The 144,179-nt window shown below is 35.0% G+C and overlaps 2 protein-coding genes across 3 annotated transcripts; one reads left to right on the top strand and one right to left on the bottom strand.

Moving 5' to 3' along the window:
- Positions 1-17,117: 17,117 nt before the first annotated feature.
- LOC106130232 (cardioacceleratory peptide receptor) lies at positions 17,118-121,075 on the bottom strand. Of its 2 annotated transcripts, none has more exons than XM_013329029.2 (12): positions 120,829-121,075; positions 82,369-82,406; positions 38,407-38,566; positions 33,186-33,321; positions 25,830-25,933; positions 25,007-25,100; positions 24,187-24,282; positions 22,407-22,610; positions 21,663-21,764; positions 20,473-20,653; positions 19,439-19,583; positions 17,118-18,691 (listed from the first exon to the last, which is right to left on the bottom strand). In XM_013329029.2, exons 2-12 carry the CDS (start codon positions 82,392-82,394, stop codon positions 18,602-18,604), a joined length of 1,338 nt encoding a protein of 445 aa, XP_013184483.1. In that variant the 5' UTR covers positions 82,395-82,406; positions 120,829-121,075; the 3' UTR covers positions 17,118-18,601. The 2 variants fall into 2 exon arrangements, with proteins under 2 accessions (XP_013184483.1, XP_013184481.1); XM_013329027.2 differs by having other exon boundaries at positions 120,825-121,075.
- Positions 106,239-107,102, top strand: LOC106140404 (myosin-15-like). The gene has a single exon (XM_060945145.1). It carries the CDS (start codon positions 106,239-106,241, stop codon positions 107,100-107,102), a length of 864 nt encoding a protein of 287 aa, XP_060801128.1.
- Positions 121,076-144,179: the final 23,104 nt, after the last annotated feature.

Consider the following 144,179-nt stretch of genomic DNA (forward strand, 5'->3'; position numbering starts at 1 on the left):
TTGTATTGGTGCCGGGAACCACACGGCACTGCCGGGAACCACACGGCATTATAAAGAAAACTAACATTAGTTGACGAATTTTATTGGTTAATATTGGTTTAATTATAAAATGGATGTTTAAGTATTGAAAGATAATTTTTATCTTTGTACTAGAAGTTTTTGTATACGTCTTCGCTAATTTCCGATCGATATCATAAGAAAATCTGTTAAAATTGTATTTAATCAATTTGGAAAAGGTTTTCTGATGACTGTTGGCTCTGTCTACCCCGCAAGGGAAATAAACGTGATTATGTGTACGTACGTTTATAATTAACACGGCAAATGGGCATTTATCATGTGCTATAATCATATACTATATCTACGAAAGCTGCTAGAAGGAAAATCGAGCTAACCTTGGTCGCCCTTGACAATCAATTCCCGCAGGACAGCCAACAGGTTTTACGGCAGATTTTATTGCTGGTCCCGAAATCCGCGCTTCCGGAACGAAAAACAAGTTTTTTCAATAAATAACGTTCTTACCTCCCTCCACTGATCCCGGATTAAGGACTTTGCTAATAAAATGGGAATTAACATTTTATTCTCAATATTTACGAGTTATTCGCGTTTATTGTTATAGGAAATGTGTTAGTACCTACAAATAATAATAAAATATGTTTTGGCAACTTTGTTTTGGGTAATAAAACATATAATCACGTCTATATCCCTACGGGGTAGACAGAGCCTACAGTCATCAAAAGACTAAAAAGACCGCGCCCAGCTGGCTCAATGATAGAATTGAGATTCCAATAGTGACAGATTGCTAGCTCATCGCCTAAAAGAGGAAAAAAATGTAAAAAAAAAGAAACCCTAGTATAGAAAGCCTATCCCTTTGTCGCTTTTTACGACATCTATGGGGAAGAGATGGTCCTATTCTTTTTCTATTGGTGCCGGGAACCACACGGCACATAAAATCAAAGTTTCAGATAGGACTTTTCAAGATTTCAAATTTCGGACTTCAAATTTGGTAAATTTTGTGTTTAAATACTCTATGGTCAATTTAATTTATTAATTTCCTTAGAAAGGAACTGATTTCACTTAACAAAGAAAATAACCTCCACTCTATGTGGGTAACATCAATGTAACAAGGTTTAACTAGATTAATAATTACATAAGTTTTTAATCACATATCTAAGAAAATTTAGTGAATTAGGTTTGTTTTTTCACTCGTGCAAAACAAACGTCAAAGGCAAACGGTATTACGGTCGACCATCAAAACGATAAAAGCCTTGAAATGGCTCAATTAAGCCCACGAAATACTATTCACTAATACGGTTCTAATACCATTTCGATGTGATAGTAACGCGAGACTTTTCTACCTATATGTCGTAAGAGCGCTAAATAAATAGAATTAATTACTATGGTACATACATACGTCATCGTGGTCACGTCTATATCCCTTGCGGGGCCAACAGCTAACAGTCTTGAAAATACTAAATGGCTACGTTCAGATACTTGGCTTAATGATAGAATTGAGATTCAAATAGTGACAGGTTGCTAGCCCATCGCTTAAAAAAGAATCCCAAGTTTGTAAGCCTATCCATTAGTCGCCTTTTTTGTATTGGTGCCGGGAACCACACGGCACTATTATTACTATGGTGTAATGGTTAAACTTATTATTTAGTTTTACGAAAATCCATATCTGTTCATACTAATTGACCGAGCGAAGAGAGAGCCTCTTTTATTAAGTCGGTTAAAAGTATGTGAATATTGATACAATTTTTAAGTTGAGCAATAAAATCGCTGTAGTCATTTTTGAAATATTGACAAATTTGAAAAATAAATGTTTTCACGAGGTGCAAGTCAAAAAAAGATTGGTTTCATTTTAAAAATTTTATTTTTAAAAATGTTTTAAATTCTTCATAAGCGTTTTATTTTAAACCTTTTAGGTATCTACCTCGAGGTCTTTGTAAAGCTGAATATTTAGCCAAAACTAGTATACGTAAAATGTTCAACAATTTTGCAAAATTAATCAAGACGAAAGCCCGCGGTGTGAAATTCATAAAAATGTGTACAAATTACTCAGAGTGCAGTGAACTTTGACGATTTATTACAACCAACTTTTACGGCCCAATAAAAATTTTCTCTCATTTCCCGACAATTAGGCGATGAACACACGGGTAAACATTCGCACCGATTTTAAGCCGAATAATAAAAATGTTTCGTTTTTTGCATCCGATGTTCGATGTAACAGTCATTTTATTCGGATACTATGTATAATCTTTTTGTCTCATCTTTGCGTGTTGCTTGCACCCTCCTCTACTAGGCATTGGGGCCCGGGGTCCGCTTTCCGACACTGCTGTTTTTATTTTCCGGTCATCGGAATTTTCATTTAAAACAATTGGCTCGCATGTTACGTTTATACATTAACATCTGGGTTTAATTCTTCGGTTTGAATCATTTTTTTAAAGACACAACTTTTTTTACTAAGAAAAATCTGCTTTAAGGCAAAAATCCTTGGTAACTTCTCTAAAAGTGATGTTCTATCAATCTGTCACTATGTTTGAATTTCATTTCCATCATTCATCGGTTTCATGACTACAATATGATTGTACTCGTATTATAAGATATGTATGTTATTTTGCGTGTGGAGGCAGAAAAAGACGCCATATGTTTTTAAAAATTTTAACCAAATCCAATGGTTTAGTGTAGGTGCAGCTTTATGTCGCTCACAAATATGGCGGATTTAATTAATTTCCAGATCACTGTTTACTGCTACTTTCATAGTGTTATCATTTGCAATTAAAGCAAACTAAAATCTAATTTTGTTTGCTGAAATATTGTGCAGAAATAAAAATATATATATATACAACACAAAATTACAAATATTGAGTTAGCCTCGAAGTAAGTTCGAGACTTGTGTTACGAGATAATAACTTAACAATACTATATCTATCTTCTATACTTATAATAAATCTGTAGAGAGGTCAATTCTGTACATGGAATATTTTTTCAAAATAACTATCAGGGGGTGATTAGTGATCGATACTGATGCCAAAAATGCAATCAGTAAAAATTTTGTCTGTCTGTCTGTCTGTCTGTCTGTCTGTCTGTCTGTCTGTATGTTCTTTATAGAAACAAAAACTACTTGACAGATTTTAACGAAACTTGGTACAGTTATACTTCATACTCCTGAGCAGGTTATAGTATACTTTTCATTACGCTACAATCAATAGGAGCAGAGCAGTGAAAGGAAATGTTGGGAAAACGGGAGAAGTTACTTAATTTTTTAAGCTTCCGTTGCGTGTGCAGCCTTAGTGGTTAAAGATACAGCAAAACCATGGACAACGAAAATATTCTACATAAAATTATTAAAAAAATATCCCAAGACAGCATAAGTCTATCTTTTATGGTTGACTCACAATAACACGTGTAATTCCTAATAGCTTAGCAGTTCGGAGATTTCTGATTATATTTCTTTACTCTGATGTTTATAATACCAATAACACTCACACTCATTCGTAATTCTTATAAATTAATATTACTTTTCAATAAAAAAAGAATCATCGAAATCGGTATAGAAACACCAAACTTACACGTGAAATAAAATAAAATCATGATATAAGGATTATTTTTGCGTAACGGTTGCCGCCCTCGACGCGGCTAGCGGCGGCAGGGTATAAAAGGGGCAGGAGGCAAGCGCAAGCTTCATGACCAAGGCAGCCAGGGGGAGACTTCACGCAGTTCTCTCCTCCAGCCTCGCCCTGAGGACGAAGCTCAGGATCTACCAAACGTACGTCAGATCCCGCATTCTGCTCTGAGACCAACAGGAGAAGACTCAGAGCCCAAGAGAGCCAAAGTCTCAGAGCAGTCGTCGCTACGTGAGGAACTCGACAATTCTCAGGGACCTGAAGTGGGAGAACCTAGATATTCGAGAGGGCGGACGCGTCATCACACAGCCACCTGTGTGGCATCGCGCCGCTCCGCGCCCGCCCTCCGGGTCGTCGGGTGAAACCCTCCCCTCGCTGCCTTGCGGCAGACGTCGTCGACCAGTGACGACGCCGCCGCCGATGGGAACTCCCAGTGTATGAAGACGTGAAGACCCAGGCCGTCACGGCCGCCCCATCGACCTGCCTACAGTCGTAGGCAGCGATGATGCCATTAAAGAGGGCCAAAAGCCCTCACCAATCTACTCCGACTCCCTAAGGGAGTAAGGGAAGACCCGACGATGGCAAGATAGTATTGCACAGGCGTTTCAACTTTATTTTCATTTATTTTTCTTTTGTAAGTTGTAGGTACATATTTCTGGTTATAATTCTATTAGAATATTTTTTTTAGTTTAAATAGGCACTTAGATTTATCTATACTAATATTATAAAACTGAAGAGTTTGTTTGAATGATCTAATCTTAAGAACTACTGGTTCGATTTGAAAGATTATTTTTGTGTTGAATAGACCATTTATTATAACGTCTAGCTGCAACTATTAGGAGCGAAGAAATAATGGAAAATGTGAAAAAAATCGGGGAAGGAGCATCCTTGAGGGCTTCAATGATGCCCAAAATAACTATTCCACGCGGACGAAGTCGCAGGCACAGCTAGTTTTATAATAAATACGTATATAGATAAACAAATACATATGTTAGTGTTAAATAAAAAAATAATATGATTTATGTAATGATAATTTAGTTAAACTGCGGTAGTTATTATTGATACTTATTTTGAAAATGAAGTTTTAATTAATTTCTCATATTCTTAGATCATGTGGTTAAATAGTGGCTTAGTTTAATGATATCATTATATTTATGTTGTGACCTTTTTGTATTGCTGCAACTCATACCCTAATTAATTTATATTCCATGAAATAGCTGATGAAATTGTAAATTGTGCGTAGCAGATCAAATGAATTTATATGTATCTATCTATTTCTATAGATGATATAGAAGGCGACTTAATGACAAAGACTGAGGTAGGTTATTGTCAAATTGTTGAAAATCCCTAAACTAGGTATCTATCGAGGAACAGGATCGCTAGATGTAAAATGTAATGAAATAATGTAATCCATGTATCACAGCTTTTGTTCGGCTTTTGACTCAGCAATATACTTAATACCTTTATATGTTTTCAAGTTGTTTACACAAGGAAGAAGAAGATCTAAACTAACCCTCTACAGCATATCTTGAAATAATCTGGTTTTTAACGATTTCTCTAACAAACATTACCTATACGAATCCAGAATTTTCCGCTAGCATCCCACAACCAGGAACAGTTATAAATAACTCCATGAACTCATCCAATGCCAATAACACCAGAACAGCTAAGTCTGAAGAGTTTCCAACTTAGCCGGTTTATTGCGAAACTTGTGTGAGCCATTACTATGAAGTTGATAAGGTTTTCGTACGAAACGAAGAAAAATCAAATATATATTCGTTGTAATGCAAGCTTTTTTGTCATATTTTTATTTACAAAAGTAAATAAAGTGATTTCTTTTAACGATATACGTCAAGAATAGGTCAGTTTAATCGAGAAAGTTGTAGGTACCAAGAGAATAATGATAGTGGATGAAGCAAAAGAAGAATGCAGTGGAAAGGTGTAGTTTCTGCGTACGGCAGACCGTAGAATTATGTCATATAATTATGTAAGTAGAATTATGCCTTCTAATCTTATATTCAATCTGGTCAAGTAGCGAAAAATGCCTTTGCTTCTTCTATAAATTGTAACGGTCAATCAAGGGAATGGCTTAGAACCTGAGACTTTCTTTCAAACGACGAACTTTAAACTAACTATCATATAACTATAGTTAAGTCATTTTGCTTAACGTGGCATTTGAGTCTCGTAACTTTTCTCTCTGTCCGACTGTCAAAGTATTATTACTATTATTTTTATGTAAGTGACAATTTAGATCGTAGCTTCGTACGAAAACACCTTAAAATCTCGTAGTAGGGGTTCAGATATGGCGTGGACATAACGATCCTGGGCCAGTTCGAGTGGCGTATTAGTCTGATTTGTATGGCGATTCGGAATGCGACTCTCGGACAATGGGAGACTGGATTAATTAATATAGCCTTTAATAGGAGCGGAGATGTGGTCAATAAACCAATTTACTGGAACAACTATATTTGTGAACTGAAATTCAGATAGCCTGTTCGTTTCTTATAACACGCTTTTGATCGATCGATTTGAGACGTCTGTTGTTTAATATTGAAAAAATTAAACAATTCATTTCTTTTTATAAAATTATAACATACTATGGATAATTTTTTTTTTTTTTTTGGATTTCAAGTCTTTTCCAGAATCTTTTTTTTTTGTCTACCTAGTAAGTGATAAAGGCATGTAGGTATATACATACCATACGTATGTATATATATACATACGTATGTATATGTATTGATTTTTTCCTTCCAGTTTATAAGTTATTTGTTTTTGTTTCAACAGTTACTATTTAAAAGATTTCTATTGTCAAAACATTTCAGTCTAAGGCAAATTGATTCAATAAAAACGCAGAAGTCAAAAAGTAACTGTAACTAAATCATGTTTGCATGTATTTTCGTCAGCGTTACCCTTATTGCTGACCCAACAACAAAAAACGCTCCGCCAGAACATTTTGTATACAAAAATATGCAAATAATAGATCCTTGGTCCGCGTCTGAGATTTACATAGAAATAGATAAGGATATAGGCAGTGGATGTGTGGATCGATCACACTTGATTTCCATTGGTTTTCATTTGATTTTCATCAATAAAATGTGTGCCAAATGCTTACATATTTTGCCACGTGTAATGTATTTGTTCGTGTTTATTTATTTTTATCTATCTTTATTGGAGAAAAAAAACAGTTACATGGCTGACTATTAATATTACCTTATACTATGGTGCATAAACCAATAAAGTTTCCTCTGTTTACTAATACATAGTATCGAAAAACAAGGAAATTATTATATTAATGTAAGTGTGTTACATATTTTTCCAAAACTTTCTTTAAGACAGAATTTACATACATACATGATAGTCACGTCTGTATGCCTTGCGGAGTAGACAGACCCGACAGTCTTGAAAATACTGGAAGGCCTCGTTCAGCTGGCTTTATGATGGAATTGAGAATCAAATAATGACAGGTTGCTAGCCAATCGCCTACAAGAGGAATCCTAACTTTATAAACCTATCCATTAGCCGTCTTTTACGTCATCCATGAGAAATACATAAAGTGGTTTTATTCTTAAGTACCGGAAACCACAAGGCAATCATAAGGATGATGGTTTAAAAAAAATGGTCTGTTTCAAAAATAGTCTCTGGTTTTTGGGGCGGAACTGTGGTAGGTTTATCATACGGCATTACGTCGTCTGCATAATTAGACTCTTCAATACGAGTAGCATTCATCAGAAAAAAAAACCTTATTTGTGGGAACTTCTGAAGCTTACGACATTTTCATGTTTCATGAAACTTATTTTTTCAGTCTTTTGAAGACTGTTGGCTCTATCTATATGTAGGTATGTTAAATTTTCGAAGAAGTTATTTTACAATTTTTTTTAATTATATAGGGACATAGACATAATTATATATATGCATGTTAAAAGGTAGAAGTTATTTCTGAATAATAAATATTTACTATGTTAGTATATGTGTACATACACACATACATATGGTCACGTCTATATCCCTTGCGGGGTAGGCAGAGCCAACAGTCTTGAAAAGACTGAATGGGCACGTTCAGCTATTTCAGTATATGTGTAAGCCACGTATATGTTTAATCTCTATTCTATCATTAAGCCAAATAGCTGAACGTGGCCATTCAGTCTTTTCAAGACTATGGTTCTGTCTACCCCGCAAGGGATATAGACGTGACCATATGTATGTATGTACGTGTAAGCCACGACAATAACTTTCACGTACCTTTAGAAACTTATTCGGCAACCGATAAATGAAACTATTCGGGTCATGTCATAGATAACATATAATAAACGTTATAAGTTAGCCGCACTTGACCTCATCTGTCCTCCGTCCTTTGGGGTCATTATTTGAGGATGTCGCCAAAAAGTGGGACAAATTATAAGATGTGTGAAGATAAACCGAGTTTGACAATCCAGATTGATTTTATTTAGGCTGTAATATTTTTTGTGTATAACTTTTATTAAGTTTTCTAACTCCTACTAAATAATATAAAGTAATATTATAATAATTTAATAACAAAAATATATAAATTGTGTATAATGGTACAGTTTAATTAGGTTCCCATGAATACTGTGAGAGCCGACTAAGGGAATGAGGACTTTCACTAAGTGAGTAACTATAAAAACCACCAGGAGGTATAACTTTTTGTAATATTCACTAAAGTGGTTGCAAGGTATGTTATTTCTTTAAAAACTAACAGAATAGAATAGAATAGAATAGATTTATTTTCAAAATTGGGTACAAGGTATCACTTAAATCTAATTATAACTACTACCGCTTCCAAAGCGCATGTGTAGATGAAGCGGCGGAACAAACTACACTGCAGCATTTTCATCGGACGTCAATGTACAAATATAATAACATGTAATAACAAAAAATATTACTTTTATTTTGAAACTGCATCGTCCGCAATATGGTTCAGAGATATAAGGTTATGGAGCATTACCGGAATTACCCCTCGCGAGAACGACCCGGGAATGTTCCCGTGTCCACGAACTGTGAGATGAAAGAACAGTTTATAACACTATTTACTTGGAGTCTCTTGTTAGAATAGTTTTAATTTTATTTAAAAAAAAAAGCGAGAGTTACAAGGTTTGCATTTTGTACTAAGACAGCCAGTAGGTAGTGGGTAAGGTGCGCGGTTGCGTTGCGAAAAGATCACAGGTTCAAATCCCACCTTGGCTAATTCATGTACGTTAGTTTGATAACCAACCGATGCTCTTACGGTGAGGGAAAACATCGTGAGGAAACATGCACATTCAGGAAACTGGATGTGTAACTATGTGATCCAAAAAGGGTTAGGTTTACTTGATGGTTATGGAGGTCAGACGGGAATCGGTTCGTGTAAAAACCTGACTCACCCAATCAAGTATTCATGGTCAAAGGCATACCCTGGGCTCCTATCCAGAGTGGTGAGGATGCGACCGGGACTAAAGACAGGAGGAAGAAGTGTAGCCGCCAGTAGCGGGTGGGAAACCTTGTGCCTGAATGTGGTGTTATAAGTGATGAATAAAAGCTGCGAGAAAAAGCTTAACCATGCTTAAATTATAAATGTGAAAGTGAGCTTGTGTGTTTTCTTGTCCGTCATTAACGTCTTAACCTATGATCTGACCCCCATTAAATATTATATAAAAACGAACTGTGTCGGCAAACGTTGTTTTGCCATAAAAATAATATTAGGTAAATGACGATTGATCAGTTATCGACCGGTGATGAAAAATGATTAAATTGACTATTCAAAAATAGGGGTTGGTGATAAATAGGTAAAAATTTAGGGTTGTATGTGTATATGTTTTAATGCGACATAATTAAAAACAAATAAAGAAATTAAAGAAATGTCTAAAAATAAAAAAAGAAAATTAAGGATGGACAACCCTTATCACTAAGAAGTATGAAAAATAAATGTTGGCCAATTCTCAGACCTACTCAATATGCTCACAAAATTTCATGAGAATCGGAGGAGTACGGGTACGAAAATATTCGATGTGATACGAAAATTTTATATGTATAAGATTGTGTTAAGTACAGAAAAGCGCATAGGGCAAGGACTTTACACGCGGGAATCCGCGGCCGGCAGCTTGTAGCTTATAAAAATATCATACGGAATCAGTGCCCAAGAATTTTTTAGTAGGTACATAATCATTAAATAAAGACTGACTTTTTATAAGCCTTATTTATGTTCCTAAAATTCACTGAATAATAAAACTGTGTTGAATTTTTCATCGCCCCTGTTTATAATAGCGATTACGATCTGAAAGCGCTGACCTTTCTCGTAAAACAATATTAAACATTGTATTGTTATTTTCAAATATTTTATTGACTCCACGATGAATTGTGGATCAAAAGATTTAACTGTTTATTGCTATCATAAACTATGAAATAGCCATTTATTGCAGTTTTATAGTTTGGTGACAGATCAAAAGTTATTTTGATAAGGCGATGTTATGAAAAGATCATTCGAATGTTCAGTCTGCTATAGGTAGAAAACAAGCGTTTTCCTGCGGCCGGAAAGTAGGAATTTTAGAAAAAAAAATCAGCAAATTAGAAAAAAAAGAAATATGTCACGTCTATATCCCTTGCGGGGTAGACAGAGCCAACAGTCTTGAAAAGACGGCCATTAAGGCCGCGTTCAGCTATTTGGCTTAATGATAGAATTGAGATTCAAATAGTGACAGGTTACTAACCCATCGCCTAAAAAAGAATCCCAAGTTTGTATTGTTGCCGGGAACCACATTTAATTGCATAAAATATAAGCAGTTGAAAAAATTTACCGCAAAACGAGAAGATAAGTACACCTTAAAATATGGAAATATCTTTCTCTAACCAAGATCGTGAGAATTGTTAACAAATTTAAACAACTAAGTAATTTCAGTTTCTTAGGGGCGAATTTATTTTTACTTCAGCAATGAAAATACAAACAATTTTAAGGGCGAATGTCGAGAGAGATTAACGTTTTTGATAACTTTGAACGAACCCTCGGGAATCGCCGCAGACAAATTGCACGATCCTGTGACATACGGTATGTTAGATTTAGTCCAAATACATACAAACATAAAATAACGAAGTTTTGTACATTAGTTTGAATACTAACCGATGCTCTTACGATGAAGGAAAACATCGTGAGGAAACCAGCATCTGGATGTGTAACCATGATTGATCCAATACGGGTTAGGTTCCCCTGCAAAGGTTGCGGAGGTCAGATGGGACCTAACCAGATTCCATGGTCAAGGGCCTCCTCTCGAGTTTGGTAAGGATGTTACCGGAACTGTAGCCAAGAGGAAGAAGATATAATCAGTCTTTATTCCTAGTGGGGTAGACACAGTCAAAAGTCTTGAAAATACGGAAAGGGCACGTTCATATTGAGATTTAAATAATGATGGGTTGCTTGCTCATGGTCTCATTGTGTGGTACCCAGTACAAAACAGAATAGATCTACTGCATCTCTTTCCCATGGATGTGGTAAATGGCGACTAAGGGATAGGCTTATAAATGTGGGATATTTTTTTAGGCGATGGGCTAGCACCCTGTCGCTATTTGAATCTCAATTATATCATTAAGCCAAATAGCTGAGCGTGGCCTATCAGTCTTTTCAGGGCTGTTGGCTCTGTCTACCCCTCAAGGGATATAGACGTGACCATATGTATGTTTGTATGCTTGCACATTCGCCCATCGCAATTCTCATTCCTAATATTATCAGTTTCATTATTACTTTTCGTGTCTTTATCGCTATCCCTGTAACACAATGGACATAAAGACAATGGTGATCGCTAAAACCATAAATACGGAATTGTAACCGTATTGATTTGATAATGACATTAAATAAAAATATCATAATTGTCAAAAAATGAATTTACTTTAATTAAAGTTATTGTAAAAAGTCACGTGAGTAGAAATTATTTAAATACCTACCTAAATAACGATAGCATTTATGGGAATTTTCCCTGTTGACGTAAAAGTCCACTTTTTATCTTCAAATCATGTCTAATAGACATGAAATGTTCGCAGAACAAAACTCCCTTGTATCACTGACCCGGATCTTGACCTTGTTGTGGACAAGGGCGCAATACAGAGATACCCGCGGTTCTCGTTATGGTATTGCTATCTATTACTTCTATCTATAGAATTCAGTGTTTTGTTCCTAATATTTCATTTGAAGCAAATTTCCTAACCAAACTTTTTGTAGGTATATTATAATATTATGTCATGTCATTATATTAGTACGAGTATGTGTAAAATTTTGTATACTGTAAAATCTTTGGCGAAATATTTATTACGTAAAATGGATTGAAATACAAAAAAGAATAGGACCACTCCATCTTTTTCCCGTGGATGCCGTAAAAGGCGACTAAGGGATAGGCTTACAAACTTCTTTTTTAGGCGCTGGGCTAGCAACCTGTCACTATTTGAATCTCAATTCTATCATTAAGCCAAATAGCTGAATGTGGCCATTCAGTCTTTTCAAGACTGTTGGCTCTGTCTACCCCGCAAGGGATATAGACGTGACCATATGTATTTGTATGTAGGATTGAATTTTTTTATAAATTGGTACTTTGACTACTACAATATTTTTAATGGATTTTTATATTCTTATTTTTTAGCGGGGCTACTATCATGTTGACATGTCAGCCCCATCGGATATTGCACTAGATTTACGTCCGAGTATAAATATGTGAACATCATCATCATAAAATATTTGCGCGACGAAACGCTTAAGTTTCAACAAATTGATTAGACGACACTCAAATCATTGAAATTAAATTTAAATTCCCTCATAAGTTAATTCAAATGCCTTTTAATTTACGAGTATTTAACACAGTCCATTTACCATGCTGAAGGTCTTATAAAACTGCACACACTTCTTGAAAGTAGAAAAAGAGAAATATATTAAATGCTAAACCACAGCATACTCGTAGTAATACCTAAATGTAAAATTTCATTATTTACCATATTTTTTGATGTTTTATTCCTATGGCAACATCGATTTAGTCCGTGAATTGAGCAAAAGGAATTTAACGGGGGCGTACTTACAAAATTATGGTTCCTACCTACTCAATGAAATGGGTTGACTCTATCACTAAAATATTTATTCGTAATACAATCCTTTGATGGCATAATTATCGAAAATTCCTTTTTATTACGAAGAAAATTTCTTTTCCCCTTTCCCCGATAGAAATTGGAGCAATAAAATGCCCCCGTCGTCAACTTATCGGAAATCTTATTACTTCGCCTTACGTTGTGTGAAGCCATCGTGTAGAATGGAATTTGTAAGTTAATTTTAGGGTTCTTAACTTAGCATCGTTTGCGCTGCATTATTTTTTATGGATCAATTTGGTTAATTTATATCATCCAGGTGAAAAATATTTATTTAACAATAGAAAAAAAAGGGCAGGGCGACTGGTAGGGATAATCCACCAGTTGTGTATTTTACGTTCATAAAGTTTAAATAAGTAAATAAACTTAAATGATGACCTTTCATTCATGGCTGTAAGTCAAAGCAAAGCTAGAATATTTTTTTACTAATTAGGGTTTCAGAAGTAGGTATCATTTGTACATTGTGTGCTTAAAATTGACTTAAAACAGAAGCTTCTTGTAAAAGTCTATAAAATATATGATCTCGAATACTTTATCTCAGTAACAGGTAAACTCATAAAATGTCTTTCCTCAAAACAATGCGTCGGTATTAACAAAAATACTCATAAAAATGATTACAAACGCAATTAGCAAATTGCAGACACAAACAAACATATAAAATAGATTCAATTAAGCCACCATAGTCTAGACATAGAGGAGCTAACGTAAGAGTCAAAGTTGTTTGCATCATGCATTAAATATCACCAGTAAAACGTCAGTTAAATATGTGTCATTGTTATGTTTAAATTCATAATGATACAGGATTCTTGTACCTCTTATCTAACTTACATTGTGAAACCGCAAATTAGCCCTTGAATTTAGCATAATTTAACCTTCAACACATTACGAAGCAATAGATTTTTACAAATGACATCTTGTGTTGTGCGGTGTATAAAATTCTACATGTTGGGTAAGTTGAGACATATTTACAAAGTTTGACTAATTATTAGATATAATTTTATATTGTATATATTGACTTTTACACATCTTGACATGGTCCCAGTTGCACCCTGACTTCTGCACCTCTTTCGGAACCACCTTGATCTCTACAACCCATTCTACTCTGTAATTTTGGAGACAGAATACGTTACCCACCTTGTTTTGAAGACATTTTACCACCATTAAATTTTTCAGAGGTTTTTTGTTTTTCCTCCACGCTTTGGGTAATATTATCTCTTTGATATTTATTTTTCTAAGAAATGCTGAAATATTATAATGCTTACAAAATGATCCCAGTTTTTGAGTAAGTATTTGAAAGTTTGCGTCGGACTTAAACATTATTTAGGTACTGAAATTATAATAATTTAAACAAAATTATAACCCTTGCGAAATAAGATTTATGAGTTTCGCCTTTATTGAAATCCTCTTAGATCAAAGACCTGACTGTTTAATTAATTTACATAGACTTTGAAGTTTTACATGTACAAAACATTATTATGAGAATTTGCCGTTATGTTTTAAAACATATAAGGTAAACTGATTTTTATTATCACAGTGCATACATACATATAATTACGTCTTTATCCCTTGAGGGCTAGACAGAGCCAGCAATCTTGAAAGACTGATAGGCCACGTTCAGCAAAAATATTTTTTAATTTCTGTGGCAGCTCTGACGAGGGTTCAGTTAATCCAAATTAAGACAGTTCACTTTTTTAAAGATTCACAAAAAACAAACATGAAGAAATTTTGTTGCAAATCACTGACCGCAATTATTTAATTTGACAGGTAACGATGCCACGGAAAAAATTGAAAACGGATCCAGTAAATGTAAATGTGGACGTTATTTAAAAAATCTTCAAATAAACATGACCATGATCTACCGGGTCATCATGAAAAGTCATGTTTATTTGAAGATTTTTTTAATAACGTCCACATTTACATTGACGGGATCCGTTTTAAATTTTTTCCGTGGCGTGTGGTTCCCGACACAAATAAAAAATAAGAATAGGACCACTCCATCTCGTTCGGATGTCGTAAAAGGCGACTAAGGGATAGGCACTCTTATAAACTTGGGATTCTTCTTTTAGGCGATGGGCTAGCAACATGTCACTTATTGAATCTTAATTCCATCATAAAGCCAAACAGCTGAACGTGGCCTATCAGTCTTTTCAATACTGTTGGCTCTGTCTATCCCGCAAGGGATATAGACGTGATTATATGTATGTATGTACGTTTTTAATATTTAACCGAAGTTACCACCATATCGATGGCACGCCACATCGACAGTGCACAAAAACTGCCTGTACCTTTTTCGATAATTACGTAAACAGATTATTAAATGTAACAATTTTATTTCCAGCTCATTATCTTAAGGCTCATTTGTCGCAACTTTTATCCCTTTCCTTCCTCTTTCAAGGCGGTCATTAATTAGAGCTCAGCTGTCACTCACACAATAGACTGTCGCTTGTTTAATCATTCGCCTTTGATAAATATTCGGTGTCTCATTTGTGTGACACGAACATAGATTGACTGGAAGTGCTTTCATTTTGAATACAGCTATTGCACTGGGCTTTGCTTCCATGGGAATTTACAGTAAAGGCTAATAATATATAATAAAATAATATAATATTATATATTTTTTTGTATATATAAATATAATGACGTCTTTTTGCTTTATTATTATTATAATTTTGTAAGTAAAAAAAAAAAGGATACGTTCATACAAATAGTCATGTCTATACCCCTTGCGGGGTAGACAGAGTCAATAGTCTTGAAAAGACTGAACTGCCACCTACTTTTTTACGATAGTAATCAATATAAAAAAGATATATGACATAAAAATTGTTTGAAATAATCAAAGAATCTTTAAAAATGTCATATCCAGTTATTATAGTTCCATGAAAATTATCGATTTCTAAACATAATTTTATCTTTACGGTTGAACGGATTTCAACAGTTCTATGTAAAATTTTAAGAGTGCGATTTTTCCTTTAGAATTTTCCACGGATCATTGTAACATTGCTAAGTACGCGTTTAATGCGTGTAATATTTTTAAAATAATATAATTAAATACGAGAGTTTTAAATCAATTATCTAAGCAACTTACAATAAAAAAACGGCATATTCACTATTTTAGGAATTCTCAACAGTAGACAATTTCAAAAAATAAAACTCCCACGTTTGTAACCGATACACACATTTATTAATTCTCTGAATATATAATTAACACAATTTATATACATTTTTTTCAGTACAAAAATAATTGTACTTTATGATTACATAACTAAGTGTATTATATCTTTTAATTTAGCCTCATTCAAGTAAGACCTGAACCTTAAATTTTACATTTTTTACATCATAGTTCATTATATTAACAGGTATTATAAGTTCCCGTGTAATAAAATTAGGTATATTTGTTCAATTATAAAAATTAACTTCATTTATTTACATATGAAAAAAAGATTTTAACAAAATAAAGAGAGTACCGCATAAGCACGTATCAAGAGGCAAATAAAAAATAAAGCCATCCATAATTTCTTTGCGTGCTTTAAGAATTTTTTAAGTAACATAATTTTTAATTTTTTTAAGAAAAGTCTATTATTATACAATATCCCATTAAGAACATCCGGTAAAAAAACGCCTAGTCTCGCAACTCAGTTTTTTACCAAGTATTACCAAGTTTGTTAATTTATGTAGTCTCTGCGACCTTGAAGTTATTCATATCAATATTGAAAATCTTTTACGTTTTAAATAAATAGATTGACAATTGCCTGAATTGCATCTAGAAAAGAATAGGTTATCTATACTATCAATCCCGCGGGAACTCCGGCATAAAAAGTAGCCTATATGTTATTCTGGGTCTTCAGCTACCTACATACCAAATTTCATCGTAAACGGTTCAGTAGTTTTTGCGTGAAAGAGTAACAAACATCCATACTCACAAACTTTCGCATTTAAAATATTAATAGGATTACTTTTATTTTACAAACACCAATTCGTTGTTTTTAAAAAGTGAGTCCATTATAGAAAATTATATTAACTACTAAAGTTATGTAATTTAAAATCAAAGTATATTAGGATTAATAATGATAATAAAAATAAAATATATTTTGTAAGACGGTATAGTTTCACTACCCAAAGGTTGGCTGGAAGAGATTGCTTAGCGATAATTCCGCCTTTGCTCAACATATTCATAATGTATGTTTCTACTACACATGTATATTTTGCTTACGGGCAATAAAGATAATTTGTATTGCATTGTTTTTCTTTCCATATGGTAGTAAGTGGTTGAAGATTATTGCCTAAAATTTAATATCTATTTCATAATTTAAACTTCATTTCCGTTTTATACTTTAAAGGTAAGAAAAGATTGCTTTAATATCAGACAGAGAGTGACCACTTGTGTCATTAAATGTATGACGTTTTCTCAGTAATGTGTTTTAAAAATAACATGTACTTATATTTAAAAAAAGAAGACTAACAAATGAACAAGTAAAAATTAATTGAATATAATTCTAATCTTTGGTCATATTAAATGCATTTGAATTAAAGTTGTGATTTATTTATTTGGGTATTCGGTTATTTAGCTAAACCATATACTTTGAAATTATATATGTATTTACAATAAACTTTACCATTTATTTTTTAATTATACGAACAAAGTCTACCCCGTTTAAGAGTAGGCATAATTATAAAAAGTTAGGTATCTCAACATCTGGTACATCATCTTTTTTCTAAAACATCGTCACCTTATTAACAAAAAATAAATATATTCTTATATACTTAATTATTATTCTGTCAATATTTAATTTGTCAGTTAAATAAATTATTTACAATATATATAATATACATGTATATAATTTGTTAGAGTAACACGGGTTTCCGTCTCGTAATAAAAGCCCGTAGAAACTCTAAGTCAATATTGTATGTGATTTTATGACATTTATAATCTACATAATAAATACAATTTTTGTACTAATATTAAGCACGTTTGCGCAGACTTAATAATGAAATTGCGAGATAATTTTTAAAACATAAAAACCAAGAAGTGGAAGTTTCAAATAAATATAAGAAGAAATCTGAGAAAGGTGTCGACGAATAAAATTCTAGTTTAGCAAGACTTTTACTTGATAAATGTTATTTTTTTTTACTTTGTTCGTTCGATGGAGCCTAAATTGCTTGCGTTAAAGATGTTTTTTAACTGATTTTTAATTCATCGCCATCTTTAAAATTGTCATATCCACCTGTAATTATCATATCCACAAGTTTACTAAAGTAATTACTATAAGAACGAACAAATGCTCCGATTCGCTTTAGAATTTCTCTTTAAGTTTGTACTGATACAAGTTCATGGTTCTTTTAGTTCTTTAAATGAAATTCGCATCTTAACGTTATTTGGGCTTCATTCATACGATTTATACCTATTTATGTTCTAATAAAAACTGTACAATAATAAACAATCAGTAATATGTTATCAATTACAGTCAAGTCTAGCGGTCAAGTCCAGCGAAGATCATGATTTCTCTCCGTAGAGACACTCTAGTTTGGTACAGTCAACAACAAATCAAGCGACTTGGTTTCTCTCCCGTGGAGCTGTAAAAGCGGACGAAAGAATACAAATTCACCTGTACAAATTACATAAATCTTTACTTACACATACTAACCGAAATGCTACATTAACAAATACATTGACTAATATTTTGGCATTAACAGTCAAGTCGGGCGAAGAACCTTAATCCTCTTTCCAGACACTGCAGTTTAAATATTTACAGTCAAGCGAAGCACACTAGGTTCCTCTCCGTGGAGCTGCGGTAACAGCGGACGTGCTGCGCGCACGCCGCCCGCCGCTAGAGCATGACGTCGCGCGCGCAGGCCCGCGGCGCGCGCCGTCACTCGCGCACCGACACCAGCACGAGCTGGGTGCGCCTCGCGTCCGCGGGGAGCCGGGACACGCTGCCGCTGCGTGTCCTGTTTAGTATCTGATAAATAAATGAAAAGTTTTTAAGTTGTCGAGAAAATTATTAGTTACTAGAGGCCCGTGACTTCGTCCGCATGGAAACCCTATCAATCCCGCGAGAACTCCGGGATAAAAAGTAGCCTATATGTTATTCTAGGTCTTCAGCTACCTACATACCAAATTTCATCGTAATCGGTTCAGTAGTTTTTGCGTGAAAGAGTAACAAATATTCGAACTGACATCCTGACATACTCACAAACTTTCGCATTTATAATATTAGTAGGATTATACAACATGAGATCAAAGTTAAGAAGTCAAACGCAATTAATATTATAAACACTGTAACAGTGGATGAGGAGTTGAGGTATCTTAAGCTAAGTTAACTTGTGAATTAGAAATAACTCATGTTAATTATACTGCAGCCATGTTTGCCAGCACCCTTATTTAAATGTAATATTTATATATATTGTTACTTGTAGGTATTGGTAATAACTGATTCTCTTACGGAAGGGGTAAACATTATGAAAAAACGTGTGTTTTCGAACAACTGAATGAGTAACTTTGATGTAAGCTATGATAAGATCAATGACATAAATATTTCGTGATTCCCACTTCAGTTTTTTCATTGCCCATCGTTCTTTATAAGTTTGAAAGTAGGATTTAAACACACAACGTCACATGGAACTCATCTTGCTTACCACCTTTTTCAGAATTTTCAGAGACAAGATACCATAAAGAACAGAAAAAAATAACTACAGAATAAAATTACCGTAGCAACAGAATGAGATCTCCTTGCATGTGTGGAACTGAGGAGGTCTGAGTTCGCGGTGGAGTCAGACCTTGACCTAAGAGTTCCCCGACCATGCCTCTTGCGACCTCTTCCCCACCATAGCCACCTGTATGGTGGTACTCTCCTGAAAAAGAGAAAGAAATTGATTTTTTTTAGAATGGTCACGACATAATAAATTTTACTGAGAGAAGTTACCAAAGTAGTACATACATACATACTATCTAGTCTTATATCTTTTGCAGGGTGGACAGAGCCAATAGTTTTCAAAAAACTGAAAGGCCATGTTCAGCAGTTCGAATTAAAATAGTGACAGGTTGCTAGCCCAGTAGAAACATTTTATCAGTACTGCTATTCCTATCAACATTCGAAAGGAATTCGAGGAGGTCATTCATTAACAACAACAATTGTAGGTATGATGGCAGAACAAACTGTAGATTGGGAAACAGCTAAGTTGAAGTGCAAGACTTTTTATAATAGAAAATGTTAAAAGTTTGCTTGATCAAACTATTAAGGTATTTAGTCATAGAAAGTCGATCTAATTATTACTAATTTAGATCCATTTTAGGATAGAACTCACCTCAAACTAGTGTAGATGTGAGAGGAAAACATACAGCAGATGAGCGGGTTGGCGGCAGAGTTCATCGGAGCCAATCTTTGTATGACAGTGTTTATGGCAAAGTCGATCTAATTATTACTAATTTAGATCCATTTTAGGATAGAACTCACCTCAAACTAGTGTAGATGTGAGGGGAAAACATACAGCAGATGAGCGGGTTGGCGGCAGAGTTCATCGGAGCCAAACTTTGTATGACAGTGTTTATGGCAAAGTCGATCTAATTGTTACTGATTTAGATCTAATTTAGGATAGAACTAACCTCAAACTAGTGTAGATGTGAGGGGAAAACATACAGCAGATGAGCGGTTTAGCGGCAGAGTTTAACGGAGTCAAGAGTGGGTATAGAAAAGTTGGTCTTATTGTTACTGATTTAGATCTAATTTAGGATAAAACTCACCTCAAACTTGTGTAGATGTGAGGGGAAAACATGCAGCAGATGAGCGGGTTGGCGGCAGAGTTTAACGGAGCCAAACTTTGTATGAGAGTGGCTATGGCGAAGTTGCTCTGTGTGTGAGGTATGTGGTTGTAGACTTGGAGAAGGTCGAAGACGATATACGGTGACCAGCATAGGACGAATACTGAAAAGGTTAAAAATTAAAAATTAATACATACAAACATATGATCACGTCTATATCCCTAGCGGGGTTGACAGAGCCACCAGTCTTGAAAAGACTGATAGGCCACGCTCAGCTGTGTGGCTTAGTTATAGAATTGAGATTCAAATAGTGACAGGTTGCTAGCCCATCGAATAAAAGAGGGATCTCAAGTTTATAAGCCCATCCCTTAGTCGCCTTTTATGACATCCGTGGGAAAGAGATGGAGTGGTCCTATTCTTTTCTTATGGTGCCGGGAACCACACGGCACATGGACTAATCCAAAAAAATCCAAAAATTAATCCAAAAGAAATGTTTTTCCTATCACCAGAAACGGTTGTCACGATTCCCTTGTAAGTCGAGTGAGTAAAGTTGAGCGAGTTAAATCAGGATCGACCTTTGACATCAATTCAAGAGTTGGCTAAAAAGATCAAAGTAAGCTACTTCGTACTACTACGTCACTTCACTACTTATCCAAGTGATAATAAGAAAATAAGGGGAAATAGCTTAATGGTTATTAATAGGTAATTCACACCTTTATATTGTTTAGTATTGTCTTTGTTTTACAAGAATATGGATGGATATTGAATGACAAGGTCATGAACCTAGTAAATAAATTTATATGATAGGCCAAAATTTTAACAACATTTTTAAGATCTCATCACTATTTTTAAATTTTATTGTTAATTTTTTTATCATTTCAATTCCATTTTATTAATATTCAGACCATTTTTCCTCGAGTTTGAGTTAGTCCTCATTATAGTTTTAAATACGTAGTTCAATTTCAAAATACAAAATTCAAAAGTTTATTCATTATTATAGGATACTTCATATCGCTTAATAATTGTCAAAACGTTTGGTTTCAAAAAAGTGGTTGACGCCAAATAAATTACTTAAAATTAGTTCGAAAGGCCATTTTATTTTTAATTATCCATAGACAAATCTCATTTTCTGTGGCTTTTTTTATTAATACTTAGTATCCAATAAAACTTACCGAAAACAATCACGAAGGTCATTTTAACACTTTTAATTTTCGCCCTCGGTATCAGCCCTCGGGAGCTCGCTCGTCTCGAATCCAGATCACTCTCCACTTGTCCTGGAAATATTGAAAAAAATTCTTTAAAAATTATTTTCTTTTTCATCAAAGATTTGATAGACTGCGAGCCACCCCTTTATACATTACTAGAGGCCGCCCGCGACTTCGTCCGCAAGGAAACCTTATCAATCCCGCGGGAACTCCGGGATAAAACGTAGCCTATATCGCACCCCCGGTGCGACACTGTCACTTATGCAAAAACACAATTTAAAAGAGAAGCATTTAAAACTCCCATAACATTGTCATATTTGAAGATTTTTACAAGATGAGTAGCTTATACTGCGGTAACTATGTGTACTACAAAAGTAACGTTATCGCACCAAGTTAAGGGAAACATAAGGAGAGTTATTACATATGTAACTCATTTTTGCAATTTTTGCATTAGTGACAGTGTCGCACCGGAGGTGCGATATGTTATTCTGGATCTTCAACTACGTACATACCAATAATACTTTTATATTATTAAGTATTAGTATTAACTTAAAATAAAATTACCGCTACTGGCATTTTTCTCTGTCAGCGCACTTTAAAATGTCGCATTAAAATACCATCCAACTTTAAAAATAATTTACTATAAAGAAACAAGTTTTAACGTTACCACACGGCACTAATTACTTTAGCTTACTGAAAGAAATAACTCACCATTTCTCATGGTCTTCGTCCTTCTAGAGTTTATCGGTGGACTCATTACAACAGCCTTGCTTTTAGTCCATATCGTCAGAACGATGACCGCGTAGCAAGCGGCTATGGTCAGAGCCGGCAGTACGAAGATCATAGTGGAAACTAAAGTCATCCAAATCTGCCACCTCTGCGGCGTTCCTAGCTCTATCCAGCATTGGAGTTGACCTGAAATTTATCAATGATCGTGATCAATTTTATAAAACTGTAGCGTTACCTATCTCTCTCTCTCTCTCATCTCTGCGTGTTCTTGGTTGCTCCGTCCATAGAAATGAGTTCAGCCTTCGTACGCTTCTTTGTCCACTTTGGCAACCTCCAAATTCAAATTCAAAATTTTTATTCACTATTATTAGGATACTTCATATAGCTTAATAATTGTCAAAACGTTTGGTTTCACAACATTGGTTGACGTCAAATAAATTACTTAAAACTAAGTTTACTGCCGCTTCCAAGGCGTCAGTGCAGAAGAAGCGGTAACAAACTGCATACTCAATTTTTTTTTTTTACACAGATTGAGTTAGCCTTGAAGTAAGGTTCGAGACTTGTGCTACGAGATACTAACTCAACGATACTATATTTATAATAAATACTTATATAAATGAACATCCAAGACCCAGGACAATCAGAAAAAGTTCTTTTCTCGTGGATTCGAACCCGGGACCTCCGGTGTCACAGACAAGCGTACTACCGCTGCGCCACAGAGGCCGTCATTATCAGCCCATTGGCTCTCATATCATCTTTTGCGACGTTCCGCCAGGATCTCTTCGTCCTACCTCTTCTACCTGGGCCCAGCGGAGGCGGTATGATCAGGCAACTGTTCCCCAAGTAGACTGCAGGTTTCTGCAATACGTGCTAGAGTAGGCGGCTCTTGCTTTTTGTTTAAAGCCTTCAGTATGAACACATACATGAGATAGATAGATAAAACTCTTTATTGCACCGTAAGAGTAAAACATACAAAACAGCACAAAAGAGATAGAGATGGTACAAAGGCGGACATATCGCTAATGCTATCTCTTCCAGTCAACCTTTGGGAGGAAGGAAACCAAACAGGAGATTGCGTTGGCGCAGAAAGAATGGAAGAAACTGAAGGCGGCTTAAGAAAAAGAAGAATAGTTGATCTATCATTGAATGGATATAAATGTCTTTTATAAATTTGGAAGGTATTCTATTGTCGTTATTAGATAAGTGGCAGGCGAAATCTTGGAATTTATGAATAAAAAAATATTTTGTTGACAATTCTCTCAAAGGATTGCCTTAAAAGAAAATGTATTGAACTGATTCGTTACTTCTACGAAAATTCCTTTCTAAATATTTGGGTCGTCAGGACGACTACATTTTATGTAGAAATTCGTCTACACATTACTGTGGGTATCACATACAGTTCACAGTAAAAAAAAATTTCAAAAATATAAAGTAAATATAATATATTCCGCCATACAATGTAAATTTGCCGTGTGGTTCCCGGCACCAATAAAAATAAGAATAAGGCCACTCCATCTTGTTCCCATGGATGTCGTAAAAGACTAAGGGATAGGTTTATAAACTTGCGATTCTTCTTTTAGGCGATGGGCTAGCAACCTGTCACTATTTGAATCTCAATTCTATCATTCAGCCAAACAGCTGAACGTGGCCTATCAGTCTTTTCAAGACAGTTGACTCTGGCAATACGCCGCAAGGGATATAGACGGGATTATATGTATGGCTGTATGTATACAATGTAAATTTAGTAAAAAGACAAACTTACCTTGAACTTCTTTGACTTCATATAGGATGAGTAGTGGAATGGAGAACACTATGCTGATGATCCACGCTGACACTATCAGCCCACGCGCACGATTCCCTGGAAATTGTAAAATAGAAATTGAGGGATATTTACTTTCTAAGTCCTTGTCAAAAAAACTGTAAATTGTTTACAAAAAAAAATATTTAAACAGATGCAAAAGGTTGCAAAATGAATAATTATTGAATAGTTAAATTGTAAAAATACTTAACTATAGACTTTTAGGCATATTTTCGGATATTTTTTTTATTTAAAAAAATATGCAAAACTATGATTATGCTGAAAAATTTGCAGAATCACAATTATGCCATTCAATTTAAAGAACCAAAAATATGTTTGATAAATATAAAAATGTACTCCAGGAAATAGTGAAATATATATTTAAAGAAGTAGCACATAATTTTATAAAATAAATGCTTATTAAAATGATTTTGTCTTTGTTACGGGGAACGTGATCTAAAAACATAAATACCTTATTTATATCTAATTTTGATACATACAGATTCTTAAAATTGAACCATAATGTTTGAATAAAATTTTATGGTAACAGTTAATTTTAATGGCAAAAACCCAATCAAAAACCTTGTTCCCTCGAAATGGACATTCCATTTATTTTTAAATGCTACATATTGATTTTGTTAAAAATGCGTCGTTGTTCAAAACTGTTATAGTACATACGTACAGACTCGTATTTATCTTTTGCGGGGTGGACAAAGTCAACAGTCTTGAAAAGACTAAAAGGCCAGGTGCACTATTTGAGACTCAGAAAGAAATAAATACTCACAGCTTCCCGAGAAGTTCATAGGATTCGTGATTGCATCACATCTGTCTATGCTGAGAGCTACCAGGACATACGTAGAGGCGTACATCACCACTGCCTGGAAATGAAAAAATTAAATAAATAAATATATACGGGACAAATTACACAGATTGAGTTAGCCTCGTAGTAAGTTTGAAACTTGTGTTACAAGATACCAACTCAACGATACTATATTTAATAATAAATACTTATATAGACAAACATTCAAGACCCACGCCAATCAAAGAAAGTTCCGTTTGTCATTATGCCCTGGCCGGGATTCGAACCCGGGATCTCCGATGTCACAGATGAGCGTATTGCCAATGCGCCACTGAGGCCGAAGTAAGTAAGTAAATAATCACTTAAGTATGTTGAAAATGCTTGCGGAAAACATTAGTGACGAAACCAAATTAAATATATATTTTTATTTATTGCTGTTGAGCGGAATCAGCAGAAAATAGGAGCATATACACTAGAAACGGATTTCAATTATTTTACAGTGAAAGTTTGAAAAAAAATTCATTGAATCTTTACACATTTTTCACAGACTGTTGTAAAAGTGCAGGACAGTTTAAACTGAGTCACCTTTTTGAATTATTTGTTTACATTATTTTTAACCTATAAAGTTTATGTCTGCCAGAGATTCCTCCTTTCGCTCTATCTCTGTACAAAATTTCATTTAAATCGGTCAGTGTTTAAGGCATCACAGCGTAACAGATAAACAGACAGAGTTTCTTTCACATAATATAATAATAGTAGCAATAAAAGGTATTTAGTGAGTAAAAAATAAATGAAAATATACCTATACCTGTAAAAACTTAACCATTTTGCACATAAACTCTCCGGCCAGCCAAGCTATTGTGATCTTCTGCAGAATATCCACGAACACGTAAATTAGACCCACAAATAGATCTGGAACAAACGTTGAATATAATGATATATCGCGCGATGCTACAAAGCTTTCTATGAGAGAAACCAAACCCGTTTGAAAATTAATAGCTCTGTTTTGTGATCGGCCATTCGCGAAACGTATAATACGCGATTATTTGAATAGTAAATGCATTTGAAAGACTACTATTTGATGTTACTACAACACAAGCGGTTTCTAATTTGCATTGATATTAAAATGATACATCTTATTCGATTTTACGATATTTGCTTCAGTTTATTCAATATTATTTTGCTTTCCTACTGTGGTAATTTATTGATTACTATTGATATTAATTTGAATGGTGCGATACAGCTGAACGAGGCTATTCATTGTTTTCAAGATTGTTGGCTCTGCCTTACATATTTCTTCACATACCTATTATGTAGATACATAAACATAATCACTCTATATCCCCTGCGGGGTAGACAGATCCAACAGTCTTGAAAAGACTCAAATGCCACGTTCAGCTGTTTGGCTTAACGATAGAATTGAGATTCAAATAGTGGCAGGTTGCTAGCCCATCGCCTAAAATAAGGATCTCAAGTTTATAAGCCTATCCCTTAGTCGCCTTTTACGACATCCAATGATTGTTACCATGGAATGGCTAGGGGTGAACCCCCTCGTGCTCACGAAGGCTTGACTAAGTCACCCACGTTGGAAAATAAACCAACATTGCCATAACAAGGATCTACAATGAGCTATTGTTAAGCATAATTACTCTTACATCTATCGTTACCCAAATACAGCCCACATAATAAACGTTTACCCACTACATAATCTCATAAATCCTTCCTTATTTATTCTCAAACAAAAGCATTTTCTCTCATAAATCAGTATGGGTTAGTTTCTTATTAGATCACGTCTTATAACAAGGGATTTAGGTTGGAAGTCATAGGATACTTGTTAGATATAGTTTTGTATGCGGCGTGTTGTTTGGAAACGTCTGGGCAGTGTTTACACATATACTGTTACTTCATTTTGTCATGGGTTTACTCCTTTTGTTGCCAATGAATGCTCTCTCTTTTTCTTCCTTCTGGCTATAGTCATGGTTGCATCCTCACCACTCTAGAGAGGAGCCCAGGGTAAGATCTTGACCATGGATCCTGGATTCCACAATCTTTGTAAGAGAATCTAACCCGTATTGAATCATGGTTACACATTCAGTTACCTGGCTCAAATATTTCATTATCATACTGTAGGAAGTATAGTTATTAAAGTTAGTTATTCCTACAGAAGATAGAAGGAGGAAAGTGGAGAAAATAATCAGTTTAAAATGTCTATATAATACATCGTAAAAATTAAGAATATTTAACAATAAAAAAATATTTTTGACATATCTCTAACAAACAAAATCATAGCAACCGTTGCTATGGCGTATACCAAGAAGGTTGCCTACAATACATCACCCAGAATACAATCCTAAATATTATGCCTTAAGAACACATCTGTTAGATATAACCTTAATATTTGTGTGGGCTAGTCTAGCCTTCCTGTCATTGTGTAAGACAAACTCACTTATAAGGTAAATACTAAAACAGTGTATATTGCATAAATAGAAGATTAATTAATTTTCGTTATAACTAGGTACAATGAGAATAAACCCTAACAATTTTATAAAAAGTCAGAAATAGATTCAAGAACACGCGGAAACATTTATTTTGTTTGTGTTAGCTGATGGGATAAACTTTTAAATATAACGCCATACTGAAAACGGATCTTGTTTAAGTGATGTTACGCTGAATTTTACAGTCGCGCATTTGTACCGCGTTCCAGACACTCGCGCCTCGTAACGAGTACATTTAATTCATTAATTCATTCACAATTCCATCATAAAGCCATAAAACTAAACGTGGGTTATCAGTCTTTTCAAGGCTCTGTATACCTCGTAAGTCGTAATTATATGTATGGATGTGGTCGACGTCGTTTAATTTAGATTTTTTGTTCAAAACTTGAGGTTCTTCTTTAATGTGATGGGCTAGTAATCTGTCACTATAAATGTGGCCTTTGGATCTGTTGGCCCTGTCTACCCCGTAAACCATAATGACGTGATGTTACAGCGCGTCTCCTAGAAGTTATATTAAGATCTTGTTGTATTAATTGATCTTGAGGAATTGTTGGCTCTGTTTACCCCGCAAGGGATAAAGACGTGACTATATGTATGTATGATAAACATATTCACATAAAACTATACCATAACATATCGACTTAACAAACAATATTCGACACAAAAGAGCTATTAAATTTCGCTGAAAACCTTCACATCGCACGGTTACCTTTTATTAATTTTCTTTGTGAATAGCAACGAAACAATACTGAATAACTATTCAAATTTATTTTGAATGGAAATCGGATTAAATGTATCGTTTTTATAGAGCTTATTTTAATGAATAGGGAACTGAGAAAGGAATGGATGAAGTTTTGACCTATCATTTCATATCTATACATATACAATCACATCAATGTCCCTTGCGGGGTAGACAGAGCCAACAGTCTTGAAATGACTGATAGGCCACTTTCAGCTGTTTGGCTTAACGATAGAATTGAGATTGAAATAATGACAGGTTGCTAGCCCATCTCCTAAAAGAAGAATTCCAAGTTTATAAGCCCATTCCTTAGTCGCCTTTTACGATATCTATGGGCACAAGACGGAGTGGTCCTATTCTTTTTTTATAGGTGCCGGGAACCACACGGCACTCGCACGATTATTTGTAATTAAGTAGATGGTCTAAGAACTCCACAAACTAATTCTGTAACAGAGACGTGATATTTATGGCAGGCTAAATATATCTTTGTCAAATAAAAAGAAGTGGTTTTTAATAATATAGCGAATTCGTACTTCGCTTAGTGCCCAAGAAAAGTAATAAAGGTAAAAGATCATACATATATAATAACACCCTTCCTTAGATAACGTAAGTAATTGAGGCAGTATGTAATTAAAGTCTAAAATGTACAGGGAAGTAAAAAGGAAAAATACTAATTACTTACGAATAGTAATTAGATTGAATATATAAAATGAATGTAATGAATTGTACAAAATATGCTTTAATGAAGCTGAATCACTTCTTAAATAAAATACATACATACATATGGTCCCGTCTATATCCCTTGCGGGGTAGACAGAGCCAAAAGTCTTGTAAAGACTGAATGGCCACGTTCAGCTATTTGGCTTAACGATAGAATTGAGATTCAACTAGTGACAGGTTGCTAGCCCATCGCCTAAAAAAGAATCCCAAGTTTGTAAGCCTATCCCTTAGTCGCCTTTTACGACATCCATGGGAAAGAGATGGAGTGGTCCTATTCTTTTTTGTATTGGTGCCGGGAACCACACGGCACAATTATGTCTAATATTATTTAATAATATAAAAAAGAAACTATTCTAAATTCAAGATTAAAAAAAAATATATTCAAATTTAGACCTCTAGACAGGGGTACCAACACGCAGGCAGTATCTCCGCGCTGTATTGCAATAGCAATACGCTGCGCAAGAGAGCTGCCCGCGCGAGGGTCACATAAGATCTTGTAATTTACAATGAAAAAGAAATTATCAAATTCTTAACAAGTCATGTTTTTGTATATAATAATAATTATAATTACCTACGCTAACTACTTCTCACGCTAAACGAAAGTTTCCTTAGTCAATTTTTACGGCACTGTTAAACGAAAGTTCTTATTTCCTTGGACACTTTATACGTGTTTACTATCCACACATATAACCAATATTTGAACTTTATCATAAAAAAAATAAATTAAGCTACAAATATTTTATTTTCTTGATTGATAAATCAAAACATTATAATTAAAAAATTTGAACGCCTAACGTTTATTGGTTCAATACTTTTCCCCCGAAATTGGTTATCTACAAAGGAATGCAATTAACACCGGCAATAAAAAATGGTATTAATAAATCAGAGATCCGTTTAATCCGGCCCTTGTTTTCGAAGCTCACCCGGAATTAACAAGTTACAGAGGCAGATAATGTAAAATATGGTCTTTATTGTAAGTGACTATTTAGTTTAGAATGAAAAGATACGAGATAGATAGATAAGATATATCCCTCGCGGGGTAGACAGATTCAACAGTCTTAAAAAGACTAAAGGGTCTCGTTTAGCTGTATGGCCTAAAGAGGGATATGATCATTATAGTGACAAGTTGCCAGCCCATCGCCTATATGAAGAATACGAAATTAATTAACTGTTTCCCTTGACTGACTTTTACAATCTGCATGACAAGAGAAGCAGCTGGCATAAACTAGGATATTAAAAGGACATAACTAACCATACATAACAATATGGACTGGACAAAGCAATTATTTTTACGTCATTTCAAAACTTATAACTGTGTTTATTTAAGATTTTTTGACATAGGAAATCATAATTTCCCTCAAGTGAACGATATGCCAAAAACATGCTATTAAATTAATGGTGACCAAAATAGACTCATTTAGAAGCTAACGTCAATCGTTATCATACATACATACATATAATCACGTCTATATCCCTTGCGGTGTAGGCAAAGCCAACAAGTTTGAAAAGACTAATAGGCCCCGTTTAGCTATTTGGCTTAATGATAGAGATGAGATCTAAATAGTGACCGGTTGCTAGCACATCGCCTAAAAGAAGAATCTCAAGTTAACCGTTATCTATCGCAAAAAATTAAAATCTCAAAATTTTTATTAATAATTCGCAACATTTTTTTTTAATAACCAGTCAGTACCAACTGCTGCATAGTAAATCGTTGTTATTTAGTTATAATAATATGGAAATTGTCTCAAACTCGACTAAATCACTGTTTTGGTAATTATCAAAGTTTCTAACCTCTCAACACTACTCGAAGATCGCTTAATTAAGTTTATAGTCAAGATACTAATTCGCTAAGTTGTTGAATGAACTAAAGGTGTGTACCGACCAAGTAAATTAAAATTTAAACTATACATTTAGCATATGATTCGTTAAATGATTCCTTCTTTTTTTTAGAATAAACTTGAATGTACAGACAAAGTTGATCGGAAACTTAAGCAACTGATACTACACACACACAAAAGTTTCGTTTAATATAGTTAAAAGTTAGTGCCGTGTGGTTCCCGGCACGAATAGAAAAAAGAATAGGACCACTCCATCTCTCTCCCTTGGATGTCGTAAAAGGCGACTAAGGGGTACGCTTTTAAACTTGGAAATCTTCTTTTAGGCGACGGGCTAGCAACCGGTCACTATCTGAATCTCAATTCTATCATTAAGCAAAACAGCTGAACGTATCAGTTTCACGACTGTTAGCTCTGTCTACCCCGCAAGGGATATAGGCGTGATCACATGTATGTATGTTCTCAGTTACAGTAACAAATGTTCCGGTGAGTACGTGACTTATAAATGGGATGTATCTTTGGCGCCCTACTTATCTAATGGTGTATTTAGAATTAACCACTTCATAACTGTGAACAAAGAAAGTAATTAAAGCCTCCGAGAGTGCTTTGTATGAAACTTTTCAAAGAAACTTTAGATAAAGATAATTTATGCATGAAATTTATCGTTAAATGTTATGAAATATGTAAACTTTGCAATTTTGGATAATATTTTTTTAATGACTTAAAATAAGATGAAGGTGGAGATTATTTTTAAGATTACATTAGAACCCCATAATAAATAATTTTTAACTAAACCATACCAACCAAATATAAAGAAAAAATTTGATGCCACCCAAATATGAAATTTTTGAGAAGAAGTAATATTTGAATGTCGATTCTATCATTAAGCCAAACAGCTGAACGCGGCCAAATGGTGGTAAAATACACAAACATACAAATTGTCACGTCTATATCCTGTGCGGGGTAGACAGAGCCAACAGTCTTGAAAAGACCGAATGGCCACGTTCAGCTATTTGGCTTAATGATAGAATTGAGATTCAAATAGTGACAGGTTGCTGACTCATCGCCTAAAAAAGAATCCCAAGTTTGTAAGCCTATCCCTTAATCGCCTTTTACGACATCCATGGGAAAGAGATTGATTGGTTCTATACTTGTATATTAGTGCCGGGACCCACACGGCACACCCATTAAAATACACATTTAGCGACAAACTAACATATTTACCAAGATATTACCCTAACCTTCATTCTATTAGGACATCAAGCCTGCCTAACAATCTTAGAGTTACAGTCTAATGGATTTAGTTGGCCATTATCTCGAAATCTAAGGCTTCTAGCTAAAATAAATCTCGAACTAAGAAAAGCGTAAACGAGTTACGATCAAATTATGCCGGATTAGGCTTTAGTTGCAAGAATTAGGTTTTTCTTTTTATGTAAATAAATAATATAAAAAGAAACGTACCGAATCTTACAGTCATTTATGAAAAAAATGTATGAAATTACATTCATTTATAAGAAAAATCCTAATGGCAGCTCTAGTTGTGCATTATGTGCATATCATTTGGTTCACGAGGAAATCGTGACATTGATAGTATTAAGATTGTATTATTTTTAATTTATGATCGCCGCATACAGCCAAATCGAATCATAAATTGGCACATAAAAAGTGACTAATGCAAAAGTTTGAAGGGAATCTATGCCTCGTAATGACGGATGACGATAACCACCGATTATTTTGCAAACCTAATAATCTAACCTAAAACCTAATAATAAAATAATATTACCTAATGTCACACACCAACTGTCAATCATAACGAAGAAAATAACGCGCTCAGCCAATAGCAACGAAGAATCTAAATCGCGCAAACAAAGATTTCACATATTGGAGCATAAATACAATCACCAACTTAACATTATCGGAGCCGCGGTTCCCCAGGCATCACTCCTAGCCTGGCGGAAGATCTTTTCTTTGACGGTCGAGCCCGAAACATCGCTCCCGCTACAAATTCTTAATGAACTTATAGTGCCTGTGCCTACCCAGTCTATAATTACGAGTATGTTAACATTAATTTTCATTGAAAAAATTTAAGTTGGTAGGTAAATGCTACTATATATTGTTCACTAAGGGAGTACCTACAATACAGAGAGTATAACATGAGTACAGTAACAAAAAAATTATCCTAAATTAATGTTAAGGTAATTTACAAAAGGCGACCTTATCGCATTATGTTATCTCTTCCAGACAAGTAAACCAGGCAGTATGACCATTGGCTAGAAAGTTACGAGATACCTTGATAAAAGATCAAGTTATTCCATCTACAATGAATTCAATGATGTAGTAATAATGTATTAATGATAAATCAAAAGATTCCTTACCAGCTATAGCCAGCTGCATGATGAAGAAGTTCATCCGGCTCTTCCTGGCGTTGGTGCACAGTAAAGCTGCTATGACCGAGGAATTTAGTACCACTATGGCCACGAAAAGAATCCACATCACTGTGAATTGTATGGTCTGAAACAACATATATTTCGTAAGGTAAACCATAAATATACATCACATCTTTATTTCTCAAATAAGACCGAGACAAAATATATTTTAAATCATAAATGTACATTATATCTTTATTCCTCACGGGGTAGACAGAGACAATAGTCTCGATTGAACTTTAAGGTCACGGACAACAGCAATTCGTAATTATGGAATTGAGATTCAGACAGTGACAGGTTGCTAGACTATCTCACGAGAACCAAAGTTAATTTTTTATAAAATATATAAAATTATCTTGTAAAATCATATAATACGGGACTAAAAGTTATTTCAGTCTGATCCCCAAAATCTTATACTCTAGTGGACCAGTTTTAGTTTTGGAAGAGGATCCGTTTGGGAGATCAGACCGGAATAACTCAAAAAATATTGTGTTACTCAATGATACCATTAAGACATACCACTAGGACAAAGTTCTTGTTGAAATGACCAGACAGTGAACCCGGGACCTTTGGTTTATAGACAAGTATACTAACATTGCGTCAAACAGATCAAAAATCATGCTCTTTATTTGGCCAAATTTCTTATACGCTTAGGGTACTCTTAACTTGACCATTACATTCTCTATTTCATAAAGGTACATCGTCTTTCTAACTACAACGATTATTTAATTTACTTTTTTATAAAATGTGAAATCTGCATGAAAAACTAACAATAGCTTTTGTCCATAAATTTTCCATTCTGGAAATTTCGCAAAATGTACTTTGCTAAAAAACTGAATTGCCTCATTATTCAGATTTATATTGTCTTCGCTTTTAACCTTTAGCTGTAGTCCATGTTTTAGTCAAATGTTCTCGCAACTAAGAACATTAGCGTGTGAAACTCATTTATTCCCGCAAAAATACTATTTATACTTAAGTTGTTTTTATTTATTTAAAACTTTATTTACCCTTAAAGATACACAACAGGTGACGTCAAGTAGTAATTTACCGAATTGTTTCCCAGTTTAAGGGTGGGTTATACATACATACATAAAATCACGCCTCTTTCCTGGAGAGGTAGGCAGAGACTACCTCTATCTTCTTGCCAAGATCTGGGTGGGTTTTCCAAACTAATATTACAAATGCGAGAGTAAATTTGTTTGTTACCTCTTCAAAAAAAAGAATAGAACCACTCCATCTTTTTCCCATGGATGTCGTAAAAGGCGACTAAGGAAAAGGCTTACAAACTTGGGATTCTTCTTAAGGCGATGGGCTAGCAAACTGTCACTATTTGAATCTCAATTCTATCATTAAGCCAAATAGCTGAACGTGGCTATTCAGTCTTTTCAAGACTGTTGGCTCTGTCTACCCCGCAAGGGATATAGACGTGACCATATGTATGTATGTTACCTCTTCACGTGATACCTTCTGAACCAATCTTCTTGAAATTTCACTAACTTCTTGACATAATACGGTGTCTGGAGAAGGATGTAGGGTACCTTATATCTCCGTAATGACTATAGTTCCCGTGGGATTTTCAAAATACCTGAATTATTGACGGCCTCTGTGGCTCAGCGGTAGTACGCTTGTCTGTGACACCGGAGGTCCCGGGTTCGAATCCCGGTCAGGGCATGATGAGAAAAGAACTTTTTCTGATTGGCCTGGGTCTTGGATGTTTATCTATATAAGTATTTATTATAAAATATAGTATCGTTGAGTTAGTATCTCGTAACACAAGTTTCGAACTTACTTCGAGGCTAACTCAATCAGTGTAATTTGTCCCGTATATATTTATATTTATTTAAAAAAAAAAAAAAAAAAAAAAGAAAAAAAAAAAAAAAAAATTATTTTGCAGGTGACGATGAATTCGCACGTTTAACTAAAAATCCCGCTTATTCTGTTCCCGTGGGAATTTCGGGAAATCCTTTCGGCCTACACTGTAGTAACTATCTTCATACCGAATTTAAGACCTATTGATCAAGTAGTTTGGGTTGAACTTTGATATATTAGTCAGTCAGTCAGTCACCTTTGTGTTTTAATAATATAGGTAATATACATGAATAAGATCTACTAATCACTTCACTAAAATACGGCAATTTGCTAAATAACTAGTTAATTATTCGCAACATGAAACATGACCTTTTGCTGGGCTATCTACTTAGTCAAATTTAATATTTAAACTATGCGTAACAGCATGCATAAATCATTTGGACTAAAATGCGGTTTGGCATAACAATTTTGCACCGAACATTTTAAGAATGTACAGTGGGCTACACAAAAGTATACCCTCGATGTGTTTACGATACGAATGTGGTATCCTTTTATATGTGGCCGACTGTACGTATACGAAATCCGAGCCAAGTGCTAATGTAGTCTGACAATACAAATAAGTTTTGGAAATGTCACGGAAAATATTAAAATCTTGTGAATAAAATACAAAAGGCAGATATTTATTTTTGGTAGAGGTTTCCCGTTCTAGTTGTATTTAGGGACTAGCTGTGCCCGCAACTTCGTCCGCGTGGAATAGTTATTTTGGGGATCATTGAAGCTCTCAAGAATGAATAATTTTCCCCGTTTATTTTCAAATTTTCCATTATTTCTTCGCACCTATTAGTTGCAGTGTGATGTTATATAGCCTATAGCCTGAAGTCTCATAAAGACTGAAAAGCCACGTTCAGCTTTTAGGCTTAAGGATAGAATTGAGATACAAATAGTGATAGGTTATTAGTGGTAGCCTAAAAGAAGAATCCCAAGTTTATTAGCCTATACTTTAGTCGCCTTTTACGACATCCATGGGAAAGAGACCGAGCAGTCCTATTCTTTTTTATATTGGTGCCGGGTACCAAACGGGTACAAAACTAAGTCTATTTAATGTCTAAATTCCGTAAAATCCTTATTTTGCTAGTGTAATCCGTTTGAAACGTAGCCATTATAGAGGCGTGCCTCGTAACATAGGTATCATTGAGTCTAGTAATTACTATGGGCGGAATTCAGAGAATGAACACTAGTTCAAATTCTCATTAAACTGTTTGAGTATATTGTGTACAAATTGAACATGTTCTTTTGTACTTAAATATTCTAGTGCTGTGTGGTTCACGGCACCAATATAAAAAAGAATAGGACCAATCCATCTCGTTCCCATGGATGTCGTAAAAGGCAACTAAGGGATAGGCTTATAAACTTGGGATTCTTCTTTTAGACGATGGGCTAGCAACCTGTCACTATTTGAATCTCAATTCTATCATCGAGCCGAGAAGCTGAACGTGGCCTGTCAGTCTTTTCAAGACTGTTGGCTTTGTCTAGCCCGCAGGGGATATAGATGTGACTATATGTATGTATGTATCTTCTAGTTAAAAGCGTCTAGTCTATACCTACCTATGTAACTATGAAGAAAACGAGCTAACTTAATTTCCCATAATTACAATAATATTATTTATAGTAGTGTGCCGTGTGGTTTCCGACACTTTAAAATAGGAGCACTTCATATCTTCCCAAAGATGTCGTAAAAGGTGACTAAGGCATACGCGTATAAAATTCGGATTCCTGTTGAAACGATGATGGGCTGAGCAGCCTGTCACTTTCTGAATCTGGGCAAGGCCTAGTCTTTTCGAAACTGTTGGCTTTATCAACCCCGCAAGGGATGTGGACGTGACTATATGTATGTATGTATTGAGATATAATAAAACTGAAACTTCAGCACCATACCAGGGAGAAGTCTAATGAAAAAAAATCGATTTAACATATCCGTGCAAACCTCTAATGTCCGTCCGTAACAAATCATTTCCACCCACGATAGTGTCGTGTCACATTGAAAGGTTTTAATCATGTAATGGACGCTCCGCCGGCGGATCATCACGAGTGGCCCTGATTGTGTTATCAGCAGTATAACTGATACGCTTTCAATTTAGCTCTTAAAAGTACAGTTCAGCTTTGACGTAGTGTGATAATATTTGGGGGTTTTTTTTTTAGTTGGCAACAAGTTTTGGTAAATGTAATTTAGTGAAGAAGTTCTGCTTGCGTAGCTTGGAACGCGCGACGCCGTTTTTATCGCGAGAAAAACTATCGCTGTTCCGCTTTTTATTATGACGTGGGACAGCGATAGTTTTTCTCGCTATATAAAGGGCGTCGGGCGTGTCATGCGTGTAAGTTTTAGAGCTTTCTCAAATAATCCTAGTATTAATAAGGTCAAGAGTACCCGAAACCGAGAATTTCCCGAAATTCTCACGAGAACGGATATTTATGGGATTTCTCGCTTAATGCGGGTGAAGCATGCATACATGCATTGCATGAGAAGAGTTATAAATGTGGATGAAGTGAAAGAAGTATGGTGGGATCGTTGTATGAGGAATTTATATATCGGATGCTATATAAATTCCTCATATGCTATAGAAGAGGCGTGATTTTATATATAGCTTAGATATTGGAATAATGTAATAAAGAATGAAAGATGATGTTGTTACAGGAATAGAAAAGGGTTTGTTAAGATGGTTTGGTCATGTAGAGAGGATGAATGAAAGCAGGTTGACTAAGCAGATATACAAGGAGAGTGTGGAGGGAAAGGTCGGAGTGGGAAGACCTAGACGAACGTATCTTGATCAAATTAAGGACGTCCTGGGAAAGGGTCAGGTCAAAACCGCCGAGCTTGCATGAAGAGAGTTATGAATGAAGCGAAGGAAGTATGCAGAGATCGTGGCAAGTGGAAAGAGGCAGTCTCTGCCTACCCCTCCGGGAAAGAGGCGTGATTTTTTGTATGTATATTGTATGTATAATATGTTCAAATTAATAAAGATTTTAGGCGGGCGAAGTTGCGAGAAACAGCTTATAATTATAGATTTGAAAATAACATGAGACTATAGAAGTGGTAAATACTGGTAATGTGTTGTCGCAAATTGCATCCCAATTCGACTTATTCGACAGCTTCAAAAGATAAGCGAAGAAAACTGTGTGCGTTACAAAATGGCGCACATCACGCCTCAAATTAGTCACAGTCTAAATAGATGTATAGTTTTCCGCCCCAGGCTGGACAATACTAGGAGTATATACCATGAGTACTACGAGTACTAATACTATGAGTATATACTCCTAGTATTGTCCAGCCATCACCCACTCACACATCATAATCAATACTCACATCATAAAAATAATAAATATTCAAGTCAGTCTTGGCGGTGGTGTTGGTGAAGTTCCTCAAGAACTTCTCCGGTGAGTCATCGACGATGAATGACGTGGTCATGAAAGAACGAGGCGTGGTCTGACCTTCCATCTCCTCGATCAGATCTGGCTCCATGGTTCTGTAACAAAGATTTTTATTTATCAGACATTTGGATCGGTGAACAGTCGGAAGACGGACTTCGGGCCCCGAAGCACTCCTGTGGAGAACCGGGAAGACGCAGAGATGAGAGAGAGAGAGTTGGATTAGTGACTTGAAGACTAAGGTCTAGACTGTTGAGAAGCGTTCTTGATATATCATCAGACTGTATTGTTTGTGCTCTCCTTGAAGAGGTTAAATACATACATATAATCAACTCTACATCCCTTGCGGGGTAGACATGATGGTGTTTAGAATCAAATAGTGACAGTACCCTGTCCATCGACTTAAGAAAAATCCCAAGTTTATTAACCTTAAAACCCTTTGATCCCTTAATTATTATTAAACTAGAGGCCGCCCGCGACTTCGTCCGCATGGAAACCCTATCAATCCCGCGGGAACTCTGGGATAAAAAGTAGCCTATGTGTTATTCTGGGTCTTCAGCTACCTACATACCAAATTTCATGGTAATCGGTTCAGTAGTTTTTGCGTGAAAGAGTAACAAACATCCATACAAACTTTCGCCTTTATAATAGTAGTAGGATGATAGAGTGAATCCGTACTGACGCAACGGTAACAATTCATTTATTTTTGCCTCAATATTACTTAATAATAAAACAAAAATATTATGCATACTGTATTGATATAAATGGGAAATCAGTTTCGAGAAGAAATTGAACACTCCAACTTCATACACTATGAATGAAAACGATGTAAGAAAGTACGCGTCTCATTACTCAGTATGATACATTACACAGTATTATACACTAGTTGTTACGGCAAAAGTTGTTTTGCCATAAAAATAATTTCTAGTTAAAAAATTTTTTGAGGGTGGACAACCCCTATCACTAAGGGGCATGAAGAATAGATGTTGGCCGATTCTCAGACCTCAATATGCTCACAATATTTCATGAAAATCGGTCAAGCCCTTTCGGAGGAGAAGTATATAACATATATAAAATCACGTATTTTTCCTGGAAGGGATTAGGCACAGAATACATCTTTTCACTTGCCACGATCTCTGCATACTCACTGCGTACTGCGTACTTCAAACGGACATTCTCATAAACAAACATCATGCAAATTCACGAAAAACAGATGCAATTCTCATTGGAATCCCTATAAATAAAAACACGATTCATCAACGAATGAATGGTATCGAACATGACAAGTGAGAAATGGGTGAAATCCGTCGGGTGGACTGAACAATGGGCTGGAATGGGAAGGAATTTGGCCCAAATCCTGAGCGTGTCAATGTTTCCTCATGATCGCACTGTAATAACCGGTCAGAATTCAGGATTACAATGTGCCAGGGCCGTTTCACACTTGCAGTTGTTAGCAAGAAGTGTGTGGAATTGAATGTGTTTATTTTTTTTTATGATGATGATGACATGATCGCGACACTTATAAATTTTCATTGCCTACGTATCTACTAAGGGCATTAAAAAAATGTAATTAAAAAAAATCTAAATGTATTTCTATAAAAAAAAATATTTCTACAAACTTAGTGTGAAAGTGTCATTCAATTACATCGCGTTCACAAAAGTATGGTCAGAGAACTTCCCCTTTTGACATATGCCATTAATCGATTTAAAACTTAAAAAAAAAATTAACAAGATTATCTCAAGCACTACTGGCCTGTAGATGCGAATACGTGCTCTAATCAAGGTTTCGTTGGCCCGCATTTTTGCGAGATTACTCTTAATTAAAGTGCGATTGTGCGGCCGCTGTAAAGATAAATTACGATCGGCTGGCTTTCGAGTAAGGCCGGGTACACATTAAGACTATAAATTACATTTTTTTTTAAATATAAATAAATATATATAATGTTCCCGTGCCGTGTGGTTCCCGGCACCAATACAAAAAAGAATAGGATCACTCCATCTCTTTCCTATGAATGTCGTAAAAGGCGACTAAGAGATAGGCTTATAAACTTGGGATTCTTCTTTTAGGTGACAGGCTAGCATCCTGTCACTATTTGAATCTTAATTCCATCATTAAGCCAAACAGCTGAACGTGGCCTATCAGTGTTTTCAAGACCGTTGGCTTTGTCTCTCTTGCTCTTTAGAGACGTGTTTATATGATTTTCAAAAGTTCAAACGTCGTTGACTCGTTGTGTACGCAACCTAACGTGGACTTATTTGCGGACCATTCCTGATGTGTTAGTCAGTAATTTGATTTTTTTTGAACTGCCAAAAAGAGAGTTATGTATGCTGTTCACGTCTATGGTCAAATATATAACCTGTGCTCCTCTCCAGAGAGGTGAGGATGCAACCGAGACAAAGCCGGGAGGAAGAAGAAGTTTTGCATAAATATATCAATCGATATATTTATGCAAAACTTCTTATATACGGGACAAATTACACAGACTGAGTTAGCCTCGATGTAAGTTCGAGACTTGTGTTACGAGATACTATCAACGATACTATATATTATAACCAATACTTATTAAGATAAACATCCAAGACTCAGGCCAATCAGAAACAGTTCTTTTCTCATCATGCCTTGGCCGGGATTCGAACCCGGGACCACCGGTGTCACAGACAAGCTTACTACTGCTGCACCACAAAGGCCGTCAAAAAATCACGTTATAATACATACATATATGTATATGTGACATATTATTATTATACAAAAATTACCATATATTTTTTTTACTTAATTTTTCATCACGTTTCTATCAATTAATAAAAATCGACTTAAAATACTTATTACTTTATTGTTATTAAAATATTTATTTTGAACAGTAATCAGCAACAAGTAAATATTCTCTGAAAATTTTACCTGTTACTTTGTTTGAGATACAGCTTGGTGAGATATAGACGGACAGACAGACAGGAGGCTTAGTAATAAAGTCCCGGTTTTACCTCTTAGGTACGAAACCCTAACAAAGTTAAATGTTTTCCAAACTTTATCGTTAACAAAGACAACGGAACAAATAAAATCAAAAAACAGGTAAAGAATTTCTTTCACTGAAATTGAAATGTCCAACTTCATCTACTGTTTGAACTTGGAACTTGAGTTAAGGTGCCAATCCATTATCACGCCAAAACGACAGTTGAGTTTGCTATATCATAAAACTTGTCATTTACTTTCGATTCGTGTAGTCCATTCTATGTTCACTTTTGGACTTCCTACATTAGTAATACAAAGCAATTTATTTAATTTCCGAATTTTTCACCATGAAAAATTGTTTACATAACAAACTGATTCACCCTTTTTCTGGCATTTGTTCCTATTAAAACTTCTCTGATGTACAGTAATAGCTAACTTGCATATATATTATCACGTCTAAATCCCTTGTTGGCCAGTTGTAGTTAAGTCAGGTAAAACGACAAATATCCTCTCTGATTTTCATAACCCTCAGGGGAACGACTTTTTCAATACTTAAAAAATGCTATTACCTTGAAAAAATCGGATACTTCATCGTATTTAAATTACGATATCAATCGGTCATCATGAGCCATAGAACTGCCCCTTTATTTTTAACATTAAAGTTCGGAAATTGATTGTTTCTCTCGCATTTGAAGCGATGCTCATTTATTATGATCGACGTTCAATTTCTTGTGATCTTAATGTTCTTTTGTTATTGTTTTTCGTTTGTTTCTATTGAGATATTATTATATATTTGAATTTCGAGAGCATCGTTCGTAGAAGAGTAAAGATGTTCTTACAAAAAATTCGGGGCTGTTCGATTTTTTTAAGCAGTTAGTATTAAATCTTAGGTAACTCAATTAATAATTTAATTGCTAAACGTTGTTCTCATTGTAAGCAAAAACATCATAAGGACACCTGCACATTCAAGCAAATGAATGTGTTACTATGATCCAATAAGGTTTAGGTTTCCCTGCACGGTTTTGAAGATCAGATGGGAGTGGCTTATGTAAAATTCTAAGATACTCCAAGATCGTTGTCACAGGCAAACTCAGACTCCTATCTAGATAAATAGCAGGAGACAGGAGTATGAAATATGTACGAATATGTTGAAGCATAAACGTAATAGCACGTTACAGGGTAGGGCAAGTAAGTTGACCTATAAAATATTGGATATATTCGAAGATTGAACTAGATTAATTGGTCCCATTAAATGTTACCCGCTGGGTGGATTCTTTTTTGGCTGTGTCTGAAGTTCAGGGTTATTATTGTTTAATTGATACATACATGTATATCTCGTCTTATACTGAAAACAGTGCCAAAAATAGGCCGAATACAACAAAGGGATAGGCTTGTAAAAATGAAATTCTTCTTATAGTCGATGGGCTAGCAACCTGTCACTATTTGAATCTCAATTTTATCATTAAGCCTAACAGCTGAACGTGGCCTGTCAGACTTTCAGGACTGCTATCTCTGTCTACCCCGCAATGGATATAAACGTGAATATATGAATGATATAATCTTTTTACAACACAGAACCAGCCAGATTAATTACACAAACGATCCCTGAGGAAGAAAAGGCTGAAGGATATATTTTTTGCTGCCATTATGTGTGAAGCTCGTTGGCCGTGTAAATAGAAAATTGGTGGCATTGAAATAAATTTCAAATGCATGGAGGCGACATCGGACTTTCTATTACCATTTTTCTTCGTATTTATGCGCTTAAATATCTTTAACGAAATTGATACACTAATAAAATTGCTGGTGAAATATAGGTACTATTGAAGTTCTATATCCGCCTCGTACGACGCGATTGTAAATATTGTTATTAAAATATTTACTTAACTTACATACATACATTCATACATAAAATCACGCCTCAACCACTTTACTTGAAGTTAATTAATAGCCTTAGAATATTTCCACAATTAATCTTTTTATATAGTACTAGCGAATGCCCTCGGCTCCGTCCGCTTAAAACGAAAAATCACCATAATTCCCGTTCCCTCGGGAAATTCGAGAAATGGTCTCTTAGTGCATCTCTAAACTACACAAAGAACTTATATGTTAAATTTGAAATCACTAGACCTAGTGGTTTGGGGTTTGCGTTAATATGTCAGTCATTCACGTTTTTCTATTATAATTAAAAATATATTGTCTATTCTTGTAACTGAACTCATTATTCTCGTACTCGTCAAAGAAGGGACTGGGACAAGGGAAGATTAAATAAAACTTTTTACTTACGGACAATTTAAGATGCCTCTTCCCTTCATTGTGATGTGACGATGCTTCCGTTTTTTTAATTTAGTCAGGTTCTTTTTCAGGTACAACCCATTGACTTCAACGGTATATTTGTTAAACTCGTTTTATTTGTACGAGTATTTACATTTTTTATGTAGAAACCTTTTTGTTTCGACCATTAGATTATTGTTTTCCGTAAAGCAATTTCCGACTGTTTTTGGGCATTTATTGTTAAATTATTGTTCATTTACATCGAGGCAGGTAGAGACTAAATAAATAAATAAAAATATATACGAGACAAATTACACAGATTGAGTAAGCCTCGAAGTAAGTTCGAAACATGTGTTACGAGATACTAACTCAACGATACTATATTATGTAATAGCTGACCCGCGCAACTTCGTTTGCGTGTATCCCGCTACTTCGACAAATACAGTCAACGCACCACTTCTCTTTCCCTTAACCGCGTTTAAAATATTAAAATGTTTTTTGGTTTCTGTGACTCTTCTTTGATCGCCCCCCCTATCAGTTTTTGGAAAAAATATTTAAGTAATGTACAGATTTTTTTTGTTTTATATGTATAGATCAAAGTCGTAGTACCTACTTTTTAATATTATTTATTTTTATGTACCGTTTTTTTATATATATTTTTTTTTTATGTACTTACCTACTTTTAGTGCTAATGGGGAGCCGCTGCCGCCGACGCGCTATTTATAGGGACGCTGCCCCCGCCGCCGCGGCCGGCCCGTACCGTGCCGCAATACTAATATCGTGATATCTCCTAAACTATATGTCTAAATAACACACTGTAAACTGCAAAAATAATCTAAATTAAATGCTCGTGATGATGAACTTACTTATTTTGATAAGGATATATGTATTATTGGTTATATCACCAGTTAAACATCACCCAACGAATTAAATGTTTTTTTAATACAGAAAAGTAGTTTTTGTGACTTAAATAAAAAAGCTGGATATATGTCATCGCGGACTTTTTTGTAGAACTAATAAAGACCAATGTTTTTGCTATACATTGTTCTTACTTGTATCCAACGGTATAAGCGGCGCACGCACAAATGCAATCTTCAATTAGATTTTTTTTCTGACTTCTTGGACATAAATCGCTATAACTCAGCTAATATAGTTTCAATGTATTTCAATTGTATATAAAAACCTGTCGGAGAAAATACTCTTTCTATTAGTGAAAACCGCATCAAAATCCGTTGCGTAGTTTTAAAGTTTTATGCATACGAAGGGACTACAGACAAAATGGGCGACTTTGTTTTATACTATGTAGTGATAAATACTTATATAGATAAACATCTAAGACCCGGACGAATTAGAAAAAGTTATTTTCTCATCATGCCCTACCCAGGATTCGAACCCAGGACCTCCGGTGTCACAGACTACTAAGCGTACTACAGAGGCCGTCAAATTTTCATTTGCCACGATACCGGCATATTTCTTTTGCTCCATTTGAATTTTTTCAATCCATCATCTCTTTTTATGCAAGCTCGTTAGTTTCAGATACTATCTTGACCTGACCTTTGGTCAAGACGTCTCATATGTTCGTCTAGCATTCTTTCTTCTCAATATGAAGAAATCTTAAATATCATTTCACTATCGGAGTCCAGTTACTTATAATTTGAATGGTTAATTACATGTCAAAATCATGGCTAAATGCGTATTTGTGAAATCTAAATCCATATTTTCTTTATTAATCTAAAGTTGAACAAGTACAGAGGTGTATTGGAGAACTTCAACGTTATTTGATTTAGTTCACACAAGGCAAGTAAGAATCATATATAATCCTACTAATATTATAAATGCGAAAGTTTGTGAGTATGTCAGTATGGATATTTGGTCTCTCTTTCACGCAAAAACTACTCAACCGATTACGATGAAATTTGGTATGTGGGTAGCTGAAGACCCAGAATAACATAAAGACCGCTTTTTATCCCGGAGATCCCGCGAGATTGATTCCACGCGGACGAGGTCGCGGTCGGCCTCTAGTACATTATAATTGAGGCTGCAGTCAAAAATATAGCTAATGTTAACAGGGTTGTGGTGTTAATTTCAATGTTTTTTTCTTTTGTCACAGCTAAGAATTAATTAAATTAGATGGAGCAGTAGCCCGCTGGTTTTAAGTCGCTCGGTGACCACGGATCATTTTAATATGATTCGAAACTTCCATGATTCTATGAAGGTGACGACGTGTGCGTTTAATACCGGTATTATTTATAAATAGAAATTAAGTGTGGTACAAGAAGAAATTTCTCTAGAAATAAGTAGTAATCTTGTACTAAATGTCGCTTTAGTTTAAGTTCTATTCTTAACATTTTTCTTGTACATAAATAAATTAAATAATTATCAGCATGAAAATGCGCCCATTGTGAGTATAATAGTGAGTCGTAATTTCTTCTGGCATTAGTCCCGGTTACGTCCTGAAAGAAAGGTAGCCCGAGATGGGCCTACGACTGTAATCCTAGATTGGGTTCATCAGTATTTTACAGATTTCCTTACGATTTTCCCTTACCGTAAGAGAATCTTTTAATACTCAAACTAATGTACTCAAGAGAAATCAACTCATACTTGGCGGAGTTAGAATTGAAACATGTGCTTTATTGCGCATTTTAATCGGTGCCTTAATGATTAAACCACTGACGCTATCAATTCATTTGTAATATAATATAAGTCTAGAAGACCTAATATAAGTCTTTCAAAACTTTAAATACGTTCAAAAAGTTATTCTACATCAATCGCCACTTTGCTTTCCATTTAACTAGCACAATGTGATCGACTACTGACATTACAAACATCAAACGGCTTCCTGTTAATTTGTTTTCATTAATGCAAACATCTTCAACACTTTGTTGTTTAAAATTTAATTAGACTTCCCAAAATTTACGAGTGGTTGTAAATCTTACTTTAAATATGGTTGAGCTATCTCACTTCAACCCAGGTTAGTTATATTTACATACATACATATAATCACGTCTATATCCCTTGCGGGGTAGACATAGCCAACAATCTCGAAAAGACTAATTAAATTAAAATTAAAAAATAAAGCTATTTGGCTTTAAGATAGAATTGAGATTCAAATAGTGACAGATTGCTAGCCCATCGCCTAAAAGAAGAATCCCAAATTTGTAAGCCTACCCCTTAGTCGACTTTTACGACATCCATGGGAGAGAGATGGAGTGGTCCTATTCTTTTTCTATTTGTGCCGGGAACCACACGGCGCTAGGCGCTAGTTATATTTCTCTGAAAAATAAACTTTTTATACTTAGGTACTACAGCATTGGGTGGATTTTCGCCCGGCCAAGTATTTTTTTTTGTCTAACTCCCTATTAATGGCTAGAACTATCTAGCTTTTAACGCAGATAACGAGGTAGCCATCTTAGTTTAAGTCAGCTTATAGTTTCCGTACACCGGGGCTGTTAATAACATTCATACATTCATTTATACCTAGCGGGGTAGACAGAGTCAACAGTCTTTAAAAATACTGAGGCGACGTTCAGATGAATGGCTAAAAGATGGAATTGAGTTTAAAATAGAGGTTATAATAAAGGTAACATACAAGTTGTTAGTCCATTGCCTACAAAAAAAACCCAAGTTAACCCTTAGTCGCCTTTTATGACATCAATAGAAAAGATATTAAGTAGACCCGACACTTTAGAGTACTAAAGTGTCGGGAACCACACGGTTCCTATACAATAGCTGTGAAGTTTTATCTAAATCGGATTAGTAGTTTGTGCATGAAAAAATGACATTCACATAATTACAATCTTTTTTAATATTACCCACAATTTTTCGATATAATGTTCGGAATAATTAGTTTTGTTAATATATCATCGATCTTCATATGAAGAAACAAATAAGAACTGAAATTATCTATTAACATTTATTTGATGACATATAATAACAACTTTTGATGAAACTTATCCAAACATATCAACTTCCCGGTCACAATCACTAAGTTTCTTCAACTATTATATTACTATCCAAATCACTATTACAACGTATAACTATACTTATAACCAGTTATAGCCAGTTATAACCGGCTATTACCGGATCTGGGAAACAGGTCAAGTGGAAGGAAAATAAATGTCTTTTCCAAGGGTTGGCGGTAAGAGGGGTTAACTTTTTAAAATCTGAAATCAATTGAAGATAAACCCACAGCTGAATGAGTTTGACTGAGAGATCGCTTTTTTCTATTCTTCTCTATGTAACTTATTAATTTTTAACAAATCAACACAGATATAATATATCTATTCCTACTCATATACGGAAAAGCAGAAGTCTGAAAAAAAAAAGAAATAGAACAAGAAAGATACAAAAACAAAGTTATGAGACAGTAAATTGTGTTATGAAACATGCTTATATAAATATACATACAAACTTCTATTTTAAAGATAGATTCGGTAAGGTTTTTGGTTTTTTATTTCATTTAGTTTTTTTTTTAATCTTAAACCTACTCTTTTGATTTGATGAGCTCAAAGCCCAAGTCTACGAATAGGTAAACTAATGTGCATTTTGGTACTTCACAAATATTTAGGCATAATATAAGTAATAGTAATTAAAAAATATACATAAATAGTTTTGTTTGCAAATAATAAACTCAAAAACTACAGGTCCAATGCTGATGCTATTTAGCACATAGATAGATCAAAACTTCACTTTAAAGAAAAGAAAAGCCTTAAGTTTCTATATATATGTAAATATATATGTTAGACCAAGTCAAGTCAGTGCCCTGTGTTTATTTTTATTATGACGTAAATAGGGACAGCAATAGTTTATCGCGCGATAAAAAAATTACAACAAAGGCCATAGATGAAATTAAAAAAAAATTACCGTTGAAGTCCGTGTCAATAAAGCTTTATTTCTACACCCTCTATATTTCAAACCACAAGGGTCCTTATTTACTTTACAGCAGTCAATAGCGGATATTAAAAGTTGTTTGTGAGCGATTTTCGCATCAGAAAATCCTTATTTTTAGTTAAATTTTACCGATGATTGGTGCTCATGTAAAGTAAGTGTTTCTTTGAACTTTGGAACCAGATTTTCAAGATGCAACTTCGAGTTGGTTCATTATTAAGGAAAATCTTGTTATTTTAATGAAGTCTTGTTATGAGTAAGCTGAAAGTGGTTATGTCCGTGTTTGACCAATTAATATAATCAAATAATTTTTTTACCGATAATTTTCGTTTTCTCTTGGCATCTATGGCACAATTACCTATAATATGGCGTTTTTAAAAGTACATTAGGGGGTATATACATATGGATATAACCAACACGTTTTTCTCTCTTTCTCTAAGCTCTAACAGTGTAGGCAGAGACAACAGTCTCAAAGATCTGTAACATATATAGATTTTTATTATAACGTGAAAGCAATAGTTTTTCGCGCGATCATAATATCTAAACAACAATTGTGAAGTGCAAGAATATCTCTAGTGGCATCATTCTTTCCTGAAAGCTACGAGGTTCCAGGTTCTTCATCTAATGAAAGAAAAAATAAATTAAAAAAAAAAACCTCTAAAGAGAGTGATGAATGTAACTGAAGCGAATGAAGATATGAAATCGAAAAAAAAAATACGCATCTACAAACGCTAAGCCTGACATTACACCGTATTTTCAGCAGTCACGTAAAAAGGGTACCCACGCATTTTGACAAATCACAGTTCTCTATTCAGCGGGCGACGCATTTTTTTAACTGCGAGATCTATTTTAGAGGATTTCCTTAGGAGCAAAGCCGTTAGTATAATATGTGCGTAAAAAGGGATGTGTTTTTAGGGGTCTTACGGTCGTAAGGGAAACGTTTACACAATCACACCATTATGTTACAAACATACGTACTTACATAAAATCACGCCTCTTTCCCGGAGGGATAGGCAGAGTCCACGTATTTTTAACTCACTTACCACGATCTGAGCATACTTCTTTTGCTGCATCCACATTCATACATATATCAAAAAAACAAAAAAAAAACAATATATCCCAGGTATAAGTACCTTAATCATTTTCATAAGGAGTACATCGAAATGTAACTATATATACAGAACACTCGTCATAGAAGTAAAACTCGCACTTTATCGCTTTTTTATGATCATAATACGTATAATGTAATGATATAACGTGCGTGGGCAGATAAGTAATACTCTGATTCTGCGTGATTCGAAAGCCAATCCCAAGGCCGCAATTGAAATGATTTTAAAATATAATGCCGTGTGGTTCCCGACACCAATACAAAAAAGGATAGGACCATTCCATCTCTTTCCCATGGATGTCGTAAAAGGCGACTAAGGGATAGCGTACAAACTTGGGATTCTTTTTTAGGCGATGGGCTAGCAACCTGTCACTATTTGAATCTCAATTCTATCACTAAGCCAAACAGCTGAGCGTGGCCTATCAGTCTTTTCAAGACTGATGGCTCTGTCTACCCCGCAAGGGATATAGACGTGATCATATGTATGTATGAATCTCTTGAATAGGCATGTCACAGCTTCGTCTTCATCGTCTCTTACTATATATAGGTGAATGATAGAAAATGGCTTAGCATGAAGAAAGGATAGAAGTTCCTTGTGGTAAAGAAACATTATTCTCACATAAAGTAGCGAAGGGCTGAATACGATATGAATTCAAAGCTCTATTGACATTATTTTTGTACGATATTGATTTGTACCCAGTGACATTATCAATTCATAAAGGTCGAATGGGATTACATACGAAATTGTATTCAATACATATATTGTGAATGTCTAGTCGATTCTAACTGTAAAAACTGTAAAAACTCACGCGTGCAATAAACAAATGTTTTTTGAAAATTTTATAATTTGACATACATACATATCATCACGTCTATATCCCTTGCGGGGTAGACAGAGCCAAGTCTTCGAAAGACTGAAAGGCCACGTTCAGCTGTTTGGCTTAATGTTAGCCTCGCCATCGCCTAAATGATCCAGGTTTATAAGCATATCCCTTAGTCGCCTTTTGACATCCATGGGATAGAGAAAGAGTGTTCCTTTTCTTGTTTCTATTGGCACCACATGGCACATATAAAAAAAAATAGGACTACACTTATTGAAACAATACTTGTTCACATATTGAAATACATAAATTAAAAGTTATTGAATCAAAAACTATAACATCTGTACTCATATTATAAAGCTGAAGAGTTTGTTTGTTTGTCTGTTTGTTTGTTTGAACGCGCTTATCTCAGAAACTACTGGTTCGAATTGAAATATAATTTTTGTGTTGAATAGACCATTTATCGAGGAAGGCTTTAGGCTATATAATATCACGCTGCAACTATTAGGTGCGAATAATTAATGGAAAATGACAAAAAAAAACGGGGGAAATTATTCATACTTGAGGGCTTCAATGATGCCCAAAATAACTATTTCACGCGGGCGAAGTCTTAAGCGAAGCTAGTTTCTGATACTGTCATTACATAAAACGCAATTAAGAAATAATTATCATTGTTACCTTAACTTGAACCTCCAAAGTACCCACTACCTGTAACTTTTGGTTTGATGCGGTAGACACAGAGCGAGGAAGATCACCGTAGGCGTGTAGTTCAGTGTTCTGTGTGTATAACTATGTTGTTATTACAATTACAGAGTTTGTACAGAGTTTACGCAAATGGAATCATTTAATTGGTGTAATGTCAATACTGAATGTACTAACAGAGATTTTAAGTAACATTGTATGGGTGGAAAAGCTATTATTAAATAAATATAAATTAGACTTATACGGAACAAATAACACAGATTGTGCCGTGTGGTTCCCGGCACCAATAGAAAAAGGATAGGACTACTCCATCTCTTCCCCATGGACGTCGTAAAAGGCGACTAAGGGATTGGTATATAAACTTGGGATTCCTCTTTTAGGCGATTGGCTAGCAACCTGTCACTATTTGAATCTCAATTCTATCATTAAGGCAAATAGCTGAACGTGGCCATTCAGTTTTTCAAGACTTTTGGCTCTGTCTACCCCTCAAATGATATAGACGTGACCATATGTATGTATGTATAAATTATAGGTACTTATGCGGGACAAATAACACAGATTGAGTTAGCCTCGAAGTGTTTTCGAGACTAATGTAACAAGATACTAACTCAACGATTCAATTAAGTTTATTTTTAATTAAGTTTTCTATGTAAGAATAAAATATAAGTTATTCTAAAATTTAAGTATGTACTTAAAGTATCAACTCAACTATACTAAATATTATATTAAATTTTATAATAAATACTTATATAGACACATTCAAGACATCAGACGAATCACAGAAAGTACTGGTTGCTAGCCCATCGCCTAAAATAAGAATCCCAAGTTTTCGTTGAGTTAGTATCTCGTAACACAAGTCTCGAACTTACATCGAGGCTAACTCAATCTGTGAAATCTATTCCGTATATATTTATTTATAAGCCTTACCCTTAGTCGGCTTTTACAGCATCCATGGGATGGAGTGGTCTTTTTTTTATTTGTACACGGCACAAGTATTTATAATACATTCACAAATTACCTAAACATAGTCGTGCACATCAATGACTGTTCTTAACTATTGAACCCAACATTGTCAAGGGAGATCAAACTTGGAATTTCGTAAAGGACGATCCTCGGAATATGACAGTTTTGATCTTAGCTTTGTTATGAAATTGTTGAGGGCTTCGCTTGTCAGATCAAGGACATTTTTATCAATGTCCGCAACGTTTATAATCTTAAGTAATATTATAAACTAGAGGCCGCCCGCGACTTCGTCCGCATGGAAACCCTATCAATCCCGCGGGAACTCTGGGATAAAAAGTAGCCTATGTGTTATTCTGGGTCTTCAGCTACCTACATACCAAATTTCATGGTAATCGGTTCAGTAGTTTTTGCGTGAAAGAGTAACAAACATCCATACAAACTTTCGCCTTTATAATAGTAGTAGGATCTACAACAAAAAACAAAACAAATTTCAGTTCATTTATTATTATTTTGATCACGACTATGTCCCTTGCGAGGTAGATAGTCTTGAAAATACTGATAGGGAACGTTCAGCTGTTTGGCTAAATGATAGAATATTATATTATAATATTAATAGTATAGTTAAGAAATATAATAGTCACCTTTATTCATCAAATAAATAAAGGCTAATAAAAAAATGTAATTAACATTTTATTTATTTATTTATTAAAGCTGTTTGGCTTAATGATAGAATATTATATTATATTTATTATTAGTATAGTTTAGAAATATAATAGTCACATTTTGTCAACTTTATTCATCAAATAAATATTTTCTAATTATAAAAAATGTAATTAAAATTTTATTTATTTATTTTTCTAAGCTGTTTGGCTTAATGATAAAATTGAGTGTAATAAAATAGTAACAGGATGCTAGCTCATCGCACCAATTTTCTAAGCCTATCCCTCAGTCGCCTTCTATGATATCCATGGGAAAGAGATGAAGCAGTCCTATTCTATTCCTTTAGGTGCCGTAAACCACACGGAAGAAAAGGAACAAGTTGAATGTGCATGCATATATTATAATATACATTTTTTACAACATCAATGGGAAAGTAGTCATTCTGTAGTCCGATTCTAAAGTGTCAGGAACCACACGGCACGAGAAATGTAATAAATCTCCAATTTATAAAGTACCCACTAAGGCTTCAATTTACAACTTGTCATGACTTGTTTGTCATAGTCGCGCACTTGTCAGAAGCAATGCCGTTTGGAACAGAACGAAAATATACTTAAAACATTCAACCCCTCTCGATAAATTGAGTCAATTTGTCGCTAAATTTATTTACAATCCCGAAACAATGCTAATTCCATTGCCTTGGTGCGCATTTATTATAAATTCATTTGCATTAACCAATATTTTCCAAGTTAAAGGCTTCAGAGAACGTATTAATTAATGAGTGTGCTTATTGAGAATTTTGATAAACATAAACAATCGAAGCTGGATTAAGAATGCAAAGGTCACGTTGTTAAAATTATGAATAGGTATTATGAGCTGCTATAAAATAATATAGCTTATGTATTGTATTGGTGCCGTGTGGTTCCCGGCACCAATATAAAAAGAATAGGACCACTCCATCTCTTTCCCATGGATGTCGTAAAAGGCGACTAAGGGATAGGCTTACAAACTTGGGATTCTTTTTTTAGGCGATGGACTAGCAACCTGTCACTATTTTGATCTCAATTCTATCATTAAGCCAAGTAGCTGAACGTGGCCAATCATTATTTTCAAGACTGTTGGCTTTGTCTACCCCACAATGGATATAGACGTGACCATATGTTATGTTATGTATTGAATACAGTGTCGTGTGGTTCCCGGTAATTTAATAGAATAGGCCCACTTTATTTCTTAAGGAATGGATGGGATTCTTCTTGTAGACGATGGGCTAGCAACTTGTCAATATTTTAATCTCAATTCCATTACTAAGCCATACAACCGAACGTGGCCTTTCAGTCTTTTCGAGACTGTTGGCTCTGTTTACCCCGCAAGGGATATAGACGTGATTATATGTGTGCATGTATTTAATAAAAAAGTTCAACATTCAACTAGTAAAAAGTTGATAACTTGTTACTAGTTGAATGGGCTCCTCACAAGAGTGGTGAGGATTCAACCGAAAAGCTAGGAGGAAGATGAAGAGCTGAATGTTTAAGGCCTGACCTTTCAGTCTTTTCGAAATTGTTTGTATGTAATATCTTTATAAAATCACGCCTCTTTCCCGGAGGGGTAGGCAGAAACTACCTTTTTCCATTTGCCACGATCTCTGCCTACTTTCTTCGCTTTCGAAATTTACACAGTAACAAGAAAATAGTAAGTGCGTAGTTGTAAAAGAAACAATCACTTGCAATGGTGTGTGTATATTTAAATTATGTAGTTAGTTATTATTTAATGTAATGAGTCTTTTTTTCTCCAGTATCAATTTACCGAAGTTTATGGACCTGTGAAAGTTGATCGATGCTCAAACTTCGGCCAATTCTTAGGATACAGAACTCATTAACGGAATATTTCAATCGAATGATATTTGATCGAGGATGTTCGAGTTTGTTTTGTAACGAGATTCAAGATTTTAATTATAACTAGATATACGTAGCTCGCGACTTTGTTCGCTGATAAATTTCACTGGAAAAGCCGATCTGTATTACCCTTTAGAGGGGTGGGGGAGTTACTTTTGTATACCAGATTTTGAGTTGGACCAAGTCTAATATATCTAAAAAAATATTATTTAAATCGGAGTAATAGTTTTAGCGTTTAGTTATACAAACATGTTGACAGACAGGAATTCAAAAAATCATATTTTTGGCTTCCGTTGGTCTTTCAAGTACAGCCATTGATCAGTTACTATTTTAATATGTACCTATGGATTTTGGTCTGGTATTTTTCTTTAGATCTCCCACTTAATTTTGCTCAGGTAGGACTCAGTAAGTAAATACATAAAAACACACCCCTTTCACGGAGGGGCAGGCAGAGACTACTTTCAGTCTTTTCACAAGGGGTTTAGACGTGATTATATGTATGAATGTAAAAATAAATAAAAAAGTGCGTCAGTTACAAAGTAACAAAAACCTTTTATAAATGAACAATCACACATCCAACCCATTCATTAGTAAAACCCTCACATTTTGACGAAAGCAGATAAAGGCGAGTTCTCACGTAATTTCTTTACGCGACTCGTGTCAAGTTTAACCGAGTTGTTAATTGAGGTTGGATCTAAGTTATAAGACACAGCGATTTCCTGATTGCTTGAGATCATTCACATGAACCATTCCTAAATTAAATCTTCCTCAAGTATGAACCCTGAGAAGAATTAAATAAATGTACCTATATATTTTTAAATTTAAATCAATATTTTCTTCTTTTCCAATAAATATCATGAAAGCAACAGATTGCCAAGAAACATTTGCATATCGCAGGCGGATGCTAGTAAAAATATCAAATCGTGTATGATAATTACAACTAACAAAACATATTATGCGTACAAACATCACGCCTCTTACCGAAAGGGTAAGTAATGATTACATCATTCCAGATTACGTCGTCTTACGTCCCCCCTATTCGATCAAGGTACGTTTGCCTTGTCATTCTCTTTCCGAGGCTCATATTTCTACGGACCTTATTATATTTGCTTAGTTAACCTCTTTTCATTCATCCGCTCATTACGACAACACTAAGAATTTCCCTATCTTTCTATATTCCCCTTTTTTATATTCCTCTTTACAAGCACTCTTACATAATATTTTTTGCTCAAATTGGAATTAAACAGACAAAGCCAACAGTCTTGAAAAGACTGAATGGCACGTTCAGCTATTTGGCTTAATGATAGAATTGAGATTCAAATAGTGACAGGTTGCTAGCCCGTCGCCTAAAAAAGAATCCCAAGTTTGTAAGCCTATCCCTTAGTCGCCTTTTACGACATCCATGGGTAAGAGATGAAGTGGTCCTATTCTTTTTTGTATTGGTGCCGGGAATCACACGGCATATTGGTCCCGGGAATCACACGTAATTGCATTGAACGCATAATCTTTTAACTTGTGACACCGCCTGATTAAAATGAACATGTGTAGTACGTAAATAAAACTCGTTGTCTTCCCATATAGGCATAGGCGTTATTTGCTCCATTTCACCTAATAGAGGGCGCTGTAGGAATACTAATTCGATGTACAGTTTTATCGACTACATTTTATGAGGGTATCAATCTCGAAAAACGCATTTGCAATTACAATTGTGTAGTTAAAACACATACTAAGTACTTATGTTGCTAGGTAAATCTTAAAAAATAGATGTTAATAAATCCTCAGTCCGTATTAAAGTTTCAATAGATGATAACAATCTATCTAAGTATAAGATTTTCTTAACAATACTTGTAAATGTATTCTATACTATTATATTAGTATTCTAATAATTGTATTCTAGTACATATAAAATGAATTCCCAACAGAATAGTGGAATGATGAACATAAATAGCTATGGAAATCTTATCACTTCATTAACATGCTATCTTCACTCTGAAATTTGGAGCCAACATCTGTAAATAAATAAAATCTGTAATAATGATAAGAAAAATAGAATTTACAATAACATCACATGAATTAAGCAAATTAAGTTCGAATCTTATGTTATCATGGATGATTTCGTTTATTTTCGAAAGACCAAATTAAACATTTAAGTTATACACAGCTAAAATCATACAGCGTACGCTAAATACAATAATAATATTTTTTTCTACCAAAAAGTATCTAAAAATATTTATACTAAAATGCGGGTAACCAAATAATTCCAGGGTCCAGTTTACTTCATGCCCGCCGGAAGTGGGTTGACACGTTTTATTGGCTCGCAAATTGATACTGCCCTTTTTAAATTTGCTATTCATACTATATACTTCACTGATAAGTCCCGAAATTTTCTGGAATATGAAATATTTTAGCCCTTCGGACTTCGGGTGTACGAAATTTTTAAAAAGTAACATTTCGGATTTTTTTAATAACTCGAGCATTTGAGGGATCCGATATGTACGTACATACATACATATGGTCACGTCTGTATCCCATGCGGGGTAGACAGAGCCGACAGTCTCGCAAAGACTGAAAGGCCATGTTCGAATCAATGGCTAGGCTAGATATAGTAACAGGTTGCTAACTCAATGCTTAAGCGCTATGTTCATAAGCCTTTATTGACTTTGAAAAGAGCAGTTAAATGCAGTTAAATCTTCGCTTCCAAAAGAGAAGTTGATCGGTCAATCAGTATTTAGTATAAAGTAATATTTATTTGTTCATGTCATAATTTTAACTTGCACCTTTGTGAATAACGAAGCGTGAAAGCTTTACCGTGTACTTGGAATTCGTTTGATGCCGAAATATTAATTTGTATTGTATTTTATACGATGCCCGGCGACTTTTTGATGGCCGTAAACATGTATGTATGTACGAAGCATGTTCTGATTAATGAGAATCTGTACGAAATGAAAAGGAAAGGTATGACTCATTTAATTATTGAACCGACAAAAATATCTAACTCATATTTGGTTAATTTTAATTATACATAGGAATGAAGAGGAAAGAAGTGGAAAGATGTGGTCTCTGCCTACCCCTCCGAAAAAGTGATTTATGTATGTATGCATATAAAAGAAAAAATTACGTTGTCTTTTTTATGTTAGACTTTTGAAAGCTAACTTATGTACCTGCAATAGTAAAGTGTCATTGAAAATTGTTCATTCATTTACTTTGTTTAAATAAAACAAAATCAAATGATGAGCTTTCTAGCAACTATATAACCCTAAATGCAACGAATCCATATTTCATCACAAAATATGACAAGTTCATTCTGAGTGGAATAGAACTACTTTATCTCTTTCTAAGAGTTAGGAAGATGCGACAAAGATAAATATGTTTGTATGGAACAAAGACTAGACTACAGATATAGTGTTTATGTCCCTTGCAGGGTAGACAGAGCCAACAGATTTGAAAAGACTGATAAGCCAAGTTCAGCTGTATGGCTTAGTGATGGAATCGAGATTCAGTGACAGGTTGCTAGCCCATCGCCTACAAGAATATCCCTAGTCGCCTTTTACGATGTCCATGGGATAGCTTTGGAATGGTCCTATTTTATTGTGTCGGGAACCATAGGGCACTATAGAATAGAACACGTATGTATTACACCGATTTCGATAATATTTGGCACAGAGGCAGATAAAGCTTTCACAAGTAGCACAAGTTACTTTTTCTGAAAATTCTTACAAATGCGAGACACTGCAATAAAGTTGCTGATCCCGAGGGAAAAATGCGAACAAACCAGCAGAGGAAAAGTATATAACAATATAAAAATATAAATTTCAAAACACTTATTTTTACAAGTAACATTTACTCCGTTACAAACTCTTTTAAAAATATTTCAACAGTCATTCTGAACAAACAACCGACATCATTCAGACGTCGAAACAAAGATTTATACTCATGTTTTCACTCGAATTTCCTCTTTGTAATCTCAAAAGAAAACAGTATTATGTAAACTGTGAAGAATTTTAAGGAGTTACAAGTGATAATTTGTATAAAACAGCGCAAACTATTTATAATGCATCTATTTATTGTAATTCTATGTTTTTCCGCGAACGTAGTTTGTTGAATTATCGTCTTTTTTAGTTCTACTCAGAGACAGAGTAGAATTAAAAAAGGGTAAATTCAAATTCAAATATATTATTATAATAATTATATACTAAGTTTATTGCCGCGATCAAAGCTTTAGTGCAGAAGAAGCGATAAAAACTGCACTGCAGTGCATTTTCTTCAACGTCAACTTCACACTTAGAATAGAAATGTGGACGTAAGTAATGTTTATTGTTAATTTCTCTCTGCGGGGTAAACAGAGCCGTCAGTATTGTAAAAGACTGATAGGCCACGTTCAGCTGCTTGACTTAATAATAGAATTGAGATTGAAATAGTGACAGGTTGGAAGCCCATAGCCGTGCAGTTTCCGGCACCAATATAAAAAAGAATAGGATCACTCCATCGCTTTTCCATGGATATCGTAAAACGCGACTAAGTGGTAGGCTTATAAACTTGGAAATCCTCTTTTAGGCCGTCAAATAAAGTAACTTCTTAGACGTTTTTCTAAGAAATCAAGTCTATAGGCAACAACTTTTTGTGTTCCTTCAAGGATTCTTAGTTTTAATGAAATATATAGATACGTTTTTAGGGGGGCGTACCCCCTAAGGGGATTTGGGAAAACCCGTAATCCATCTTGTGTTGTCTACCTTAGATAACATTCTGTATAATATACTACTTTCCCACAGAAATTAATATTAAAGCGGTTAATGATACCTACGTTACGAATTATATCTATTTAACGATAGGTATTGTTTTTTTTTTCTCACTCACTCACTTACTATATAATTCCATCTATATCCTTTGCGAGGTAGACAGAGCTAACAGTCTTGAAAATACTGTAAGGCCACGTTCACATGTTCCAGATTCAAATAGTGACAGGTTGTTGACCCATCACCAACAATTCGAATCCAATCGAAATAGAAAATCCAAATATTTATTTACTTAAATAAATTTTGAGCAGGCTGTATAATATTTCCGTTATGTTTGATGGCAGCTTAAAGATCTAGTTCTTGAAAAGAAAAGCACTAGTTCATGAAATTCTTAATGCGCCATAAGATAGGCATACCTACCTACGAGCGACAAATATAAGTCACATTGTATCATAAATAAAGAAACAAATTATTTTATTCCTAGCCTAGCTAAATCAAATAAATGTCAAGTGAAAACCATAACATATTTTAAACAAAAGAAAAAGAGAAATCTTTCCTCATTTTTTTCCTATTATATTTAAATCCTCTTTAATACCCGCTTAGGACAAAAAAAGGCAACCGTTCTTTCTGTGTAAACGGGCCCTTCAGAGAATTCCCATTGAGGGCCATATATTTTAACTGATCGACGCGATTCAGCTCAGTCGTGCATAAATCTCAAATAGAATTAATTGCATGCTTTGACCAAAAAGGAATCCCTTATATGGGTTTCAAAATCAAATTTCAGATTCGCCCGCGTGAAACTGAAATAAATACCCAAAGTAATTTGTCTTTACCCAAGTTCTAAACAATATTTGAAGAAAATATAGTAAACCTATTGCGCTGAAAGAATAGAATAGAATGGATTTATTTTCAAAATTGTATACAAGGTCACTTATTGACGTCATATCACTTATTGACGTCACATCACTTAAATATAATTATAACTACTACCGATTCCAAAGCGTATGTGAAGAAAAAGCGGCGGAACAAACTACACTGCAGCATTTTCAGCGGACGTCAATTTACAAATATAGATCTCTTAAATCTAAATCGTGGACGAATGCGCATTGTCTACATTAAAAAAACATGAATAAATGTAGAACTTATGTAGTAGACGAGTGCCAATCTTGTCACAGCGGATGTCATCATAAAGCGGGAGGTCATAAGGGCTTCAACCCTAACGTCATTAGCGATCAATTTCAACGAGCCATAACCCAAAAAGGTGGAAAGCAACCCGCCGTTTACTCGTAAACCTTTCAATAAACCCTAATACAGTTTATTGGGATCGAAGTGAAGGCGGCAAGCGATTTTAGTTTGTAGGTACATATTGTATGTATATATCGGCTGAGTTGATAGCGGAAATAGTATCAGTAATTTTCATTTCTTAATTTCTTTAACAAAGTTCTAAATTATTAAATTCTAATAATTAAAAAAACGGTCTGTGAAGCTCACATTTGATGGCTTGCAAATAATAAAAAAAAGAACTGACAGCTAAAAAAATTCTTGTTTTTTTATTTAATAACGAATGTACGTTTTTTGATTTATTATACATACATATTGTCAAGTCTATATCCCTTGCGGGGTAGACACAGCCACGTTCAGATGTATCGCCTAATGATGGAATTAAGATTCAAAAAGTGACAAGTCGTCAACTCACCGCCTACATGAAGAATACAAAGTTTATACGCATTTCACTTAGTCGCCTTTTACGACATCCGTGGAATTATTATTTATATATATATCATACTATTATTTATTTAAAGAAATAACAAGCTTCAATCACTTGAACCAACCTTATCGTTATTTTATACCTCATTTATACCCCTTAGGTGTGAACATTACTTTTATTCTCAATCAAATCAGCGAAACTAGCCTTGTCGTAAACTGTCTGATTAACTAACTCGGTTCATCAAATTTTAAGTAGGTGTTAACCGAAGTTAACTTGGTACTTTCAGTTTATTTATGTTTGGAATGTAAGTTAGATTAATGAAAAAAAAAAGAAAAACAGTTTTTCTAGTACATACTCGTACCTACATTTTTAATTAGCGTTATTTCGTACACAGTGTTTGACCATTAGTTGAATTGAATCGTATCTTTTACGAACGAAACTCGTATTTTCTTTATAAATATGTACTTATAAAGTTAATTGTAAATTTCCAAGACAATGCAATAAAACTTCATTGGCGCCATTTTCAATTGATCATAATTTCCTGGGGTGAATACTGACCATTAAATGCTCGCAAGATATGAACACATAATGGACTCATACATAGATCTATACTAATATTATAAAGCTGAAGAGTTTGTTTATTTGTTTGAACGCGCTAATCTCATGAACTACTGGTTCGAATTAAAAAATTCTTTTTGCGTTGAATAGACCATTTATCGAGGAAGGCTTTAGGATATATAACATCACGCTGCAACTATAAGGAGCAAAAAAATAATGGAAAATATTTAAAAAAAAACGGGGAATATTAATCATCCTCGAGGGCTTCAACGATGCCCAAAATAACTATTCCACGCTGACGAAGTCGCGAGCACAGCTAGTATGGTATATAGATGGTACAAAGGCGTACTAATCGCTTATGCAATCTCTTCCAGTCAACCTAATATACTAACATACATCCATATAATCACGCCTCCTTGCATTAAAACCAACTTATTTGCTCGATCCACATTCATCGCTCTTTTTATGCAAGTAGATTACTGAAAAAATCTTGACCTGACCATTTTTCAGGACGTCCCCGATTTGGTCAAGGTACTTTCGTGTGGGCTCCCTCTTCCAACATTCACATTCACATTCTCCTTGTGGGTGAAAATCATTTTAAACGACCATTGTCACAAAAATGAAACAAAAATGAAATCATAACAAAAATGAAAATCGTAACAAAAAATAACAAAAATGAAATTATTAGGGTCTCTTCACAATTCGCATAAATAATACAGACATACTATAGGTACCTAAATAATTATTTTTATTGATTGATTTTAATCTTAATTTTTCGAATTTTTGTGGATCCTGGTCTTTTAATCGTTGTCTGTATAGTCGTTGACGTTCAGCTGCTGACATCGGCATTCTAAAAAGATAAAATAAATCAGGTAAAAAAGTTTATAGGTTAATATAACTTACCGCCATTTTAAAAATAAAAAAATACCAAAATCAGCTTCTTATTGCTGTGTGGATGCGGTTTTCTTTCATTTTTGTTATATCATTTTTGTGACGTTACAAAAAAAAGTAACGAAACATAACAAAAATGAAAAGATATTGTGCTTTGAATATAATCTCAAATATTTTTAATGAAACAGGAGTTGCAATAAGTTAAAGAACCTTCAACCTTAATAATAGTCGACAATGGTTGTCTATAAATCAATAACTAAAATTATGTATTCGCTTACCTGTATTGTTTGTTAAAAAAAACAAAGCTGATCAATTGAAATTGGAATTTTCACGAAGAATAAGGAAACACGCCTGCACACACTTTTACATATGATGACAAAATGACCGAACCAAATAGCTTCTAGCGTCCGCATTGGCTACTCGTAGAGCAGGTGTTGACAATTACAAATATCAAATATTACCAAAATTTCGTCGTGATAAAAATGAATAATAAAATGGAAGATAATTATAGACATCAATTTAAAAACTAATATTTATTATAAAAATATATATAAATGTAATTAGCTTTACCTGATATCAATTACAAATCATAATATATACCGAAAAAAAACCAATTGTTTTAATATCGTTACTAGAATTTTTATTCGGTTGTATTTTGTAACGCAAGTCGTGAATAGGACAAAATATTTTGTATGGAGAAAATTTCGGTTCGGTGTGAAAAAAGAAGGATATTATTAAATACTAGTACAAAAATACAATAAATTATATTTATAAGGCTAGGCAAGGTATAATTCTATAGTTGTATGTATTCGTTGCAGTAGAATTGATCATATTTTCTTAAATATAGCATGAGGACAAATTTTTATGTCGAAATGGTCGTTTAAAATGATTTTCACCCTTGTATATTTTCTTAATTATTCAAATTTCATTCACCCTCTCTGCGTGAACAGACTTCACGCTTTCCCAATTTCTATTCTTAACATCACAATACTGCTTTTGAAAAGCGTCGATGGTCGAATCGGTAAAATGCGTGTGGCGCAAAATGGCACAGGTTCGAATCCCACCCTGGTCACAAACCAATTACTATTTTCGAAGTTATCTACATCAATTTGAATACTAACCGATGCTCTTGCGGTGAGGGAAATTATAGTGAGGAAACCTGCACATTCAAGCAACTGGATGTGTAACTATTATTGATCCAATATGGATCAGGTTCCCCTGCAAAAGTTGCGGAGGTCAGATGGAAGCCGCTTCGTGTAAAAACCTGACTCACCCAATCCAGGATCCATGGTCAGAAATGATGTAATACAATGAACATAGCATACCCCGGGCTCCTCTTTAGAGTGGTGAGGTCGAAACCGGGACTACAGCCAGGAGCTGTTCCTTGTCTTGATAAAATAATAACGTCACATAATAAAATACCGCAGTCACCAGAACCTAACGAGAAGTAAAAATTATTTAATTTAATGGGCATGATAATATTTCGTCACTGATATAAATGCTTTAATCAGACTGCAGTCTTAATGGCGACAATATAATGTTTTATGCTCATAAATCCAGTTAATTGCTTCATCCATAACTTTTGCATAATGCCGTTGGGCAAATACATATATATGTATGTAACCCATTTGCCTAAAATGTTGCTCGTGGCTATAAAGATCCAATGAGAGCGACAAAAATAACCAATCAAATATTCGTAATTTAAATCTTCTGATCCAATTTTAAATGAATTTTATACTTTTAAAAAATAATAATTTTGGTTGACTGGAAGAAATCCCGATTTGGATCTGACTGGCCGGGACGTCTACGCTGGGAATCTTGCTGTTATGAGCGACCAGTAAGTTTCCCGGAAGGTAAGTAGTGTCACTGTTTATTTCGAGTATTCTCCTAAAATTGAAATATATTTTTTGCTTCTTAACACTCTCATTGTTACCGCTATCAGTGTGACAAGACCCTTATAAAAAAAGCGGCGGAGACACTTCAAGTTTCATTCACAAATCTGCCCTAACAAGAAATTCATTATCTCTAAGAGATAATAACGAAGTCATTAGAGAAACTTGCATTTCTTTTTGCTTAAGTCCATGGAAGAAATTATAAAGATCCTTTGGAAAGCTCCATGAATACAGTCTTGAATTTTTTTTTCATTATGTCCTCGGCTACTTGGTTAGGCAAATGACGTTAATTTTAGGATTAGCTAATAATATGACAGAAGAACTTAGCTAGAATTAATACCTCGTGTTATTAGACGGCCTCTGTGGTGCAGCGGTAGTATGAATGTCTGTTAGACTTTTAATTTTATATATCCTAGAAAAAAGGGAAAGGTAATACAATTTGAATCATAGTTACAAATGCAGGCTTAACGACATTGTTACACATAGATCCAGTTGATTGAATGTGCAGGTTTTCTTACGATGTTTTCCCTCACTATTAAAGCATCAGTTAGTATTGAAACTAATGTACATAACTTCGAAAATAGTCACTGGTGCACGGCTGAGGTGAGATTCGAACCTGCGACTTTCTGCGCGTAACGCATTTTAACCGGGCACGTTTAAAATTACTATTAAACTACCGAAACTCTGAACCTTTACTAAACTAGTACTTATAATATATTATTTCGTCTAAGGTTATAGAGATTATTATAATGCCATTATCATTAAGCCAAATAGCTGAACGTGGCCATTCAGTCTTTTCAAGACTGTTACCTTTGTCTACCCCGCAAGGGATATAGACGTGACCATATGTATGTATTATTATTATGAGTAAAGACTTTCTGCTATTTGTTTACCCCAACTCTGCAATATGACTTTATTATCTTACCACAATATAACAAAGAACAGAATATGAGAATGGAGGCTATGAATATTTTGAAAGTTTTCTCAAAATCTATTTTTACGGATACATTGAGAATGTATTCGCTTTTGGATTTGCGTTGAAAGTGTATAAGTACTTGATTACTTTTTAAGCAATCTTCTTTAAATTTCGCAAACACTTTTAATTAGGGTCTTCCTTATTTAAAAATACTATTTTGACTACGACGACATTGTGTGTAAGAAAACTTTTATTACAAAAAAAGGTAATAACAGATTATTAAAAAAAGAAGGCCAGTATTAAGCAATAAGCTTTATTAACCGGCTACAGAAGTTTTTCCGTTCCAAACTCCTCGAAAGGAGCGAATTCAAAAATACAAAAGATTACATACTGTTACAATAGTTGTGGACATAATAAATATCTCGCCTGTGACGCGAATGTCATTGTCACGTTCTGAAGGTGAAAACTTGGAAATCTGTTGGGAATTAACTTCATAGCCACCTGCTAACTTGTGACTATGATTATTTGCCTTTTCGTGATTTCGACATAAAAGAGCTGGCGTTTGTAAATTTGACTGTATGTTTTCTTTTAAAGTTGGGTAGGTATATAGTTTCGTCTATTAAGTGGTATTTTTTAAAAAGATGGCTGGTCTTAAAAAAAATAAGCCCGAACATTGCTACTATATAATAAAGTATGTTAGACAAGAGTATATCGAGCCTAGAAAGCTTCAATAAAACTCAGACTCCCGGAAAGAAGACATTTATTCAAATTTTACATTTCTTTTTATGTTTGTATCAGAGCAAAACCATATCGCGTTTCAAAACGGGATAACGCCATCTATTATTATAAAATTATACTAAACTTATACTTATATTTAAACCAAAATTACACATGGTGTTTCCTCTCCTGTTCTCCTCTTCAATAAATTCCATTTACAGAGTATTAGAGTATTTAATAACCCAAAGTAAGTAAGTGCTTTATTGTTCACTAAACGAGTACATTACAAATATAAAACAGTAGTACAGTACAAAGGCGGGCTTATCCCAAAGTGGGATCTCTTCCAGCCAACCTGACAATAAGAGTATGAGAGAGAGAGAGTGAGAGTATGTAAGGCAGACACCACAAGATTTTCTGGGTAGTAGGTAATAGGTAAGTCAAGAAAGGGCGCACTGTAAGAGAGCAGCATACTCCAAACATGATACTGCGACGATTAGCGGAAGGATAGTTACTATGTACCTAATACTCGTAGTAGAATTACATTATAAATGCGAAAGTTTGTGAGTATGTCAGGATGTCAGTTCGAATGTTTGTTACTCTTTCCCTCAAATACTACTGAACAGATTACGATCAAATTTGGTATGTAGATAATTGAAGATCCAGAAAAACATTAAGGCTACTTTTTACCCCGGAGTTCCCGCAGGATTTTTTCCACGCGGACGAAGTCGCGGCCGGCCTCTAGTACGTTATAATAGTATGTGAAGGATAACATGTGTCGCCAAAACTTAGCTTCAACTTAGCTATCGGTTGCCAACTTACGTTAACAACACTACCGCAAGCAGTTCTATAACTTGGAGCGCTTGACAAGTTTTAAGTTTTAGTATTACCACCTGCTCTGTTATATTCGGGACATCTCAGGAACTACTGGTTCGAATTGAAAAAAAAATATATTTTGCTATATAACATCACGCTTCAACTATTAGAAGCAAAGAAATAATGGAAAATGTGAAAAAATAAACGGGGAAAATTATTAATCCTTGAGCACATCTCAGGCACGGCACAGCTAGTACTTTATATAGATAGATATTATTTTTATTTGTAGCTACAAAACACACATACATTAATAACACAAAAAAAATACAAATTTGGCTTTGATAGGTAAAACTAACTATGCATGTGCCGTGTGGTTCCTGGCACCAATACAAAAAAGAATAGGACCACTCCATCTCTTTCCCATGGATGTCGTAAAAGGCGATTAAGGGATAGGCTTACAAACTTGGATTCTTTTTTTAGGCGATGGGCTAGCAACCTGTCACTATTTGAATCTTAATTCTATCATTGAACCAAATAGCTGACATCCATAGGAAAGAGATGGAGTGGTCCTATTCTTTATTGTACTGGTGCCGGGAACCACACGGCACATTATATTTCAATTTTCTCTGAAAAAATTGCATCCTATCAAGACAAGCTTATTTTGGTTTCTGTGTGATTCTGAAAGTGAAAGTGAAGAAAGCTTATTCTATTTGTTCTGATTTTCCTTAATATTTGGTTGCACTACATTTACTTCATGAGCAGCTTCGATGCGCTTTATATTTCTTACAAATTGAAACATTGCAGAGCGCAGCGGTTTCAAGAAAGCAAACATATCTGCGTGTTTGTCACGCGTTTCGTGGATTTTGATACTTTAATTTTTTTTCGTACTTTCTGAAATATGAACCGATATTTTTCTTTTTACGTTTTTAAATATCTTTTAGATGAGTACACTTAACAGTTAAATTTATGCAGTTAAATTAGATGTCACCCTGTATAGTGATGCTAGTAAAGAAAGATACATACATATACTTACGTCTATATCCCTTGCGGGGTAGACATAGCCAATGGTCTTGAAGAGACTGATAGGCCACGTTCAGCTGTTTGGCCTATCCTTTAGTCGCCTTTTACGACATCCATGGGAAAGACATGGAGTGGTCCTATAGAGAAACTAGCAGTGCCCGCGACATCGCGTGGAGTATTTATTTTGGGCATCATTGAAGCCCTCAAGGATGAATAAGTTTCCCCGTTATTTTTTTCATATTTTCCATTATTTCTTCGCACCTTGCAGCGTGATGTTATAGCTTTCCTCAATAAATGGTCTATTCAACACAAAAAGAATTTTTCAATTCGGTCCAGTAGTTCCTGAGATTAGCGCGTTCAAACAAACAAACTCTTCAGCTTCAGCAATATTAGTATAGATATTCCAAAGAATTAAGGCCGTCCTTTTTAAATCTGTTTATTTTCACACAGTTATAAAAAGTTACTTTGAAATGCAATATTATTGGTGTCCCCGTATCTACTGACAATGAACAGACTCGTGTAAATGTTAATATTATCTCGCCTAGGGGAAACTCTACAATCTGCTTATTGTGCCGACCGTACTTATGTTAGGGAGAATTTTAAATGGCGGCTTTTGGAAACTAAATGGTACATAATACATCCTTCAGTTTCGTGAGGCTTTAGATTGTGTTAGTTAAGACATAGAAGAGTGGAAAACTTCAAACCTAACCTAACTTCTGTAGACGGCGTAAAAGGTTCTTAACTTATAAAAATGTAAAGCGAAAAATTAAAATAATTTTTCTATGCTGATATGGTAGCAATGAAAAAAACATGGCGTGTGCCAGCTACTTCTCTTCTATTCTCTTGCAGAGTGTAAAAGTTAATTAAGGGAAAGGCTAAATATAAATAAATAAATATATACGGGACAAATTACACAGATTGAGTTAGCCTCGAAGTAAGTTCGAAACTTGTGTAACGAGACACTAACTCAACGATACCATATTTAAGAATAAATACTTATATACCCAGATAAACATCCAAGACCCAGGCCAGTCAGAGAAAGTTCGTTTCTCATCACGCCCTGGCCGGGATTCGAACCCGGAACCTCCAGTGACACTAACAAGCGCACTACCGCTGCCTCACAGAGGCCGTCTAAAGGTTGGGAATAAAAATATCACATCTATATGCCTTGCGGGGTAGACAGAGCCAGTAGTCTTAAAAAGACTGTAAAGCTATGTTCAGCTGTATGTTTTTTTTATGTTGGAATTGAGTTTCAAATAGTGATAGTTGTCTAACCCATCGCCGTATGTATGTATGTATGTACGAAATTTTGAAATATATTTCCATCTGTGAACCAAATTCGTGACGTGGTTTCTGCTATGTGAGTGCCCTTTTCCTTCTAATTATACGTCGAACATATTATATTACCCGCTTATTGTGAGCATAACTCATTACACGGAAGGGTGATTCCTTATACAATACATTCAAATTCTAAGATATGATGTTAAGATTATATCTTAGATATGATAAGGGCGCCAATCTGTACGTTAAGTTATAATGAACCTAATTGTTACAAATTTATCATACCATGAATCGCATTTGATATGAAAACCGGCATAAAGAGCTTGTTATTTATCTAAATTAGGAATAATTGTTTAAATGGAAATTTCTACAAATATTATGTACTAGCTGTGCCCGCGACTTCGTTCGCGTGGAATAGTTATTTTGGTCATCTTTGAAGCCTTCAAGGATAAATAATTTTCCCCGTTTTTTTTCTTCACATTTTCCATTATTTCTTTACTCCTTATAGTTGCAGCGCGATGTTATATAGCCTATAGCCTTCCTCGATAAATGGTCTATTCAACACAAAAAGATTTTTCAATTCGAACCAGTAGTTCCTGAGATAAGCGCGTTCAAACAAACAAACTCTTCAGCTTTATAATATTAGTAAAATTAAAATTGATACAAAAGGGTTTTCCCTTAAATTTTCATCTTTAAGGACATGATTTCCGAGGCTCTGTGCATAACACAATTTTGGAAGACGTAAAGTGTTAGTAGTCTTTTGTTCAACACATTTATTTTATCTGCATTGTGTCGTAGTAGCAGGATGCTTTATGTTTCAAGATAAAGGAGAAATAAGCAAGGCTATAAAATTATAATATTCTTGCAGTATCGCATACAAAATGTGGGATAAATTAATGAACATATTAAACACTAGATAATGCCCTGCCGTACCGTGTGGTTCCCGGCACCAATACAAAAAATAATAGGACCACTTCATCTCTTTCCCACGGATGTCGTAAAACGCGAATAAGGGAAAGGCTTATAAACTTTGGATTTTTATTTATGCGATGGACTAGCAACCTGTCACTATTTCGAATCTCAATTCTATCATCAAGCCAAATAGCTGTATGTGGCTTATCGGTCTCTTCGGGACTGTTGGCTCTGTCTAACCCGCAAGAGATATAGATGTGACTATACAATACAGTGTAGATATACTATATACTGTACGCATGTAGATAATGCCCGCAGCTTTGTACGTGTAAAATTACTCGCTTATTTCACGTTTCTCTTAGAATTTCAGAATATAATGTTTTTGAGTGTTATTTTATTGCTTTTAAAGATCTTAAATGTCCAATTTCAGCTTTATATATATTTTCCCACTATGAATGAATGAATGAAAGTCGGAAGAACAAGTTATTTAATAAAAAATGACATTTTTGCTATAACATGTTATTTCCTATAACTTTGTCGTAGATAGAAATCATCGAATCGGCTTCTTTTAATCGGATTTGGCAACAAAAATATTTGAAATTATAAATTGGTATAGTGAAATATAGTCGAGATAACATCAGAATGATAATAATTCAGAAACAATAAAGTTTCAATCAGACGTACTGCTTTTGTTATTGCGTTTATTTACGCACGAGGAAATTCAGATTAAACGAAAAGTGGGTAGTTTTTCGCACGAGTTGAAAATCCAGAAAGTTTGCCTTTTTTGAAGTAACAATACAATTAAGTTGTAGTTCATTTTTTATGTACTGAAAAAAAGGTTAGAGTACCTGAAACCGGCGAGCTTGCCTGAAGAGAGTTATGAATGTGGATGAAGCGAAAGAAGTATGCAGGGATCGCGGCAAGTGGAAAGATATGGTCTCCGCCTACCCCTCCGGGAAAGAGGCGTCATTTATGTATGTATGAAATAAAGGTTAACAATTTTTTTACATATTTCTTATGTTGTTCTGTTTTTTTTTTTGCAGAGACCGTGTATGGATTGATATGGTTTCTGTCTACCCCTGCGGGAAAGAGGAGTGATTTATGTGTGTATTCTTATTTTTCTTGTTGCAATTAAGTGTTCATTTATCATTCTTTTTTTTCCACTTCTTTCCCGCTTTTGAATCGACGATAAAGAATCAGCTGACTTCAGACTCTTTCTTATTAACGCAATCGAAAACCAAAAGAATAATGATTTTACAGAATAAATTTAAAGTAAAGTAAAAAGAATTTATTCACAAAACACAATGACAAAAAGAGAAAAAAGGAAACAATAATATGTACAAAAATATCTATAAAAAACATTTGAGTTCTTTACCATATAAATAGATTAATTACTAACCTCAAAGTTCGAATCCAATCAATATATGTACTATCATTAATAACAACCCAAGTTACTGACTGTAAAACCAATTGACTATTAATTAGTGTTGCCCCTCAATAGTCTACTATCGATAGTATAATGTCTGAGTAAGATTGCCTCAGGAACTACACTTTGCAGAGAAATCGTGGTCGCTTTGATGGCGTACAAAGATCAATACGCATAAGTACCTACATGTTAACTTGTCCTGGGCAATTTCGCATATACCCGCTCGTTCTACATACATATCTACATATAGTCACGTTTATATCAGTGTATGTAGACAGAGCCAAAAGTCTTAAAAAGACTAATAGATCGCGTTCAGCTGTGTGGCTTAATAATAGAATTGAGATTCAAATAGTGGCAGGTTGCTGGCCCATCGCCTAAGAGAAGAAGCCCAAGTTTATAAGCCTAAACCTTAGTCACCTTTTACGACATCCATGGGAAGGAGATGGAGTGGTCCTACTCTTGTTTCTATTGGTGCCTTGTTTATGTTTCCAGAGCATTTCTTGATGGAAGCTTGCGTGGATCATCCGCAAAAGTAAAGCGAGTTATTTTACTCTTTACTACCGCCTTAATAAATTCAGAAAATCAATAATAACGATACTATTAGTTACTATCGATGAGACCAAAATAGCAACGGGAGGGTTGTTGGCTGTGTCTACCCCGTAATGGACACAGCCAACAATATGTTGTATGAAAATTTCAGAGCATTACTATCCTTCATATCGATATTATAGATGAGTTTCGATATAAACTATGTAATATATCTATAGTAAAACTATCGACCATTTGGCAACACTAATTTAGGGTAGGGTAGGCTATCGAGGGTAAGCGATGTTGAACACATCATGTAAACGTCAAGCTAAAAGGGTAATTGACCGTGATTCGGGAACAAAGGACGTGCGTTTGACAGAGTCCCGAATCAATTCGCTACTTTAGTTAGTGGTCCGAATGGTTCATACTATTCGCTGTAAACATATTGAAATAGATTTATTTTCAAAATACTAATTATATTTACTTCAGCTTTCAAAACGCAGGTGTAGAAGAAGCGGCGGAACAAACAACACTGTAGCATTTTCATCGGACGTTAAATTATAAATATACATACATATCGTCACGACTATATCCCTTGCGGGGTATACAGAGCCAACAGTCTTGAAAAAACAGAATGGCCCCGTTCAGCTTTGAGATTGAGATTCAAATAGTGACAGGCTGCCAGCCCATCGCCGAAAAGAAGAATCCCAAGCCTGTAATCCTATCCCTCAGTCGCCTTTTACGACATCCATGGGAACGAGATGGAGTGGTCCTATTCTTTTTTCAATGGTGCCGAGAACCACACGGCACAAACAGTACCTATACATACGAAGAAATATATAATGTTATATATTAAAAGGTATCCATAAGACTTCGGGTCACGTAGACTATAACAGCAGTGTGCGAACGGCCATAATCATAGTGCGTGCACTCCGCTTAATGCACTCCAGTGTACACTATTACGTCACATATGGAAAGGTGAGAGTGTGTCACTTTATTTAGCTCAGGGTTATGGGGCATTTGAATCTCAATTTCATGTCTGTCTTTTTTTTTCAATGGCGCCGAGAACCACACGGCACAAACATTACCTAAACATACGAAGAAATATATAATGTAATATATTAAAAGGTATCCATAATACTTCGGGTCACGTAGACTATAACAGCAGTGTGAGAACGGCCATAATCATAGTGTGTGCACTCCGCTTAATGCACTCCAGGGTACATTATTACGTCACAAATGGAGAGGTGACAGTGTGTCACTTTATTTAACTCAGGGTTATGGGGCATTTGAATCTCAATTCCATATCTAAGGCCGTACAGCTGAACGTGGCCTTTCAGTATTTTCAAGACCGTTGGCTCTGTCTACCCCGCAAGGGATATAGACGTGATTACGTACATACATACATATGATCACGTCTATATCCATTGCGGGGTTGACAGAGCCAACAGTCTTGAAAAGACTGATTGGCCACGTTCAGCTATTCGGCTTAGTGATAGAATTGAGATTCAAATAGTGACAGGTTGCTAGCCCATCGCCTTAAAAAAGAAACCCAAATTTGTAAGCCTATCCCTTAGTCGCCTTTTACGAAATCCATGGGAAAGAGATGGAGTCGTCCTATTCTTTTTTGTATTGGTGCCGGGAACCACACGGCACATATTATATGTTTTATATAGTATAATAGGATAAGAATATAAAAAGGGCTCATAAATTTAATTTTCTGCACAATACTTAGACTAGTTAACATAGCTATGACGTGACCACATGGAATTCAACGTGCCATTAAACCCGTATTTTAATGAGGGTCAGATAATGACAATAAAACGGACCCTTAAAGAAATTGCGGTTTCAGTAGCACCCTCCTTATTCTGACGAGGATAGAGGAAAGGACCCTTTATTTACAACTGTTTTAACGGACGTGTGGTTCCGGACACCAATACAGAAAAGAATAGGACCACTCCATCTCTTTCCCATGGATGTCGTAAAAGGCGACTAAGGGATAAGCTTATAAACTTGGGATTCTTCTTTTAGGCAATGTGTTAGCAACCTGTCACTATTTTAATCTCAATTCTATCATTAAGCCAAATAGCTGAACGTGGCCATTCAGTCTTTTCAAGACTGTTGCCTCTGTCTACCCTGCAAGGGATATAGACGTGACCATATGTATGTATGTTATGTATGTACCCTTTACTTTACAACTAGAGGCCGCCCGCGACTTCGTCCGCATGGAATCCTTATCAATCCCGCGGGAACTCCGGGATAAAACGTAGCCTATATGTTATTCTGGGTCTTCAGCTACCTACATACCAAATTTCATCGTAATCGGTTCAGTAGTTTTTGCGTGAAAGAGTAACAAACATCCGTATTGACACCCTGACATACCCACAAACCTTTTTATTTATAATATTAGTAGGACTGTTCTAACGGACACTTCAATTGAACTTTTTCGATGCGTCGCGTTGTCGTTGCAACGGACTCAGATGGACGTTTGAGGGGTTAACGTTGTTTCAAAACCATAACTTGATAGATCAGATAAAGTCATAAAAAAAACTGGACAAAATGCCGTGTGGTTCCCGTCACCAATAAAAAAATCCATGGATGTCGTAAAACGCGACTAAGGGATAGGCTTCTTTTAAGCAATGGGCTAGCAACCTCTCACTACTTTAATCTCAATACTATCATTTAGCCAAATAGCTGAGCATGGTCTATCAGTTATTTCAAGACCGTTCTTCTTTCTGTCTACCCCGCGGGGGATACAGACGTGATTATATGTATACATAACAACAAATACATAAGCATGTCATCTTTGTGTTATACAGCTTACCAAGGACTTTCAGTCTTACCTTACACCTTTTAATATCCTATAGAAAGCGGGCAGGCTACCAAGACCTCCTCTTACCTCAATAGGGCCTCAGGACCTGGGCGGTAAGGGCGACCAGCAAAAAACCAACGTATTTGTAGATGTGCCGTGTGGTTCCCGGTACCAATACAAAAAAGAATAGGACCACTCCATCTCTTTCCCATGGATGTCGTAAAAGGTGACCAAGGGATAGGCTTAGAAACTTGGGATTCTTTTTTAGGCGATGGGCTAGCAACCTGTCACTAGTTGAATCTCAATTCTATCGTTAAGCCAAATAGCTAAACGTGGCCATTCAGTCTTTTCAAGACTGTTGGCTCTGTCTACCCCGCAAGGGATATAGACGTGACCATATGTATGTATGTATGTATTTGTAGATGTCAAATTGTGAGTCTATAAAAATTGGTTGAATTTAAAATATTTGTGTTTATTTTTCACTTTCAAACTCATATTTTATAGAAATTGTTGATATTTATTTACTTTACGTAGTCCGTCATAATCATAAAAGTTACAAATGGCGGCGGAAATAGTTTTATTATAACTTTTATAGCGCGTTAAGATCAAAACAGTTTATATTATTAGATGGCACATTTTATTACATGTTCGAAAATCTTTATTTGCTACAGAGGATGTGGGGACTGAAATATCAGTCAAATTGAAAATAGAATACTATGTATTTGTTCTGTAATTTAATCCTAGGGTATTTATTGCGTCCTCAGCTCTCTGCAGCCCAGTGACGAGGCTTGAGACGTGATGATTGGATTGAGTTGGATTTTAGTTAAGGCAAATAAAGCAGAGTATGTAAATCAAAGGGATTCGTCTGACCTGCATATTTTTTATCTTATTTATTAATTTATTCTCCGGCGTCAGGCTTTAACATGCAGAAAAACTTATACTAGCATAGATTACCCATCGATTTTAATTACCTTTTGTAGAGTAAATGTATTACTGGAGGTTTGACTTGAATTTTTTTTAAATCCTTCTATACCGAATGCTTTTAGATAATATACTTTACACCGATATACTTGACAATTGTAGCAAAATTTGTTCCATGATTATAGTTACGTGTTTTATCCGATACGTATCGTTTTAATACTACAAACAAGTTTGTATGCTGTTATTAGTATGAAAAATATCACGACATATTACCTCAGGCCTTAAGACTTTTTGAAAATAATGTTTTAATAATTCTAGCCTAGAAATTGTTTAGTCAAAGAGCTTAGTGCTCAGTTGCTGGGTTATTCAGGGCATTCTCCAGCATTCATCGTACAAGAAAGGCTGCGTTCTTCAAATATTTCTAGCTGCGAAGTGAGCTCGGTTCTTAGCGGTGCGACGTGCCTGCAATATGGCGTATGTTGCATACTGAAAGTCGTGTCGTATTGTGGGTCTACGGGTAAAAATTTCTTTAGAAATAAAAAGTGCCCTTGTACAAAGTTCCTCGTCAGTCTAAGTTCTAGTTGTATTTCTTCCTTAATGTACATAAATATATTAATAAATAAAAAATTGGTACTTTTTTTTGTAGTCGTATTAATTCATTGAAGTACAGATTGATTTTAATTTTTAAATTTTGATTGCGTTTTGAATTTTAATTTTATATTGATTTAATTTTATCTATTTGATTTTATTGAAAATTGTTTATGGATTTTTGTTGTCTGAAATAAATGAATTTTATTTTTAAATAACCGACTTAAAAAAATGAAGGAGGTTTCTCAATTCGACCGTATATTTTTTTTAAAGTGAAGGTTGTAAACTTTATTAAAATTATGTTTTTATGAGATTACTTTTTCTTTCTGTTTTAAAATGTTATAATCTCGAGGCGGTGTCATGTTGTTGTCACGTTGAGATCTGATTTTGGACCTGGGAGACGAGCGTCTCTAGCCACACGGTTGGTTCTCGCCTAATATTCACGTAAGTAATACGCGTGGTAACACAGGTTCAAATCCTACATGGGCCATGTAAAAATAATTTTTCTTTTGTTTGAGTTATGTACGATCGCGTTCATATCTGCAGTCATAGTTTTAAAATTCTTACGGGTTAAAATAGCGTGCACTGTGGTTCCACTAGATACACACACACATGCATATTTAAAAGAATAAATATTCCTTCAAATGAATACGGTCTTTAATACCAATGATTACTAAGTAAAAGAGTTTATTATTCTATGACATATAACATAACAAAACAGAAAGAGACGGTAATCAACGATGGCCGAACTGGGCCCGATAATTGTCGATCGAAATATCGTCGTCTCTCATTATTTGCATAAGATTTGCCTATAGAGGGAAGCCTGCCAGACTTATGTCATTTTAATAAGGTTGAAAGTTTGTCTGCACTCGACCCTAACATAGGTAGTGGTTCCTTTGAAAGTTATTGGGTACCAATTTTATTACTTCGTGTGAGCAAGTGAGATCTAAGATATATTAGATAATCTCGCTTGCTCACACTCGCTTGTTCTAGTTACTAGCGTTACTTGGATTCCGAAGTTATTCAAGGATTTTTTTGTCTATTTTAGTGTTATTGACAATTTTTAATGTTTCAAGGTGCCATTTGAACTAAGTAACTGACTGACTAACCAACTAACTGATATCTAAGAATTACAATACCCGTGTTTTCAAACACGGAAATCAGCAAGATATATTCATCAAGAGGGAGCAAAATAAAACATTCAATAATTAAAATTAGTAAATTTTATTGAAACAGTTTACCTATAGTTTTATTTACATATTGATGATTATATAAAGCTATACATATATAGTTTATTACACTAATTGTATCATCCACTTATCTCCTGTTATTAAGGTTACAGCTTAATTATTCGTTTTCATAAAGAAAAGATATTGAAGCTGTCCTTAAAATACTATCTAAGTAATTAGTACTTTTAATATAAATTGGCAGAACCTTTCACGCACTATATGGACTCGATGCACAGGGCAGTTGTCTTGCACAAATGATATTGTTGGCATATCATCAATCGGATAAATACACCGCACAGTTGGTAACATGGTTTCTTCCAGCACTTGCACATAATGAGCAGCTGTAGCGCGTCCTGCTATCCACACCTGTTCCCCAGGTCCAGCAGCACTCATCCAGCCCCACATATTTACAGAGATGTGTCCAGACTCCATATTCGGCACAATATTTTTTTCTTCATACCGAGTTGCATTTCTTCGCCATAAATAAATGAAGTCTACCGTGTTGTGATGACAGAAAATAAACGAACTTTTCGTCCGTAAATATCGCTTTTTTCCAGTCAAAATCCAAATACTGCCGAGCAAATTCTAAACGTTTTTGCTTATTTATTTCTGATAAATACGGCTTTCTTGCTGGCTGTCTGTGGTGTAGTCCCTCACGATGCAAACATAAAACAGTAAACTGATGTGTCGAACTGTTCCGCTAATATTCTGGTCGATATGAAGCCATTATTTTCGTACTGTTCCACCATGGATCTCCGCTGTGTGGCGTGTCGCTGTGTTGATTAGCGGACGACTTTTTTTTTTCACTACCCTCTTCTTGATGGCGGGTTACCCAACTTGTTGTTTATTGTGTTATTTGTGTGAATGTGTGAGTGATAGCAGCGGTGCAAGCTATAAAGTTTTGCGAACTATGACTGCAATTATGAACGCGACCGTACATTAGTTTGAGTGCTAACCGATGCTAGAACCTGTACATTTAGGAAACTGTATGTGTAACTAGGATTCAGTAAAGGACTAGGTGTCCCTGAGGAAAAGATTGCGGAGATCAGATTGGAATCGCTTCGTGTAAAGTCCTGACTCACCCAATTTAGGAACATAGTCAACAAAGCGTACCCCGGGCTCCTCACAAGATAGGTGAGGGTGTGACCGGGACTAACACCAGATGAAGAAGATGAATTTGATAGAAATCGAGGAAACTGTTCAAATTTAATAGACAGTTAAAATTTTATTAACATTTTCATCTGGTGCCAAATTCATTAAAGAGTGATATACTATTCTAGGAAATTTATTTAGAGATCTTTGCACAAAAGAAATTGTTGATAAATAAGTAAGCAGTAGGCTCAGAATGTGATTGCCAATTTCTGACGAATACAAGACAAAGGGAATTTATCGCTGTTCAATCAGAGAGAAGACCTAGAAAGAATAATACAATATTATTTTTTTTGATTTGGTACACGAGTATTGTCGCCATTCCTAGGAACCGGTATATAATAAACTATAGAGCGCCCGTGGCGTGGAAAGATCCCTTCAACCTCTGTTTTCGTTTCTTTTTTCATGAATGTCGTAAAACGCGACTAAGGGAAAGCCACCTGTCACTATTTGAATCTCAATTCCATCTTTAAGCCCTGCAGGTGAACGGCCTTTCAGCCCTTTAAGAATTGTTTTTTTGAGGTGTTGGCCGTCAGACACCCTTTAACCATTTAAGGAACTTACATGTTACATCTCAAGTTCCTAGACCCAGCGGTTTGAGCTTTAGGCCTTGTTAATCAGTTAATCAGTAACGGAAGAGTTATATTCATAAGAGTATATTATTTTTTCTTCCTGCAATGCCACAAAAAGAAGAACATCAATGCGAAAATAGGCATTGTTTATGCAGGCCACTCCATCTCTTTGGATGTCGTAAAAGGCGTCTGGGGAATTAGGCACAGTCATTTGGTGCAGCTATTCAATATGGGTAAGGCTCCCCTTTTCCCTTCCCTTCCAAAGATTTAGGAGGCCACATTCAGCTATTTGGCTTAATGATAGAATTGAGATTCAAACAGTGACAGGTTGCTAGCTCATCGCCTAAAAAAAAGAATCCCAAGTTTGTAAGCCTATCCCTTAGTCGCCTTTTACGACATCCATGGGAAAGAGATGGAGTGGTCCTATTCTTTTTTGTATTGGTGCCGGGAACCTCACGGCAATATTCATTATTTAGTGATAATAGTTGTAAAGTCCGTCAGTTGTAGCATTCATGAACTCAGCTGACATGTTTATATTCTGTCACTGGGTACGTGATAGCTTTTACTGAGAGACTAAGTCTATGAAAGAAAGAAAATGAAGACATTTATATCTTAACATACATATAATCACATCTATATCTCCTGTAGGGTAGACAGAGCCACTTTTAAGAGTTACTTTTAAAAGGGTGAAAGGCCACGTTCAGATGTATACATAGATTTATTTAAAAAAAAATTGTGTAATAAGTCTATAAAATAAGTCTATCAGTTATAGCAGTCATTAACTCAGTAGACATGTTTTTATTCTGTCACTGGGTATGTGATAGCTTTCACTGAAAGATTAAGTCTAAGAAAGAAAGAAAATGAAGACATTTATAGCTTAACATACATATAATCATGTCTATATCCCTTGTGGGGTAGACAAAGCCAACAGTAGCGACATCTATGCGTCACAAGTCACAAAAACAAAATCACGCTTCGTCGCTATCAGTCAAAAACAGCGAAGTCTAAATCGCGCAAGCAAAGATTTCACGGATTGGAGCAAATATACAACATTCGACACAACATCGTTGAAGCCGCGGCTCCCCAAGCATAACTTCTAGCCTGGCGGAAGATCTTCCCTTTGTGGCGGTCGAGCCCGAAATATCGCTCCGGCTACAAGTCTATCAGTTATAGCAGTCATTAACTCAGTAGACATGTTTTTATTCTGTCACTGGGTGCGTGATAGCTTTCACTGAAAGACTAACTCTACGAAAGAAAGAAAATGAAGAGATTTATATCTTTACAAATATGTATATAATCACGTCTATATCCCTCGCGGGGTAGACAGAGCCAACAGTCTTGGAAGGAGTGAAAAGCCATGTTCAGCTGTAGGGATTAATTAACTAATATTTTTTTGTGTAACAAGTCTATATAATAAGTGTATCAGTTCTAGCATTCACTGAGAGATTTAGTCTACAAATGTAAGATGATTTGCATTATATTAACCTATTGTGCCTTTACGGTTCAATAAAATTATAAATAAATAATGAAGATTATGTTTAATAAAGTGCCGTGTGGTTCCCGGCACCAACACAAAAAGAATAGGACCACTCCATCTCTTTCCCATGGATGTCGTAAAAGGCGACTAAGGGATAGGCTTACAAACTTGGGATTCTTTTTTAGGCGTTAGGTTAGCAACCTGTCACTATTTGAATCTCAATTCTATCATTAAGCCAAATAGCTGAACGTGGCCATTCAGCCTTTTTAAGACTTTTGGCTCTGTCTACCCCGCAAGGGATATAGACGTGATCATATGTATGTATGTATGTATGTTAAATACTTGCTACAGTCAATTTGTCTGTCAGTTGTAGTGATCACAACCACAGTCATTTGGTGCAGCTATTCAATATGGGTAAGGCTCCCCTTTTCCCTTACCTTCCAAAGATTTAGGAGGTCAGACGGGAGTTGTTCCATGGTCAAATGCATACTCCGGGCTCCTGCCCAGAGGATGCAGCCTTAACTCATCACCATAAGGAGGAAAAAGACTATGTGTCTATGCTGGTCTGTTTGCGGAAACAAAACATATTGTGCACCAGCTGCTTCTCTTCCCTGTACTGATAGTAAACGCTTATCAAGGGAAAGTCTCATAAACTTCGATTTCTATTTTTAGGCGCTGGACCAACAATGTGTCACTATTAGAATCTCAATTCCACTAAGCCGAGGCCTAATTCTTTTCGGGACTGTTGGCTCATGACTAATGTACATAAAGACTGAATGTATGTATGTTAAAAAGGATCTTATATAAAGTATCAGATTCCTGATAACCCTATTCTGAATCCGTATAACAGTAAACCATAAATTAAGAAACTTTGTGTATAAAGTTCCTCCTCCCGGGCGTAGTCTGTCATTTGCGGAATCCGTTTTATTTATAGATACGCATCAGCAAAGTATAAATTTTCCGAAATCACGGTACAATATTAGATTGATTGATAACAATCTAAACTTGATTGATAACAATCTAAACTTGTAGGCGTGCTATCGACGGGTGCACATTAAAAACGAGTAGCGCATCTATTTCTGTAACGTCGTTATTTATTAGCTGTCAAGATATTTTTGGATTTTATATTTTTTTTTCTTGATAAATTTAATTTTTGTACTACCTACATGCATACAAATGTAACTTTATGTGCTATAATATGTGCCATGTCATGTCTTAAAGTGAAAGGAGTAAAATATACTTTTACCTTTTTTTCTTTTCCAAATAATATCTTCAAAGTATGTTCCTATTTCGATTTTTTTTTTAATAATGTTTTAATTTTTTTTTTTTTTCAGAAAAGCCTTATCAAGAAATTTTATAACTGTTCTTTTTTTTAAACTTGAGCGAATTACAGCTGTCTTAAGTAAGGCTTTGTATATAGCTCCAAATGTAAATAATGACACTTTTAGGTTGTAAATTATGTGAAGACGAACCTGTCAGTATTTTTCAATAAACAATGTTACTCACGTTAATTTTATCGCTCCATATGTCATGAGAAACAAGATCTGCAACAAAAAAAAAAAGTTTATGTTAAAAATCACCAACAGACGTCATGTTAAGCGAAGCTGAGGGTAACAGCTAGTTTCACTATAAATAAAGTATGAGAAGCGTTGCGTGTTGTTATAAAACTAGAATCTATTCTTGGCCGAGATAAAATTAAAATGTTATTAAAAGGATTGAAACTCGTAGAGGAAAATATGGGTTATAAAGGTTCGTACACACTGAGTTTTAACCTTTTCATTGTTTGTTAAGAATCGTCCATTTATTGATTCATCCAGTTGCCTGAATGTGTGGGTCTCCTCTCGATGTTTTCCCTTATACTCGTAGTAAGAGCGTTCATAGCATTACATAGAAAGTACATAGTTCCATTTTCATTCTTAATAGAGAGGACTGCGTGTTTAACAAAACATCTTCAACGCATCGAGGTATGATTAGGTGCTGATTTACACGCTGTAATTAGTTAAAATAATTCAGAAAAAATTTGGTACTATTTCATAGAAAATATCCCAAAATTTGCGTTTTCCCACAAAACAAGTTTTTCGACTAAGGTCTGTAACTTACTTTAATAAAATGAACGGATTTTGATGATTATTTTTCTCGCAAACTACACTAGCTTTTTCGCAGAGCTACGCTCCCTTGAGAATTAAAAAAAAACTACTTATAAATCTACTTCAGTATCACTACTTATAGATTAACGTCAATATACCTTGCAGGCTAGACAAAGAAAGGCCACGTTCAGCTGTATTTTGTTTCTTTATACCTATTAAGTATGATAACATTTCTGAATATTAAAAAAAATCGTACGGATAATGTGATTTGACATGTTAGATTACTATATTTAGCATTTTCTTCAGTATAAATCAATCAATAAAAATAAAACAATACCCATTGATGCACTTAGTCTTGTAGCGGGAGCGACGATTTGGCTCGACCGCACCAAAGGGAAGATCTTCCGCCAGGCTAGGTGTCATGCCTGGGGAACCGCGGCTCCAATCCGTGAAATCTTTGCTTGCGCGATTTAGGTTATTCGCTGTTTATGTCTGATAGCGTCGCGTGATTCTATTTTTTATCTTTGTGACTTGTGGCGTATAGATTTCGCCACAGTCTTATGAATTTTACATAAAAGAACTCGCGAGCAACAGTTAGTCTAACCTAAACTCATTAACATAGCAGACTTCTGTTTGGTTTTATTAGTTTTTCCTGAATGTTACTCTCAGCCGGCGCCGCGTTTAGGAATCTCAAGTGCGTTCTACCGGGCTCTGAATTGTCTGCCAAACATTTTTCGCGATACTTACATTCCGAATATATTAGGAACTAGAGGCCGCCCGCGACTTCCTCCGCATGGAAACCCTATCAATCCCGCGGGAACTCCGGGAAAAAAGTAGCCTATATGTTTTTCTGGGGCTTGTTATTAAGGTAGCTTACCTACATACCAAATTTCATCGCAATCGGTTCAGTAGTTTTTGCGTAAAAGAGTAACAAATATCCGTACTGACATACTCACAAACTTTCGCATTTATAATATTAGTAGGATAAAATATTTGGTTAGGCAAGGATCCTCTGTTTGAACCGTTGAAATCGTGAATTGGTGAGTCATTCAAGATTTACAAAATACTCGTAGTTATTGATTTACATTCACAGTATTCCGTTTTAATATTTAAAATTTTTACATATCGTTATGGTATCATGATTCAATAAGTGATAGGTTAAGAAATATCGTAACCACGATCCAATAAGTGCTAGGTTAAGAAAGATGTACCTACCGGAGGTCAGTAGGGAATCACTTTGTTTAAAAACCTTACTTATCCTATCCAGATATGTGGGTGAAGCGAAAGAAGTTTGCATAGATCATAGCAAGTGGAAAGATGTAGACTCTATCTACCCCTCCGGGAAAAAGGCCTGATGTATGTATGTATGTATCCTATCCAGGATCATGATTACCAGGCACACCGCAGGCTCTACTCCAGAGTGGTAAGGAGGTAACGCCAGGTAGATGAAGGAGAAGAATATTAGATACTTCCAAATATTCCTCACTTATTAACGTCTTACATCTATACTAATATTATAAAGCTGAAGAGTTTATTTGTTTGAACGCGCTAATTTCAGGAACTTCTGGTTCGAATAGAAAAATTTTACCGAGGAAGGCTTTAGGCTATATAACATCACTCTGCAACTATTAGGAGCGAAGAAATAATTCAAAATGTGAAAAAAACAGGGTAAATTATTCATCTTTGAGGGCTTCAATGATGCCCAAAATAACTATTCCACTGAATGATAGTGCAGATTTCCACGATATTGCAAATTCAGCCTTCAATGATGATCAAAACATGATTCTAATTCCAACTACGTCACACAGCAAAATCAATTATGGCAAATTCAGCGTGTGAAATGAATGCATCACTTCCGAAATAACTTCAGAAGGTACTTACATGGTGCATACCTCACGCGAACTGGAGCGGAAAATTCAATCCCTTTAAATTATAGAGGGTGCAGAAAGGACACATTATCTAAACTATGATACATACATACATATAATCACGTCTATATCGGGATAAACAGGGCCAACAGTCTTGCAAAGACGTTCAGCTATTTGGCTTTAAGATAGAATTGAGATTCAAATAGTGGTTGCTAGTCTGTCGCCTAAAAGAAGAATCCCAAGTTTATAAGCCTATCCAATAGTCGCCTTTTACGACATCCATGGGAAAAAGATGGAGTGGTCCTATTCTTTTTTTTTATTGGTGCCGGGAACCAATCGGCATACACGGCAAAGTATGTCGTTTTAACAAAACTTATTATAACAAATTTCGCTCAATACTCCACCCGCGTGACACACAAAAATTTAGTCTTCATGTTGCCGTAGAAATTAGAAAAATTTGCCTATATCGTTTCGTACATTCATTAAACACGCCTCTTTCCCGGAGGAGTAGGCAGGGACCACGTCTTTCCACTTGCCACGATCCCCGCACACTTCTTTCGCTTCATCCACATTCATAACTCTCTTCACGCAAGCTCGTCGGTTTCGGGTACTCTTGTCCAGACCTTTTGCTAGAACTTTTTATGTCGTTTCAATGATCTAAATGATATTTGTTCTATATAAATTGGAATAATTAGTCCTTAATTATTTTTGATTTCTATAAATTGTGAATACCAGTGTTGGGACATCTCACTAGGTATTTTTTATTTTTTATAATTAATATATAAAAATAAAGAAATTTGCATAATGCGCCGCCTTTTGTATTACCTTAAAATAAGCTGAGGATACATCTATTGTTTTAATTGTATGTACAATAAAAATTATTCTATCTATCTATCTTTTCTTATCTTTTCTTATCTTTAGTTTTCTTTTTTAGTATTCTTATCTTCAGTTTGGTCAGCTGGTACACTGGTAGAGAATGCCAAAGGGCATTAAGTCCGCCCCTTGTACAAAAAAGTCCATAGTCTTGTTAGACTAACAAATGAACATTACCATTTTCAATGCTTTCAAACTTCTGTCCCCTGGATATTTTGTAACATCGCTGTCGGGAACAAACGTGTGTCGCATACCACACGCTGAGAGTGGAGTGTCGTGACATTCCCTCATGAGGGATGTCTGACAGCTTCCTGTATAGACTGTTTGAGCTTAGCAAGAAGAAAATATGAAAAAGGGCCATCAACTTGTCAATCATCCAGAATTTCGCTTCTTCTTAGTCGAACACTCTTGTCAGAGTGGTCGTGGTTGCGCAGATGAGGTACATGGAGAATTTATTTTGTCTTTTATTAACCTGTTAGTTAAGTGAAACCAGGTGTTAAATTTGTTGGTTTGTTTTAAGCGTTACCGACTAAACCAATCTTCTTGAAATTTCGCGTATATAATCAATAATCTGAAAAAGGAATTAAGATAACTTTCATCCCGGTAAAAACTATAGTTCTCGTGGGATTTGCGCAAAAAACCTATATTCTTTAGTAGGTAGTGCTAAATTTGTCACATTTTGTAGGTGGCGTAATTCGGGCGAAGCTGCGGCTAAAAGTTAGTTGGTAATATTAGATGATACACAATTAGTGTAAATTTTGTTAATTACTATCTCTCCATCCTTCCTACTACTATTATAAAGGCGAAAGTTTGTATGGATGTATGGATGTTTGTTACTCTTTCACGCAAAAATTACTGAACCGATTACCATGAAATTTGGTATGTAGGTAGCTTAAGACCCAGAATAACACATAGGCTACTTTTTATCCCAGAGTTCCCGCGGGATTGATAGGGTTTCCATGCGGACGAAGTCGCGGGCGGCCTCTAGTTAAACTATATTTTAATAATAATCTATTGGTTATTCGAGCCGAATTACAGGAGGCGTGCTCTGCTTTCACTTTCTAACTTACACACGCGTATTTAGCGTCAAATAAACAAACAAACTTTCTTTCGAATTTATATTGTTAGTTGATATAGAAAGAAATCACAGATTGTTGTACTCTTTCAATGCAAAAAAATAGCTGAGTTATTTGTAGCATTGTTGAATAAACATTTTATTTACATTATGTTCCCGAACTCTGATTAATACAGAATTAAGCGTGGGATTCGAACATTCTTTCAAGACTGCTGGCTCTGTCGACCCCGCAAGGGAGATATATGATGGCCTCTGTGGCGCAGCGCTTGTCTGTGATACCGGAGGTCCCGGGTTCGAATCCCGGCCAGGGCATGATGAGATAAGAACTTTTTCTGACTGGCCTGGGTCTTTTATATTTATTCTATATAAGTATTTATTATAAAATATACTATCGTTGAGTTAGTATGTCGTAACACAAGTCTCGAACTTACTTCGAGGCTAACTCAATCAGTGTAATTTATCTCGTACATATTTATTTATTTACTTTTGTACGTGATTATACGAATGCATGAATGAATTCGAACATTCGAGGAAAATCAGTCAATGCCACGCATCCTACCTATCATTTATTACGCAATTTCCGTATCCACATGTTATAAAATTAGGTACCTATAAGTAAGTAACTCTCGTAACGATATAGTGATGTAGATAGATAAAACTCTTTATTGCACAATGAGAGTATAACATACAAAACAGCACAAAACAGATAGTGATGGTACAAAGGCGGACTTATCGCTAATGCAATCTCTTCCAGTCAACCTTTGGGTGGAAGGAAACCAATAAGGAGGATTTAAAGAAAAATCACTTTCTTATCTGCGAATTTTTGCATATTCGAATAAGCAATATTGTTTTGCCAACTAACGCTAAAACAATTTCCTTAAAAAAATTGTTCTATTGGTCGAAACTGTTTCGGAATATCAAAGCACAATTAATGTTTCCACTGTATAAATTTTCATTAAAAATTAACAATCTAATAAAACCATCATAATCGATTCGTTAAATCGGATTAATGATAGCCACCAGAGTTATGAATCAAACTGCTTTAAATAGATAGATAAAACCCTTTATTGCACCATAAGAGTAAAACATAAAAAAACCGCACAAAACAGATAGAGATGGTACAAAGGCGGACTTATCGCTAATGCAATCTCTTCCAGTCGACCTTTGGGTGGAAGGAAACCAAACAGGAGATTGGCGTTGGCGCAGAGTTACTTAGAGAGCTTTAGTTTCTTTATTCTTTACATATATAATTTCTTATGTAACTAACATTCGCATTAGTGATCCCAAATGACGGTTGCGGATATCCATATTTGCATGTTCAAAAAAAGAATACACGTCACATCCCTAGACCGGTAATGTTCAGTTCAATAGAAAATACAGGAATAAGTAAGTACCGTGGGAGGGTACCATCTGCTTGACATCAATTTGTCCTTGACAGCAAATCGAATTTTCTATTCCGGTTTGAGCATAAATCTCTTATAAATACCAGCTTTAACTGGAAACTTCCCACGCGTAATACGCTGATTCCTGTTTAGAAATTTCAGGAAATGTTCTGTGAGTGCTTCTCTGCACTTCTCGTGGGACCTAAACGCCAGATTTCTTAGATCTAAAGTTATTTATTCAACTTTTGTTCGATAAGATAGCTTTTGATTACGGGTTCGCGCGCTATATGTGTGTAGTCCATAGTGCACACTATACTGTATACGCTATCCTACTAATATTATTAATGCGAAAGTTTGTGAGTATGTCAGTATGGATGTTTGTTACTGTTTCACGCAAAAACTACTGAATTGATTACGATGAAATTTGGTGTGGGTAGCTAAAGACCCAGAATAACACATAGGCTACTTTTTATCCCGGAGTTCCCGCGGGATTGATAGGGTTCTCATGCGGACGAAGTCGCGGGCGGCCTCTAGTACACTGTATGTGTTCGAAATTTCATGGAGATCGGTTCAATGGTTTTGAAGTGAAATACGGACAAACAAAAACATAATCACAGTAATTTTTGTGAAATTATTTACACAAAATACTTAATGATTATTTTTCATCGTCACTTGTTTTATCTAACATACATATAATCACATCTATATCCCTTGCGGAGTAGACAGAGCCAACAGTCTTGAAAAGACCGATAGGCCACGTTCAGCTTTAAGATAAAATTGAGATTCAAATAGTGACAGGTTGTTTTATCTTGACTGTTTATATAAGTGGTAGAAGAGGTTAGATCAGACTTATAAATTTTAGAGTGAATCAGACCGGACAAATAAATAAATAATAACAAATAAATATATACGGGACAAATTAAACTGATTGTGTTAGCCTCGAGGTAAGTTCGAGACTTGTGTTACGGTACAAAGTTATAATAATGATTGGTCAATCATACCGGAATAACTCTTTCCAAATTCGAAATTATTATTCATTTTTATGGGAAATTTCAAACGTCACTTCATAAATGTCATATCTTTTGGTCACACAACATTGGTTAACGTCAAATAAATTATTTGTAACCTGATTTGAAAAAATCAATTGTTTTTAGCTATTACATAATGTGTATTTTGAGGACCGTATAAAGTTCTTTTTTTTATTATTTTTTTAACCTCTCCTTTATCAGTTGTATTATATAACACAAACATTATATTGTTCTTTATACAAGCATTTCCACTCAATTTCCCCACATGTTACGAGGGAAATTAATTTATTACTTGTATTCTGGCGACCGCAACATCAAGAGGTCTCGTAAAATACCAGGACGCATATCGTAAGTTTTGTTTACTACCCTCTATCTACTATCTTTTGCTATGTTTTATGTTGTTTGTGTAACAATAAGGGTATACAATATGATTATATTCGACCGTTGTTATTGTCCTTTAGAAAAGGCGTTGTGTTTAAAATGGATTATGCGAAATCTTCGACGGCCTCTGTGGCGCAGCGGTAGTACGCTTGTCTGTGACACCGGTGGTCCCGGGTTCAAATCCCGGCCAGGGCATGATGAGAATAAAACTTTTTCTGATTGGCCTGGGTTTTGGATGTTTATCTATATAAGTATTTATTATAAAATATAGTATCGTTGAGTTAGTATCTCGTAACACAAGTCTCGAACTCACTTCGAGGCTAACTCAATCTGTGTAATTTGTCCAGTATATATTTATTATTAAATAGATTTGGCTAATACTTAAACGTAACGCAAAAAAACGTAATAAAAAGTTATTGTATAAAAAGGCTAGCCTTATTAACTTGGGATTCTTAAGGCGATGAGCTAGCAACCTGTCACTATTTGAATCTCAATTTTATTATTAAGCCTTTTAGCTGCACGTGGTCTATTAGTCTTTCAAGAATGTTGGTTCTGTCCACACCGCAAGGGATAATCAAGGACGTGATTTTATATATATATATATTTTTATATGTATTTATATTTGTAACCAAGTTTAAAAGTAGATATTGAAGCATGGTGCCTCAGAAAGTTAAAAATAGTAATTCTGATGCACATAGCTTTTATAGCAGCCAATAAATGTTTTTACAATCAGACTACTAGCCGTTAATGTCGGATTTAGTTGTTTTTCTATGCTAAAATGTTACCGCGTCTGGAATGTAACTAGCTTCTTCGCAGCTAATATGAGTTGAAATACATTTGACATACATACATATATCCCTTGTGGGGTAGACAGAGCCAACAGTCTTGAAAAGACTGATAGTCACGCTCAGCTATTTGGTTCAATGATAGAATTGAGATTCAAATAGTGACAGGTTGCTAGCCCATCGCCTAAAAAAATAATCGCAAGTTTGTAAGCCTATCCCTTAGTCGCCTTTTACGACATCCATAGGAAAGAGATGGAGTGGTCCTATTCTTTTTTGTACTAATGCCGGGAACCACAGGGCAAAACACCAAATACATTTGAACCTGTCACTATTTGAATCTCAATTCCATCTTCGAGTGTTACAGCTGTATTGGCCTTTCCGTGTTCGTGAGTCTATTGGCTCTGTAAGGGATAAAGACGTGATTATATGTGTAATATATCTGTACAATTACGTGCTGCCAATTCGCAATGTTGCTATTTTAAAACCAAATATTACCGGTTGCATTCTCAAAACTTCAAAAATTGGGGTTAGCTAAAAACATTGAATTATGTTGACAGCACATTACCTTTATTTAAATATATTTTTTTTAGTAAAAATGTTTTGTGCTTACAAAAACTTTTGTTATTATCATAAAAATATCTAAAGAATAGATCTTTGAAATTAAATTTGCCTATATAAAGGACCCTTTTCATGCTCTTAATGTAGTAGAACTAACAAAATCAAGTAAGTAGGTCAATAGTACAAAATACTATCTCTATGCATGTCTTTTTCCCACTGTCGCCGAAACAAAAAGTAATGAGAGACGTCGTTCTTTCACAAAAACTCTTGAGCGTTCGCGAACCATTTTAACGTCATTGCCTCGTTATTTATCCAAAATCTTGCCACAAAATAAAAATAATGCAGAAATTATCTTCAAAACGGATAGATACATTGTTATATTGTAAATTTAAATATGGCGCCTTCCTGGCAACACTAATTGTTTTATCTGTGACCCTTCATTCTGTGACAGTGTGTGGTGACAGTTTTATTGTATTTTTTATTTCAATAGAAAAAATTCGCTTAAGGATATAAACAGAACGGAAACTGACACCCTATCGAGAGATAACATTTTTGGGCGCGTTCGTTCGAAATAAAATGATAAAAAGCACTATATATTTAAATATCTCCATTTCTATCTCCTTGAAACGCCCAACCTTATATGCGTCGTAATAAATTATTTTTATTTACATACATTCTCAAAAAATTCCGTTTCTGTTTTATTTCTATTTTTTACTCTTGGTCAACTTGAGTTAACCCTCTTTTTGTGAGAGCAAATAGAGAAAAATATATGGCAATGACAAAACTTAGCTGGAATATGGCCCTACTGGATTATTGATATAATCCAGTCTCTTTTCTGGTTAATAAATGTATATAAGTACTTTATTTTTTGTATTTTCTTTTTACTAGACTTTTTACGAGCCGTATGATTCCCGGTACCAACAAAGATAAGAATAGGACCACTCCATCTCGTTCCCATGGATGTTGTAAAATGCGACTAAGGGATAGGCTTATAAACTTGAGATTCTTCTGTTACGCGATGCACTAGCAACCTGTCACTATTTGAATCTCAATTCTATCATTAAGCCAAATAGCTGAGCGTGGCCTATCAGTCTTTTCATGACTGTTGGGTCTGTCTACCCCACAAAGGATAAAGACGTGATTATATGTATGTATGTATGTACCAATCTTATTTCGATCCTACAAATTCCAAGAATTATTCCAAGTACATTAACACGCCGACGCTTTGCGCCCAATTAAAATCTTTTAAACACCTTTTTGAAGTCAATACGCAAACAAACAACATTGAATACACTTGTTTTAAACATTTTATCGCACTCTCATACATTCAGTAGGTCAAATTCTATTTTTGCGATACAATACATTGTCTTCCCCATTTCTTGTTCGCATTTGGGTTCACTGGACTATTTTTAAATCAGATATTACAGTTATTTTGTACACTGTAATCCATTCATTTGTAAAATTAAGATTTAATTATTATATAAAAATAGAATTTTTATGTTTCGTGAAAAGAATGCATTCATACGAATAAACATGTCTTTATCCCGTACGGGGAAGACAGAGCCAATGAGATTGTAGGCTCTGTCCACTCGTTGTTTAAGGGATAAAGACATGATTTAGTATGTACGTGACTTACTGCGCTAAGAATGACTGAAATGCAAGAAAATATTATTAGCATTAAATTATTTTTTTATTAACTTTACGAGGCATTAGCTTCGGCAGTACGTAATAACTGAAAACCAAATACGAAATCTCTACAGAATGAAAATAAACTCATACATACATACATATGGTCACGTCTATATCCCTTGCGGGGTAGACAGAGCCAACAATCTTAAAAAGACTGAATGGCCACGTTCAGCTAAATAGCTGAACCAAACTGAACTAAGCCAAATGGCTTAATGATAGAATTGAGATTCAAATAATCTCACTCTCCCTTTTTTTTCTTTTTACGTCTTTCTAATTAACCATAGCATACGTTACAATGGTTATAGCTACAGAACACTTCAGTGGTTATACTTCATTCACGGTTCACCGACATCTCATCCTCTTGACTTTGACACCGGCCTGACATTCAATTATGATTCGCACTGGATAAAACAATCCACGGTCAATGTCAGGATTTACCAATTCACCGGCTCAGCACGAAGGGACCAAATCTAAATTGAATTCCATGAGACGATACAAATGTAGCTTCTTGATTTCACGTTTAGTATAAAAATATTTATATCTTGGGATTCTTCTTTCGGGCATTGGGTAAGCAACTTGCCACTATCTGGATCTCAATCCTATCATTGAGTCCAACAGCTGAACGTTGCCTATCGTTCTTTTCAAGACTATTGGCTCTGTCTGCCCCGTAAGGGATATAGACGTAATTGTAATGTATGTATGCGTTTCTATGAACCTTACATAAGACATAATTTATTCCTTACTCTTGTTCAGTTTCATCGTCGAAATGTTAATGCGATTGTAAGTCTGTCTGTCTGTTACGCTTTCACACCTAAACCACTGAACCGATTTGATGAGGTACATAGATGGAGCTGACCCTGAGGAAGAACATAGGCTAGTATTTATTGTGAAAAATTGGGGAGTTTTTAAAAGAGGGGATGCAAGACTGTCAGTGAACTATTACGGCGAACGAAGTCGCGGGCAATAGGTATTTAATTAATAAAAAAATCCTTTTACGATTCCAATCACTATGTGGTCTTTAACGTCAGCATTAAACAAATTCAAAGTCGGTCAAGGGATTTATCTGTAAAAAAAATAACGGGCAGAGTTACATCAGCATCTCCAATATAAATCGTAACGATTATTTTAAAGATTATGTACACGGGACGGAAATTTCTCATGAACCGCAGTAAAGTTTGCAAGAACGTATGATCCAGTTACATTTTATGCCCAATAAAACCCCGTTTTGACGGTCAATGTTAACTGTTGACCTTTAGATGTTGTAAAACTGACACGAGATTTGAAGGAAACATTTTTTCAAGTTAATGCATCATTTTGATAAAACACTAGATTCATCATAAGAAAAATTGCTGATTACAAGATATTTTCGTGTGACAATAACTAAAAATAATTTATCGCGCGAAGATAAATTGAAGATATTCCCTGCGATATCCCCTTGTAAGTCGTGCAAAAATAATTTATTACTTCATAATCTCGTCAAATAAGATTTCATTACGCTGAAAGTATTTTCCGAATGGCGTGCCTTGGCTTCCCGAAACAAATTATGGGGAATGCGAATTTGATAAATGATCTTATACGTTGGGGCCTTACTACGAGTATGAAATCTCTACGACGTTCGTGAATAAAACTTAATTAATGAAATACGTAAGTATGTGCAAATCGATTCATTCCAAATCAACTATAAGCTTCTTTATAGTAAATATAAATAATATAAAATCTAACACATCTAAAACAGCAGAAATATGATAAATTTTTGGTTTAACGTCCCGACATCTTCTGATGACGACATGCTTCGTCAAATGAATACAGAAGATATTCAGAAGCATACGTACCTTATCAATAAGAGATAATAATTTGTCAGCAAATCGTTACGTCAAAAATTGACGATAATTATCCATATCATGCTTAAAAATTTCACAAAATATTAATATTCACAGTAAATACTCAAGCCAAACATTTCATCAAGTCAGTTTACTTATACAGTATTTGACTTTGTGTTTTATCATCTCTCTCTGCTCTCGATTTCAATAAACAGTCACGGAACCGGTCATGAAAAGTCCACTGATTGAAAATTGGCACGCAACTGCGTACGAAACAGATTGTAAATTCGTAGTAAATGCCACAGATTCAGTCCCGTCGTGTTTGTGTTTAAACAGTACGCTGACAACTATGTCCGCTTTGTGTATTGAAATTAGCTAGACTGTGACATGGTTTTGAAGACAACTTTTCTATGCTTGGAATCATGTATTCCATACTTCTGCCAACATTTTAATGTTAAGAATTTTTTAACCGACTTCATAAAAAACGAGGTGATTCTCAATTCGACCGTATTGCTTTTAATGACGTCAGTGGTCTTACTGAAGGCGTGACGCATAGAATGGCACAGGTCCTACCGCGGCCATCTTTATTGTAATGACTCTGCTGTGAAATGTGACCAACTTTCCGCAAATACCCCCCCTCTGCCCCCGACCGTACATATTAGTTTTGACCGATGCTCTTACGAAAAAGATAACAAGGTAGAACAAAATTTCACTATATCGCAACATTTTGCGTCTCTTTCCATCAAAAGAAATAATATTTCTTTTACAAATGATATAAGGAATACATTAGTATTTCCTTATAAAAACGGGACTAATGTTAATGATGGAGAATTTTCCGTCATTCGTTCAATATATCATAACACCCACGGAAATCAAAAGGAAGTGATATTTCGGCATGAATTTGCAGTTTTTCTTTACATATTACATACGAGTAGCATAAACAAACATACGTTCTCAGTAATTGGCAAAATCATCGTTTTGTTGATGGAGCTATACATACATACATAAAATCACGCCTCTTTCCCTAATATATACATATATATATTCCTTTTATGTGGATGAGGCGAAGGAAGTATGCAGAGATCGTGGCAAGTGGAAAGAGGTAGTCACTGCCTACCCCTCCGGGAAAGAGGCGTGAATTTATGTATGTATCCCTAATAAGGGGAAAAGACGTGTTTATTTGTATGTATTTATTTGGCATACAGGTTATTAAGGTTAACAAATAAACCACGCGAGAAACCCGTATCCGCGGCAGTCTTCTTGTCCGTGACAGAGCAGATAAAATACAAGAGACTGCCTACGCAGGTAGGGTCTCATCTTAACCTGCCTGTAGACTTTCTGGGAAATAAATATTTGGGTATGTCGCCTCCACGCCCCCAAGTAGAAGGGGCTGGTTGAACAAATCCTGGCTTGACATCGCGAATGATGATATGCGTGCCAATAAACGCTTAACGAGTAACATACATCTTACTTAACATACATATAATCACGTCTATATCCCTTGCGGGGTAGACAGAGCCAACTATTTTGAAAAGACTGTTAGGCCATGTTCAGCTGTTTGGCTTTATGATAGAATTGAGATTCATATAGTGACAGGTTGCTAGCCCATCGCCTAAAAGAAGAATCCCAAGATTATAAGCCTATCCCTTAGGTGCCTTTTACGACATCCTCGGGAATGATTTTTTTATTGGTGCCGGGAACCACACGGCACGTGTAACATAGAAAACGGAATATGCAAAGAGAGTAACGGTCGATAGCCTGCCTTGGACGGCACTCGTCTTGAAAATGATCCTCCTGATGTGATACTATATTCCAGCATCGGTGACAAGAAAATGTAACCATTCACGGTTCAAAAATTTTCTATAGAAAGATTTAAATTTAGGAAAAAGTGATCCGAGAGAAATATTTATAACTGAATATAATACAGATGCTTCGAAAGGTCGAAGATTTTGAGGTATTTTGTGACACAAAAGCTCTATTTTGATGTTGAAACTTACTCCATGTATTTTAATATTTAAAAATAACATTTCTTCAACGAATTTTAACAAAATTTCGTATTTACGATTCATTAGATAATAAGTCTAGAAAGGTCAAGAATTTCGAGATCAATCTTAAAAGAGAACATATAATTTGGTACTAATTTATTACTTTTAGAGCGAGGTTAGGTGCCGCGCGGTTCCCGACACCAATATAGAAAAGAATAGGACCACTTCATCTCCTTCCCATGGATGACGTAAAGGCTACTTAGGGATAGGCTTATAAACTTGAGATTCTTCTATTAGGCGACGGGCTAACAGCCTGTCATTTTATGAATTTAATTCTATCATTAAGCCACGCAGCTGAACGTGGCCTATCAGTCTTTTCAAGACTGTTGGCTCTGTCTACCCTGCAAGAATTTAGGCTGTATAACATCACGCTGCAACTTATATTAGGAGCGAAGAAATAATGGAGAATGTGAAAAATTTTGGGAAAATTATTCATCTTTTAGGGCTTCAATGATGCTCAAAATAACTATTCCACGCGGACAAAGTCGCGGGCACAGCTACTTTTATAATAAAAGCATTAAAAGATAGACATCCCAGAGCCAGGCCTATCAGCGATAGTCCGTTTACCATCGAACGCTGGACGGGATTCGAACCTGGGACTAACTGTGACACCGCCGAGAGCACTATCGCTGCACCACAGAGGCCGTCCTAACCTATTTCTAATTTTTGTTCAATTTTATAAATAGCTAGCGGCCCGCCCCGGCTTCACACGGGTGGACATATTATCTGAAATCTAATTTATTTCTAAACAAATTTATGCCTATGTCACTTTTGAAGGTCTATTCTATATCTGTGCCAAATTTTATCAAAATCGGACCAGTAGTTTTTGAGTTTATTTCACACAAACATACAAAAATACAAATCTTTCCTCTTTATTATTAGTGTGGAGTGTGGATAAACGTTAAAATTTGGTAATGAATCATAAACTTCTGTAACGGATATAAAACTTATGAGGTGAATAAGATGTTGAACAATATTTTTACGAAATCGTTAAAGATATTTTCAGGTTACGATTTCAAAAGATTGTGTAACGAATTGTTCATTGATCAATATAAATCAGTGGATTGGAAATCTTAATGTATTGCGTATTTATGTAAAGTTTGAAGTGATTACTCCAAATGTGTTAAAAAACTACTAGTGAATACATACATTCATATGGTCACGTCTATATCCTTTGCGGGGTAGACAGAGCTATCAGTCTTGAAAAGACTGAAAGACTACGAAATTGACTACTAGTGAATTGTGGCAAAATTTTTAATTTATGTAACTCATACAGACATAAAACAGTAATGGATTTCTACGGGTTTTAACTTATATACTACGTATATAAGTGTAATATAATAAGACGTAGGTATATTCCGTATAGGTATCACATATATCCCTTAAGAGGTAGACAGTCTTCAAAAGACTTTAACGCGGAAGGCTAAAAGTTGGATGAAATTCTAAATGAGATCGCTTGCGCCCTGAGACCATGATAAACTTGAGGTTCACTAGGTAGAGATTCTATGGTACAAATATAATTAAGATTATTTTAACATACAATTATCTATATCCCGTGCGGGATAGACAGAGCCAACTCTTTAAAGTCTTCAAAAGACTGAAAGACCATGTTCAGCTGTTTTATGTTTTAATATAGACAGCACTGATAATGTATTTTCATAATGAAATTGACGGCCTCTTTGGCGGCGCAGCGATAGTGCACTTGTCTGTGACATCGGAGGTCCCGGGTTCGAATCCCGGCCAGGGCATGATGAGAAACCAATTTTCTCAGATTGACCTGGGTCTTGGATGTTTATCTATATAAGTATTTATTATAAAATATAATATCGTTGAGTTAGTATCTCGTAACACAAGTTTCGACTTTACTTCGAGGCTAACTCAATGTTTGTAATTTGTCACGTATATATTTATCTATTTAGTAAAAAAAAAATGAAGGGCCTTATATGTAGGTCTTGTAAACATAAAATTTTTGAAAAACAACTGTTATATATTTGTACCTACAATACAAGATACAAGATAAAATAAAGGTACTTACGTTACGTGCGCATTGAATACCTGTGTTATTTATAAATAGTTAAATATAAGAATTAAGTACATAGATCATTGAAGAAAATCAAACCTTATTACCCAGGCATTGAATTCAGTTTTAGGCGCAACATACACCAGCAAAATTAAAAAATCCATTCGTACATTTCATCAATCCATTTTATGACGATAACGATCTGATCTGTGGACGTATTGTGCCGATGTTCATTATATCTGTTTAAATATGCCGTTGCACATAAAACTGGCATTTTTACCTTTTCGCCTTGTGGTTCCCTACATCAATAGAAAAAAGAATAGAACCACTCCATCTGTTACCCATGGCTGTCGTAAAAGGCGACTGAGGGATAACTTACATACTTAGGATTCCTCTTTTAGCCCATCTTATAACCCATCGCGGGTTATCATTAAGCCAAACAACTGAACGTGGCCGTAGACAGAGCCAACAGACTTTTCAAGACTGTTGGCTCTGTTTACCCCGCAAGGGATATAGACGTGATTATTATCTTGTTCAATATACTATTCAGATTGATATAATCATATCGATCGAAGATATGTTGATGAAATATTTTTTTGTAACTAAATTCGTTCAAAAATACTTTCACACTATCAAAATAGCCCTCTTTTACGACCATTGCAAATGATAACTGCGAATTAAAACTGAAACCACTTCAATTAATTTCCCGAGCGGGTTTGCTTTCTGCTGAAACTGCCACTTTAAAAGTTGTTCACTATGAAAAAACCCCAATGGTTTAATGGTAGATAATGCTTCGAGCATTAAGTCCGACAATTGTGCTATACATTTGTATTTTGTACAATAGAGTTTATATTAATAAATAAAAACGGATGGTTAATTGTGTTTTTAAATAAAAATAATATTATGATTTAATGCTACTTTTGAATGTTTCATACTTAACGCCATTTTCCATACTATTTAAAAATAATTAGGTTAAGATTTTCATAAAAATTTACGAATGTGTCCACATTCGTAAAACTTTATGAAAATCTTAAGCTAATTCTTTTTTAGCGAAAGAATTATACGGAGAAAGATGTTGTCTCTGCCTACCTCTCCAGGTAAGAGGCGTGATTATATGTATTAAAGTTTCATACTTAGAAATGTCATTGTTATTATATTTACTTATGCGAATTTAGAGCAAAATTAATGTGGCTAAGTTAAACTTGTCTTACATCTAATTATTATAATTAATATATAATTATTCGTATTATTTATAAAATAAAACTGTAATTATATACATAGATACATTCGTATAATCACGACGTTATCTAATGAATATGTTTATATCATATTTACTTTAGATAAACATGATATATGTATACTTATTCATTATTTTATCATACAACATAAGAGATATTTAAAAAAAAAAGTAATATTCTAAATTTAAACCCATTTTATGGAAGAACGAGATCTTCTGGCACAGACGTATAGCTTAAAAGAAGGAAGAAACTACAGTGGTCTGTAATACTTGTTTTTTGAATAAATAAAATTTAATATTATTATTATATCTCTTACTGGGTAAACCTGAAACCTGTGAGGCCACGTTCATATTTATATACGTCCTCGAAATTATATTAAAACCATTTTAATACTTTTATGTAGGTTTCTAAGACCTACCTACTTTTGACTTCGCAGAAACTATTGTTTGTTGCCTAATTATCTTCTTATCTTTATTTTTATCCTTTTCATCTTTATTTCATACAACGGCCTATTCATTTTTCTACCAGGAAATAATAAACAGTACAACACTCTTAGTGTTGTGTGGGAGAAAAAAAACTCAAAAATTGTCGTGGTAAATAGCCGAAACTACGGGTAATAAAAAGCCAGTATCCTACTTCACTACATAGTATAAAACAAAGTCGCTATTTTAGTCTGTTTGTCTGTATGCTTAAATCTTTAAAATTACGCAACGGATTTTGATGCGATTTTTTGTAACAGGTAGAGTGATTCAAGAGGAAGGTTTTTATAATAATTCTTTCCGAATTTTGCACCCGTGCGAAGCCGGGGCGGGTCGCTAGTAATATTATAATACCGAAAGTTTGTTAGTAGGTATGTCAATATGGATGTTTGTTACTCTTTCACACAAAAAGTACTGAACCGATTACGATGGAATTTGGTATGTAGGTAGCTGAAGACTCAGAATAACATATAGGCTTACATATTTTTATCCCAGACTTCCCGCGGGACGACGGGACGAAGTCGCGAGCGGTCTCTAGTAGACTATAACGTAAAAATCAATCTAATTTTCATGTCCGTGTATTGTATTTAACACATTTTTTGAAGTTATTATTCAACACAAAATACGTACGACACCCTTAATTCTTTATGATATGGATGTGACAATGTAAGCCTTTTATATACATATAGGTATATAGTAACTTCTATATCCCTTGCGGAGTCACGTTCAGCTGTACGGCTTTATGATTGCATCAAGATTGAAATATTGACAAGTTGCTAGCCCATAGCCTACAAGTGGAATCACAAGTTTATAAACCTATCCCTATCCCTTATACATCATATATATGTATATATGTCTAAGGTTGTAAATGAGAATTTCACGAAATTCAGGATATTTAGTTAAATTTTAGTTATATACGATATGACAATATTGCAACTGATATTACAAATGCAAAAGTTAATTTATTTGCTTGTTTGTTGTCTCTTCACGCGTTATCTCCTGAACCAATCTACTTGAAATTTTGCAAATGTATAATTGAGAGACTGAAGAACGACATACGAGTAGTAAAAACTATAGTTCCCGTGGGATTTGTTAAGAACCTGTATTCCTTTATAGACGGCGCTAAATTCGCGCGTGTAGATGCAAACTAAGAAAATAATTGATATATTTCGTAATTAAAACAATTATAAATATAAAGATGCTTTATGAAGTGATAAAAGTGACTTTTATATAATATGAAATCAGTAATTGACATTATTTACTGATGACGATCCTGACGCTACGATAATTACGTCATTTGTTCTTAATGACCAATTTTATCTTATGATCTGATAATCATAGGTATAAGCTCGTAGCATGGACTTAAAAGCAGGAATTGAAATCTACTTTTTGGCAATAAAACTATACAATTAGCTTCACGATATTCATACGATTTCAGGTGCTTTGTGTATGGTCTCTTTGGAATTTCACGTTGTTTAAATTTGAGCGTTATTTTGTATACACAAAGATTAAATTATAATATTTCTTAGCATATTTTCCAGTTTAGTTAAAAAAAAATTGCATTATCTCTCACATGTTTTTTAAGTTTTTATACACTGTGTTCCCAAAGTGTTCATTTTATGAGGGTTATGTTTATAAACTATGTATATGTATATAAAGTGAAGGTTGATGTTTAGAGCTGATGCGGTACAGTATGAGTTTCTTTTTTTTTTGACTTTTCAGTCGTGGTATTTCAAAGAGTTATTCTAAATGGTGTGTCCGTTTTCAAACTTTTGCGTAGTATTTAAAAAATCGGCCAAGTGCGAGTCGAACTCACACACTAAGGTTTCGTGCCATCGTCACATTTGTTACTTAAATATTTAGTTTCTATATTGCAGTGTCAAACTGTTTTTTTTTTTCAACCCAAAAATTGCTTTGCAAATTACGTTTGTTGTATTTTATACAAAATTCAAAATCGTTAAATATCTTAACTAATCTAGCTCGTCTTCATTTACCAGGTTGTTTACAGCTTCAACGCTTCATTTCACATCATATCATTTAATTTCATATTTTTATAGTTATGGCGCATTAATCAAGAATCTTGGCTCTAATTAGATCCTTCAACTTCTACACAGGGTAAGACTCGTCTTGGTAGAATTTTTCATTAAAATTATTTATGTAGGATTAATTAAAGCTTTATCCGAATTCGTTCAATAGTTTTTGCGTGTTAGAGTAACAAAACTTTAAGTTGGAGCCATAATTTGGTCTCGACCGCAACAATAGGAAGGAAGAAATAAAATAAAATTAAATAAATAAAATCTTCCGGCAGGCTGGGTGTTATGCCTAGGGAACCGCGGCTTCGACGATGTTGAGTAGGTCGTCGTGGGTTGTATATATGGGGCAATCATTAAAATTTCAGCTTGCGCGATTTAGACTCTTCGCTGTTATAGGCTGATAACGTCGCGTAGTTAGCTTTTGTGACTTGTGGTGTAGAGACGTCGCCACAAAAATATTCAAACACTTTCACATTAATAATATTTGTTTGACAAAGTTTGAATTATTATAATTATGATTAGAATAACGTTAGGTTCGTTATTGATATCATAATTATTGTTATTGCTTTACAAAAAAAAGATAAAATACAAGACCTGTGTCTATAATTCATCACATTAATTTTTGTTATACCAATCATTTTTGCCGTAAATCAAAACTTATTCGGAATAAAACGAAGAAGAAAAGAAAGTTCAAGTTCAAATTGAACATTATGTTAAATAAAAGCTTTGGCTCAAAAAGTTTTCGCCCGCCTTTACGAACTTTACGATGGGCTAGTTTCGTTTTGTGCATTTTTGTATTATGCCTCAACAGGATTTTTCAATTATATAATTTTGACGACTAGTTAGGCGCATACTCGGTGCAACAAACAAGAACACTGCTTTTGAATCACATGCATGTGATGTGCATGTGATCTCGGGATGGACCACCGGTAAAGTCATGACTGAAAACCAACATTTCTGATTGGCCTGGGTCTCGAATATTTGTCTAGCTGTTAAAGTAATTCTGAGTTAGTTATTCAGTAAGTATATCTCAATTGCATCATAAAGCTATTCAGGTAACCATGGCTTTCATCGATTGTGATTTTTAGCTATGTTTACCCTGTTAGCAATAATGACGTGATATTATTATGTAAAGACAGAAATTATGCAAAGTCCAGACGTTGAAAAAGGGTATACAATTTTTTTTTGTAAATACCGTCTGATTTTGTCGCGAAAACACAACACTTCTCATGCAGTTCACAAAAAAAACAATAAAACTTTTAATTCCTTCCATAACATTTAATTTTAAATAAAACAAATTAATTTAGGTGTAACTTGTCGATGTCGAAAACAGACCGAACCTTTCTCGCCGCCATTTTAATAAACTAAGTGTTATCATAATGAAAAAAAGGAACGTTTCATTTCATAAGGGAACTTCCATAATGGACGGAACCCTTACTTGTGGCATTCGACCCTCTTTTCTCTCTTTTTTTATTTCGGGCAGCTCAAGTGAATAGTAACATAAATGGCCAGCTACTTTCTTAAATTAAATATCTGATTAAAAAAACGTATCAAACCTTCTTGAATTTAATATTGTAGAAAGTTTATAATAAAACCTTACAAATAAGTAAAGGTACAAAGGAAAAAAGTTCTGATTCTGGTTTAACTAAGTAGTTCACAAATAAAACACTCAACTGAAATGTCGCTGCCTAAGTTCTATATAACATATTTGCATTCGCAAGTGATTCCTAAACTATGTGTGTAACATTCAATAGTCATTCTGATTTACTTAAAGGACGAACCAAACAATTTGAATTAACTAAGTAACCGTAACTGCAAAATTTGTATTATGAAAATCTTTTAATAATTTATCAATAAGCAAAAATCATACACAAAGTTATAACTTCTGCGTGACTAACTGACATCGTAGGCTAGTAGTACTCGTAACATCTAAATGTTAAAAATTTTAACAGTAGTATGAATTCCTTGCATTGAACATTGTGGAGTAGCAATAAGAAAGGTTACATAAAAAATTAATCTGAAGAAAATACAAACGTAATTTAAATATATACAGGACAGAATATAGAGATTGAGTAAGCCTCGAAGTAAGTTCGGGACTTGTATTACGAGATACTAACATAACGATACTATATTTTATAATTTATAACTTTGTTATAGACTAGCGGCCCGCCCCGGCTTCGCACGGGTGGACATATTTTTTGTGTTTTATATTTTGAAATAAATTTATTTCAAAACAAATTTATGCCCATGTCACTTTTGAAGGTCTATTCTATATCTGTGCCAAATTTTATCAAAATCGGACCAGTAGTTTTTGAGTTTATTCCACACAAACATACAAAAATACAAATCTTTCCTCTTTATTATTAGTGTGGATAAACATCCAAGACCAAATCCAATCAGAGAAAATTCGTTTCTTCTCATGTTGGTCTGGCCGGGATTCGAAATCAAGAAGTGGTATTACAGACAAGCGTACTACCGCTGCGCCACAGAGGCCGTCAAATTAACCATAGAGGTATATATCAAAAAATCGCGTTAAAACTTTGAGAATCACTGACTTGAACACACATCGTTAATCATACGAGTTTGCTCTTCAGTCGGATAGGGTGAAAAATGACTTAAACACGTCAAAAACGATGTAATCTGCATGACCTTGAACTTGACTCATCTCCATCCATAAAGATGAATTTCACGTGTTGGGGCTTCTGTAAGTGACTGCGATATGCCGAATACTGGTAGAAGATTTTTTTTATACATACGTGAATAGCTAATACTACATATATGAATAGCTAATAAGTTTAGTAGGAAATAATTTTTTGAGCTTAAACCTGAACCAACATCTCTTACTAATAAAGATCATTTTCCTGTCTCCTTGAATAATACCATTTTCCTGCTTATTCGGAGTCTCCTACACATTGTATCTTAATGATAGCTTAGGACCTCTTAACTTGTGTAAGTTAAGAGGCTACCGCTTAGCTAATAGATGCCCGAGATTTCGGTCTGAATGAATCTTTAGGATAGAAACTGTATTTCCTGCCTATTTTTTCACCCTACAGAATTCATGTCAGATACAAACTTAGGACTTTACGTAGTCACAGATTGTTAGCTCTTCGCCCTAAAGAAATAGTTGATTTACTTTAAAATCGACACATACAGAGGAAGAAGAAGCAATTTTTTGCATTTATGCAGCAAAGTCTTGAAGTGGAGAAAAAATAAGATAAAATATAGAAGATAATAAAATAAAGAAAAAGTTTTTTAAGCATTATTGTAACGAGGCACTAACATCTTACGTACATTTACTTAAATCTATATATAACCATAACCTATAGATAACCAGGAATCTTCAAAGCGGAACATCTTTAAAAGTGAATTACTTTTAAAATTTGAATCTCAATTTTATCATTAAGCCAAATAGCTGAGCGTGGCCTATCAATCTTTTCAAGACCGTTGGCTCTGTCTACCCCACAAGGGATATAGACGTGACCATATATATGTATGTATTATATGTATGTAGCTCTTTCGTCTGAGAACGCGTCGATAGCAGTCGTGTTACAAGTTTATTTTAAATTGATTAAAAAGTGTGTAACCCATTATCGTCATTAACAATATTGATAGTCTTGTGCGATTTCTGTGATTCTAAAAGTGCACTTACGTTGTTTGACATCGAGACGAGATAAAGACACGGCCACGGCGCTCCACAGCGAGCGCAGAGCTCCCCCGCGTGCAAAAGACAATTGCCATTTTTGATCTCGCTCTAACGCCCACGGCAACGCGCAGCGCTTAGCAACAAGCAAGTATACAGGTATCTAACTTCTTACCTACAAAGATCGTCGTGGTGGCCGGTGCGGTGACGCGTCCGCGTGGGTAACTACTACGCCTACCGTCAAGTTTTGTTACGAGCTACGATACGAGATAGTGACACCTGCCTACCCACTACGAGTTTTGTTTTGTTATAATCAGCTGCCGTTTGTTTAAAATTCTACATACTACTTATTAGTAATATACTTAACTATTAAAAATGGCTACTTCCATGGATAAATCTCTCTCCGACTCCGAATTAAATCCTATGAATAGCGAAACGACTCCACCGAGCTTTATTAATTGTAGAAGGAAAAAGAGAAAATTGGAAGGTAATGATGAGCTCAAGGAAATGAAAGATATGATAGTCCGACTCACAGAAATTCAAGAAAAAGAATTTAAAAAAAATGCTTTTACATTGAAGGAAATACAGCAGTCTAACCGTAATATAGAAAATACAGTTTCGTTCTTATCTGCTCAAAATGAGGAATTAAAACTGAAAATAGAAAAATTACAGGCTGAAAAAATTGAAGATAGAAAATTGATCACTACTTTGGAGAATAAAATTGAAGATATACAAAGAGAGAATCGTAAAGCAAACCTGGAATTAAAAAATGTCCCAAAAAAACACAACGAAACGAAGGAAGATCTTGTTGAAATGGTCGTGAACTTGTCAAAGAATATTGGAGGGGAAATCAGTAAAAGTAATATAAAAGACATATATAGGGTTCGCGGCAAGAAAGATGAAATAAAAAATACTCCGATAATTATTGAGACTTCATCTACAATAGTAAAGAATGACATTCTGAAGCTTTGTAAATCATTCAATATAAAGCATAAAACTAAATTATGCGCTAAACATCTAGGGCATCGGGTGTCAGAAGATACACCCATCTACATTTCGGAACATCTGACTGCAAAAGCCTCGCGTCTGTACTTCCTTGCGCGTGACCTTGTTAAGGCTAAGACCTTCAAGTTCTGCTGGACGGCGTACGGCAGAGTTTACTTGAGGAAGGATGAGCAATCTCCAATAATCTTAGTTTTTAGTGAATCTCAAATTCAAAATCTAATTCGGAAAACCTGACTAGATTTTTTCATATTTTTTAATATAATGCAAAAATTATGTTGCCATTTGTTAATTTATTTAACCGTTTTTTATGTATTTACATTTATTTTTGTGTATTTAGACAAACATATTTTATATTATTATTGTTATACACACATATTTACTTTTACATTCTCATATATAATATTTTATAATTATGGAGTTAAATATAATTTTAAATGTACATCAAGTACTTCTGCAAAAGGGTATTTTATGAAGATAATCTCACTGTTTGAATTTATTTTGTTGTTCTATGGTTTTTATGTGACTGGATATCAATTGAACTCTGACGTTTCTTACTCTAAATATGGATAGTTCTTTGAATACAATGAATGAATTAGACATTAGTAATATTGCGTTTTCCACTCAATGTGAAATACAAGACCTAGTAAAATTTATGCCTAAACAACTAAAAAACAATTTAACAGTAATAACACATAATATTAGGTCAATTTATTGTAATTTAGATGATTTTCTAATAAATTTGTCCGAGAGTAAGTTTGAAATTGATATTATTATTCTAACTGAGTGTCAACTTGATCTCAATAGACCTATTCCTACAATGCATAACCATACATCATATACAACTACGTATCATTTAAATAAAAATGACGGAGTGGTGGTTTACATTAAAAATGGTCTTAAGGCTGATGTTAATGAAGTTAGGCTCAATCAAGCGTCTTGCCTTCAGATAAATGTAAATTCTAATATCATAATGGCCATATATCGCTCTCCATCAAACTCCAACGCAAAAAACTTTATAAACTCTATTGATAATTATTTAGAAACTATAAAATCAAATGACACTATCGTTATTACAGGAGATTTAAATATTAACCTTATACCTAGAAACAATGAACCTATAAATGAAATCAACAATAGAAATTTTTGTTTGGATATGCTAGCTTCGTACGGAATACTACCTGGGCACTTATTTCCTACGAGATATGATGCTTGTTTGGATCATTACATGATAAAAATTTCTCAAGTTAACCACACAGCGCAAATTGCAGTTTTAAACACCACAGTCACTGATCATAGAGCTATTTTCCTAAGTTTATCTTCTGTTGAAAATATAATTAATAGTCCTAAATATATTGATAGAATTAATTATGACAAGGCTTTAATCAACCTAATTAACAAAAATCTCCAAAGTTTGTTACATTATGATGATCCAAATCTCCTCATAGAAAAACTTATTAGCTATTTAAGTGATTCTCTCAATGAGTCTACCACTTTATCATATCTCCCAAGATTAAAAAGAAACATCAAACCGTGGATTACACCTGGTATTTTGCGCTGTATTAAAAATAGAAACAAAATGCAAAACAAACTTCGTCGTAATCCTGACAACGAAATTTTAAGAATAACCTATAAGCGATATCGTAATTTTTGCAACAATTTAATTAAAAAACTAAAACGTAAATACGAAAGTAAACAATTGGCACAATCTCTGAAAAATTCTAAATTGCTGTGGAATAATATTAAATGTATTACTAACTTAAATTCAACAAAATCGCAAAATACTGAACTACTTAAGACTGGAAAAACTCCGGAGGAATCTGTGAATTCTGTCAACCGTTTTTTTGCTACGATTGGAAGGAATCTTGCCGAATCTTTTCCTGAAAACCCTTCATTACAAAGGTTTCCGAACACCCAAAAATCATCATTTATACTAATGGATACTGACGAACAAGAAGTTGGGAATGTATTAATGGATTTAAAAGTCAACAGTTCTTCTGGTTGGGATAACATCACAACCACTTTCCTAAAGCTTGCACAAGATCTCGTTGTACCTATAATTACCCACTTGGCGAACCTTTGTTTTCAGAGGGGAATTTTTCCCAGTCTTTTGAAACTCTCTGTGGTAATACCAATTCACAAGGGTGGTAATAGAGATGATGTCAATAACTATAGGCCAATTTCCATTTTACCTATAATTTCAAAAATTATAGAAAAGCTTTTGAATGCCCGGTTACTTAGCTTCTTCAACAAATATAATATTCTATCTAAGTCACAATTTGGTTTCCGGCAAGGAAAATCCACAGAAGATGCAATACTGGCTTTAACATCTCTCATTGTAGATGAATTAGATAAGGGTAACAAATGTTTGACCGTATTTTTGGATATAAAAAAGGCCTTTGACACCGTCTCTATTCCCACTTTACTCCAAAAACTAGAAAAAAATGGTATTAGAGGCACTGCACTAAAATTATTTAAAAGCTACTTGTCGGATCGGAGACAGAGAGTAAAGATAGGTAGTCATATAAGTCAAGATTTAGATATTAACTACGGCGTTCCCCAGGGAAGTGTTCTGGGTCCGACCTTATTTCTTTTATATATTAATGAACTCACAAACCTGAAACTTGAAGGTGGCCAGATATTTTCCTACGCGGACGACACTGCATTAGTTTTCACCGGTAACTCTTGGGATTCTGTATTTAAACTAGCTGAAACCGGTCTATCTAAAGTATCTAATTTGTTATATTCTCATTTGCTGTCCCTTAATATATCAAAAACAAATTATATTTGTTTTGCAAAAACCAAAAAATCTGGCCCTAAAAATGACATTGAACTTAAATTACACAACTGTGATTCTAATAATTTGCCGTGTAGCTGTCCTAAAATAAATAAAGTCAGTGAAACAAAGTATTTAGGTATTTTAATTGATCAACGTCTTTCCTGGCATTCTCAAATTGAAAATGTAAAAACGAGAGTCAGAAAATTGATCTGGATTTTTAAGATATTAAGACATGTTGCTAACAAAAAACTAATAAATCAAATTTACACTGCTTTGGTGGAATCAATTATTGGATATTGCATATCAATATGGGGTGGAGCAAATAAAACAAAATTTATTGAAATAGAAAGAAGTCAGCGCTGTATGCTTAAGGTTATGCATTGTAAGCCCTTCAGATTTCCTACGGAAGAATTATATTCGCATTGCGAACTTTTAACGGTTAGACAACTTTATGTCTTACGAGTTATCCAAAGAATGCATAAAAGTATACCCTACAAACCATGCAGATCAAATAGAAGAAGACAAGATAAAGTAGCTCAACGTATTTACACAAAAACCAATTTTGCTGCAAGGCAATTTACAGCACAATCACCAAAACTTTATAATAAAATTAACGATTTAATGAATATATATCCTATGAGGTTACGAGAAGTAAAACAATTGATTGGCAGCTGGCTGAAAACTCTTAATTATGAACAAACAGAAGTACTGATTAATTAAATTTTTCTTATAACTTGAAATATATTTTACATCCCATTTGTTTTTATTCTTTTTCAAAGTTACACAGTACACACACATACTAAAATTAATAATATTTATATAATTGTATTGTATGTATATACTGTATGTAAGTATATGTAATATGTATGTATGTGTATATAGTTGTATATGTTCACACATACTTAGTTGGATGGATGGAAATTTAAATTTTTATTTTGTATTATTATCAACAAGTGTTAGTAATGTATGTTAAGAAAGAGTAGGGTTCTCTGACACAAGCATTATTTGCTTACTAGAGAGTCCTAACAATGTATCATTGTACACTTTGTTGTAAAAGAAATAAACGAATTTTTATTTATTTTATTTATTTTATTTATGTATGTATGATGACTATGTCATTATCTACACATTTTTTAGCATAAAAGACGTGAAAATTTCATTACACTGTCCATCAATCAAGTTCAGATAACTTCTAGCCGTTGGACTTGACAAAGGCAACTGAAGAATATCCTACTACTATTATAAAGGCGAAAGTTTGTATGGATGTATGGATGTTTGTTACTCTTTCACGCAAAAACTACTGAACCGATTACCATGAAATTTGGTATGTAGGTAGCTGAAGACCCAGAATAACACATAGGCTACTTTTTATCCCAGAGTTCCCGCGGGATTGATAGGGTTTCCATGCGGACGAAGTCGCGGGCGGCCTCTAGTTATTAATATTTCAATAGAAACGTTGGATTTCTCGATAGTATTATTAATAGTAAAACCTTAATAATTTTCCGCCCTTGTAAATAACCGGCACCAATAAAAAAAAAGTAATAGGACCTCTCCATCTCGTTCCCATGGATGTCGTATAAGGCGACTAAGGGATAAGCTTACAAACTTGGGATTCTTCTCTTAGGCGATGGGCTAGCAACCTGACACTATTTAAATCTCAATTCTATAATCAAGCCAAAACGCTGAACGTGGCATATCAGTTTTTTTCAGACTGTTAGCTCTGTCTACCCCGCAAGAGATATCAACATGACTGCAATAAATAATTGTGTTATAATCATATTCGAAAGTATAGGGAACCACACGACACATTATGAGAAAGAACGTGTAGGTATTAGGTTGTTAATTTATTTAATCCTTATTGGAGGAATCAAGGACGCAACCCTGAAATAAAGGACAATGAGGATTTATTTCCCCTTCGAGTTAAGTCTTGTACGTGAATTTTGAGCGCGGAGAAGTTGTTATAAATTTTACAATGTATTATGTTAAAAAAGAATAGGACCACTCCATCTCTCTCCCATGGACGTCGTAAAAGGCGACTAAAGGATAGGCTTACAAACCTGGGATTCCTTTTTAGGCGATGGGTTACCAACCTGTCACTATTTAAATCTCAATTCTATCATTAAGACAAATAGCTGAACGTGGCCATTCTGTCTTTTCAAGACTGTTGGCTCTGTCTACCCTGCAAGGGATATAGACGTGACCATATGTATGTATGTTACTTAGATCCCGAATTGTGTCACATTTCAATGAAATAAGAAGCTTTCCATTTGGCTTTGGCAACGTCTTTTTTCCTTAAGGAGTAAACAGAGTAAAGAATCTTAGAGACGATGTTAAGCTAAATGATTCAAGAATGGAATTGAGATTCAGATAGTGACAGGTTGCTAGCCCATCGCCTGAAATGCTTTGATGAAATTTTATTTTAATACGTTCACGTTTCATTTCAGTCTGATATAACTGAATAATAAAACAAAAGATTTCCGATTGAAAATAACCACACGATCGTTTGTGTTTACCATTAACGATGACACAGACATACATACATAAAGATACACAATCAGACATATTATGAAACTTGACTATTATTCGTCTGGTTTAAAAATAGTTCTTCATTCAGACCTGCTACTAAATATTCCGCCTATCTTTAATCTTAACATTACGGTTACCACATTCGATGCTAATAATAAACAAGTCATGACCATTACATGCCAATAATTATTTAGTGTTATTGCGGCGGAAAATCTGGCAACACTAAAATGAGCAACCACTTAATAATATTAGTCTATTATAGGGTTGTGCCGTGTGGTTCCCGGCACCAATACAAAAAGAATAGAACCACTCCATTTCTTTCCCATGGATGTCGTAAAAGGCGACTAAGGGATGGGCTCACAAACTTGGGATTCTTTCTTAGTCGATAGGCTAGCAACCTGTCACTATTCTAATCTCAATTCTATCATTAAGCTAAATAGCTGAACGTGACCATTCAGTCTTTTCCAGATTGTTGGCTCTATCTACCCCGCAAGGGATATAGACGTGACCATATGTATGTATGTATAGGGTTCCGTTTGAAAATGTAAATAATCTCTGTATGTTCATACATACATATTATCATGTTTATATCCCTTGTGGGGTAGACATGGCTCTGTCTACCCCACAAGGGATATAAACATGATAATATGTATGTATGTACATACAGAGATTATTTGTTGTATTACAGTCTTGAAATACTGATAAAATTGAGATTTAAATAGTGTCAGGTTGCTAGCCTGTCGCCTAAGAGAAGAATCCCAAGTTTATAAGCCTGTCCCTTAGTCGCCTTTTACGACATCCATGGGAAAGAGATAGAGTGGTCCTATTCTTTTTCCTATTGGTGCCGGGAACCACGCGGCACTTTGTGTGTAATCTGCTGCAAATACATATATTTGGTATAGGTTTATACTATTAGATTAGATTACTATTCAGAAAGGCCACATTCAGCTATCATAATGATGAAATAAAGATTCAGACACCCATTACAATATAAATATTTTAATAATACCATTTCTCTAATGCATTTTTTTAATCTTCTTTCAGAGCAGCGCGTCAAAATGCGCGCAAAACTTGATTCATCACAATGTCATGACAAATTCTGGTAAGCATTAAATATAAATATATACAAGACAAATTATACAGATTGAGTTAGCCTCGACTTACTTCGAGACTTGTGATACGAGATACTAACTCAACGATACTATATTTTATAATAAATACTTATATAGATAAACATCCAAGACCCGGGACAATCAGAGAATGGCCGTTTCTCATCATGCCCTGGCCGGTATTCGAACCCGGGACTTCAGGTATCGATTAGTTATCAAACTAATGTACATACATCACTTCAAAAATAGTTATTGGTAACCTGTGCCTTTTTTGCGCCACACTCTCTTTTCGGCTCTGTCTACCCCGCAAGGGATATAGACGTGATTATGTGTATCTGTATGTATCCTCTTCTGTCAGGTGTTACCCGTAAAACACATTTTTAAAGTTATGTTATGACTATTAAAAAGTTTTCGGTGTAGCGTTAAATCTGGGAAACGCCTGTTGTTTTATTTTCCGTGGCACGATGAAACTGTTTTTATGGTGCTGATACGATTGTATTTAAAAAAAAAAATTAACTATATTCATCAACAATGCGTTTTTATTTATTTTGTAAACAAATCGAGATACATTTATTTGATTGTTGTTTATATTGTAAGCAAACGATTACATTTGCCGTGTGTTTCCCAAAACTTTGGAAGAAATACTAGATATTAGATAAATAATAAATAGATACTTCGAAACTTGTGTTACGAGATACTAACTCAACGATACTATATTTTATAATAAATACTTAGATAGATAAACATCCAAGACCCAGACCAAACAGAGAAAGTTCTTTCTCATCATGCCTTGACCGGGATTCGAACCCGGGACCTCCAATGTCACAGACAAGCGTATTACCGCTGCGCTGAATATTCGGACAGTAACACAACTCGTAAAATAGGAAAAATTAAAAAGTTAGTAAAAGTTTCTAAAGAGAAATTACGATTACTTTGAAAACTACCGAAAAACGTTATTCAATAAATCATCCTATAATTTCCCCGAACTGTTTTCCGTATCGTTAATAATTTTATTAAGCCACCCAATTATGTAATATACGGATTAAGGAAAAGTCCGTGAAACAATAGCTATTTACAAAGGAGCACTTTTATTTTTATCTACACCGAGTTGCCCCAAATAAAAGGCCCGAGTGTGTGGGTTTTCACGTAGATAAACAGTTGTGGATATGTTTAATCTCTTAGATAGACAGGATTTTGTGGTGCGCCTACAGGTTTACATGTGTTGGGATTGATTTTGTTTTATTTATTTTATTATATTCGTAAGTTGGTAGGTGCGAGTTTATAGTGCTATGTGGTTTTCAGCACTCTATAATAGAACCACTATGTATCTTTCCCATGGAAGTCGTAAGATACGACTAAGGGATAGGTTTATAAACTTGGGGTGTCTCTTAGAGGGCTAGCAACCTGTCACTATTTGAATCTCAATTCCATTATTAAGCCGTACAGATGAACGTAGCTTTTCTGTCATTTCAAGACTGTTCTTTGTCTACCCCGCAAGGGACATAGACGTGACCATATGTACGTATGGTGTAGTAATTGTACTATACGTGTACCGTGTGATTCCCGGCACTATTGGATGTTGTAAAAGACGACTTAGGGATTTGAGACATAGCCGAGTACACTCGATGAGTGTAGCTTTTACCTTTTTCAATATAGGTTAGGTTCTGCAAAGGTTGATGTTCTCATTCTGGGGTCGCTTCGTGTAAAAATCTCATCCCGGACTCCTTTCCAGAGACATGAGGCTGTAATCAGGTCTAACACTGGCTTTAGTAACGCAAAAACGAAAAAGATTTGTACACCACAGATATAGAATTATTGTACACGTAGACATGACTTTCGAGGGCGATTCAGCTATATGATAGAATTGAGATAGAAGAAGAATAATATTCAATATTATTTTCAAATTATAATTATAAATATATATTTCGAAATAAATTATTTACTTACCTAAATTTGCATATTTGTCAGTATTTATAAATTATTTAAAATTAATTCAAACTAAAAATAAAACTACCTACTTATAAAAAAGAAAGAAAAAAAACATACAAATTTATATATATATATCATTTTTGTGCTCGAAATTAACATAAATTATGACTATACATAATCATATTGATTTTAAAACATCTCATTTATAATCACGGACTAAGACTATATACTAAGCTACAAAAAAAAACTTGTACTCGATTGGGTTCAATGTCCTTAAGTCAAATTTATAATTATAAGTGTCATGTCATTATTAATATAAATAGTTGCTTATGTGACCCATTACTCGTAAAGTGTCGACTAAATCTATACCTCATGTTTAAAATCTGATGATTTTATTTTTTACATAAATGCGTACAGCGTGTATAATAATCATCAACACATAGTTTACATAGTAAAGGAAACATGCACATTCTGGCAACTGAATAAATGAATGAAAACCATGAACCAATATAGGATAGGTTCCCTGCGATCCTAAGATCGTGAAGCCTATACGGGAGTCACTATGAAAGACATAAAACATAACCCTCCACACTCACGCCTCTTTCCCGGAGGGGTAGGCAGAGACTACATCTTTCCACTTGCCACGATCTCTGCATACTTCCTTCGCTTCATCCACATTCATAACTCTCTTCATGCAAGCTCGGCGGTTTCAGGTACACTTACTATGTGCTTTTTTAAACAATAGATCTCGTTGCGTTTGACCTCAATCTTCCTGGTCGTAAGCAAGATGAGGCCTAAAGTGGTGTACGCAAGCTCAAATAGTGCCTATTCACTATTGCCTTAAAAAAACTTAAAAAAACGCATTGCCAATTTTGGGGTAATGGTCAAATGGCGCACCCTGGGCTCCTCTGTATAGAGGTGAAAATGTCGCCGAGATTAAAAACCGGAGGAAGAAAAACAAAATGTAAACGCCTTGCGTACGTGTGGTTCCCGGCACCAATACAAAAAAGAATAGGACCTCGGACATATGGATGTCGTAAAAGGCGACTTAGGGATAGGCTTATAAACTTGGGATTCTTCTTTTAGGCGATGGGCTAGCAACCTGTCACTATTTGAATCTCAATTCTATCATTAAGCCAAACGGCTGAAAGTGGCTTATAAGTATTTATAGACTGTTGGCTCTGTCTACCCCGCAAGGGATATAAACGTGATTATATGTATGTATGTGTGTACATTCAAAGATTATTTACATTTTCAAACGGAACCCTATAATAGACTAATATTTTTAAGTGGTTGCTCATTTTAATCGTACGTTATCGGACGTCGTAAAAGGCGACTAAACGATAGGCTTACAAACCTGGGATTCCTTTTTAGGCGATGGGTTAGCAACCTGTCACTATTTGAATCTCAATTCTATCATTAAGCCAAATAGCTGAACGTGGCCATTTAGTCTTCAAGACTGTTGGCTCTGTCTACCCCGCATGGGATATAGACGTGACCATATGAATGTATGTATACGTACGTGTGTAACCCGCTTACGCACACGACGTAATTCGATTCGATTCGATGAAGATCGCTGTACAACACTAGCAGCGTCGCCCCTCCCGCGCGTCCTGTGGCGTCTTCTTTCCTCTCCTAGAGAGGTCTCTCGGACCGTATTAACTTCTCAGGCGGACGGCCATTATTAATTTCATAAAATGCAGTGCAAAATTATTGTATTAGAACTTAAATAAATGTGTTTAAACTTTTACCAAATTATTCATTTATACGAAGACCACACCAACCAGCCGCCTCTAGACCGACAAGTGTCAATTCTGTTTATTTTTTATTTCATACAAAATGTTCACTTGGTTAAACATTAACTATTTTTTTTTTCATTTAATCTGATACACACTGGACAATGTTCCCGAAACGGCACGAATTCGCCGGGTCATTGGATAGGATAACGAGATTCGACTATTTTCTATTTTTCCCCTCTGAGTATAATACTATTTCAATGATTTTATATCGTCTGGTTTTGTTTGCAATGTAAAAGATATATTATATTAGTAAACACTACTTTGTCGGTTCCAGTTGAGAGCGTCGACGGTTGGTGGCTAAAATGCGCAAGTAATTCGTGTTTAACAGGTTCAAATCCTAGCTCAGCCATGTTATATTGATTATTACATGTCCGAGGCTATATCTTTTCTGAGCTATGTATATTAGTTTGATTGCTAACCGATGCTCTTACGGTGAGAGGAAACATCGTGAAAAACCTGCACATACATACATACATACATACATATAATCACGTCTATATCCCTTGCGGGGTAGACAAAGCCAACAGTCCTGAGCGGACTGATAGGCCACGTTCAGCTATTTGGCTTTAAGATAGAATTGAGATTCGAATAGTGACAAGTTGCTAGCCTATCGCCTAAAAAAAGAATCTCAAGTTTGTAAGCCTATCCCTTAGTCGCCTTTTACGACATCCATGGGAAAGAGATGGAGTGGTCCTATTCTTTTTTGTATTGGTGCCGGGAACCACACGGCACCTGCACATTGAAACAAATGGATATATAACCACCACCAATATGATTAAGGTTCCCCTGCAAAGGTTGCGGAGGTCAAACGCTTCGTGTAAAATCTTGACTATTTTCAAAACCCATTCTTAAGTCAGTAAATAAATAATTGAGGTATAAATCCCTAACTAATATAATAAATTCGAAATCTGTATGTCTTTTTTTTTCTTTGTGTCTGTCACTTTCACAGCCAAACCGCTGGACCGATTCGAATGAAATTTGGTTTGCATATAGTTAAAAACCCACATTTTAACATTGGTAACATTTTTTTCCAATATCAGCCCTTAAAATTCTAAAATGGAGAGGAAAAAACAATGAACGCAGACGGTACCTACCGCGGGCAACAAAGCTAGTAGGCTATAAATTACACGCGAACGAAGCCGCGTACGGACGCTAGTTATCAAATAAACTAACACTACTCCTTATAAGCATAGTGTAAACTTCACATACTCATTATAATGTCACGAACATCAATCAATAGGTACGATTATGGTACTAACTTATAAGAACAAGTACCAAAGTCGGTTAAATTAGATAATTGATGCAAATGTATGTGTATGTAGGTACTCGGACGCGAAAATAGATACGACAAGGTCAATAAACTTGAAATTGAAAGACCTGAATGGTAATTGTGCCGTGTGGTACTCGGCACTAATAAAAAAATAGGCTTATAAACTTGGGATTCTTCTTATAGGCGATGGGCTAGCAAACTGTCACTATTTGAATCTCAATTCTATCATTAAGTCAAACAGCTGATCGTGGCCTGTCAGTCTTTTCAGACTGTTGGCTCTGTCTACCCCGCAAGGCTATACGTGACGTGACTATACCTATGTATTAAGGACGTGCTGGCAAAGGGTCAGGTCAAGAGTACCCGAAACCGTGGATGAAGCGTAGGAAGTATACGGAGATCGTGGCAAGTGGAACGATGTAGTTCATGTAGTCTCTGCCTACCCCTCCGGGAAAAAGGCGTGATTTTATGTGTGTATGTAGTCTACTCACCTATATAATCAATCACGTCTCTAACAGACAGCAGAAAGAACAGAACCAATAATCAAAAACTCAAAACCCCATTAAGGTGTGAGATCTAAATAGAAAATAAACAATCTTACTATTACTTTTCCATAAGTAATTTTCGTTACTTTCAAAAAGGCTTTTAAAATGAACTATCGGATCAGATTTTTTTGCAAAGAGGAAGTCTCTCGATGAATATATGCACATATTTGAAAGTCTAAAAAGGAGAACGATAACTAACCATTCCTGTGACATCGTCCGTGGGAGTTTCATTTAAAGATATTTTGAGAACACATACATACATATAATCACGTCTATACCTTTGCGGGGTAGACAGGGCCGACAGTTTTGAAAAGACTGATAGTCCACGTTCAGCTGTTTGAGGACACTTTTTGTAATTTTTTTACATATCTATGATAAATTATGTAAAATATTTTCAAAATTCACTTTTGTACGTAAATGGACGGGATTGTTCGTATCACGCAGGCAGAACTGCGGGCGTACAATAGAGATGAAAAAAAGCTGATTAAAAATTTCGAAAAGCTAATTAAAAATTCCTGCCCGGACTTGACCCGACTCAAAGGTCATTACACCACCCACCTTACCTTAAGAGATAGTAATGGGTATCCCTTTGACCCGATAAGGTACCCAGAGAGGTTTATCATAACCTGAAACCCTTTAAATGCGGCAAGAACTCACTTAAGTACCATATTTTTTGCCTTTACACGAAACTTCAACGATAGTGTTGGGAATTTAATTTCGTTTACTTTTTTATTAAAAAGAGATAACAATTTGAGCATTTGTAAATAAAAAAATATATAATGGCCAGTCATTGATATAACGATAATTAAAAAGATTGTTATCTTTCAATAATTTGGCAAAGATGCCATGATCAATTAAACTAAATTCCATGAACTGTATTGTATCATGTTCTTTTTTGTGTAATAAAGACTTGACAAACAAACAAACTATGTACGCAAAACACAATAAAAAGATTAACTTTTTAGTCAAAATTAATTAAATATGATTTATATTAATAATGTCTGTCTAATAGGAACATAGTCATGACGAGACATGCTGAAACTTTCATATTCCTTTGAACTTATATTACTGGCATTCTAGATTTTTAAATGTGGATTAAAAAAAATAAGTAGTTTAGCTGATTTTAAACTTATCTGATACCTGTTTTATTTATATATAGTATTGAATAGTTTAAATGTAAAAAAGAGTAATTTTCGAATCTTTCACAATTAAAATTCTTGTTAAAGTTTCGTTATTTAATAGCAAAGTTATAAGAAACATTATTTTACTCGGATTTATAATAATTGTTAATTTAGACAATAATGAACGATTAAACCTTACAACCTTTTTCAATTAGATTCATGTACATTGTATTTGAATATTATAAATACTTTAAGTGATACTACTAATTAAAAAGAAAATAGTTTGCACAAGATCAATATATTCGAGTTGTTCTTGATTTAGTTTATTTATATCATTCCCAATTTTGGAAAAAAATAATTGATATAAAAAAATATATCAATATTATGTCAAAATGTTATAGTTACATTAAAAGATACTTAAATAAAAAAAAACAAATGTTAAAAAAAATCAGCGAATTCATTTTTTAATTATGTTTTAAAGATACATTAAAGAAAAAATAAATAAATTGAATATTACACAAATAAAATATTGGTATAGGTATGTTGTAATTCAAGTAAATTTCTATCTCGTAAAACCTTTTCAAATAAGAATTTATATGGCGTTACAAATTTTCTATTTTACAACGTATCATCATAGCAAACTATAATTTCATTCTACTGAATCCAATAAAATAAAAGCTATTTAAAAATCAATAGCAATTTTCATGCCTATAACTATTTTACACATTTAAATATTAACGACATAATAGGACATCATCAAGGTAAGAGCAACTTAATAGGCTAATTATTAAAATGTTATTTATATGGTAATGCCGATTGTGCTAGTAATATATTCCAAGGAATTCAACTTCTTAACATCATAGGCTTTATAAATAGGCACTTACCTACTTTGTTTAGCAGAAAAATCTTCAGACTTCAACACAAAAATAAAAAACGAATCACTACCCAAAGAACTTTGATGCAAAACTTCACTATAATGTTTTTTCTATTAAATCACTTTTACAAATTATTAATTTCGAAAAAAGAATCGAATAAAATCAAGTCACATCGCTCACGAACATTTTTCAAACTTTCCGAATGTACGTTCCGTACTACGCTCGCGTTATAACGTGCGAAGCGGCCGCGCCCGGCTACGTTTCGTTTACAAATGTGGCGTCGAAGCGATTCGCATTATTTTACACGCGATTTTTGCAACACTGTCAGTCAACCGAAAGCTTTTAATACAGCTTTGGGAAGCTTTAGGCTTGTTTGTTTAACTATTACCATTAATTACGTACAACGGGTTCAATTTGTAAGATGATGTGTCGTTTTGGTATGTATATTTTTTTATCAGAGTACCTAGGTCTATAATTGTTTTTATGCCGTAAGGCTTTTTTCTTTTATGTGAGCTTTAATTTATTCATAGTTATAAAAACTATCCGATTGACATCAGTCAAGATATTCATATCATTTGATTGGTAAGTATAAAAAAAATGTTTGAGAAAATGTTTTTATTTTTTCAAAGTAACTAATAAAAGTTTGAATTGAAAAAGTAACTTCGAATTAGTCACTGACGTGAATAAATTCTAAGTAGGTATAATCACTGACCTGAATAATTCCAGAGAAGGTATGTACTTCAAATTTGAAACAGTTTAAAAAAAAATCAAGGCGATCAATCTCCACGTCAGAGGTGAGTACCAATAGTGTAAATTTTTTGTTTTTAATATTTTAGTTTTTCTGATGTCTACTGAGCCGCGCTCGGTCAACCAGCTGGTCAATGAATTTATAAAAATAATATTCCTTTGTTTAATTTTCAATTCCTCAGTCGCCTTTTACGACAAACATTGGAATTAAAATAGATGACCATCAACAATACCTACGCCAATCATAAGAAGTTCGTTTTCCGTCATTACCTGACCAGGGATCTAACCTGATGATGTTCCTCATCTAAAAACAATCATTGCTTGCAGAGGTATTATTGCACTAGGAATAAGCCCGCCTTTGTACTGTACTGTTTAATATTTGTAATGTTTTTTAGTCAGTCAATCCTATCTTAAAGCCAAATAGCTGAACGTGGCCTATCAGTCTTTACAAGACTGTAGGCTCTGTCTACCCCGCAAGGGATATAGACGTGATTGTATGTATGTATGTATGTAACAATAAAGCATTTACATACTTAAGTATTTGAACCGGAGTACCACACTTCTTAGGCGGGTAATTTAACCTCTCGACCATAGACACAAAGATATAAACAAAGCTAAATAATTCTTCACCACCGACATTCAGTTTCTCTTACTCTGCATTCACGCCCAGTTCCTTAACAAAGAAATGGAGTCCATTGTTTTGACCCAGGCAACTGACTCAGCTTTTCAGTTGAATGAAAACATAAACAGACAGTAACAACATGTAATCCTCATTTCGTGTTTTTTTTTTTTAAATAGGAACATTAACCATATGACTGTGTTCTTAAAAATCCTTAGTCACTCTACGAAGAAAATATAGTTAATACTGACGGCCTCTGTGGCACAGCGGTAGTGCGCTTGTCTGTGTCACCGGAGGTCCCGGGTTCGAATCCCGGCCAGGACATTATGAGAAACGAACTTTCTATGATTGACCTGGGCCTTGGATGTTTATCTATATAAGTATTTTTATAAAATATAGAATCGTTGAGATAGTATCTCGTAACACAAGTTTCGAACTTACTTCAAGGCTAACTGAATCTGTGTAATTTGTCCCGTATATATTTATTTATTATGTATATATTTTTATTTAATACTCTATAATCCTCCTGTCCGCCTCTGTGGAGAGGAACCCGGGGTGCGCCTATGATCAGATGACTGATCTTTGACTGGGTAAGAAATTTTAGTGCCGTGTGGTTCCCGGCACCTATAGAAAAAAGAATAGGACCACTCCATCTCTTCCCCACGGATGTCATAAAAGGCGACTAAGTGATTGGTTTATAAACTTGGGATTCTTCTTTTAGGCGATGGGCTAGCAACCTGTCAGTATTTGAATCTCAATTCTATCGAAAAACCAAACATCTGAACGTGGCCTTTCAGTCTTTTCAAGACTGTTGGTTCTGTCTACCCCGTAAGGGATATATACATATCAATGTATGTATATAATAAATTTACACAAAGCGACTCCCGTCTGACCTCCGAAACCTTTGCAAAGGAACATAATCCATATTGGATCACGGTTGCACATCCAGTTGCCTGAAGATACAGGTTTCCTCACGATGTTTTCCATCACCGAAAGAACATCGTTTAGCTGTCAATGTACTTATATTACTCAGAAAAGAGTCATTGATAGGATTTGCTCTTTATTATTTGACCACTATAACTAAGGACTAAAGGGCTACCAAATCATGTAATATGCAAATAATATAATGTAACGCGACTTTAGCGGTAACATTCTGTGAATTTTGAATGGGCCGAGATCTAACTCATCCCGCGGGACTCAATGGGCCGGATAAAAGATAGTCCATCCCTTTAAACCACGAGGACCCTCAAAGTTACCTCGGCATATGATAGCCCCCTTGAAAACGGGTGTACTGTGTCAACAGTTATTTATTAACTAGCTGTGCCCGCGACTTCGTCCGCGTGGAATAGTTATAAGGGGAATCATTGAAGCCCTCAAGGATGAATGATTTTCCCCGTTTTTTTTCACATTTTCCATTATTTCAAAAAAATTCAAAATTCAAAATTTTTATTCATTATTATAGGATACTATATATCGCTTAATAATTGTCGTATGGTTTAACAACATTGGTTGACATCAAATAAATTACTTAAAAACTAAGTTTACTGCCGCTTCCAAGGCGTCAGTGCAGAAGAAGCGGTAACAAACTGCACTGCAGCATTTCTTTGCTCCTTATAGTTGCAGCATAATAAACATACATAAAAACTACAATAAATAAATAATATACATAAATTACAGTTATATAATTATTACAGTTTACAAAGAAAAAAAAATGACCAATTGATTAACCTACAAATTTTCTCAATCATCTTCTTACTAGCAAATTAACCTTTTTTTTACCTTTTCAGGCACTTATTGCCCACAGAATAGTAAGTTACACGACCCATTGCGAAGTTTCAAGTTTCGTGATCGGTGATTGGGAGAATTCCGTGTTATTTTCGTTCAGACACTCCCTAGGGATCTGACACGTTGCACGGATAGAGAATGCGTGGGGAATCACCAACCACCGGAAAATGTACGAGAGTCACATAATGAATTGATGTAAGGATTCCTCTACAAATTATGTTGGACTAGCGACCCGCCTCGGGTTCGCGCGGGTAGCATTTATACATACATACATACATATGGTCACGTCTATATCCCTTGCGGGGTAGACAGAGCCAACAGTCTTGAAAAGACTGAATGGCCACGTTCAGCTATTTGGCTTAGTGATAGAATTGAGATTCAAATAGTCAAAGGTTGCTAGCCCATCGCCTAAAAAAGAATTCCTAGCCTATCCCTTAGTCGTCTTTTACGACATCCATGGGAAAGAGATGGAGTGGTCCTATTATTTTTTGTATTGGTGCCGGGATCCACACGGCACTTATGCACGTAGCATTTATGGATAACCAAACCGTACTCAGAAACCATCTTTCCAATATTTCGATATACCTACGTTCACAACTTTTCGAGATAAGCACATACATACAGACAGTGCCATGTGGTTCCCGGCACCAAAAAAAAACAGAATAGGACTACTCCATCTCTTTTCCATGGATGTCGTAAACGGCGACTAAGGGATAGGATTTTAAACCTGGGATTCTTCTTTTAGGCGATGGGCTAGCAATCTGTCACTATTTGAATCTCAATTCTAACATGAAGCCAAACAGCTGTACCTACGTTACGTAGTCATTCAGTCTTTTCAAGACTGTTGGCTCTGTCTACCCTGCAAGGGATGTAGACGTGATTATATTTCTATAGACCAAGAAAATTTAAGAACTTAATTTTGTAAAATGTAAATAAAATTAAGATATCAAGTTGAAGTTCAGCCTGTGCTTTGCTTGAGCACTTTTTAAAGGCTCTTATAAGTAAGTAAAAAGTAAGTTAGTAAAGTAAGAAAGAAATACCAGAAATCTAAAAATTAAGACGCAACCTTCACCACCACCTACAAATCCCAACTGATGAGAAATGAGAAAAAGAGCTGGCGTGCGAAGCTGCGGTTAAAAGTAAGCAAACTAATGAACTCTCTTTCCCATTTGTAGTATTATTTGAGATAGAATTTGGATTTCTAAGTTTCACTCAGACGACACAAACATATAAATAAACATACCTATATACTCGTAAATCTTAACAAATTTAGGTCGAAAGAAGTTTCTTTGACAGACAAACCGTCACAATGTAAAAATGCTTACACACCACGCCCGCTATGACAATGTGAAGAATATAAGGAAACTTTAAGGAAAGCCCTGAATCACGTACACAAGGGCACACATACATACATACATATAGCCACGTCTATATCCCCTGCGGGGTAGACTTGTATGTTTCATAAAAACTGGATAAATTATCGTAACTTATCTATCTATGTATCTATATAGTCACGTCTATATCCCTTGCGGGGTAGACAGAGCCAACAGGCATTGAAAAGACTGAATGACCACGTTCAGCTATTTGGCTTAATGATAGAATTGAGATTCAATAGGTTGCTCGCCCGTCGCCTAAAAAAGAATCCCATGTATGTAAGCCTATCCCTTAGTCGCCTTTTACGACATCCATGGGAAAGAGATGAGATCGTAACTTATTCTAAAGAAAATATAATAGATAAGTAAACATCGAGTATCTGTTCATTAAATATTTAACCAAAAAATGGATATTGGACTATTAAAGTCTGTGTGTCCGTCTGGTACGTTATAACTTAGAAACTACATACATACATACTAGAGCGGATTAGAACGTGGTTTTCACGGGTGGATTAGGTACATATAAATTGTATATCGTAGAAGGCGACGTAGGAAAAAAGCACATTCAACTAGGTAGTGCAAGATTCCGTGCTGGTTTGGTAACGAAGGAAAACGTAGTGTTATCGTGCATATTGTAAATGTCAATCAAGGGAGAAGCCAATGTGGGATTCTTTCCGACTAGCAAGTATAATTACCATCTGAATTCCATTATTTATTCATCCAAATAAACGCGACCTTTCAATCTTTGCGAGATTGTACGCTCTGTCTTACATACATACATATAATAACGTCTACATCCCTTGCGGGGTAGACAAAGCCAACAGTCTTCAAAAGACTCATAGGCCACATTGAAGCTTAATGTAAGAATTGAGATTCAAATAGTGAGAGGTTGCTAGCCCGTCGCCTAAAAGAGGAATCACAAGTTTATAAGCCTATCCCTTAGTCGTCTTTAACAACATCTATGGGAACGAGATGGAGTGGTCCTATTCTTTTTTTTTATTGGTGCCGGTAACCACACGACTTTCAAAATAACTCCGAACACATTGCAAAAAAGCTCTACAAAATGGCGGCGTTTCATAAAATTGGCTACGATTCGTTACACCTTCACAAAACATTTGTACATCACTTTACTTGTCACAAAATAAAAAGAGAACACAATTTGTACCAACAACAGCACATCAACCTACCCAAATTCACTGCAAATTCGCCTCTATTACCACGTCATAGAATTCCGTGTAGGGTAACTTTATATGCGGTTGATTGTAATGACACAAAAAAAAATCAACACACGTAACGTTTAGCAAAATGTTCCTAAATTGGAACACATTGAAATACTGACTAATCTCGGTGGAGACTTTGAATTGCAACAGGCTAGTTGACTCTCAATGAATTTCACAAATTTAATGAATATTTCTTAATGTATTAAGCTAAGGAAATCAAATATATATAATGTTTAAAAGAGTCAACTAGCCTTTAATGTACAGTCACGTGCATAAATGCCGGAAAAAGGCCAGTTTACTCTTTCAAGACAAATACTATGTCTCAGTTTATACTGATGGCCACGCCTCCGTTCGTGGATGAACGATATTTGTTTTGGTATCATTTCTTTATAATGTGCCGTGTGGTCCCGAGCAACAATAGAAAAAATAATAAAACCACTTCATCTCTTTCCCGTGGATGTCGTAAAAGGCAACTTTGTGATGAGCTTATAAACTAGGGATTCTTTTATTAGGCGACGGGCAAGCAACCTGTGACTATTTGAATCTCAACATACATACATATGGTCACGTCTATATCCCTGGTAGGGTAGACAGAGCCAACAGTCTTCAAAAGACATGGCCACGTTCAACTATTTGCCTTAATGATAGAATTGAGATTCAATTAGTGACAGGTTGCTAGCCCATCGCCTAAAAAAGAATCCCCAGTTTGTAAGCCTATCCCTTAGTCGCCTCGAATCTCAATTCTATCATTAAAGGGCTAACATCAGCTATGTGAAATTTAGAAACACATTGACATAATCAACTTAAACGCCACCTATCAACGACACTGCCAATCAGCTGAACGTGGCCTATCAGTCTTATCAAGACAAGTTCAAGACTTGATTATATATATACATATATACATACATACATACATAAAATCACGCCTCTTTCCCGGAGGGGTAGGCAGAGACTACCTCTTTCCACTTGCCACGATCTCTGCATATTTCCTTCGCTTCATCCACATTCATAACTCTCTTCATGCAAGCTCGGCGGTTTCGGGTACTATATAATGTACATATAAATATGTATATGATTTTTTATTTCCTACAGTTTACCTGGACCATAAAGGTGCTGCATCAGGTGTTCCAGATCTTCGAATTTTACACCCCATCAGACAATGTTCACGCGACTGAACTTTTTGTTTCGAAAAACCAACTATTTTACGTGGACGAAACTGACAGTGATGCTTATGTAATTTACATTACATTGCCCACATTATTAGGCTAAATTAAACCTAACATATTTGTCGAAACTGATGAAAATTAGCCTCTACCTATTTGGCAATCCCTTAGTTATAATCGGACTAACTCGAAATAGCCCATTGTCAATTAATGATTTGTTTAGGGAGAACCCTCTGATATACATAGGTCCTGTTCACAGAATAGCGGTTTCACCCAAAGGGATGGAAATCATGTTTCGGGGTTTTGTCATGAAGTGATGGAATTAATTTGGTTATATTTCGGTAAGAACATTTCCTGACGTACGATTATTAATATACACACGAGTATAGTCGCGTCTATATCCCTTGTGGGGTAGACAGAGACAATAGTCTTGAAAAGACTGATTGTCCACGTTCAGCTGTTTGGCTTGATGATAGAATTGAGATTCAAATAGGTTGCTGGCTCATCGCCTAAAAGAAGAACCCCAAGTTTATAAGCCTATCCCTTAGTCGCCTTTAACGTCATCCATGGGAACGAGATGGAGTGCTCCTATTCTTCATTTTTACTGGTGCCGGGAACTACACGGCAATATTAACATTAATATACATTATTTAACTTCATGGACCAATTAATCGACTAATTGAGTGAAGAGAAATGGCTCTACTTGAATTTATGTGGCCATTCATCTCGAATTGTTTGTTAGGTCCAATTTGGCTGACTAGAAATATATTCCTTAGTGTTAAATTGTGGGCATTGGGGGATCGTAAGTTCCATTAATTGCTCTTGGAGAGAAGAATGACCGCTTGGTAAATCAATAAAAATAATTCTAGATCAAAATTATTTGCCTTGTGGTTCCCGGCACCAATACAAAAAGAATAGAACCACTCCAAAGAATAGGACCACTCTTTCCCATGGATGTCGTAAAAGGCGATTAAGGGATAGGCTTACAAACTTGGGATTCTTTTTTAGGCGATGGGCTAGCAACCTGTCACTATTAGAATTTCAATCCTATCCATAAAGCTGAACGTGGACTGTTAATCATTCCTGTAAGAATAGTGTAACAGTGATGAAATGTTTTCTGTATCTTTTAAAAGCTTTTATTTAACTGTAATTTGTTTTTTGTTTGTAAACTGTTGTACAAAAAGTCATAATAAATGTATTTTATAATGACATGTTGTCATGAAGTTATATTTATTTAGAAGTCATATTTATTTATCATTTAAAAAGAATATCCCTTAATTTATGCTACCCATTCACTTGACAAATTTCAAATTTCTAGACAAGTATAGTTTTGGGTATATCAGTCTGTGACCATTTTTTTATATTTAGAAGGGTATTATAAACAACCAAGTTCATGACCTGCCAGGAGATTGAACCCGGCACCTGTGATTCAGACGCAGAAAACACTACCACTAGACCTAACAGGCCGATAATCTGAATACTAAGTGTTGATGCAAAGACCACTTCACATGAGCGATAGTCTTGCAATGTGGGGAATGTTGAAACGGAATTCATGTTGAATTCTGAAGCGAACATTTGAATGTATTCGCACTAGTTCTCGCCCGCGGCCGGCGTAAAAAGTACCCCATGCACTTCTGCGTAGATAATTATTATATAACTAACAACGGTTCGAAAGTTATCGCGTTACAAACATACATATATAAAAGCAAAACATGTTTTTTCACATCAAGTTGATTGGTAGTTAATGAAATAAGTATTTTATAACCAAAAAACACAAAACAACCAATAAGACTGCAAATGTATTTTTTATTTTCATTTATTTTTCTTGGCAATAATAATTCGAAGTTTTTTATACGGAGTATAATTTTTAAACAAAAGAATCGTCAAATCGAGTAACCGCTTAAAATTTAAAAAAAAAAACACCGTGACAATCGAATTGACTTTCTTTTTATTTTTAAATATCCTTTTTTATTTCAGCTGAGACCCTAAAAACATCGAGTATATATCCCATTTTATGAATGAAATAATCGGCCAAGGTTTGCGTGAATCGGAATTCGGATTCCTTATTTTTGTGTCATGCCAGTACTAATTGGACATTAAGGTGATGTCCTATTGAATTTATAGCTTTAAAAAGACCGTCACTTTATTCCGTTCTCCACATTCAAAAGTTAATTTAAGTAGGCCGCTGATTCATTCAATTTTGTGGGTGGTGTGGTGGTTTATTTTTGTACTAGCCTTAAAATGAGACTTACGCACACAAGTCTTGCTTTTTCGTCAAGAAGAATTGGTGGATTAATCTCTATAATATTTTCGCATTGCATTAGTTATTGTATAGTATATGAGCTTTTGCCCGCGACTTCCTCCGCGTGGTTTATTTTTCGCAATAAAAAATAACATCGAAATTCAGTGGTTTAGACGTAGAAGCGTAACTGACATATTACTTTCGCAGAAATACTTTCGCATTAAGTCAGGGTAAACACAGGTTTTAATATGTGTGATACATTTTACTTTACACGACTTTATACTATTATTTTACAAAATTAGGCGGCTTATCAAAGAAACTCAATGTTTTTCAACATACATACATACATATAATCACGTCTATATCCCTTGCGGCGTAGACAGAGCTAACAGTCTTCTAAAAACTGATAAGCCAGGTGCAGCTATTTGCCTTTAAGATAGAATTTAGATTTAAATAGTGACGGGTTGCTAGCCCATCGCCTAAAAGTAGAATCCCAAGTTTCTAAGCCTACCCCTTAGTCACCTTTTACAACATCCATGGGAGAGTGATGGAGTGGACCTATATTTTTCTATTGGTGACGATATGGAACCACATGACACAAATATGTTAATATGTTTTTAAACCCTTCATTTTAGTTTAACATACATATTTTTTACTTAGGTATTATTTTTTTATTATCTCTTCTATTATTTCTGCAAATTTCGTATGAAGATAGTAAATTATTAGATAGATACCTACCTAAGGGGACGTATTACCTTTACCGAAGCAAGTGGGCAATTTATCATTCAAAAATATTGCATTGTGCTAAAGAATACATTTGTTTCTTGTATGCTAGTTTCCCAAGGGAGTTCTTTCTTGTTACAGAATATATAGCTTCTGTCTACCCTAAGTGGGAAATGGGTATGATAAATGTATGTATGCAAGTTGAGGCATGCTTAATTCCGATATATGTATATTATAAAATCTCCCTATTTTCTCTATCTATATGTATGCACTAATCTCGGAAAGTTGTGGACAGAAATACACACACATAATCGCGTCTATATCCCTTGCGGTGTAGACAGAGGCAACAGTCATCAAAAGACTTAAAAACGCTAAGTTCCGTGGACAGAAACCCTAAAAAAGAGTTAGTTATAACTATAAATGGTAGCCATGCGAAGCAGGGGCGGGTCGCTTGTTTAAATAAACTCTGTGAAACGATGTATGTACCTACATAATAACGATGAATTATTACACCAATAAAATGGCGCCGCACGTCTTTACGAGGTTTTTATTCTTAATTTCATCTTCATTGACGCACATGTATAATAATTGTCGTATGTTTATTTCTTACCGCACCTCCGCCATCTTCAAAAAGCGACGAATTTAACGTCATCTACAAAAAAGCAAAGAAATAAGCATCAACTACAAAGAAACGAATTAAACGACATCTATGAAAAGCGACGAAGTTAGCGCCACCTTTAAATGAATGCAGGTTTTTCTTAAATCCCACGGGAAGTATAGTTTTTAACGGGATGAATTGTACCCTATGTCCCTCTCCAGACTCTGACTCAGATTTATTCAGAAAGATTATCTTTCCCATGGATGCTGTAAAAGGCGACATAGATATACCTAGACTAAAAAGGCGACTTAGGGATAAGCTAATAAACATACATATTATCACGTCAATATCCCTTGCGAGGTAGACAGAGCCAACAGTCTTGCAAAACTTAAGGGCCACGTTCAGCGGTTTGGCTTGATGATAGAATTGAGATTCAAATATTGACAGGTTGCTAGCCCATCGCCTATATTATAAGTGAAGAATCCCAAGTATATAAGCTTATCCTATCATAGTAAATAAATATATGTAAAGGATGATGACCCCAAATCATCAAAAAATGGATGAAAAGTTCTGAGAACCATACAGATGTATAAATACACTCAATATTCACCTTTAATGTTTAAAAATATTACAGAAAATCCAAGTTCAATGTCCGTTGAATGTATTTTATCAACTCTATTGAATTTTCTGCCTGAAGTGCTTTACCTGTCCATTCACGCCGTATTGGAATCCCAACTATATCACAAATGCTAAAATAGGTTAGTTTGTTTGTTGAAGAGGCATCACGCATTATCTACTGAACTAATCTTCTTGAAATTTTACATCTACCTATACTAATATTATAAAGCTGAAGAGTTTGTTTGTTTGTTTGAACGCGCTAATCTCAGGCACTACTGGTTCGAATTGAAAAATTCTTTTTGTTTTGAATTCTTTAGGCTATATAACATCACGCTGCAATTATTAGGAGCGAAGAAATAATGGAAACTTTGAAAAAAAAAAAAAACAACGGTGGTAATGATTCATCCTTGAGGGCTTCAATGATGCCAAAATAACTATTCCACGCAGACGAAGTCGCGGGGTCAGCTTGTCTATATATAACTGTCTGGATAAGGATATAGGGTACTTTTCATTCCGCTAAAAACTATAGATCCCGTGGGATTTGCGAAAAACCTGTATTATTTTGGCGACGAAGCTTTATTTTATTTTTTTATTTATTTATTTATTACACAATATTCATAATGAACTTAAAACAATATTCCGCAAAACTGCGGGTAACAGCTAGTATTCTATAATCCAGCCGATGTATGTTCATATAATATATTACCTTTTTATATTGAAATGGGACCAATGTGATTTTTGTAGGACAAGAAGAGTAAGACTTGGTATATTGTAGCAAGAATGAATAAATTATTGTAATCAAGTATATATCACATATATAATCACGTCTTTATCCCTTGCGGGGAAGATAAAGCCAATAGCCTTGAAAATTCCGGCGTACAGCTGTATGGCTCAATAATGAAATTGATATTGAAATAGAGACAGGTTGCTAACCCATCGCCAATATTTTAGGCGATGGGTTAATTCCAATCCCAATTTTATAAGCCCATCCCTTAGGCGGCTTTTACGACATACATGGGAACGAGATGGAGTGGTCCTATGCTTTTATTTTTTATTGGGGCTGGGAACCACACGACACCAATAAAATATATAGTTGTTTGTCGCCATATTCCCATGAGAATGAAATTTTTTAGATAAAAAGTACCTTTGTCTTTTTCTTTATTCCTTGTCATGTATGTGATAAATTCAATAATGATAGTTCAATGGAAATCAGAGATATTGATAAGTTACAAAGTTAATACTTAAGCCTTTTTTGTGACTTGGCACAGTCTACCCCGTTAGGGATTAGGACCTAAGTAGGTAGTACGTAGGTAGCGTGTGATTAATTTATTAGCTAGCACTAGTTTTCAGTGCCAATATCACGGTATTATTTCCATCTTGTGCGGTTTTAGTAGCCTCTTACGACATCCACACGAAGAGGCAGCCCTATTATACTCTTGCCACATGGCTTTAGACTAACACAGTTGTCTTTGTGATTTATTTTCGAATATGTTTGTGTATCTCATATCCGCTGGCAATAAAATGTGGTGGTTTGATCGTAAAAATAAATGTAAATTATGTTTTATGTCCGACAATCAATTAAATGTCTGGGACGATCTTATTGTAACAGACATACATACATATAATCACGTCTATATCCCTTGCGGGGTAGACAGAGCCAACAGTCTTGAAAATACTGATAGCCCACGTTCAGCTATTTGGCGTCAAGATAGAATTGAGATTGAAATAGTGACGGGTTGCTAGCCCATCGCCTAAAAGATGAATCCCAAGTCTATAAGCCTACCCCTTAGACGCCTTTTACGACATCCATGGGAACGAGATGGAGTGGTCCTATTCTTTTTTTTATTGGTGCCGGGAACCACACGGCACGGTTTTACGTCCGACAATTAATTAAATGTCTGGGACGATCTTGTTGTAACAGATATTGAGAGCATTTGTACCTGTAGTTATAGATCATGAAAATCTAAATATTGCTAATTTTCACTTCAAAACGCGGGCTTTTTTAGATCATACATATCATAAAATTACGTCTTTAAACTCTGAAAGGATTAGAGGATGAAAAGGTTGAATGAAAAGTCAAAGACTATTCGCTTACATAATCAGACCGGTAATTTTCTTGGAAAATTTCGGAATGCACCGGTAATAAATGATTTTCCAAAATCTTATGATTTACGTATAAGGAATATCTAAAGGTAAGTAAAATAATAAGTGAGGAAGAATCAGGTCCAGGAATGCATTAAAATCCCGCTTATTGTCCACCATTCAGTTCAGGAGAGATAGGCTTAGGCTAATTTTTTTTGGTTCGTCTAATTTCGTAATATCAATATTTTCATGTAAGATTGGCGGTTTTCTACAAGTATTCTTGACCTGACATTTCGCTAGTTGGTAAAGTTACCTAGTTTATGAAAAATGTCTATGCACGTCAATGGTACTCAAATTTACCTTCAACCGTGGAATTTTCTACATTTAAAAACTTTTAAAGTAAACATACCGTAAATATTTTAGCGCTACGGGAAATGGTCTGATAAACGTACCTATTGCTCTTACGCTAATTCATTAGAATATACTAGAATTGTACGAAAAACCGGATACCAATTTAGATGTCTAGATTCACACCGCTTCTGTGAAATGGTTTGGAAAAGATTTGAATAATTCGCTAAGTTAAATTTGCAGAAATATAAATTTTATTTTTAATTAACAGTTACGCAGTGACGAACGGTTTTGGTGCCTGGTTGTAAGCGCGTTTCACTCTTTTTTGAGCTAAGTACGTACTTTAGTTTGAGTGCGTACCTTAATTGAGTGATACTCGTATGATGGAGGAAAACGTCTTGTATAAAGCTGCACATTCAATTGTTATCACTACTTATTTGGAAAGGCACACAGCGAAAGATACATACCTACACGTATACACTCCTTTTTCTCGAAAGGGGTAAGCAGAGACTACATCTTTCCACTTACCACGATCTCAGAAAAAAAAATGTACCTACTTATATGCATAACCTACTTTCATAGATAAAAAGAAACGATTTATTTTTTTATAACAGGATCTCGTATAGAAATCTGAACCTAGATGTCTGGATTTACGGTGCATCTGTGAAATGGTCTGGAAAATCACCTAGTTCCTCGAATGTTATCTTATTTGCGGTGTAGGATTTAAAAGAGTTCGTTTTTGCCGCTAGGGACGGAAACAAGATCTGGGTATTACTTCGTTCATATAAGGATATTCCTAGTTGCATTTTCAGGCTGACTACAAATTCCAAGTTAGGTATAGACGGATTAAAATACTCGTGCCGTACTATTGGATCTGTCTACCCCGAAGAGGATATAGACGTGATTATATGTATGTATGTAACAACAAAATACGCGGGCAAAAGGTAGTTTGAATAATAAGGCAAGATTTGCAAGCAGACCGTGCCTTGCCGTGTGGTTCCCGGCACGACAGAAAAAAGAAAAGGACCACTCCATCTCTTTCCCATGAACGTCGTGAAAGACGACTAAGGTTTAAGTGAGTTGGGATTGATTTTGTCTTTTTTTTATACTGGTATGAGTATATAGTTCTGTGTTTTCAGCACTAGAATAGAACCACTTTGTATTTTTCCCATGGATGTCGTAAGAGTTATGGGATAGGCTTAGAAACTTAGGATTTTCCTTTTATGCGATGAGCTAGCAACCTGTCACTTTTTTAATCACAATTAATGATACATTAAGCCAAACGCTTAACGTGACCTATGTATCAGTCTTTTCAAAACTATTGGCTCTGTCTACCTCACAAGGGACATAGACGTGATTATACGAGTATGTATGTATGTATGCAACAAATACCAATCAGTTCTCGATTCACACGCAGTTCCGATTAATTTTCCACTTGGTTGTCTCAAACAGCTCTTGTTGTATATCTTCACCGCAGTTGAAATGCTCTAAGGGAGAGTTTACAGTGGCGTTAGAAAAGCGAGGATCTATAGTTAGGCGAAGATTCTGTGAGACGATAAAATTTTGTGATTGGATTTTTTTTTTATTTTTAATAAATTGTTGTCAACTAGCACTAATTTTATTTACCATATCGATGTACAAGTAAGAATCACCGATAAAAAAATAATTGTAAGGGCAACAAAGGGCCAATGCGGTCAGCTTGTTGGGCACAATTTGCAGTAGTTTTTTTTGTGTGATGTCACTATATTTTATTGTAAATGATTGAATTATTATTTTAATGAAAAGAATTGTTTTTTTTTAAATCATATTAACCAACAATAACATAGGCTTCTTGGCTTCTGGCTTTTGATCTTCTATTCAGACCTACGTTAATCTCTGGACATCATGGACACATGGACAGTCGCTTTTAAGGATCTGTAAAACTAGAAATCCCGACGACGTCACAGGATCACACAAATTCTTTTCATGATTACATTATCAATAATCTCAAAAATATTTTTAGGTATCTAATAATTATCTACCACTAAGCTCACATCCTAATGCTCAGTCAGTTTATCTGGCTCCCAGAAAACGTGGAAAGAATGCGAGCGTTGGAAAATGTACTTTTGTGCTTAAGTGCTGCATGTAATGTGGGCACTAATGTTGAAATATTATAACCTTGTTATTTTAACAACGCGGGGAAACATCTTAAAAATGAAATTACATACATACATATGGTCGCGTCTATATCCCTTACGGGGTAGACAGAGCCAATAGTCTTGAAAAGACTGAATGGCCACGTTCAGCTATTTGGCTTAATGATAGTATTGAGATTCAAATAGTGACAGGTTGCTAATCCATCCCCACAAAAGAATCCCAAGTTTGTACGCCTATCCCTTAGTCGCCTTTTACGACTCTTTTTTATCTTTTTTATATTGGTGCCGGGAACCACACGGTAAAAATAAAATTTCTGTGACAAACTGTCGTTACGACACGAGCAATCCTTTGGGATCTGGTATTATTCAGATTTTTGTGGTTCTTGCATGTTGAGGTATAGGTGAAATATTATTGATTATAACATTTACAATTTATAAAGTACAGTTGGCGGACTTATGCTTATAACACTATCTAACAGTATTATCCTTTTTGTTAGTTCTATTTATTTTTTATTTTGATGTTTAAGCAAAGTACTTATCCTACTACTATTATAAAGGCGAAAGTTTGTATGGATGTATGGATGTTTGTTACTCTTTCACGCAAAAACTACTGAACCGATTACCATGAAATTTGGTATGTAGGTAGCTGAAGACCCAGAATAACACATAGGCTACTTTTTATCCCAGAGTTCCCGCGGGATTGATAGGGTTTTCATGCGGACGAAGTCGCGGGCGGCCTCTAGTATGGTTATAATTGAAATGTAGCTTTTTCTCGTGTCTTCACTCCAGTGGCTTTTATTTTAAAGTTGTTATCACTTGGAAATAAAAGGTTTTAATATGATACATGAAAGAAAGTCTATCTGTCCATCTCGAAGCTTCCTTTTTTCCCCGTTTCTTTTGTTTAACAAACAAATACATTATAAGCAATAACTGCCCGTTATAGAATCTAAAATGTAACCTGAAAAAGGCAACTAAATTTGCAGGAGAACCAGGTTCTTTACGAATTTGTGAGCGCAACCTAGTCGTTTCTACAGACTACAAAAATACCTGATTTTCTATAAAAGACTAGCTTTTACCAGTAGCTTCGCCCGCGAGAATTTAGCGCTAGCTACTTTACCCGTGCGGATTTAACGCCACCTACAAAGAACACAAATTTATCGCACATTCCACAGGAAGTGTAGTTTTTATTGGGATTAAAACTATATATAAGTAGAAATAAACTATATAGATTTTAAATTATATAAGTATACGCAAAAAATATATGTTTATAAGCATTATTTTTTTTTTATTTCGGACTAGCTGTGCCCGCGACTTCGTCCGCGTGGAATAGTTATTTTGAGCATCATTGAAGCCCTCAAAGATGGATAATGTTCCCCTTTTTTTTTACATTTTCCATTATTTCTTCGCTCCTAAAAGTTGCTGCGTGATGTTAAATAGCTTAAAGCCTTCCTCGATAGGTAAATGGTCTATTCAACACAAAAAGAATTTATTTAATTCGAACCATCTGTTCCTGTAGCGTTCTGTTCTGTTCTGTATCGTTAGCGCGTTCAAACAAACAAACTCACCAGCTTTATAGTATAAGTATATTTTATATAGTTTATTATATAGATAATTCCTATCAAATGTCGAACCACAGAGGAGAAAAGTTTATTTTGGGATTATTCTATTAGGCGTTAGGCTAGCAATTTGTCATTATCTTAATTGCAATTTTATCAAACATGACATGGCCATATTGTCTTTATATATTTAATCTTACACAATTAAATCTCAATGCTATCATTGAGCCATACAGCTGAATGTGGCCGTTCAGTCTGTGCGAGACTATTGACTCTGTCTACCCCGTAAGGCATGATGACATGTATGTAACTACAGAAATCATATAGGTCCCGACCAATTATTTGATTTTCTATGGGGTAGACTTATTTGTCTTGGTATTAAAATGGAATCGCAAATCGTCCTAGATAAACGAAGCCACACGTAGTCAAAACAAGAATTTCAACGCCCAATGTTGACCTTTGTGACCTTATAGATTGTATCCCGTGGGAAGATAGATATATAGATAGATAAAAGCTTTATTCACTATTAATCACAATACATTTGTAGGTTACATACATAATTAACTGTAAAAAAAATGTGAAGTGGGAAGACAGACGAACGTATCTTGATCAAATTAAGGACGTCCTGGTAAAGGGTCAGGTCAAGAGTACCCGAAACCGCCGAGCTTGCATGAAGAGAATTATGAATGTGGGTGAAGCGAAGGAAATATGCGGAGATCGTGGCAAAGTGGAAAGAGGTAGTCTCTGCCTACTCCTCCGGGAATTTATGTTTGTATATAAATGTGAATGTGCAATGTGCATGTATGTACCACGAACAAGAGACGAAGAGAATCGATATCGGGCCGGGTTCAAATGCGTGAGGTGCAGGTACAAATCGCACCTTGGCCCTGTACCATGACACTTTTCTGATTTATATTTGAGTGATAACGGAGATGCTCTTACGGCGAGGAAAAACATCGTGCGAGGGATACATGCATTCAGGCCACTGGTTTCCTTCCAAAGGGTGACGAGGTCGGAGACTTGGTGTAAAATCCAGTGACTTATCCAATCCACAATCACCGTAAAGGCGCTTCTCTAGTGGAAAAAGAGACTTATTTCAATCATATAAAGTGTATTTTATCTTATTCTTTCCTTTACATCTTTAGTCTAAATTCATTCTTCTTCTTCCTTCTGGCATTAATCCCAATTACATCCTCACCTCTCTGGAGAGGAGCCCAGGGTGCGTCAGTCATTCAGTCATAAATTGGGGGTAACTTCGACGGAGAAATTCAAGTACCACAAGATAGATTATAACCGTAATGCACAGTTTGATTTATATAAAGCATTTCGATTGAGTGCACCAATGCACTACATTTCACTTTCATTATTTATTGCCCAGTAAAATGTAAGAATCAGAAGTCTATGTATTTCGTGAATAGTACAAATTAACACACCGCTCCGGTTCATTTTTAAGGGGCAACACAGAAAACACCTTTCTCTTCAAGGCAAAGTTGAAAAGTCTGTTTGAAAATATAATTTGGCAGAACTCTCCGTAGTGATAAAGATCTCTGTTACGAATGCGCTCTGTTCCGACTGCGGAGAAGCAGACAGGACAGATTATGAAAATAGGAGAAGGATATTTTCTCTTCTCTTTTTCCTCTTGGTGTTATTATCAGTTTCATTCGTGCCGTGTGGTTCCCGGCAACAATACAAAAAAGAATAAGACCACTCCATTTCTTTCCCATGGACGTCGTAAAAGGCGACTAAGGGATAGGCTTACATGCTTGTGATTCTTTTTTTAGGCGATCGGCTAGCAACCTGTCACTATTTGGATCTCAATTCCATCATTAAGCCGAAGAAGCTGAATGTGACCATTCAGTCTTTCCGGGACTATTGGCTCTGTCTACCCCGTAAAGGATATAGACGTGACTATATGTATGTATGTACATTCTTGACTCTCTGGAGAGGAGCCCGGGGTGCACCTTATGGCTATGTTCCTAGATTGGATAAGTCAGATTTTTAATGGAAAACACCTTGTAGCAATCAAAATGGGGTCTATTAGTGGTAAGATGGTAGTACACACAATTGCGATTGCCTCGAAGTACATAAATTCGAGACTTGTGCTACGAGATACTAACTCAACTATAAATACTTATAATGATGAACATCCAAGACCCAGAACAATCAGAGAAAGTTCGATTCTCATCATTAACCCTGGCCGGGATTAGAACCATTTATTCATTCTTCGAAATGCCTTCATTCTTGCCAATTTACGCGTTACACGCGAACAGGGTCTAAAATAGGCATCACCAATAACCAATACCACATTACAGCATAGGCTCTGAAGCATTACGGCTTTGGATTCAGCTAGGATCAAGCTTAGATGATAATACATACATACATACTATCACGCCAGTTTCCCATTGGGGTAGGCAGAGACTATGGAATTCCACTTGCTACGATCCTTACCTACAGACCTATCCCGCTTCCTCCACACCCATACATTCATTCCTCTTCTTCCTCCTGGCATGAATCCCAATTACATCCTCACCTCTCTGGAAAAGAGTCGAGGGTACGTCAGTCATTCGGTCATAAATATTGGATGATAATGAATAGATGTAACTTTCTGTTTTTTTTTTACTATGACCGCTAAGCAGCGTTTGTGGGAGAGTGCAGTCCGGTCCATTTGTGAAATCGACTTGTCAATTCTATCGATTTCCTGCATTCGGTTTATGGTTATGACGAATTTAGTATTATGGTTTGTTTGTGTGGTTTATTTTTGGAAGAACAATTTTAAAATGGAGTGGAAATTTAAAGAAACGTGTATCTATAGATGTACCTAAATAAGACTTACAATTTTATTAGGACTTATAACAAATTTAAAACTAAAAAAGCAACGAACATATTAGTACGAGTACCTACCTACAATCAAAATAACAGTTTAAATAAAATTACCTTAATTCTTTCTTAGGCTTTTCTTAATTCTTTCGAACTTTTAACTGTTTTATAAAAATTTTCCTACCTGTTACCTAATACTTTCACAATTTAAGAACAAAATTTGCTCATCTAAATCGCGGTATTGGTAACCAAGTTTGAAATTGGTAACAAAGAACACTTTTCTAGCATTTTCTTTTTTACTTAAAAATCCTTACCTAACAAATGATTTTACTGGTTTACTTACCGTAGATACCAAACATAAACTCTTATTATGTATACAACTCATGTAGGGCTGTCATACCATGGGAAAACCTGCGAGTTAGGCCTAACATAAAAAAATCGCATTTTTGACTTCTGTTGTATTTAGATACCTCGTATCAATTTTAATTTCAATTCAATTTTTTTTTTTATGTCACATCTTTTAAGAACAGACACCGGTCAGTTACAATTTTATTGTATGTATGGATGGATTAGTAATAAAACTATGAATAACTTCGTTCGGTTTTAAGAACCTAAGACCGGCTGTAAAACCATTTAACATGTGATCCGCCATGAAGATGATTATAAGTGAGTATTTATCCTGAATTCCTGACCGCTGACAACCCTAAATCCATACATGCATTATAACCTTAGATGCCATGACATAGCACGTGTGTGCCAATCTTTACCGCTCCATTTGACAGCATATCCGCGACGTGACGTGGCGGGATATTTTTAATAATATTTTGAAAATAGAATGGTAACCACGCATATTTTGCAGGAAATATTCAAAAAATTTTAATATTAAATATGGAAAAAATATTTAATACGGTAACTACTTTGTTTAAAAAAGGTAATGACAAAACGTACAGCACAGTGCGGTTTATAAGAAACTTTGTAAATACAATTTTTGATATACTAGGTACAACTTTTTATTAACTGTATTTTGAAAACCGAAGAATAACATGAAAAAAGTAACATGTAAATATATCGTTAGTAAGAAAATAATTATGTAAAACAAAACGTGGTTGGAAACTGGCTGGTAGACATGAACAAAGTAATTTGAGTTGTAAAGAAAATGAGATCTTTGAATTTCGAACTTACAGTATTTACCACGTTGAACGCCGAAGGAAAAAGCATGTTGTTCCGTTTAGGCCACGGGGGTTACCGGTGAGCCAAAGGGTGTTGTTCCGTTCAGGCTTTGGTGGTCACCGGTGTGCCATCGGAGAGCTTAACTTCAAACGCAATTTACTGGCCGAAACGCAAAGATACTATGCAATAACGTTACTAAGGTGGGCCGCTTGGCCCTGTAGAATATAAGATTCGGCTTGGTTCTTTTGTACGGGTAAACACTTAGATTTTTTTCCAATTTTTGTCAAATTATTAGGGCTGTACTGAACTGCCATATCAAAAGTATATTTAAAGTAAAATAATTATTAATTTAGATACTTATCATTAGAAAGGTAATATTAAAATGCAAAAACCAATTATTAGGTTAAATGTTTTATCCTACTACTATTATAAAGGCGAAAGTTTGTATGGATGTATGGATGTTTGTTACTCTTTCACGCAAAAACTACTGAACCGATTACCATGAAATTTGGTATGTAGGTAGCTGAAGACCCAGAATAACACATAGGCTACTTTTTATCCCAGAGTTCCCGCGGGATTGATAGGGTTTCCATGCGGACGAAGTCGCGGGCGGCCTCTAGTATCCTAGTATCCGGAGCGGTAGCGGGGCGCGGGGTGGGCCGCTGCGTGACCCCGTGGCCAGCGGAGAAGGATTTACGAAATTCCTGCCGTTCGGGCCGCGGGGGTCACCGGTGTGCCTAGTTCAATATTTCCACTTTTTTGGTAATAATTCAAGAAAATAAATAGCCTACATTACGAAATAACGTATTTGTAATCGTTTGGTGCAATAAAACGAAATGGCCAAAAATTACGGAAAACGCAATTTCACTACGGCCCGAACGGATTATGTCAGTGGGCCCACCGGTGTGCCGTCTGGCGTTCAACGTGTTACTAAATGCTAAAAAGTAAGCTGTTTTATGGGTTGTCAACTTGCTAACTTTTTTATAATGTTGTAACTATTTTCAAGTTTCTAGTACAAAGCATAGATAATTTATGAATCTAAAATCTGAGAATAACTGCTTGAGAGATAATAGAATATTTATAACATTATGTATTTACACGATAGCTATGTATAGAAATTCATAAACAGAAATATTCCACTATATTTTAAAGCCGCTCATTCATAAAACAAACACATCACTAGTCCAAAGATATTTGATAGCTAAGATTTGCCCTTGTTTCGTACAAAAACACTTTGTACACTATGACGCATACGCAATCCTATACAAAATGTACTGAAACGTATAGTGGAGTGTATCAAATGGCAGTCTAGACATCGATACTATTATTATGAACAAGCGACCCGCGTAGCTTTATTTCTTTATTCATCCATCATTATCCCATGATAATAAACAAGCGCCATCGTTTGTTAAGGTAACATTGATTACCTATGTTACTCCTCTGGAAAGTAGCCCATGGTCAGCCCAGCTTGTGATCACGGTACTCAATCAAGAGTCAGTTAGGTTTATACACCAGAACACTATTATTGGACTTTAGTGGTAGAAATATGTGTTATTTGTTCTATAGTAAACAACCAATAAAAGGAAGGAAAAGACCTGAAAAACACAAAGATGATAATAATCTAAATCATCAACGAATGTGACCTCAAAACTCAATCAGAACAGGATCTAAAAACCCAGAACTAACAACAAAAACATGTAATAAAACCTCTTACGGCGTTGTTACAAAGGTGCTTAATCCTGACCATTGATACTAAAGTAGGTAGATATGCTGTGATTTTAACTATGATTCAATAATGCACGTTCCTCATCAAGACTTGCGGATTTCAGACGGGAGACGCTTAGTGTCTAAACCTGACTAACCAAATCCGTTATCATAGGCAAAGGCGCACCCAAGCTCCTGTCCAGGGGAGCGAGGATCTGACCGGAACTAACTCAAAGAGAAAGTTGCTGTATTTCAGAATTAATGAAAATAAATTTTTTTTTATTATCTAATTTAGATCGATAATACCGTAAGAAATTCCCCGCAATAATTTGATACAGCTGACAATGGCACTTTATTTTATTAGGAATCTAATTAGGTACTATAAAAATCTAAATAGAACAGGTCTTTACAAATAATGTCATCATTGCAACATGAATTTTCTCAGGCGTCCGGATAAAGGGGTC

The sequence above is a fragment of the Amyelois transitella genome, chromosome 7, assembly GCF_032362555.1.
Source record: "Amyelois transitella isolate CPQ chromosome 7, ilAmyTran1.1, whole genome shotgun sequence".
NCBI classification, from domain to species: Eukaryota; Metazoa; Arthropoda; class Insecta; order Lepidoptera; family Pyralidae; genus Amyelois; species Amyelois transitella.

Coding starts and splice junctions, on each gene's coding strand:
- LOC106130232 (XM_013329029.2), bottom strand. CDS start 82,394: ATGACATATGGAGCGATAAAATTAAC. Junction 25,934..33,185: donor CATGCAGCTGGCTATAGCTG/GTAAGGAATCTT, acceptor CGTTTGTTCCAG/ATCTATTTGTGGGTCTAATT. Junction 25,101..25,829: donor AAATGGTTAAGTTTTTACAG/GTATAGGTATAT, acceptor TTTCATTTCCAG/GCAGTGGTGATGTACGCCTC.
- LOC106140404 (XM_060945145.1), top strand. CDS start 106,239: ATGGCTACTTCCATGGATAAATCTCTCTCCGACTCCGAATTAAATCCT.